The sequence below is a fragment of the Melozone crissalis genome, unplaced genomic scaffold (assembly GCF_028551555.1).
Source record: "Melozone crissalis strain CALT ecotype California unplaced genomic scaffold, PUWL_Pcris_2 ptg000042l_1, whole genome shotgun sequence".
Classification (NCBI taxonomy): Eukaryota; Metazoa; Chordata; class Aves; order Passeriformes; family Passerellidae; genus Melozone; species Melozone crissalis.
The window spans coordinates 60,802,207-60,946,385 of record NW_026535820.1 but is presented as its reverse complement, the minus strand read 5'-3'; the positions used below and the strand labels follow the sequence as shown (position 1 = coordinate 60,946,385).

The window sequence follows — 144,179 nt, the reverse complement described above, 5'->3', positions numbered from 1 at the left end:
GCCACATCCTCTTCCACTCAGGTGTGAAGGTTTACACCATAGCAGCTTGCATGCTTGCACCAGCTGCTTACACAAGTGCTGAGCAAAGGCCATGCTGAGCCCCAGCATGGCAGCTTCTTTCTGTGGGCTGTAGCCAGGTGGAGGGTGGTCTCATCTCCCAAGTGCCAGCAATAGGACAAGAGGAAATTACCTGGAAGTTCTTCCAGGAGAGGCTTAGGTTGAATCTTAGGGGCAAAAAGTTCTCAGAAAGAGCTGTCAGGCACTGGGACAGGCTGCCCAGGTAAATAATTGTGTCACCATCCCTTGAAGTCTTTAAAAGCCATGTATTTGGGGCCTTGAGGGACATGGTTTAGTGAGGGACTTGGCAGTGTTAGATTAATGGTTGGACTCTACGGTCTTAGAAATCTTTTTCAACCTAAGCAATTCTATGAAAATTTTTCTTATATGAACTCCACAGTGCAGCAGAAAAAGTTTGCCTCAAATTTCCCTGTGAAACAGAGCACAAAGTTACCTTGGTGGTCACCGAGGCAGAATAATAATCAGTGCAAAAATTAGGATAAAATCCATGAGTAAAAACCGAGAAATAGCCCAGCCAGTGATTAGCATTAGCATGTATCCCACATGGAGCCGTTATTTTGCCACCATATCTTTTCATGCGCTGTTGTTTCAGATTCACTGGACCAATCTGACTGAGCAACTGCTCCCCACACCCAAAACTAAACTGACCTGAGAGAACATCTTTGATTTTTGCCTGGCCTTAAATGCCTCCTCCAAATTCAGTGCTTTTTTACATATAGCTTTAATATGCAGTTTTCCAAAGTGCTTTCAACAGTAAATATAGTAGGCCAGGGATAAATTTGGCCCAATGTGTTTAACCACATGCAATAGAGCTAAGGCACAGGAGACATCCTTGAGTTTCAACTCATCTGCCCCCCAAAATCCATAGTAATAATATTTTTATTTTAGCACTCATACCTGAAGGCCTCCAGGTACTTTTAAAAATGTATAGAGTAGTAAAAGCAATTTAGTCCCCAATACTTGTGTATTTTAATTCATGGGATATGATTATTCCTCTGCACACATATTGCTTTAGTCATCTACATTTTTATGCCCTTTCTTTTTACAGTACAACTGAATTCTTAAGTATATTTATGGACTGCTGTATTTTCCCTGTATACCTATGCACCTTATTATTTATTCATAATCTCCCATTTCCTTTTAAGCTATTGATTGCAGTATATTTTTTTTTAAATCAATAGTAAAGCTTAAGCTCTAGTTTTGACTTTTTAAATTAGAAACCACACTGGGCTAAGTAATGCTTTGTTTACACAAAAGAGTGAAGACAGGATTTGGCCCAAGAATACATCACTCCAGGTATGAGGGAAACCATTAAGATTCACACTGCATCCTGCATCTCTGGCACACAAACAATGGGCAGACAGGTATCAGCCAACTCCACACTCACTGTGAGCAGTATTCCCTTTGCTAGCACAGACATCTCATTTATGATCAAAATTCCTTGTAGCAGCAGGTTACCCAAGGCCTTGCCAGCGTGCTTCAGCATCTCTCAAAGCACTTTCCTGGAAGCAAGGATGCTCTTAACAAGTCCTTCCTAAGACCACTGTCCCTTCTGACAGCACCAACACAGGTAGGTCTGCATGAGCCATTCAATAAAGGAGTGCTGTAGCACCAATCATCTGCTTTGTAATCAACAGCATAGGATGTTTAAAAACATTACACTGCTCAGATTGGTGTTTTTCCACATCATGTTCCCTTGAAGGGCTTTGCCAGAGAGGAAAAATGAGTACAGTTAATCTGAATTAACTGCTAAAATGGATTAGTTGAAAATGCATTAAATCTCTGTGTACGTATTCTCCTTCAGAATTAACTTGGCCTTTATGAGACTTATCTTACTTTACCTTAATTCTGAACAAGGACATCTACACAGGGATTTAATGGAATTTAATCAGTTCACTTTAAATTCAGATCATTCAGCTAGCTTGGGTTTCTTTTCTTCCACATCCCTCTGTAGACTAACCCATGACTCAACAAATCTGAGGAATGGCTGACAGAGGGTAAGGATTTATGCAGCATTGCAGGCATTTTCCTGAGACATGGTGTCTGCTTCCTATTTCCACATACATGTATGCACTCAGAAAGTCTGACAACACATCTGTACACTCTTGCAGTTTTCAAAGAAACTTGCTTCTGAAAACAGCCAGGATCCTCTCCATCATAACCACACACAGACACTCAGCAATGGCACTCAAGAAGTCAAGGTGGCTCTACCAGGGCTGACACAAGACCCTTCTCCATGAAAAATTGAGACGTCAGGATGCGAGGGGGCACCTCTACCATTTTTTGTTAATTGCGTCTTAAGGACCAAGTCATGAGGAGACACAAACACTATTTCTTAGAGCAGCTCCTATTCACCAAGCTGTTATTTCCAAGTGGACATGGCACAGAGGTTTGTTTTTTTTTTTATCTAGCAGCTATTCCAGCAAACAAAAAACAAAAAACAAATGTCCCCCTGGACTTACAGGAGATCAGTTCATCCCACTTGATTGTTTTTGGCAGTGCTGAGATGCAGATCATTTAAGCTGTTCAAGAGGAACTACCATGTTCCTCTGGCTTTTCTGTTCCAAAAGGGAGGAGAAATGAGCTGTGAATGCAAAACCCTGCTGTCTGCCTCACAACTTTCTCTCTTTCCCTATATATCTAAGCCACCTTCTTCCTCATTCAGTGTATTTCTCTTCAGAAGTCACATATTCCACTGTTCATCTCCTAAGGGCAGCCAGACTATCACATGAAAGGGAGTTGTCATTTCTCTGCTATTCCTTTGGGTTTCACATAATAATTCAGAAAGGCCCAGACAAGCCCGTAACCTGCAGGATTTTTCAAGATCTTCTTGCATGCTCTTTTTTCCAAAGATATTTGAAAACAAATTCAAAATACCAGCATCCTTGGTACATATGAGAAAAATTATTTTTTGTTGTTGGGTTTGAGATGGAGGAAGAGATACCAGTGAGAATCAGGAAGATGCTGCATTGGCTTCGAAACAAGTGAGGTGTAGGCTGTGTCACTGCCCTCTCACAACTTAGCCACTTAGACTGCATGAGGAAAGGTGGAATTTTTATATTGTACATGTCCAGCCACTGCTATCTAAAAAAAAATTGATTTGTCATGAACACCTGGACACATCTCACCAGAGCTCTCTGTCAAAGGCAGATAAGATTCATAAGCAGATAGGTTTGTTCTGGGTTTCATGCTTGTTCTTTCCCTCATCTGCCCTCCATATAGAGTCAGGCAAGAATTCCTCTATGTATTTACAGCACTGTTCTGTCCCTCTGCCTGCATCCATCCTTGTCTCTTTGGCTCTATGATCATCTTGTCATCAAGCTCTGTACACTGGAGGGGAGCTGCCATGGATTATCCTTTCTCTGACTTATGTACAGAGCAATCAAAAAACCCCATTGCTCTATTTTCAGGTCCTCCTTTTTCCTGTTCAAATAATCAAAGCATTTGTTATTTCCCCTCTTGAGGCCTACAGACTCACCTCTGAAAGGGATATTGATTCTTTGCAGTGGCATCACCTCCTCTTCCTTCTAAGCACGTTGTGATGTTGATCTCCAGCTTCATGTACTTCACAACTTTCATATGCACTCCAGCCTCTTGCTTCATCTCCTACTTGCTGCCACTAACACCAGCTTTGCTGCTTGCTTTTCAGCTTCTTGTGATGTTTTAAGGTGCTGAATAACGCAGGTCTTTACACAAGCACCCTCTCTACACCTGTCCACCAGGTTTATCCACCAGTCATCCTCATTCTGCTCCTCTCTGCAGAGAAGTCCCACAAAACCAGCCCCTCAGCAATGGCTGGGGCAGCTGTCAGCCAGATAAGGCAATCAGCAGCATTTTTATCATAATTTCTATCAAAGCTTAGAATTCCTTTGTTCTTCTTTTCCCTTTCTCCCTTCTCTTAGGCTACACAAACTTGCAGCCCAAGAGGAGGGAAGGATATACACACTTGTATAGCATCAAGCAAGCACTGCTACTCCTGAGTCCCACTTACTCCTACTGGATTGCAGACATTAAAATAGAGCATCTTCAGGCTCTGGAAACACCCTGAATGTGAAGATAGGCATTGCCTGGTCTAACACACACACATGCACACACATCAGGCGCTCAGGTAGCAAATAAGTGAGAGGCACTGTTGAAGATACAGTTAGCAAATTGCCCTTTTTTCTTATATCTTGTTGCAGTAGGAATATCTGTCACTCTCTTAGTGGTTTGCTGCTTGGAGGGTGATTTTAATTAAAATGTAAAATGTCAAACATTAGTAAGAAGGAGGATAACCCTGTGGGGAGTGAGGATGAATCAAATTTATTAGTCACTGAGCAGCAGGCTGGTAGCCCTTCACTTGGAGAAATCTTAAAGGCAGTTAATGTGAAATAAAGAATCATTCTAATCTCCCCCTATTCAAACTAACCTTCTGAAAAACACTATCACAAGTTTCCACTAATTCCAGAAATTAAAGACAAATCTGCTGTAGAGATCAAAAAGGCCTCATTTTGTGTGTGTAGAAAACACAAAAAGTTAAGTCCCATTTATGAACTGTAAAGGAAAACGTCTCTCTTAGGGGCATTTCTCCTTGTCATAAAGAAATGGCTGTGCTAGCACTGTACACATTGTGCAATAGGACTGTTAGAGCCACTGGCATTTGGTAGCAAACATGAAAACCAGCCCTTGGGACTATTTTTTTAGGGAACTGTTTCCAAGAGCAGAATTTGCCAGTCCACAGTGCTCAGGAGCAAGGATGGTTATAAAACCCTCAGGAGCAGAGAAGGTCAGGACTGCAGCACATCCAGGCTCCACGTGTCTTCATACTGGCCTGATAGTCTCTGCAGTTCTGCCTTACACTCTTGCTGAATCCACTGGATTGTTCTATCATCCTTATCCACAGAAAAACAGTATCTCTGTCATTTTGCAATGTTCCCTTTAAAAAAACATTTCCACTGTACCTTCTACTTTGCTAATATAAAGTTAACAAACATTCTTATTTTATTTTTTCAAGTTTCAAATTTAATAGAGTCAAAGGAAGAGTAGTACCATATCCTATCTATCCCATAAATGGATAGCCTTGTGGCTTATTCCCCATAAAGGTAGCTGAGAAGCTTATGGGGACTTTCAGAGCCCTTTGCGTAACAGAAAATGCACAAGGTGACAAAGTTAATTTTGTCTTGCAAAAGAGGGGCTGTGAATGGGGGTCTCCAGGTAGATTTTAATCTCTACAAATGGATGGTGGCATTTTCTGTAAGCATTTTCTCTATGCATTGCAGAAGTCACAGATTTTGGTTGGCAATCATGTCCTTGTGCTTATTTGCAGTCCCTGCACACTGTTTAGTCAGGGGCAGGCTACAAGCAGTACTCTGGTCATTCATGGTCCACACTTGGGCTGTGCCCTCCTTCATGCTAGGGCAAAGCTTCCTTTTGCAAAGGGGAAATTCTCTTCCCTGAGAAGGCATCAGCTGCTAGAGAAGGAATCAAGGCAGCTGTCTCAACAGAGACATTAAATACAGGATAATTTTCATACCATCATTTCATAATGCAATGCTTTTATTTTTTTATATATTTTTTTAAACTTATGATGGGGTGTAAACTCTTGTGAACATTTTGAACAGCTTTTAGCTAAGAGTCCTTCAAATTAAACTGTTTGATTCAGCTTGAAATCTAATTCTATATGGCAGAAAAGACAGGCAGCATTTGGAAGGTGGGGGGAGGAAAAAAAAGAATAGAGCAACAATATAGAGCTTACAAATTACAACCAAGTGGAGCTGTCAATAAGATCTTGCTCACCATATTGTCACAGAATTTTCCTTCTGTGTCACGTTGGTCATTACTGTAACACTACATGAGAAATCACTCCATCTGTTAAAAAAGAAAAGAAAAGCAGCTGCTATCCTCCTGCAAAGATAGAATTAACAAACACACAGTTACTGTAGTCCTTTAAACTTTTGCAGCCACAATTTCAGTCCCATTTTACTTGTTCCACACGAGCCACCAAGCAATTCCACTGCCACAGTAATAAGACCCTCAAAAAGTTCAGCAACCAACATGAAAGGTGCCACCTATGGAAATTGTGTGAATGTGACAGCTTTGGTTCTTGCTCTGAATGTTTGGAGGGCTTTGGATTTTCTCTGGTGGCAGGGAAGGGGAGTTGAACATTTTGGGGAGGAGAGCAGGAATCCAGTGACTACAGGAGACTAGGAGAAATCTTCACAGAGATTCAAGGTTATTTTGCTGACTTAGCTTGGCAGTCCAAACAGGTGAGTCCCATTACACCCAACCACATAAAATAAAAGCATTTGAATGCGTGAGGCGGAGGAGCCTGGATCAAGAGCAGCAGGCTACCAGCAGAGGCACTCAGGCTCAGGAGAAAGCCTGGGTTAGGATTTTATGGCTTGCCATTAACACTAAACAGCACATGGAGCCCCCGGGAACAGGCTCCTCCAAGACCACAGCTAGGCTGTGTATGCCAGTAAAAGGGCTGGGTGTGACTGCGCCTGTGTGCCATGGCTTTCTACTCCTACATCATGCTAGAGGGCAACCTGTAACCTCTGCAGTTCAGGGAACATTGATCCAAGATCAGGGAAACCCCAAATCAAACACCTAACAGAGAACAAATCCTAACAGTCACGTTCCTCCCATGAAGGAGGAGATCACTAAATATGACTTAACAGCAGCAAAACCAGACACAACAGCCAGTGCATTTGAATAGCTACTGAAGGACAAAGGCTGGCTTGGGGTGTGATCAGGCAGGACTGTACTGGAGACTGCACGTTCCAGGCAGATGGAGCCACTTGTATTGTCTCAGGCAAGCTGCAGCCTGCCTGGGGGACACCCCTTCTTCTTCATGTTTATGTGTGCCTCCTTGCCCTCCCCTCCCCTCAGGCTTGGCTCTGGATTTACACATCCCACCAATGCCTGCCTTCACATGGGCAGGTCGCTGCACCAGGGGAGGCATGGCCAGCCATGGTCAAGAGCCATGGAGCAAGCAGAGGGTGTTGGGACATGTCCCCATGCTCGTGTCACCCTTCTTACACTCTTCAAGCTGTTGGTCAAGAACAGGGATAGGAGCCTTCTTAGAGGCACAAAGCTACAGTGAGTACAGCTGCCACCATGCAAGGGTGACTCGTTTTTTGTCCTGGCAGGTTGTTTCAGAAGCCTGTGAGCACATCTAAGCTGAAAGAGAAAACACAAGAGGCAAATGCAGCTCCAGCTGTTTGAACAGAAACCCCCTGTACTCAAAGAGAGTTCACTCCAGGGGCATTCCTGATCCATTTGCTATCCTGTAGGACTCTTCAGTTCACTAGGGAGTGATTTGCAACTATTTTGTGGCAGAAGGAATATGGCATTAGGCAGCATCATTCCAACAATCTGCAAGATGGTACTCTAATTTTCTGGAAAGAGTGAATTTCGTTTTAAGTGCATAAGTTGTATCTGTGCATCTGGTCTGTTAATTCATCCAAAGGCTTCACCATTCTAATAGGCTCAATGGTCACTGTAGCTGGTAAGGTACCTCAAAATAATTATTAAAGACACTCCATTAAATAGAGTATTATTTACTTTGTATCAATACAAAGATCCAAGTGAGATCAGCATTCCATTTCCTAGCACAAGCGATAAAAATCTAGTTCCAAAGAATTATTATGGAGAAGGCAATAATAGAAGAAGAGAAATTAAGACACAGAAATTTGAAGTACTACTTCAGCAGGGTAGTAAAGCAAGAAATGTAATTACCTGTTTTAACCCCACACACATTCATAAACAAGACCTTCACATTAGTAGCAATGTAAGGAATTCAAATAAACTGTACTGCTAGTAAAAGTTATCTAAAAAATTTAAAACAGTGCCACACTAAAGATGATCAGGAATTTTTCAGAGCTTGGATCAAATGTCATCAGAGAAGGAAGTATGATTTTTTTCATGAAAAGCCATTTGTTTCCAGAAGGGGGTGAATAAAAAGCAAAACAAAGCAAAGGAGGAAAGAAATTCTGTCCTGCAAAAGTTTCCTCAAACTCTGGGTGAAATTTCTGGCCATGCATACCGAAAGCCCGAAGTGACTAGAGCCCACTCTAAGATGATTCAAACCACTGACTGGCCCAAGGTTTCCTTCACACTGGAGCACCTTGTAATGGCAGTAGGAGTCCTCCTCATTTTCCCTGCATAATTTTCCAAGTAAACACATCTGGGCTGATGCAGAAGATCAGGTTTTCTGTCTCTGTTCTGAACAGGACTAGAAGAAATTTTATACAGGGACTTCCAGCCACCTGAAAGGCTCTGGAGCCTCAAAATCAGCAGAGTAGTCAGATCTCCTGCTGCCTACCTCTGCTACATACATGCATGTGACAGAGCCACTGTCATAGCATACATTGTGGATTTTAAACACAGCAAAATATTCTGTAAGGGCTGCCTGACATTCCAGCCCTATTGTTTTTACCAGGGATAGGCCAAAGGGTTTGGATGCATGCAGGGATTTTAAATACCACAAAGTTTATTAGTACCATTTATGTGGCTTTGGTTCAAGCCAAGCCATTCTGACAAAAAAGGAAACTCTGTTTTTTTGAGGCAATACAACATGAAGGCGTTCAATGCGTCTGCCAGCCTGCCATCATGCAGTTTTTCACTGTAAAGGGTCAGCAAAAGCACTGCACCACACATGAACTCTTACATAGCAATATTTATTGTGCAAATGAAAAACTGTTTTACACAGCATGCCCGACCAAGAGCTTGGCACCACAGCAAGAGCTAGTCTCTATAGCAAACGGGATTTTATCGCAGGCTGAAAGACTCTTAAAGTCCTTGAATACAAAGAGCTCCATTTAGAAAGAAATTGCAGTGTGTAAATATAATCCACAATCAAGGCTCTCAGAGTCACAAAATAGCATGACTATATCTCTGATTACTAATTTAATCAGGCACCACAAGCACTTAAGTGAAGAACCCCAACCAGACAAAGGGAGCTCCTTACAGCTGTTTTTAGCAGGCTGTATTTTGCAATAGGCATGTGAGCACAGATCCCTGTTTGTAAGAGATCCCAGGTCTGAGGGGTGACATTTACCAAAACAAAGTGAGATTGCAGTGACATGAACCACAAGAATCTGCACAGACCCAATCCTGCACTGCTAAACTGCATATTCACCATGGCGTGAGCGAATATGACTCTTGGCATCATCCACACTCACTCCCTGTTAGTCAAGATGTATAAAAAACAAGAGCTAGCTCAAAAGGCTGGAAAAAGGCACTTACATTGGAAAGATCCATCATTATTTTTGCTACCGAAATCAGTAAATGAATAAAGTCAAACCGAAACCAAATAGGTGTCTGCTACTGATGTGAGTGTCATTCCAGACTAAGCAAAGGTCTTAAGTAACCTACACTCAGTAAAACATCTGAAGAGAGCAAGACCTAGTAGGACTTTTCTGAGCTGAGACTTCCCTACAAGTTCCAGAGGCATGAGGGTTACCACAGTCCAGCCCAGGGCAGCAGCACTTTCCACACAGCAGCTGCAAAGTCCTTCTGACCTCCTTCCCTCCAGAACCTCAAGCAGTGTCTGGGGGAAAAGTAGGATCTTATGTCCCTTTATTCTTTTTTAATTACCAGAGAGCACAGAGGTCTCTCCAGCCACATATTAGGTGTCTTAAATATATCTGTGGATCTCTGTACCAAAGAATAAAACAGTGTGAATACTCAGGGAGCCTTTGGATTTTAGCCCGTTTCCCTTTCTCCCCCATCCACCTTGTTCTGTTAGCTGACACTGAAACCCTTTGGAGTGACTCATCTGCCACAAAGACACCTTCTTTGTGGTGTTCTGCCAACCTCATAGGGATACCTCCAACATAAGAGGGCAGCCAAAAAGGATACAACCTTTACATACCTATTAGTAAGTCCCATGACCAGCTCACTGCTGCCTACAGACATGAATTATGTCCCTGAGCCTAATTTTCTGATAATATCTCAAAGTGATATTAAAATATCTATACAACACATACCTTCTCCTCTCCCACCTTCCTCCCCACTCAGCCCTAAGTAATCAATGGGTGGAAAAAAAAAATTCACAATGCCACACAACAGGAAATCTCTGCTTAGTTGGATGTATTAATAGCTCAACTCATTTTCTGATGTAATTGCTTTAATTGTTCCTGTCCCAACTGGTTTGCCAGGAGAAAAAGGAAGGTTCATTTAAATATTAAACACAGAAAATGTTGGGGTTTTTGTTACGGCTTTGCGCGCAGATGTGAAGCAGAGTGCTAAATATCAGCACTCTGCCTCGTTGAAGACTGTTGTGTTAGCAGGAATCCTCACCTATTCCTACAAACTAGCATGTACCAGATGGCTCCATGGGAGTCAGGAGGCTTGAAATGGAGCAATCATTCAGTCTGCAGATGGAATATACAGTACGTTCCCAGTTAAGTAAGGGGCTCATTTATTCAGATAGATTCTGCATATACAGAGCGTGTCTCAGAGGATAAGCCAGTTTCTATCTTCAGATTTGTAGCAAATTTCTAAGCTAGGTCCATCCTCCATACACTTCTGCTACTAGAGTCCAAAAAAACCAAAGCCCCCTTGCTTAAAATGTGAAATTTTGCTCAGGCTGTGCTGAAGTATAACACTGAACACAAAATCTACAATTTTTTTAAAATCTTCTCAATTTGGAAAACAAAAGGTGCTCCAATATTTTTTTTCTGCACTCATTACACAAACATTTGGACAGAACCTCCACATTCAGTGTAGAAGAACTACATATTTATAAGCTTGTTATGAGTATTATTTTATCACCAAAAAATAAACCAATGGCTTAATGGCACATAAGACCTGCAGCAGCAACACCCACTGCTGCCATGCAGAGTCTCAGCACACAGTCAGCCGTGCCTGCCTTAGACTTCTGCAGAAGCACAGAGGCAAGATATGTGCCTAAGGGAAAGGGGCAAGAAGGACTCTGCCTCTTGAACAGATACCCTTAGAAGTCCAAGCTAGATGTTTCTGACATGTTACTGCTGTTCTTTGTACAATAATACAAAACAGAAGATGTCCTGAACAGGATTAGGGTGGGGCTTGAACTATTCAAAGACATTGCAAAGCAACCTTGGTCTCAAAGACAAAGATGAAACAAGAATTCTAACCTCAGATTTTCAGTGGCCTACTGAAACTTTTCTAGGCAAATAACTGAAGAAAATTATGAAAAAGTTTTTTCACTTGGCGGGTGGTAAATATTCTTTGTTTCATAGTGTAAGGCTTGTAGAACCTAATGCACAGGGAAAGGAGTATGAAAAGATATCTGGGTTTTGGTTTGTCTTAGTCAAAATCTATGAAAACACAAGTGCTCATGTTCCACAGAGAAGGGAAACACCTCCTCCTGTATTTTGGCTTCCCAAGCCAAGTCATTAAAAATAAGTAAATCTTTTCTTTCCATACAAAGTCTAAAAGTAGATCCTGATGGCCTGGTCAGGCTATGACCTAGATCCACACCCAGCAATGCTGCTTTCCACGGTGGTCCTTCTGGGACACCAACTCACTTCAACACACACAGGTGATGGTTTAACACCAGCAGGAAATTGAACTCCAAAGAAGTCACTCCCCTTCCCTCCTCCCACCTCTTCTGGTAAAGGAGGGAAAAAAGCAGAGACCATAGGTTGAGATAACATTTTACTGAAAGCAAAAAGCAATGGGATAAGACATGCTGATAGTAACAATATTAATACCAAAAGTATTCAAAGGGAGAGGGTGTTTTACCCACAGAAAGGTATTCACCATGGGGAACAAAAACACACAAGGGCTGACCCAAACACCTTCCCACTGGAGAAGGGAAGGCAAACGTGGCACACTTCCCATGGGATATCCAGATTTTCCCCCCAGAACCGAGGCCCCCAGTGATGATGTGGCTAGTGTAGAACAAGCTTGCTGCACCCACACCTTAGCTCTGCCCCATCTCTGCAACCAGAACAAACATCCCCTTTTCTGCTTCCTGGAAGCACCAGCACCTCCTGGCATGGGCATTTCCAGCAAATTTTGGCAGCCTTCACAGAGGCAAAGGGATGTCTTCCAGGCTTTGCTGGTTCTGCCCTCTCTATATAGCACGCTGCAGCTGCCTACAGGGGGACCTCTCACTTGATCCTTTATTTGGCTCCCTGTGCCTGACACAGGCAGTGTAGCATGTGATAATGGCATAGTTTACAAATGTGAACATCACAGGGTAAGTATTGATTTATAATGACAAGCTGGAGGAGCAGGAAGAGGGAATTGTTAAGGGACTGTCTCCTATCACTTTCCAAGGATGGGAGGAACTCAATTATACCCAGCAGCCTCACCTAACGTAATTGTATTCACTGACTGTTTGCCTTTGAAGTGCCTCTCCTGCAGTATGTCTTGGCAGAGTATTCTGCCACATCAAAAAGGAAAAAGTTTTACTACCTGAGCTTTTGGAGGGCTCATTAAAACACACCAAGTAGAGAGATGGAGCAGAAAATTGTTATCAAATCCTCCGTGGTTTTTTGTTTTGTGTTGTTTTTCTTCTCAGATCACACAGAAGCCCATGCACTTCGTGGACTCTGTTACAGAAACGTTGATAGCACAGAATGTTGTTAATTCATCACAGCTTTGCTAGGCTACTTGTCTTCATTTGCCATGAACACAAACAAATTCTACAGACACACCATATCAAATCTGTTCTCTTGAAAAGGCACATTCACTGGTGAAACAAAGAGAAACGTAATGGCAATTAATAAACTAACATTTACTGCACTAATTAGCATCTCCTAGAGGGCTTGATTATGTGTTTACACCAGTTAGATACAGCTCAGTATGAGAAAATACCCACATTTCATACATCAAAAGACATTTCTTTCATATTTCCTCTTCCATTCTTATAGTAGTGAAGTGTGAAGACAAGAGCATGAAGAAAGGTAGAATAATTCATTACCTTGTCTGCTACTGATTTGTACATTCAACATTTTTTTGGAATAAACACAAAGTCATAAATTAGCTTGTAGCAAAACAGAATTAATTGAATGTCTTAGTAGGATCATCAAACCAAGGTTTAAAGTCAATTTATCTGCCTGGGATATTGCTAATGTAGCTTCAGCTCATTAGGGTGTGAGCTGATGCTGTGGATGGGACACACAGGCTCATGAAAACACACACCAACCCGTGTCTTCCCTATGTAGGGACACAAATACCTCATCTATTTCATGCACAAACATATGCATATGCATGTACATGTACTGACACTCACAGAGAAAAATGTGAGCCATAAAATAAGTACTCTCAAGAAAGGGATTTTATATCAAGGATTTCAAATGGTTCCTGAAGACATCTATTCATATTTATAAACCTAGATTGTCACAGCTTCCACTGGATCCTTGTAGCACCTTGTTAATTCCTTAGCTCGTGAGCAACCTAGATGCCACAATGGATGCCAAGAGGCAGTGTGGTTACATCAGCCCTTCCACCTAAGAGGTAATATTCCAAGGCTGAAAGCAGGCGCAGGACAGTTTTGGCACAGAAGTCAGTACTGTGGGTTTGGGAGACATTTTGGGAACAAATACCACAATAATCTCTCTGGATGCTTCACTGCAGCCAGAATGTGTGCTATCAGGAGGGCTTTGGACACTAAATGCTCCAGCTAAGCAAGGCAGATGGATGTCAGGCTGCAGGAGCAGCCTGACACGGAGTGTGCTATCAGCTCCATCAGGCTGCTCCTATAGGCAGCGAGTTGGAAGGGTTTCCTGAGCTGGTGTCACAGAGAAGCAGGATTTAACAGGCACCTCAAATGCAGATCAGGGCTTGAAGTTATCCTAACACTCTCTGCTCCCAGGTGTGTTCTCCAGCAAGAGCAAAAGATTTTCATGGGACTGGTGAAAAAAACCCCAAAACCATCACGGCTCGAAAGCAGCACCCAGTTGCACCAGGCTAAAGGAGAAGCCCAAGCTGACAAGAGACAAAGTACAACCATGGTGTGTCATTAAGTGGAAGGATCACACACATTGCAATTCAAACAGATTCTGGGGAAGGAAAAGGCAATGTAGCACAGTGCTTCAGCACAGCTTCAGGTGAAGTTCGTGATGGTTGCACAGGCTGATGCCAAAGGCCAAACACAACACCTGGCACATGAACAAAGTCAGTGCACTGAGACAAGCAGTCAGGATATAAATGGCATTTCAAATCTACAAACCAGTGACACACAACTTGCCAGCTGTGAGCATCTCACTTCTGTCACTACATACCCACCTCATGCTCTTATTCCTCTTTACTGTTTGCATCTTGGGAGGACTTACAGTCTCAGCCAGCTGTGCTGAGAGCCACATAAGTGTGTGATGGCAGAGTCTGTACCTCACAGTCTAGTAAAAGGATGAAAGCAGCTGCTGCAATGATAAGAAATTAAATGATGAGACCTCTCATAAAGGGTCTTAAGTGATAGGCTGCTCAAGTCACATCTTTAACACTCTCTTAAGAACAGTAACACGTTACTGCATACACACCTAAAGATTCAGACAGCGGAATGATACAGGCAGCAATCTCCAAAAGCACCCATGTTCAGATCCTCCTGAGTTGGGCACTCAGAAGTTTTTGATAAGGCCAGTAGGTGCGTATGAATGGTTTGCTGAGGAAACTTACTTTAGGAACTTCAGGGTGTGGGAGACACTTCAATCAAACCTTTAGTGCTTTAGTTTAAGCAGACCCTTAGCAGCAGTTTTAGTCACAACCTGTGGATAGAACACTTCTTCATTTACCAGCAGCCCCTGAGAGGTGTCAGCAGTACCCTTACCCTTCTTCAGGGGCAAAGCAGTCACCACAGAAATCTTTCATCTCACCACTACTTTCAATCAACAAGCTGGCCCTGGCACAGACTGTAAGTCTGGTGAGCCTGCCACATCATAAATAGGGGGGCAACCTCCTCACCTGCACCCCCAAGCCATGAGATCGAATTCCACGGGTGGGTATGAGCAAGCTGTCCTAGGCTCAGTCTCCGTTAGGCAAAAGCAATGCCTGTAGGTGGTTTTAAACACATAACAAAGGCTTCTAGTGCTCAGGTAACTCCACTGGACATTCAGGCCTGACTTTTTCCAGGCTGCCAGTTTTCAAAAAAAACAGGTCAGTTGCTGCTTTTGGATTCCAGGGGACAGTCATGGTAGGAATACCCTTTTTGCATCTCAGGCTGTCCAGAAACTGTGATGTCTGCTGCTACAGTTGAGAATTTTGCCACTTTGAAATAATTGAAATTCCTAAGTTTAAAAGATCTCCAAGTACAGCAAGCTAGCTCTATGAGCATATGGATGCATAAAATGGATGCAGAAACATTTTTGCTCTTTCTTCTTTTTGACCACCTCCCTATTGTCCTGCTGTCCTTCCTTCCCCATTTACTGATCTGTTTGCTAGAAGCAATGCTGCAGCATCTTAAATGGGATATATCCAGTTGGGACAGGGAATATAGCTGGCAGCACCACTGCCTTCTTCTAATGGCCCCAGCTCTCAGTTGTCTTCTGCCTCGCCAGACGTCTGTCCTTCTGTAAGCATGGCTGGCTGCAGTCCATCTGATATGAAGACGATGTCTGGCAGCTCATGCTCAAAATAGACTCTTTGATGTAGCCCCTCATCCTTGCCAAACACCCCAGCACTAGGCTAAGGAAAAGGCAGGGCTAAATTGTGTATACAACTGTATCATACAGGACTAATACACATATTTGTCCAAATATTCAACCAGCATCAAACTGAGCACCACTGGTTGTAATGGAGCAGTGCCATTTCACATCAGTCCTCCTAAACAGGAGCAAGCTTTTCACAGCACGGTTAGCTGTAGATACACCAGAACTTCTAAAAAAATTCTTTATGAAAGACCTGTTTCCCTATTACCTTAACAATCCTTCTTTTGGGCAAAATTCCACTTTCATTTTATGGAGGTGATTTAGGACTAAGAAGTCTTAGAAAGAGTCAGCAATAAAGTAAAAACAGGACTGCTCTGAAATCCAGCCCATAAACTGTGTTGTTCAGACTCCAAACTCTCCCATGTTATATAGATTTCTGATGTGCATCTGTGTGCATTCAGAATAGTATTTGCATTTGTAGTTTCCCATTCTGTGCACACAAGTTACTGCCTTCCTCTCCTAGAGAGCAGGTATTTGCCTTTCTGCTATGTCTTCCTCCTCTACAGATGAGAAGGTCCTTCTGGCCCACGGGGTATGGCAGTGCATAGGTCCTGCACACTTTTTCAGCAGCTAATTTTTCAGCTACTTGAAAAAGCAAGAATTTCAAAATGTGCCTGCTTGAAGAAAAGCAACCTGTTTGTTTTCTTGCAGTAGAAATGACCCTGCCTTAGTTAATAAAAAGATTGTTTATTTTTGGTGAATTTACATTTGTTGGCAGCTTGAATGTCACTCCAGCTTCACTGCTTCCCTGTCCCTCCCTTTCATGTGATCTGAAAGCAACTTTGGTTTGTTTCTCACTCACAGAAAAGCAGAGCTGCAATAACAGCAAATGGTCCTTGGAAATCACAGTCACATTAGGCTTCTGTTCAAATAGCTTTTAGGGCTGTGATAATAGGAGGCATTCCTAATAACTGGTGACTCAGTGAGACCCTGCACAGAAGGCCTCCAAATGACAGTACACAATTTAGAATTTAATCTAGAAACAGTGGTGGTGATGAGATTCCAGCTGGGGACCTTCTGGTCTGGAGGCCAGCGCTGTACCAAACAGTTTCAGCAACTACTTTATCTGACCAGAAAGGGGATGAGTCTCCTCTCCCCTGAACTTCACTACAACTTTCAGGGGGGTGTCTGACAGAGCCTTCACTGCTGCCTTGGCTCTGGAGACTCACAACCTTGAACCGTGGCACATTAAACTGCTAATATGTGGACAGCATCCAGTCATGCAGCATTAATACTAAAGTTAGTTCCTGGACACTGAATTTCAGCACACTTTGGTTCACAGGCCACCTGTATTGTGCATTTGGACTGCCATTGCTCTGCTATAAATCTAGACTGGATGCTTGCCCAGGGAGAGCAAAGACAGAATTTTCCCCATGCTCTCATTTCCACCCAGCACACATCTTATATCAAAATCACACAATGCTGCTAAGCATGACCTGTGCTTAGTAGCCCAGCAAACATAAAGAAAAGGTTTCTTTTTATTTTTTGAAAGGAGAAAGCCATGACCCTGGTGGCAGAAGAATTACATTTTGTTTCTTAAAATAGAGCCTTTGAACACTTAGTTTTTGCCTTTGTGATGTGCAGAGAGGGGAATGTGGCACAGATTTGTCTTTCCAAGAAGAGCCTTGAGTGGGCACTGAAAAACAGACAAAGACAGTGCTTGGGAAGAGAGAGGCTAGATGGGGGTCTCTTGGGTACACACACACACCTCCTGCCCTCCTACTTAAAGTTCTTCTGATGTGCCCTGGTACCATACAGTAGGAACAACAGGAAATCTCTCACACATAGCAGAGAAAGGAAAACTCCACTTCAGGAAAGCCGGTTGAAAGGAGACATAATTGCACTCAGAGAGTTGGGTCCCAGTTAGTGAAAACAAGCAGTGTGGACAATAAACTTCAAATAGCCAGGACAGCATTTACTGACTAATGGGCAGGCAAAACAAATACCAGTACTTTGGAATTTATTTTTTTTTTTTAGTATCAGGGGTCTTCCAATGGGGTGCAATATTTGCTAACATTGAGTAATTTGAATTATCCACAGATAGTTCAAAAAGACAAAGAGTTCATTGCCCAGATATCTCTATTTAAAATAGCTTTGCTTTTGTTCATCAGTGTAAGGCACATGGCTGAGAAATGGCAAGGTGCCAAAATGAAACTGCTCCTAATTTTCAGAGGAGGCCACCGGCTAATTACACAGACTGCAGGTGTGAAGAGAGAAGCTCAAAGTAATCAATAGTAGTAATTAATCTGCTAGACTGGAGCTAAAGAGCTAACAGCTGGACATCAGAAATGGACACATGCAACAAGATCAGCAATAATTACCTCTTTAAATATTGAATTTCCATAGCAACAATTAAGCATATAAATAAAGGCTTGAAATCAAGGCTCCGAGGCATGATGCTGAATTGCAAACACAACATTCTCGGAATCAACCCTTTTAATAAAACAGTAACAATATGCTTGGGCTGGGTCGACTGGTCTCTGGTGCTAGCAGAAACTCAGCTTCTGCTGCCTCCAGATTTTTTGGCTCTTCTTCTTTGGCTGCTTCCAAACCCTCAGGTTCTGCTGTAACTTCTCCTCATCCAACTACCATCTAAAGAGACCTAGTGCAACACATGCCTGCTACTCACCCCTTCCCTTCTAAGGCTTTCCATGTAACAGCTTTGTTTTTTCCTCTCTCTGGAGATGGGTTCCCTCCAGAATTCTCTGCTGAGGCACTATTTACTTTAGGCTGGCAGTGCCATTTTGCCTGGGCAGCATCAAAGCACTAGCTGGTAGGTGACCTTACTGCAGCTTTTTCTAGGCTGTCACAGATGGATCAAGGGCCAGAGGGACAGATCTGCTGTTCATTACGTTCTCAGCTGTCTGAGATGGCTTCCACGGATCCTGTTCTCTGCAGACCATCCCTAACCAGGCACCATCACAGACCATGTCACTGCAGTTCAAATGAATTTTAGCATTTAAAGCAGAGGAGGCCGATCTGCCTCCAGATCCATCCTGCTTTACTGCAGGGATGAGTTGCCTTCTCCTTCACAAGAGTTAAATGGTTAAATTTCCAATATATTTGACAGGCCACATAATAATTCACACCCCAGTAATAAGAAAGAAAAAAAAATTAAAATCCACTTGGCAACTATGAACAGAGGCTATATTGAAACACTGTCAGGGGCATTATCCTCCCTACAACTGCTTCAGCACAAGAAAAACTAAATCACACCTATAGAAATACAATAGAAAAAAAGGAAATCCTAAATTACGTACTTCAGTTTGATCCCTACGTTCCCAGAATCAAACTTGGAGCTACATGAAAATTTGAGGATCTGTTTTTGCAATTTTTAAATTTTCTGCATTTTAAATATTCCTTTCTCCTCTCATTTATCACTTCATTAATGCTGCTTTCCAGGATTATTATTTTTCCTTAAAAGAGCTAGAAGAAAGGGACACAATTCTATAGGCTAATACTGGCTCCAGTCAGATAGCTCAGCTGAGGAACAGAAATGCCTTGAACTTTTCATTGCTTTCAGCAAAATGTTATAAAGGTCCACAATAAGTATTCTTAGGGTAGGATAGGGACCTATATTTTTTGCCTCAGAAGGTAGTGGCATTTCTTAATTACCCTCATGTATTGATTCACCCAACCATGTCAGCAATATTTCCAAGTCTCCATGGTCTGTAAATATTTCTACACACTGTGTTTCAAACTCTTCTGTAGTATAGATTTGTGGTGTGCCTGTCATGCTATGATGTTTTACCAGGGCAGTGCTTCTGCAGTTTTGGTATTGACTGTGTTTTTTGTCTCTCTAACAAGTGTGCAGCAGTGCAATTCTCTGTGAACAACCATTCATGTTGCCAGGCGTTACCAACTCATCTAAGTCGAGTTTGTTCTAAAAATTATGTGCTTGGCTGGGTGACACATTTGAATTTCTATCAGGTGTATACAAACTATTAGCTCAACCCAGCCACTAGCCCAAAACCAAGTTGATGAGGATAACCTGCTTTTCCCCCAGGTTTTCATCCTTGGAAGAAGCAACTCAGTTCTCCATAGGTGACACATCTCTGCCATTGAGAAGTATTTGGGAGAGGCAGAAACATGAAGAAAACTTCTTCCCAAGCTCCACTCTGAGCAGTAATCCCATCTGCTCTGGCATCTCAGTGGTTGATGGATAAAGATCAACATTCAGGAGCCACAGAGGTGCCTGGCCCTGGTGAAATGCCAGGAAAAGCCAGAGGAGACAGGTAGCAAACTCAGCTCCTCAACAAAAACAGCTAGGAAAAAACCCAGCAGATCCAGTCCTTCAGTGCCTCATATCTTCCATCTTATGAAAAATTATGCATTTACATGGTATGAAATGCTGCCATTCTGGTTCAGGGATTGAAAACAGAGAGCCCACAGGAAGGTCAGCTCCATGGGGCTGAAGATCAGTGCTTGTTCTTAACTCCACTACAGCCCTCCTGTGACACGTCCACTAAATTGCTCTCACCTACCTTGTTGTACCCATTCATAAATATGGTGGACAGACACATGAAGAAATGTGATTTTCTTTCCTGAATCACCTATTTGGTTTTGACAATTGAGGATCTCTTTCTCAGGAAAGTTTGTTTAGATTAGGCAGAGAATTCAAAATTAGCCTACCTGCCCCTGAAATGGGCAGACTACACACAGCAGGCACCAAGGTCTGTATTAAGGTCCCTCCCTATCACGGTACAACATCAGAGCTCACTGAATCAGGCATTCATGTTTTCCTGCTTTTAGGGGATTCTGAAAACAGTGCTTGACCTCAGTCAATCCTCAGTCTTTTTGCCAGTGACTGTTCTTGTACCACATCAGCAGCCCCTTCACATACGAAAACAAAATTGGAAAAAACCTGTGAAACACTTTTTCTCCCTCCATCATTCAGGATATATCAGGAACCCCTGTCTGTGACCTGAGGAAGTAGGGAAGCAGACAAAGAGGGATTCTGTCATTTCAAGACACAAACCTAATAACCAGCAGCTATTCACTCTGCCCAACTCCAGGCAGTAAATTTAGGTGCCAGCACTGAGGGAGATAAGTCATCCTAAGCTGCCCATATATTGAGAGAGGAAGTTACTCCTCTGAATTTGGGCCCAGAGGATATTAAATTCTTGTTTGCCCTCTTCTGCCTGGTGCACGAAGCCTCCTAACATACATGTTACACATGATTCAGAGAATCATACACATGATATGTTCTAAGTCAATGTTGGCATATGCTTAAAGGTGGAGTACAACTGTGTTTTGATAGAGCGGCAATTATTAAAACACAGTGTAGAAAAATGATAGTTTTTAATATAAGTATAGCTGGAAAACAAACTAGGGATGTGAAAGGGGATTCTTCAGTTTCCTTTCCATTTAACTGTCTTTGGGGGAAGAAACCACAATAAGCTGTCAGGTCAGTGTCAGTTCATAGAAAAAATGCCAAGGCTGCCTTCCCAGGATATTTTGAGAGCATTTGCACTGGAAATACACAAGAATAAGAAGTCTCATGACATTTCTGCCAATTCATGTCTGGATTGCATTATCATTTGAGAAGGGACTGAGTCCCTCCCAGAACAGGGAGTCATTTCCATGAAGAGCTGTGAAATGGAGCCAAGGCTTAGAGCATATCAAGGGGGAAGCAGTGCAGCCTCAGGCCCCCAGATTGCCCTGCAGCAAGAGGGGCAGTCCCTCCAGGTCCTGCTGCTGGCAGCTGGGGGCAAAGCCAGGAGCCCTCCTTTCTGACTAAAAGGCACGAGTCTGTTTTCTACACTGAAGTAGGAGCTTAGCTTTAAAGACATTTCTCTCAAAACCAGAAAAAACTGACGTCTTCTAGTTCACATCTGTCTCTGATGGGCATTTATTCAGTCCTACCAAAAAGACTATCTCTGTCAAGTCTTCTCCCACAGGAAAATTATCAGGAAAAAAAATTCTATCTTTGCTGCTTTAACACATAGGAGGAGTTTCTGCCTTCCCCTTGACCAAAGCAGGAGCCTGGAAACATTAACCTTACTGGGTAAATGATAACCACTGCAAATACCTCTTTAGCACTTTAAAAGAGTTTACAAATTTCCCATCCAGGACAAGCTTGCTCACTACTTTGCAGAATCAAATTGACTTGAGTCAGGTATTTATAGATCATGTGCAGATGTATGTACAAAAATACATATGTGTGTTTATGTGTGTGTGCACATGTGTGCATATACACACTCGTGTGTGTGCAATAAACAACTTCATCATTATTGTTTCAGTATACAATAGACTTTCAGAGAAGCATTTCTTTGTTAAAAGGTTAATCTTAAATAGCCCTGCTCTCCCTGTTTCCACCTGGTCAGATTAGGGTATCCCACTGCATAGCTGGCTCATTAATTCATCCTGTGCTCTCCATATACCTCTCAGCATTTTCCCCCCACAGCACACAGGGCAGTCAAAGAAATGAGCTTTGTGTGTATGGTTGCTGGTTGGGGCTGGTGGATCCTGACAAGTGCATCCGCTAGCAGGGTCTCTGTGTTCCCTGGGCTGGCAGCCAGCACTAAATTCCAGCTTGCCCACCTGCATGTAGCATTCTGAGACATAAAGAAGATGAGGAAGCACAGCATTGTGTGCCAACAAGCAAGGACCATGCTGGATGGCAGAAGAGACAGAAGTCATCTGCTTAAAAAGTCACAACTCTTTGTCTAGAAAATGCCCCCCATGCAGAGTAGTATCAACCAGACAAGGTTCACCAGATGCTTTTGAAGTCATCTCCAACCCAAAGAAGCCACCAAAACAACCCTACAAATTGCTAAGTATGCTTTTGATCTACTTCATTGACAATATGAGTCAAACTCCAGAAGAAATGTCTGCAGCAAGGACAGGGGTGGAATAAGCACTGAAGTTCCCATTCCTGCATGCTATCATAAGCCACATGCTCAATGACTTTGTGTGAGGATATCCATTTTATCAGACCAGCTGGGCAAAGAGACATAACATTGCACAGGCCTCCATCTCCTTGGATATCTATGAATCAAAAAAACACTGTCACATCAGGGAGCTGCTGTTGAGTGAGTGTTAAGGTAGAAATGTGTATCAGTGTGACACATCGCAGCCTGTAGATACTGAAGGAGACATTTCACTAAGGTCACATATCTGGTGCCAGCAGACAGGCAGCTCCTTGCAACCCTTGGAAATGACCCAGAGCTCAATACAGAGCACCATTTCAGGGAGACTGACACGATGTGATTATTCTCTGTATCACAGCACAGCTCCACAGCAAAACACTACTCAGCTCACAAGGACTGAGAATTGAACTAAGGTCTGTTTCCACATGGCCTCAGCTGGAGTCATTGCATGGGAGGTGGAGTGGGAGAGGGGGGCGAGGGGGGAGTTGTCACAGGAAAAAAAACTTGGTAACTTGTAAAACACTTGGACTACCATACTTGGAGATTAAAAACATGCACAAGAAGCATAGGAGCATCTACTGTGACTGTGCAAATATCTGGCCTATATAAACCCAAGTCCTCATTACTGGTTTTGTTGTCTTCCTTCCAAGTATTATTACATCTTCTCAGATTTGAACTGTAAAGTACTTTGAGAGTGGAACATTTCCTACTTTGGTCTTACACAGGATCTAGTGCAATGAGGCTCAAGCCACCATGCTACCAAAACACAACATCTTGAACCCTGCTGTTGGGTACACAGTTTATTGCTGCTGTTCTCATACATGCTGACACAGAGGACACCCAGCTTAAAACAAGATGATAGCTCTATAAAGACCTCAGGGTCTTGATTCTCCTATCTGTGTGCTGACCCCTCCTGCTTTACAGGTCCCCATTCCAACTTGGTGGGATGCAGAGTAGGGTTGAACCTCTCCATCCCGCCAGATGCCACTCAAGCACCTGTTCATGAACACTTTCTCTTCCCACAGTTTAACATCTTCAGTGTTTAGTAAAACTACATGTGTACAATGCTTGCCATGCTGCTCACACAGAAAATCAAAACTGTTTATTTTTGCAACAGGCAAATTGTGGGCTAATTTATACAGATGTATTTATTCAGTGACTCATTAACAGTAAGTATCACGAACCTAATTTACTGCAACATCAGCCCACAGATTGTGGCAAATTATGTTACAGAAAGAAACAGGACCCAGGTCTGTCAGAACTGACTTTTAGAATTGAGGTTTATTTTTAGCATCCATTTCACAGCCAGCTTTACATCAGCAGGATGGATTTTGTCAGTATTCTCTACCTATGCTTACTCACCTATCTTCAAGTCTTTTTCATTAATTTCTGTTCTAGTGACAAATTTTTTTTTGCATGGCAAAACCTAAGTGTTCCTGAGAATTAAATCCAAAAGTAGGGTAGGGTTTGAGTGCTTTAAAAAGCACTTATGTAAAATGACATGCATAATTGACTCCCTATACCTTAATCAAACTAAAGAAATATATCTGCAGCAGTATAAGGAAGGGAAATATCTAATTGTTTCAGATCAGCTTTTAAAATTAAGAGTTATTTTGTCTAGGAAACAAGTGCAAGCCAAATATTTGCTTCAGATCCAGTTTGAGAAAAGTTTATATTTAAGGCACTTGCAGTGATAGAAGATCGGAACCAAGGATGAACACACACACAGGCTGCAAAAGGGGACCAGAATCTTGCCTGCAATAGTCCAGTGGTCAGAGTATTCACCCTAGAGGCTAAAAAACATTTTTCTTCCCTCCACCTGTTTTGAAGAAATTAAGCCATGCTCTCTAACCATCAGGAGAAAGTTATAACCATCAGGTAGGCTGCAGGGTATTCGGTTTTTCCTTGATTCTCTCCTATTGGAGCTGTTCCGCTTCTCAATGAATATGCATGAATTCATTAAGAGACAGAGAAAGAGAGACTAATTAGTACACTTAGCTGGGAAGGCTGGTTGCCCTGTCCCAGTCCCTGCTCTAGTGAATCTCTCATTAACCATACAAAGAGCAACCAGGGGCAAAAAACAAGTTATAAACATCCCCCTTTCCAAGCCAGAGCATCCTATAGCTTAGCAGGCTGAGGTCACATGTGCACATGATTGAGTGCCCTGAGAAGCAGACTTGACGTGAAAAGATGATCCACAGTGACCAATCTAACCTCAAAAACCCTTCCCCTCCCCATCTCCAAGCACTTAAGAGGCAGAAAAGAAGGGGAAAGGCAAATGTCCCATTCTGATTTCCAGACACACATTCAGAAATTAAAGTCCCTAAAACCATCAGAGCTTCCCAAAAGCTTCAGACATGTCCCCTTCCTTACTTCTCCAGATCAACACCTGTCATCTTGGTTAGATGCTCCCAGAGTTTTTTTTTAATATAAACAATGCATATCTTTTGACTGCTGGGTTTTTCTCTCACCTTGCTTTTCCCAGATTGAACCATGCAAGCTTCAGTATAAGCATTCATTTATTGCTTGCATTTAAATTTATACACAGCCCATAAAAGATTAATACATATCCATGAAGAAGACTTTTATATCAGTCAGATCAAAATTAATGAAACCAGTCGAGTTAGTAGGTGGTTGGTTTACATGTTTTTATTCTAACATTATCCTATCATGTTATACTACCCTGAAAGTGGTTTAATGTATTTTGTACGTGTTGTGAAATGCTTTTGTGGTCTCTTGCCACTGCACCCTAGTGAAAAACGCCCCCTGGTTAGAACTGTTTGAATAAATTACTAAATCAAGCACAAAGGAAGAAAGCCAGTACAGAAATTGGGGAGGAGGATAAATCAGTGTGAGGAGAGAATATATTCTTAGACACCAAATCCCTTGCATAATACTTTGCTCAATAGATCATATTTTTCTTTAGCACTGAGGGAAGAGGCTTTTTGCAGATTAGAACATTTTGAGCATTTGACTGAAGGCAGAGAAAGTTTTATTTATAAACAGAACTGCAAAGAAACAATGGGCACTAACATCTGTAGTCATTTGTGAGTTATGTTTCTGAGTGTCAGCCTGAGAATATGAATTATTTTTTTGCAGACCACCCATTTCATCACCCAGTCCAGGTCAATGAAAAGAAGAACCCCTACACTACCTTTATTTGTCTTGAAGACTAAACATGTGATGTGCAAGACAAGGGCTTTTGTTTTGGTTTTTTTTTTCTTTTTCTTTTTTTTTTTTTTTTTTGAGAGCAGACATATTTTGTTACTGAAGAGCTTTTAAATCATGGAGGAAGAAATAATTTCCTCTAACCCTTCTTTTTCTCTCCATTGAAGGTATAAAAACTGTGCTCCACCTGTTAACACTCACAGACCAATAACTTAAATTTTTGGCACTTATTTATAGACTCAATAGATCCATCCACACCTGCTTTTCCCTTAATTAGTTGACTATCCAAAGGCTGCAGACTGGCTGCTGCCAGCTTCCTGTGCTAATAGGAAGATCATTTAGGGCTGATGTAAAAGCAAAAAATAAATGAATAAATTGGTCTCATGCAGAAACACTAACAAAGGAAATATTAACACAAGAGAGGGAAAAAATAACAAAAAGTGAAAGGGACGTGTATTGCTGGGGAAGGTTGGTTGCTTGGATTTGCTGGATTTTTTTATAGCCAAATCTGAGAAACATTTAAACCTCTAAAACATCTTTAGGGTGATACATAGGCAGTGCAGGGCCCAAGTTCAGTACTCTTGCACTACTTCCAAGGAGTTTGGGGTCACCAAAGAGGAGATGAAATCTTTAGCCACCTCCCTTTGCCCATTTTATAGAAGAGAGCTATTGTGATGGTAGGAGTCAAACTATTATTAGCTATTACTCAGAGGGAGGAAAATGCTTGAGAGAGATTTACTTTTCACTGTGCTATCAGCTGAGATGTTAGAATAGTAGGCGTTTGAAGACTAAAATGACAGGAACATTGTAAGCACCTAAGTGGGCAGGGATTTTGGGTTGGTTTTTTTTTTAAGAAAACACTCGAGTCCTATTTTTCCAGTCTAGTAACACAGGGGCATCATTTACCACATTTAGCCAGTGAACATCCTAGCAAAGAAGTTGGTCTCTCATCCCCAGATAGGGACACTGTTGAGGCAGCATCCTGTTTGAACTTGCACCTAACCCATTTTAAAGGATGGAATTAACTCCCCACAAGGGCTGCAAGTTGCACAGAATATAGTGGTTTTCTTGAGAGCTCTACTGCTTTTAAGTTCCTGCCTTAACAAAAGGTACAGCACCCAGCACAAGGACACCCTCATCCATCTTATGGCCTCCAGACAGTGCCATAATTACAAAATCTGGTCATACTACTGCTCAGACTGTTCAAAGTTTTATTTTTAGGAGAGCAGCTCCAGTAAAGCACTCCAGTCGTACTGTTTCCAAGGCTCAAAGGAAAAAAATTGCCTGGTGGTGCGTGTTAGGACAGGAGAAAAGGAAAACTGTGTAATTAAATACCTAAGGATGAAATAGAACAAGTAGGATAGTAAGAAATAATTACTCATCTGAAGGTTTGCTTTGACCCGCTATTCTGCAGTCACACCTATTTTACTATTATGTTACAATAACCCATTTTGTTCAGCTTCTAGGCTCAGACCTATGATAGTACATCAGATGAATTTCTCATGTTGTCCTTTTCTGTTTGGGAAGTAGTATAATTATAGCAACTGATTTGGGAGAGCAACAGTTTGAAAATGTTGCCTGAGGCATACCAAAGTCCCATGACTTGTTAATAAACCCCTTCTCCCCCAGGGCTTTTTTTAGCTCCTTCTTGAAATAATGTTAGCACTTCATTGCAATGTTTTCCTCAGTTTGTGGGTTTGCCAAAAAACAGGGATAAGAGAAGAGGTTCAGGTGCATCTGGCATATCAGAGGGCCAGCTTGGCTCACACACAGGCCAGGAAATCTTTCCTGTTAGAAGGCTGAGTCTTCAAAGAGGTCTGAAATCTCTGCTGACCCAGACTACACCTTACCTGAAATGCAGGGAGGCAGGATGGAGATGTATCAGCCTGCTGTTGCAGTCCCCACAGGAGAAAATACTGAAGACTTGGAGAGACAGACCACAATTTTGAATTCCTTTCCTCTTCTGCTAGCCCACAGACATTTCAAAACGTTACTATAATTTCCATTACACAGTAACAAAATTGATTTTGTTACATAAAAAAGAACACAACCACTTGATCATAAGACACCCTATTTCCTTTTTAGTGATATATATACCAAGCAAACCTATATGTTAACTTCAACTGCTTAAGTCACCACTATTTTCAACACCCCCCAAAAAAAAAAGATTAAAAAAACCCATTTCTATTATTATTGAATAAACCTGGGAAATTCACAAATTCCTGACAAATATCTTTGCTATCAGAAAGCCTGGGCTGCCCAGTAATATGTATCAGTCTGGATAAGCAATCCTTTGAAAATAAGAAAATTCAGTTGCTCAACTGTTTTTTGACCTCAGCTCCCCAGCAGCACATTTTGTAGAGACGCAAGGAGAGGAGGACCACCACCAATGACCACAGTGGGACAGCATCCAACCCCTTCCCTGTGCCAGTGCTAACTGCACTGCAGGTGTGCTGTGCCAGAGGGAAGCTACCCACATCTGACCTACACCCAGACACACAGCCTACTGCAGCACCTCACTCCAGCACTAAACCTCTAAGTCCGTGTTATCTTTTGCCTTTCTACCACAAAAACCCCATTTCTAGGTACATCTCCTGACTGCATCTCAGTGCTGAAGTGAAATTCTGAAGTTCCCCCACATGCATGCACACACACAGGTATGTGCATTCAGCTTCTCTTCTCACCCACCCTGAATTTTTTCCTTTTATCCTCCAAGCTCTGCCAAACTCCAGCTAATCCTTCCACCGTTCAATACTGCTCCAGCTAATACAGTGGCTGCAGCCAGAGTGGTTGCAGATAATTCCCAGTGAGCAGCACCAGCTCCAGGGGGCCAGAGTTAATGTTTTATTGGCATGTACGTTGATTCTGTACTTCCTGGATTTGAATTTTCCATTTGGAAAGGTCCCTGCTACAACTGGGTCATCTTAACTCTGCATTAATAGGGATTTGTTTGGGTTTTTTCCTTATAACCCTCAGAGCTTCTTTGTGGCAAGGTAGCTGTAATTATCTTCAAAGACTTTCTTTCAGAGTTTTTAGCATCTCACATTGCATATCACCTCTAGAATCAAACTGAGATTTGTAAAGCAAATTACATCCCAAATACTGAATGCAGAAAGCTGAAAATGTAATTTGACCAATGAAAACATCTACTTACAAAAAGAGCACATCTCTGCAGCCTTACAGAGTGAGAAATCCCAGTGCTAGGTGTGGGGGGAGAGGCTCTGCATGTGCTAGGACACCAGGATAGAGCCAGAAGCTCACTGTAGCTTTCAGGCAAGCATTCAATTCCTTGGAAGCATACTCCAATCACTTACAGCGAGGATGATGACTGCAGCAGCTTGGAAAGCTGTGGTTGGCTTTCAACCATCACCACTCCTAGGGATGTGGGATAAGTATCTCCTTTTCTGTCCTCATGAACAGCCCCACTGGCACACCCAGTGGGAGGAATTGGTGATTCCCCCACCCCACCACCATCAGCTAAGCAGCTCCTTTCCCCAGACCCTCTGGACCACGTGGGCATTCCCAAAGGCATGCTCCTCCCTGGTCCTAACAAGTGGCCAGCCAGCAGGAGCTGCCACAAAGGAACCCAGATGGGCCCACCAGGAGAAGGTCAGCATTGTGCAAGCCCTACCAGGACAGCAGTGCTGGCATTTCACCATCTAAATCTGGGGACAAGCCAGGCAGGGGTGTGTCACCATCTAGAATAAAAGCCTACAAGGCCTGGTTGACCACCTGCTTCAATCCCACTTGCTGCTTCCACACAGTGTGCCCTGGGGGAGTCTTCTTCAGCACCATGCCAAGCTGTAGTATTATGACTTTATTCTGGTGGTTTGGCACAGTTTCAATATTCTCCAAGCCTTGTATAAGTGTAAACTTCCTGCTGAGACTGAGAAGAGTGTGAACAAGGTTCTGCAGCTTCTCCTTCTCATCATTGCTCATCTGCAAACCATTGTAGAGCAGACAAAGAAGAGAGCACACAGCCCCACGGTGGCCACAGAGGTGAGGGGGCAGTGCCAGCTGACCCTGTGGGAGGTACCTGCTCTCATAAAGGGGAGGCCCCTGCTAACCCCAGGCCTGCAGCATGCCATCAGCATCACTGTGTTCCAACAGAATGTGGCAACTTCCCCTCCTCCTCCTGCTCCAGCCTCCATGACCACCCTTTTCCCTTGCCTCTCTCCAAACTGACCACCTCTCCAGCCACAAAGCAAAGGTTTCTTCCCACATACCCTGTGAATGTGTTCTCCCACCCAATCCCTAGGAAAAAAAACAGCAGCTTGACCCAGCCCAAAGCATTTCATCTCCACATGTGACAGTGTCACCATTGCTACTACACATGAAGCACACCTGCCCACACAAAATAGTCACTCAAGGTGGTGCCTCTGTGATGGCTTAAAAGCAATCTTAGATTCAAGCCAGCTATATTATATATTAAAGCCTGGAGTTGGAGTTTTCCTTGATCATCACTAAAGAACATGACAGCCTTCACTAGACCACGCTAAAGGATGTGGGCAGAGTAGTTTGTACTCACCTTGATCAGAGGTTGCTCATTCAGCAGCACAGGAGATGTCAAAATTTGGCTGAGCAATTCTCCAGAATGACCCAGTTGTTTCAACACTGACAACCATGGGGTAATATGCTGCTTTTTCCTCTTCTCCCTCCTCCCCTAACTGCAATGTCATTGGGGAAAAAAAGTTCCCTTATCTAGTAAATAAAACAACCTTTAGTTTTGACTCACTCTTAGGAATAAACAGGATTGAGCAAAGCTTATTTCTTGAGAAAATTCTTCCACGTCCTCCATGTCCTCCCCTATCCTGCGGCAACACAACTTGGATTTTAATTCCTCAACTAAAATGTTTGGCTTCTGCATTCCATGCAGAAGTTTTTTAAGTAGAGACCACTTTTTTATCTATTCCTACAGCTGCTTTCTTACAATTACATTAGCTATCTATTTATTTTCCTGCTTTAAAAAAAATTGTCAAACCAAACAACTCACCATTATGTCTCTTAAAGTATATATGCACTTTTCTATAAAGCTCTGGAAATTCTACAGCACTTCATGCCCTTCTTCTCCTAATAAGACTCATTTTAAAGGGCACCAATATTCCCAAAGAAATGGTGCAGCCTTCTCTTACTGCACCAGAAAACACATTTCAAACATAAACAAGCTAGCAGCAACCATATCTTTGCTTGGCAAATGGAGTAGTCTCATCACTTAGTCCTGTTCATAGCAACACACAAAGGAGTACTCTGTAGCCAGGGGTAATAGCTGATCCCATAATCTGGCAGTAACACTTAGAAAGATTAATTACCCTATTAAGATCTTAGACACTACTAAGAAAATCTTTGTATAAACCTTTTAACTCACAACAAATGCAGCATATTTGGTGCCATCAGTTTGTTGCACAATAAAGGTTCTCACCCTCCCACACTTGCTCAGTTTAGTCTCTGTCTCCCATACTATATAAACACACACACACACGTGCTCACACACACAGCGCTTCTTTCCTTTTTTTTTTTCTTTTTTTGCTTCTTTTTTTTTTCCTGTTTTCCCAATACAAAAGAATAAAGTACAAGTGTGTTTGGAGCAGATAAAGTAAAGACTCCTTCTGTCCCCAAATTGGCTGCCTCAGAGATTAAGCAGCAAGAGCAGACGCTCGCTGATTCAAAGGCTGCTGCTGTGTCAGAAACCAGAGGCACCTAAGCAGATTCAGGTTGTAAACCCTACACAAATTATATATCCAAAAATATAAGGAGGGTTAAATTATAAAAGCACATTATCAAAAGACACCTTCTAAAGTACATGGTTCCTGATTAGCACCATCAGATGCCAATGCAAAATAGCTCGTCACCTTGGCACAGCCTCCCACTTCCACACTATCTCACTCTCTCACTCTGTCCTTCTCCGCCACATCGTCACCAGCAAGAAAAGCTGCAACAGTGTGAACAGACTTAGATAAAGCGACTGTGAGGCATCCAGCAATGTTTAAGATCACCATTACTGCCCCGGCTATCCATAAGGCGATTGCATGTGATTAAAGTCTGGCGCGAGGGAAGAACGCGCGCCTCGGGCACAGCCTGTGGGGGAGCAGGTGGGAGTCTCTCTGCTGGGAAGCAAGTGGGAGGATGCAGGGAATAGCACTTTACCTGCACACTGCTAACCTTATTTCCATCTAGGGACTAAGCACCAGATTTTCCACTCAGGGCACACTTGGCCTGAAAGTCAAAGATGCGGTTTAACATTTCACAGTCCTTTTTTGAGGAAGTGCTTCCAAAAAGAGCATTGTAAAATCTTTGATACTTCTGTCTTGTAAATGAAGTGATGGGAGCAATTCCTACCCTAGATCCTAAATGCAACAGGCATGAGCAGTAACTTCCAGTTGCCAGCACACTGCCCATACTACAAAAATCACATCTGCTTTGATGCATTCCCCCTGAATGCTTGTTGTCGGAGCTTATTATTTTGATTTCAAAATATATCTGAAGAAGCCGACCTTGGAAACATACCAGGAAAAAGAAGTACTAACATTCACATCCTAAAGCATAGCTTTCTTATTGTTCATCACTGCTTTTCTTGATAATTGCCAGGCCCCAGTTTTGTCAAGGATGATTTCATTTGTCAGTGGATGGTGTGGGTGGGTGAGGACCAGCATTCCTGGTACAGAGGGAACATCCAACACAGCTACCAACAGTCCTTCACCAGGGGTTATCTGAGCATCTTTTCTTATTCCCATCTGACACCAGCCACACAAGTAGCTGCTGCTTTGCAAATCAGACCCAAGTGCCCAAGCAGACTCGTTGCATTTCCAGAGCTTTCCCCGCGAATACTCTCAGTTCAGCATAACCCACTGCGCAATCACATTGTTCATATATCAGCAGTCAATGACATTATGTGCAAAAGCCTATGCTGAGGATGACCCATTTCTTCCTCCCTGACATCTGGTGGGTTTTATGCAACTCAATGGCCAGGACAGAGTGCAGTAACTCTAATAATCTTCCTCCGCCACATCCAGGTCCCTCTCAGTGCCTTATGGCCCGCGCTGCTCCTGCCGCAGCGATTATGGAGACAGCAGTTGTGCTGTAATTAGGATCCTCCTGGGCAAGCCAATCTGAGTTAGCAGCAGAGGCCAGCTGCTCCACTGCCAGCCACATCTTTTTGGCACATCCTCCTCTCGGGCACTCATTCCCTCCTCTCTTCCCAAGCACCGGCAATGCTCGCACGGGCTTTGGACGAAGAAATTTGCCTCCTTTTCACCACTGCCAGCCCCATCCAACACTGAAGCCAGACAAAGCTTTCCCCAAGGAAGGCTGAGCCCGGAGCACAGCCCAGTACCCCCCTGTTCTGTCCTACAGGGGCCTGCTGCTGTTTCAGACCTTTCATACTGTTTTCACTGCCAGAAGCCGCATTTTGCACAATACGGATGTGCACGTTCCTTTTTGCATCAAAATATAAAGGCGGGGAAAGGAGGGGGTGCATGTTCAGTATAGTTCTACCCTGTCCTTTTCCCCTCCTGATAATGACCCAGACAGTTACAAGTTTGACCACCTCTGAGTCACACATTAAGAATCTCATTAGAGTTCCATCTTTTAATTTTTTCCAGAGTTAGAGTCCTGCACCATTCCTGCTTCCTTTCATTACAAAAGAAAAAAAGTGTTGACTTTTTTGTTTGATTTCTACTGCTACCAAAACATATAATAGCTTGTATTTAAGCATATCAATAAATTAAAAATAAAAGAACAAAAATCCACACATGTGCCTTTTCTCTTGACTTCTTAGTATCTCTGGTTTTTTTCTGTTCAGGCTTGAGAAACAGACAGGCTGTGGTCACATTCATTCTTAGTCAGTTTTGCTTTCTATTTTTATTATTATTTTACTTACTATTTTATTACTATTACTTCCATGCTGCAATGAACTGCCTAACCTTTTTTCTTTCATTTTTAACATTATTAGAAAAAAAAAAAAAAAGAAAGATCTACTGCGATCCCTCAAGAGCACCCCTTCAAAAGCATATCTTCCAAGTGGTGGGAACACCTTTGCCTCCAGCATTTTACAGCATGGTGCTATGACCATGGCCATCATAAAAAAGTCTAGAGCAGAGATGCACGTTTAGTTTTCTTGTTACAGGGACAGTAGCTCATTTTGACACGTCTAATATAACCATACCACACCTTGTGGGGAAAATTGATGGTCCCCTTAATCACTGATGAAGGTAAAAACAGCGTAGCTACTCAGTGTCTCTCTGGTGACAAAGCTGACCTTGGGTAATTCTCATAATCACAAGTGTAGGGCAGATTGGTAAAGAGCTATCAGGTTTCATGAAATAGGTTCTGAAAGTAAAGGGAAGTAGTTCTCCAGTACTTCCCATGAGATCCGGTTGTCTTTACAACTGTGTTCACAGTGCTAGGTTGAAAGTGTCATCATCTTGCTCTGAAACTAATTTCAATTTGCTATGTTTTCCATAAAAAAAGAAGGGGTGTCTGTGGTGCACTGCTTTGAGAATACAAAAAAGTTCCTATCTGCTTTTGTTAAAGATTGGGTTTGGTTTTTTCCAATAAATTCTGTTGAAGGAAAACAGCCCACCTACTACAATTCTACATGTTCCTCACTAATTAAGTCCTAAGAGCATCCGCTCTCCTGCCTGGAGTGGACGGACGGAGCAGACCGGAGAGGGCGATAATTCCGTGTAGTTTTCCTCCCTCTAGCGATGGAAACCGAGATTGCGGGTCACCCCTGCTCCGAAAGAGGACAAGAAGCTCTAAGGAAATAACCCCTACAAGTTCGGCACCTCGCAGTAAGCTGGAGGAGCCCAGCGACCCTTCAGACCATCTCCCACACCCCGGCACGAGAATTCTGTGCCAGGGGAGCCACCTGCCAGCCCAGAGGCTCAGGAGCCCTGCTGTCCATTCTCTCTTGCAAATAAACCCTCTCTGCCAAGAATTAGGGACAGAATTTTCAGCCTTGACCCAAGAGGCATCCAAGTGCATTTCCTTCCAGAGACAAGGACAAAATGGGATGATAAGCGTGAACTCTTCCGCTGCATTTTGCCTGGGTTTAACGATTGTGGGGCTCATAAAAGAGCATGTGTCTTCACAGGGCTTCTCAAATATTTACAGAATGTATTTGGTATCCCCTGCTAATAATAGCCCATTAGGTCCCCAGATAGAGTGTGAGAGACTGAGGCACTCTTGTTCTGGTTGCTGTTTCGCAGCCCTGCCTCACAATGCTGAAAGGCTCCTCAGTTCTTGTAAAAGGGTAAGAGACAGGGAAACAGATTGCAGAGGTTCCCGAAGCTGTTATTTTAGGAAACACTGCTTCATCGGTGCAATTGCATGCTTTCTCCAACCAGAGTTGGGTGAGGTTCACACTTACTTTGCTTCAACTTACTTGTTGAAATTAAGAATAAAATCCCACAGAAGTGGACAAGTTTGCTAGACAGATTTCTTGGACTTACTCCTCTGAAGTGAAAATTGCTTGTTTTGACCACAATACATTTCTGATACCAGATGCCAAAACCAGAAAACACCATTTCAAAGCTTCCTGTCCTTGGCAATGAGCCACCCCAGCTAAAGCCCACCTATGCAATGGGCAAAGCCAGAGTCTCACACTTTGCCCATAGGGTATCAATCCTAAGCTACCTGGAGCTACTCAGGTTGGAGGAAAGGAGTTTATCTTTCATGGTCTGGGATGATAAGAGCCAAACAGGCCTTGTGGGAGTGCTTCCCAGGCAGGAACATATAGGAGAAACCATATTTCCCACACCCTTCCTTTGATCTCTGGCACACACACACACAGGGGCCCCAGGGGCCTGCAGTTTCCGCTGCAGTAGGAAAAGGAAGTCAACAGCATCGACCCTCTATGAAATCTCTGTGGGAGCAAGGACAAGGAAGAGGGGTTACTTTGTATTTCCCATTCCCACAGCAATCCAAACACAGTTCCTCCCATCCCATTCTGCATCCTCTACCCTCAAAAGCCATAGCTCTGGTCTCTCTCTGGCAACCCTCCAGCATCATATCTGTGGGTCCAGAGACAGCACCTGAGCTGAGATGGGGTCCAGGGACAGACCTGTGCAGCTGGATGGAGATAATCACTCCTGCCTGCATCACTGATGCACTCAGGGGCAGGATCAACCAAATCCAAACTCCTGCCCTAACAGGGGTAAGTCAGTCCCTCTTTCACTCCCTGCATCCAGCTGCAGGCATTAGAGAGGGACCAGGGCTGCCTCAAGCTGCAGGTCTTGCTTGGTGCAACTGGGCAGTCACAGCCTGCACATGAGATCCAGATTTTTCTTTAAGCTCCACTCAAGTCTCACTCAATCTCAGTTTGACTCCAGCATGCAATTAAATTCTGTCCTAAGTGAGAACACTCTTGTGAACTGGGCTCACAAGCACAGTTTGCCCAAAGTGTGTTTTAGGAGCAGCAAACTGAAGAGAATGGCTGCTGTCAGGCATGGTGCCAATAACATCACCACAGAAAACATTTCCCCAGGCAGCAGGGTGGGAAGCAGGTTGATCCCAAACAGAGCTGAGAAATTTTCTCCTTCCACACATGTGCTTTTTGGGTTTTTATCCCTTTTTTGTCCTTTTTACGTCCCTACTTCCTTCCCCCGTCATGATCAAGGGGGAAGGAAGAAGCAGAAGTCACTGCTGTATTTTGGTGCCAAAAGCATTAACAGCACTGCTCAGTGGTGGCACGGGTGCTCTGTGGGGCACATCTGGGGCTCCAGGAAATCTGGAGCAGGGCCAGCCCTAAAGGAGGCACATCTCTCTCCTGCTTTCAAGAGCACAAAGGCAGGCACACCAAGGGCAGAACCACATTTTGTATGAAAGTCTTGCATGGGATGGCAAGGCAGCCCAAGCAAGGAGATTTGATGCATGTGAACACACATAAATGCCCTTCTCTCCTGGCTTTATGCACAGTCTTCATACCAGGCTATAAACAAGCACCCTAAAGCCAAAATGATGCTTCATTACTCAGCGTGCCCTATACAGCACAGACACTGCAGAGAAACCATTTGTATTGCATTTGTTGCTCCCTGCACCACAGTGCTGCTCTGGGCTGAGCTCAGGTTCTCACTGGGACAGAAACATATTGACTCAAAAGCCTACAAAGTGAAATACCCAACAGCCATGGGCCTGCACCCTTCCCCAGAGCACAGCAAGTGGCACACAGGGAAAAGGGAGGAGCTTCTTCTAAACAAGTCTAAAAACTACCCTGAACAGCCAAAAGACGTGCTAACATTGGCACCAAAAAGAAGCAAGGACGAGTCCGCCAGTGAAGGAAAAAAGACATGTAACTGCAGTGGAATTTCTAGGAATAGCTTCATTTCTCGTCTCCCTCAGGAATTCATGTGAAGAGCTGGAAATACAGAGGATGAAGCTAGGCACGCACAGATGTCCCAAGGATGTACTGAGGGATGTGCCAGGGCAGCTTCTCCAGGCGCAGTTCGCTGCAGATGGTTGTTGAGTACATCCACATTAGCCCAAGGGTGTTTCTGCACACCATCTGAAGGCGATGAGATGGAGCAGGGCTGCACGAGCAGAGGCTGTACAGAGAGCCCCCAAGGCTTCCCCCTTCCCAGTCACACCCCTTCTTCCCACCTCAACCAGCACTGGCAGTCCCACACGAACGCAAAGGGACAAGCTCTGACCATCAGCACTGTAGAGTTTGCATTGACTGGGCTTTGCTGCATTTGGTTCACGAGAAATTATCTGCCTTAAGCACTCTTCCACCACATCCTAGAATGAGAACTACTCACTTCAGGCTGCTGCTGCCTCATCCTCTTGGGCAGGTCACTTTGCTTAACCATTTTCACCCTGCTAGTCACCATTAGCTTCCTCTTAAATCCCAAAAGCCATCAGTCTCCACCATCTGGGAGCACTCATCTACTGGCATCCCATAGGACACCCTAGGACCTGCAATACTGGGAAGAACAGATCCAAAAACATGTGCAAAAGGTGCACATCTGAATCCAAATTGCACCCACTTCCAAACTAGCCTAGCTGAGTCTCCAAGGACATCACCACAAAGCAGCCTGTGTCATCACAGACTGGAAGACTTCCAGACTGTGGATATTTAGGTACTGGACCCACTATGCTTTGGTCCCTCCTATCCAAGCCAGTACAGCCTGTAGCAGCATGGGGACACATGCTTTTGGGTGACTCAATCTCCTTCATTCCCAAATCTAAAAGGAAACCTTGGAACAGCCCAATGCTCCATTTCAGCTCAGTTCTTCTGGAGGCAACAAACATATGCATGAGTGTGAAAGGGAACACATGAAGAAGATAGGAGTTGCAGAACATACAAGAATACACTTGTGGTTCGTGTGCATTTGATTCACGATGGTTAAAGCATCACCAAACACATCCCAGCAGCCTTTAACAAACCAAGAGCCATTCCTGGTTACCAGATACAGTAATTTTCTACACAGATACTGTGATTTGTCCTTCAGAAAACTTCACAGCCTTGTCATGAATCTCTGTGATTTACAGTACCTGCTGCTAGCTGGAGCTCACAGATGGAGCGCCAGTACTCCAAACTGACAATACGCAGCCAGTAACGCTGAGCAGGGATGTGTCACCTCTATAAAGGTTGAAAATAGGATAAAAATATCAGAGAACAGAATAAACTTCTGATAGAGGCTATTTTAGTCCTCTAATCTGAATATTCAGGCTTAATTTAGTATTTTACATGGGGCCAATTAGACGTCCACAAAATGGCACGAGACTGGTTTGCACTGATGAGTGAGTATTCTGGGTTTGTATTTCTTCTGTCAGCAACTTTAGTCACTTGTTATTTCATGGTCAACTTCCAGGTATCTTTCCAGGGATCAAGGAAGGGAACATATTACCTTAAAAAGATATTAATTTAAATTCCATCGGGAGACCATTCTTTCTCACTTACATATTCAAGTTTGCTTAACTAGGTTGCCTGCCATTTTCAAACACCAGAATTTCAATTTATCCACCAAATTAAACAGTTACCTTTGTACCCCAGGGAAAAGCTGCACGGAGGGAGGAGAAGGGGGAAAACACATACACATGGGCACATATTCACAGTTTTCTGGCTTTTAGAAACAAGGAATAACTTTTTTTGTTACAGCACCATCAGATCATCTAGAAGGAAAAAAAACCCACCAAACTAATTGTGGGACTTACCAGTTAAATTTAGCTGTTCCAGCAAGGGTATATGGTGCTCAGAAGGGAGCATGCAACTGGCTATCAGTGGAAGTCTCTGCCACATCAGTACTGTGAGCCAGCGCTTCTCCGTTTGTGGCACAGCCTGAAAGGGACTGCACGCCTGTCTGTCATGAGCAAATCACTTAAGAAGTGATGAGAAACATTTCTAAAGGAATGATGAGAACTGTCAAAACATTTTAAGTGTTAAAAGCAACAAAAGATTTGATTTAGAATTTTATTCCTCTATCCAGCCAGAACTATTGTCATCAAGGATGCCTGAATCTTCTCAAAATTTTTTTCTCTTTTTTTCTTTTTCTTCTTTCTCCCTCTACTAAATTTAAAAAATATTCCTGTAATTTCCAAACCAATGGCAGGAAATGACGAGCAAGGAAACGGAATTCTCCTAGCAGCCAATGCAAATTCTAGCAGACTTGCTGACACACATTAGAAGACAGAGAAACTACTGGCATTAAGAAGTGATGGAAAGTTCTCAGCAGCCTCTCACAGGTGCCATAGACTCAAGGAGAAGGACACAGAAGATGGTCCATGCATGCCATGCACCTGCTCACTTTGCACATTGAAAAATCACAGAAGCAGCCAGGACAACTTCCAGTCCCACCTCAGCAGCATGACCCCAGCAACAGCTCAGTTTTAGCATTGATAACCAGAACTCTGCAGGGTGGCATCCTCACCTGAGGAGGTTTAGGCCATGCAGGGGACACCACACACGTTCAGCACAGCTCTGTGCCTGAGGGGCCACGCTCTGTGGAAGGGGAACTGCAGGGCTGAGTGTCCATCCCTGCATGCACGTGAGAGTGCCAGGGCACAGCCATGGCAACCACTCAGCAATTTCAGGTTAACAGGGAGAATTGAAAAGCATAGCCAATGATCAGGATAAACAGACCTTTATTTTATCTTTTTCAGAACATATCTAATAAGAAAAGCTACAGTGACCACACCAATACCAGCCTTCACAGCAGCTGGCCTCCAGCATTCTTTCAAATGCTACAAAAGTCAGAGCTCTTCCCAGCTGAGAAAGTAAACAAGCCATGTTTGCCCTATGACAAACCTGTAGCTCACTTGGGAACACATTGCTGAGCTCTCACTGAGGGAGAAAGTAGTGCTTGTGCACCAGGTTTGGCTCCTGGGGCACTCTGGTCCCACAGGAGTTTGCAGAGGCAGCAAACATCAGTCACAATCTTATGGGTTGAGGATAAGATTCAGGTCATGAAAGGGGTCTCAGCTAGAGACAGGTCTTAGAAGAGCTCTGCATCCTCCAAAAACCTTTAAGGAACTGGTTTTTCCTAGGAAGAAGGCAGATTTTAAGTGACCTATTTCCAAAAAAAATAAGAACAAAAAGGAAGTTGTAAGGAGAACAGAAAACTGTAATACATCTTTTAACTTTTCATTTCCTCTCACAGACTGGGAACTCCCTTCTAATCAACTTTAAAAAAAAACAAAAACCACACACAGAAATGAAGAAAAGGGCAGTCTTGGGCCTGGTATCACATGTTTCCAAGACAGGCAGAAGCTTTTTTCAGGAGACTAACAGATCAGTCAGACACAGGACTACTCATTTTTATAACTCCCATCAGGAGCCTTCTTGCCCTGACAAGCCTGCATTGTGCTCTCTGCGGGCAGCAGCCAGTGCAGATCTCCAGCATCTGATGAACCCAAAAGGATCAGTGGCTGGAGGGGAAAGGGGACAAGAAGGGTGACCCTCCTAAATAACTTTTGCAAAGTGACTCATCCTTTCACTGACAACATTAACATCTCTGCTCCTGCCAGCTGGGCAGCTGCTCCAGCCCTCGGAACAGTGAGGGAATGTTTTGTTCCAGAGATGGGAAAAGGGGGGCGCAGGGGGAACAACCCTTCTGTGTGCATGTGAGCGTGCATGTGTAATTGCCGTATGATTCCAGCTATTTTGACCTAATAGGAGTTATTGCATTAGTCACCAGCCCTGGTACAAACAGATGGGTTTGCAAGAATTTAAAACAGAAGGGGAAGGGGAAAAAAAGATACGAGAGATGCCACAGTCTCCAGGGCAAAAGGGCGACCTGGCCATGGGAGCTGGGGAGGTCCCATACAGCACAGCCCCACTGAGAGCAGCTGGCCCACAGCACCTGGTGGCTTCCCACCTCTCTGCAGTGAAGAGCCAGGAGACCCCCTCCTTCATCCAAACCACTGGACTCAACACTCCACTTGTGCTGAAAAAGTTTCTCATGAAAAAGGAAAAGCACAGCCGACGTTATACAATGGTTTCTTTAAAACCCTCCATATTTTTGTCACATTGTAGGATCAGCTTTCAGGTCTTCATCATAAATTTGCAGTACAAGTCTGTAAGGCCTGCTTAGGACACAGACTGTCTGGTTTTGCTAAGGGAGCATACTTGGTGCCTGGCTAAAGGAAAAGGCATGGCAAGGCAAAATTCAGCCTTCCTACCCTCTGAAGCATCTAGATTAACCAAACATAAGCCACAGGTCCACAGGGTTGAGCCCACCAACATTAGGAAAGCAGATTCAGTGCATCTGGAGCACTGTTCCCATAGCCAATATTTACTTTTCCAAACTAGAGCAAGAAGGCTTTGCCATCATTCATGGAAACATGGGCAGTTCTCTACTAAAAATACTTTCTAACCTTCCCCCTTTCCTCCTCCCTACAGCATTTCCTATTTTCTTTCCAAAAGCTTTGCATAGGCCTCTGCAGACTCTACTGCCAAGAGGGACTGGACACACACACATCTTTCCTGCCTGGCTCCAACAACATTCCTGCCATCCATGCAAAAAGCCTTTTTCACCCAAGAGCTCCGTCCAAGCCCACAGGAAACTCCTACTGGCTTTTACCTTGGAGAATCAATTCTAAAAAACTCTCCTCTGAAGCCTCCAACTTCCCCACCCTATCCCTCTATATTTACTCTTTGCCTCAGCACCTTTCATTAAACCAGTGCCATCAATGCCAATTCCAGGTACCTGCACCAGAGCATTCACCAAAACACAGGTACAGCCATTCCTGCACAGGGGTGAGGGTGGGACATGACAACACGGAAGGGGGTTCAGCTCTAAGCACAAGAAGCCCATGGACCAGAACATCTAGTTTTGCTGGGGCACCTCTGCCCAAAAAGGTGGGAGCTGGGAACACTCAATGCCAAAATACCAACTCTCAGTGTGCAGGGAAAGGGAGGGGGAAGCTTCTTGCACTAAATTACAGGTCTGAACATCAGCGACAGAAACCCCAGTCAATGAAAGCTTGTAAGAACCTGCCCAAGCACATACATTTTAATTCTGAAATAAAAGAGAACAAATTTGGGAGCATAAAGGTTTTAAATTGTTGATTGGAAGATTTGCATGTAGACAGAGTATTGTTTTCTTCTCCTGGCTCACTGGGTAGCAAAACAGAAAAATTATGTGTAATTAAATGGAAACAGTATCAATTAGCTGTGATTCTCCAAGCTGTGGAAGGAGTAAACCAATGAGGAAAGACTGTTCTTGTCCTCTGGCAGCCTCTTCATGTCAAGATTATTCTGAAGATATCTTAAATCCACTTAAGCATGAGCTATGCAAACAAATTTTAAAAGAATAAGTGCAGGTGGAGGGTTATTTACTAGCCAGCGTATTACTCAATCAAGCATATCCTGAGGAATTAACTTGATTGCCAGTACTTGAGCTCATTTCATTAACATTACTTCTTTGTCTTCCTTGAGTTATGCCCCTGAAGTTTAAATACGAATCTAGATAGGGACAGGCTTATCTTTTACTGCTATAGAAAGTGGCCTTTGGGTCAACACTTTTAGATACTCCTAGAAAAAGGACACATGCAAGGACAGCAAAAGTCAACAAGTTACTGTATCCAGTACACACAAAATCCTGAGCTTTAAAACAGTCAGGCAGACTCCACAAAGACATTGCCCATAAGTCAAATTGCACAATGACAAATTCTGAATGGAGTAGTGTTTTATTATAGACTTATTTTCCCCCCCGTGATATTGTTAAGTCAGAAATTGTATCACTTAAATCTATTAAGAAACAATAAGAACAGATTGTTTCTTATAATTTAAAAGTAGTATACTGAGTGCACAGATCAGCAAAGATTAATATTCCTGGTTTATATTAGTGTTTCACACAAGAATGGAGTTGGACCTGAATTTGATGTAGACAGGTTCTTCCAATAGTTCTCATTCATGAGAATAATTGCTGACACATGAAGGAGATAATGCTTTTTGGTGCCAATCCAACATCTCGACTCAGACTTCTAGAAGACAGACATCCACCTAAACACCATCAGCATATTGTTCTTCCATCTTTTTTCATGCACATTTTTAGGCTCAGCACCAAAGGGGCAGAAGTACATGGAGAACACATTTGCCAAAAATAAAAGGAAAAAAAGAAGTCACAACTTGGCTGAGTCACCATTTGAAGCCATTTCATAATACTGACATCTCTGAAATAACACTAATTTCTTCCTGTCCCAGGAATTATTTGTTTTGGTTTGGTGGTCTTGAGAGCTTGATATTAACATACCCCAACTAAAGATTTTTCTTCTGAGCAAACAAATGGCAGCTTGTATTCTCTAAAACCTTGGGACTAGTCTGCTGCCGCCTACCTGGGGATTTTTGGGGTATCAGGAGTGCACCTTGGAGCTGAAAGGAGCAGAAACTGTGTGTGGGCAAGAGGAACCTCTTCTACACACCAAGGTTAGCCCAATACCATGTGTCCTGCCCATTCTCCACCCCGGTGTGACCCTGTTGGCCTTCCTCCAGGCAGGGAGCATGCCACCTCCATAGCACCTGCCACCACCCTTTCAAACTATTTGTCAAGTAGTTATTTGTGAATAAATTCTTTTAGTGCTGACACATTTTATAAGTTGGCTGAAGATAATTAACAAATAGGGAAAAAATACAATTGTGAAGTAGAATAATTTATTGCTAATTATTCTCTCAGGTCTAAGAGAGCTGCTGACCTTCTCGATACATTTCTTTTAGTTAAATGAGTACAAACAGATGCTGACCTTCATCAAAACAGCAGTGATAGATTTCCTGAGGAAACACAAATGAGAGTGTAAAGACGTGACCAAACATATCACAGACATTAGTCATGAAGAGCATTTTCCAAAGTGCTTACTTGGCTCTAATGCTCTGTGTTTTAGAGGGGAGTAAAGGGCATGTCACACCTCTGACAACTCAAGTGCAATGGTCTTGGAGTTGAGCAATTGAAAACCCAAGGACATAAAACAAGTGGGTATTTCACATCATTTTATACATTGTTTTGCACCTTTTTTTTTTTGTCACGACAGCTTCTGGACCATTGCTACTCATCATTTACATCAAGTTTTAAGCTAGGGACAGCAAGAACCGTGAGTTTGAAATGTGACACCACACATCACAATTTAATGAGGCCTCTAGGGCTACGTGCAACACAGCCCCATTCCCCCTGCACGTACAAACACACTCAGATGGTGAATCAGAACGGAGAGCATCTTGCAAAGAACCCCAGGGCTTTATTTAAAGGAAAAAAACCCTGCGATTTGTCAAAGACACTACAGCTCCCTGGAAAGAATGAGATCGTCTTTCTGAGTGTTTGTGCTCGTGGAGACTTAGAGATCCTTGTCAGGAGTGGAAAATGGAATCGTTCTGGTTTTTAATCCTGAGCAGCAAGTCATTTTAACAGCAAGATTTCTACAAAATCATTTTTCTTGACCTGAAAGGCTACACACATACAGCCTCCAACAGATGTGAAAAGCAGTTAAGTCAGCATAGATGCTCCATTCAAGGCCTTCCCGAACAGAGATGCCAGTGCTACATAAAGACAGGTATTCATAGCATCCTCTTAGAGCAATTCCAGCCATCCAGCTTGGACATTATGCACAGGAGCTAAACTCAGAAGCACAAGTTTCCTCTGGAGTGAGGAGACTGACCAAGCACAGCTGTGACTACCCACACTGTACTAGAGTGGGCCACTGCTCCCTGTAAGAACTTTTTGAGATACAAGTCAGTGTCCTGTGTGCAGCAGACCTCACACAAGAAAGCCAGCTGAAACCAGCTAACAGGCTGCAATCAGGCACTTTAGGCAGCTTTGAAATAAAATGACCAAAATATCAAATATCCTTTTCCCTGGCTGCTGGAGTGAAGACAGAATCAAAATTACAATAGTAAACTTTTGCTTTTAGTGTTGAAGGATGAACTGACAAAAAACACTCAGTGCAAATCCAGATCCCAGTTTCCTCCTAAGGCTCCCCAAACATGTATTTCACCTACTGCTCATGCACACTCAAACTTACAAAGCTGAAAACACTAACTTTGATATAGCATAGAAATCATTAATTACAGAAGGAAGACTAAGCTTCATATTTCAATTTCCACAACCCCATCTCTCTGTAGGCCCTGCAGCTATGATACACACATAACCTGCAGGAGATCTGTTTTTCCAAGTACAAACTGCCAACAGTACGTGCTGCCCCTCATGATGAAAGTTAGTACCAAACCCTGTTACTTACACACAGAATCAGAACATTAAGGGTTGGAAGAGGACCTTACGGATCATCTAGTCCCAACCTTCCTGCCATGGACAGGGACACCTCCCACTAGGCCAGGTTGCTCAAGGCTTTATACAACCTGGCATTGGACAATGCCAGGGATGGGGCATTCATAACCTTCCTGGGCAACCTGTTCCAGTAACTAACCACCCTCATAGTAAAGAATTTCTTCCTAATATCTCTCCTTAATTTCCCCTCTTTGTGTTTGTGAATAGTCTGACACTTGGAAATTAAGGCCTTTAACACAGGATTCATATTTCCCACAAGACACTGTTTTAAGCATCAGCAGTGCTCTGATAGATCACTTCTTCCTACCTACCAGGGGTTTGCACATTGTCCACAAAGCCCAGGTTTCAAACTTCTGGAAGGTTTATTCAAGGGCCTACACCACTGCCTGTGTACCAGAAAGAGTTGGAAGGGCTGGTGACACTATTAGATCCCACAGCTCTCTGATGGCTGGAAATTCAATTGCTGAGACATCTGGAAAAGGCAATTTGTGTCCTATATTGCAAAGAAAAGCAAAAAAAGCCTTAGGATTTTCATCACTTGACCCCACACATCATTCTGACTTTAGGCATTATGTAACCGGCCCCATCCATAGGGCTTTAGATCCCCTATCCAGAGCTCTGCCGACCATGATATTGCAGAGAAAGATAAGAGCTAAAAAACAGGAGAACAAATTCCCCAAGCTTGGAAAACTCCTTACTAGCAAGTAAGAATAAAGTTTGACATCCATCTTATAGGGTGTGGCCCAACAGGACATAACACTCTACCCCATGAAAAAAACCCTTCTTTCCTGAATATCCTCAAAGACACGGGTGAATGAAGGGATCCTTGTACCAAGAAGTAGTTGCTGACTTCACATATAATCTTATTGTTAAAAAAAATACACCAAACAAATAAAATTTCTCATTTTTATTTTTTTCCTTTTAAAACTGCAAGTGAAGCTCTCCTCTGCTGAGCTGCTCCTCTATTTGCACTACTCAAATACCTGTAACACCATCTCTCTTACCAAGATTAAACTCAGGGAACTGGCAGGGACTAGAGAGCAGCTCTTTCGCAGAAATATAGTTCTGGAAAAGGTGTCTACATCTTCCAAATATAGGTACATATATGGAACGTTCAAGTTATCCCTCAATCTGTTTCTAATTCACTGAAATGCACAAACCTCTTTAGATTCACTTCATAAACAGACAGTTTCTAACACTCTCATCATTTTGCTGACTTTCCCTCAGATTTTCTCTGCACATCAGCACTGATTCTACTAAGAGTTCAGAGATGGACTATGGTCCTTTCAACACAAACTTGACAGCTACAGGTAGGAAAAAAAAGAAAATAAAAAAGGAATATCAAGAAGATAGGAAGTTAATTTCTCTGAAGGCATAATATTTATATGACTATTTGCCAGTTTTGACAACAAAGTCCCTTTCACAGTGTGGGTACAAGTTATCACCCACCATTCTCAGAATATTAGCAAGCAAATGTCTGGATTAGCACGTCTAGCTGGAACAGAAGGAACTGCATTATGAATTTCAAAGGTGAAGAAGAGCCCAGAACACCTGAGCACCGCAAATGCACACTGTACTTTGAGCACCAGCCACTGAGACTACATTGAGCTGAAGCACAGGAGGAACCACAGTCTTACTTTAAAGTACCAAAACAAAATCCAGCATGATTTGTAACTCAGCAAGTAAAACACTAACTCCTAAGTTGAAGATAGGACAGAAAAACATGCAGAAAACAGTGTCTCCTACTGAGAAAAAAACCCTCTAGAAATAGTTCTTCAGAAATATGCATCTTCCTTTACTCACCATTTCAGCAAAAGTATGAAGGAGGAGAGCACTCTTTCAACATTTCACAAACTTAAGAAAAAATCAGTGAATCCTTTAAAAACAAGCACTTACCTAGGACTTTTCTCAGAGCTTCCTTCAGGCACCACACAGAAAGCCACCTCACGTTCTGCACCTTGTAGCAATGAACCTCCTTTACAAATACCTGTCTTGCTCTCTGTAGATTTTTGTGATCCTAAAATAGTGTTCCAATGGAAACAGCTGCAGAACTGAGGGAATGTTGGAACTAACATGCCTTCACCCTCTTTTCCCCTTGGTTTCACCTTTGCACTAGAAGATGCAAATATTTGCAATGCTTGGTCTTTTGAGACTATTCACTTTTATTTTACCTTAAAATTATACTCCCCTTTGTTACCTTAAATGCTCTGTTTGCATGTTTCTTACTGTTTGTAGAGCCATCTTAAGAGGCCTTGGAAGACGAGGCTAAATCCCATTTTTGCCTCCATGTAAATTGTGTCATCCATGGGGAAACCAAATTCAACTTTTCTAGCAACAGCCGAGAGAACATATGAGGAAGGGATTTGGAGAAAGCTGGGTCTGACTAAACCTTGGTAATTAGTGAGGCTTGGGACTGAAGATAAGAAATAAGGCCCGTGTTGGGAGTTGCAGGTGGGAAGCTGAAAGTAACTGAAGCTGGAAAGAAATCCAGGGGCTACAAGGCTCAAGGCTGACCATGGCCTTTCCAGAAAGGTCTTCTGCTGTCCCCTCAGCTTACCATTTCTCTAGTCTCTGTGACTACTTTCCTCGCTTCCATTCCTTTTCCTCCTATTTCCCCTCCTTGAGAAAAAAAACAGGAGTTCAAGGGGTATTATTTTGAAGTACTGGATATCGGCATTTGTACATCTTGCTGTCAACTCCTTCACATGCTTCCACCTCCTCATGGCAATGGTCAGTGCAAGGCAGGGATGGGGTTCCCATCTGGCTGGGGCAAGGCTGGCAGGTCCTTCTTGTGGACCACAAAACTACACACACAGCTTGGGCACTGCACCTGTGATGGTGAAAGCCATGCTGAGCCAGAGAGAAAGGAGGGCAGAGAGAGCCAAATATGTCAGGGCTGCTGGGGAATCAGCCATGCCTCAGTGATGTTGGATTCTGCTCTCTATTAATAGGCCACCAGCTTCCTGCTCCTCCAAGAGTCAGAGATGCTTTGAAGTAAAATCAGCTTTTCCGGGGACTGATCAAAATAGAAACCCAAGCTGCCTAAATCTGCAATGGAAATTTCAATCAACATTAAGTTTTTAAATAAAATTTGGGCTCTATTCTGGTTCAAAATGAATTGAATAAAGAAATCAGATACACAAATAAGGCTTTTGGTCAGCTTTTGCTTTACATTCGCTCTAATAAAACTTCCTGTAAAATGAGCATTAACTCTAGGAGATCCCAAGTCCTCACTTGTGTTGAGACACTGCCAAAGATGCCAGCCCAAAGAAAACAAAGAATAACTAGAAATTTTGTACAGGTGGAGACCCCATCCTCCCGTTCTGACAACTCCCAGTCGGCCTCCCAAAGAGTTAACACTCATGGGCCAATAAAGTGTGATTGATTCATCGATAGCACACTGCTGCTGCCTCGGGGAGAGGGAAGAAGCCATCTCCAGAGACAAGCGAGGCAATTGTTTGCTGTCCCTGGTGCCCGCGGCGTGCCCCGCGGTAACCCCTGCGCTCTGGAATACTCACGTTGGTTATTGCCGAGCGGGGTGCAGAGCTGTGCTTTCCCATGGCTGCCACTAATGACTTGCAGCTGTTGCTAATCCGTGCCTCTGATTTCCTTTGATTGCTGTGTGTATGGATGCCTGTGGTAAACAGGCATCTGCCAGGTGCCAGCACAATCAGGGGGGAAAATATAAAAAGTTCCCTGTTTCAAATTCAATGTGACATTGTGCTTGTCGAGAGGCAGCCGTTTAACTATTTAAGGGGAACAGTTTCCTGGGCTCTTCACTGGCCTCCTGGCTATGTAGGAGATTCTCATGCATTTTGGTGACAGCAATCTCCCAGTCCCAGCTGTAGGAAATAGCCATGGGGAGAAGCTGGTGTCTACAGGAACTGTCCCAGCCATATAGCACAGCCCATGACATGTGAGTTTGGCTCTGCTATCCCAGAAAGCAGGGGCTCTCTGGCTCCACTCATTCCTCCGTCCTCAGGCACAGCATCCCAGAGCCTTAGAAGGACATTTGTTCCCATGTGAACCCTCAGGCTGACCTCAGTCTGCTGCCCCTTTCTCCTCGAAATTCTCTGCTCTTGCTTTATATTACACAGAAAGGCAGTGAAACATCTCAGCTCACAGTTCCAGGCTAAAAAGAGTGGAACAGAGGCTTCCCACAGCCCATTAGGAAAATGTATGCCTTGATGGAAGCCAAGGCTAATATTAAATTTTACAGGAGGAAGCACAGGGGTCTCGCAATAAGAAATGTCCCTGAAAGTGTTTCCCCAGCAGGGTGCTCTAGCCTGTTTCTAGCACTAATGTTTTGCCTCAGCCCCACAGCCCCTCCAAGCAATTTCTCTGGGCGTTTCTGATTCCCCTCCTGTCACAGCAGCCAGCTGAAGATGCCACACAGCTGCTCCATGCCTCCATCCATCATCCTTCCTCCTGGTAGCAGGTAATTATTCCCAGCTGTTCATTACCCAAGACCATCACACCTGACCCATATTGTTTGCCTTTCATTTGCACCTCAGGTACAGAAAAGAAATACGGAAAGGAAAGCCTCAGAGAGGATCGGATTATGTGCCAGTGCTAGTGAAAGGGGTATCCTGCTCTCTCCAAAGCTGCTTTTGTGGTTCCTTTCCTTGGGTTCCTGCTCACTTGTGCACCAGTGAACATTTAAGGGGCAACAATAAGTCAAAGGGGCAAGTCTACTGGAGTCCTCAGCACTGGCTCATTCTGGTATCCCTGGCTGCTCATCCTGCTCCCCTGCATGCTGTAAGGAGTCCTCAGGGTCAGGAGAGCGGAGCACAGCAAAGGATGCAATCCCTGTCCTCACAACAGTGCTGGAGAAAAGTCATGAATATTGAAATTTAGCGCAGTTTCTTTAAGTCTTGTTCCACTCTCTACTAGAAAGAAGGGGGAGCTCAGCTTAGGAGAGGCCAGTGATGTTGCACCTGAAAAGCCAGAGGGTACATGACTACAGGAGTTATGTTCTCTGAGAGTCATAGCTGTGTGCTGGCATTTTAGACCTCCTTTCCACTCAAAAAAAGAAGGCTGAAAATGAACCATGTATCCAAATGTGCACACACAATTTCTACAGCCAGAGCTGTTCACCTTGGCTACCAACTAATAGCTCAGATAACAACTAAGAGTTATTTAACTCATACCACTATCATAGCTGATACTGATAGATGACTGAAATGGAAAGCTGGGCATCCTGCTCTCCTAAAACAAAGCAAATAAGGTGCCTTAGAAATCTAAGGTCTCTCAGTTAAAAATTATAGGGCTCAGAGAACCAGGATAACAGAGGGATTTGGTGAGAAGCTGATCCAGATGGAGAAGGAGAAAAGCCCTTCATCAGTGTGCCACAGTGCACAGTCCATAGGAGAGGTGGAGAATGGGGTTTTTGAGAAGGGGGAAGTGAAGGGAAATGAGGGTTTTGAAAAAAGAGGCAGCCTTGTAGTTGTTTGACTGCTAGTGAGTTTAGGGTAACACAGCCTTGTACCTGGGAGTTTCCATCTGACTTCAGAGACAGCCGAGTTCTCTATCAGCCTTTTCTCCTCCATGGAATAACTTCAACTTTTAGCTTTGGTCATTATGTCACATTTAGCTGATGTAGAAAAAGCACACCAATTTCAGTCACCGAACAAGACAAAGTAAAAAAGCCCTCTAGCAAATATAATGCACATCCAAAAAGTTTTCTTTAGCTTAAAGACTGGGTGATTTTGGGCTTGGAGCTACACTGGCCCTCAAGACTTCTGCCAAGGAAGACTGCTCTGCCCCTTTTAATCAGCACTGACACTCCAGACTTCCTCTGGGCTGTAAAGCAAGGCTCTCCACACTCCCAGCTCGCGATGGGAAAAAGATGGACATTGGCAAAGAGCAGAGGGGTGAAGGTCGCAGCACCTCCCAATTAGCCTGTCAGCTCCCTTCAGAAAGTCACATATCCTTGTTCAGATGTGGCTGGGGACTTAAAGGGACAGGAAGGTTTTACATTTCACCACTGAGACTCCCAGAGGTTTTGCCAAGTACTTACCAAGTTATTTAGAAGGAAAACAAGAACTCGTCTGGGCTTCTCCTTTGTTTCAGTCCTGCTCTGGGATCAGGCACCTGAGCTGGCAGCTGCATCTCATTCTAATGACACGAGAGAGAAGGGGACATTCATGCTGTCATCCCTGCTGGCATATCCTGTTTCTGTAAGTTCACATCTTGTAACTAGCCTAAGCCAGTCAGCGCTGTGTTTGTCAAGGAAAAGAAAAACATCTGAACTTTGGCATCAAACCCCTCTGGAAACTGGCCATTGCCTAGGACGTAACCAAGCCCTTCAGCTCAGCTTTCATTACAGCAAGAGTTCCCAGGAGAAAATGTACAGAGGTCCAACAGCAAGGGTTTCTGCAGCAGTAAAACACACAGACACACCACCAATCCCACTCAAAAGCCATTCACAGACCCTCATATCTGTTGTCAGCCTCCCCCCAGGCAAGGCAGGAGGGTGCCTGAGGACCAGCTGTGTGGCAGTGAGCTGGCTCCCCCAGGTATCCCTTTCAGTGTGGCAGCAGGCAGCACAAAGAACAGAGGGGGCCCAGGGTTCCAGCCCAAGCATGGTTCCAATGATGCCAAAGAGAGACACCCTGCCCCAAGGAAGGCCTGTAGGGTCCCTCCCCACGAGGGAAAGTTGAGGATCAGACCAGACCCAGAGTCTAACCCTGCTTCCCTACATGGATTTGCAAGGTTACACGCTCTGCCCCCTGAGCATTATTTAATCTCCAAAGTGCACTGGCCAGCACTAGGTCCCAACAATGGCAGCAGCCACTTTTACAGCTCCAGCCTCCACAAAATAATAGAGTGGGGCAAGTGCCTCACAGTGGACGGATGCACTGCTCAGTTTGCCACTCTAATCTCTTCCCACCATACCTAGGAATGGTTATGAAGATAAAAGAGAGGCTGGAAACTGTTATTGTATCAAAGCAGATCTGCAGTATCCAGATTTTGTGCGGCTCTGTCGTTTTCTCCTCTGCTGGCTCTCTATTTTTAAAATCTGAGCAACAAAAAATAAATTACTGTCGACCTGAGTGTGAAAAAGAATTTTCTTTTATACTGGAATCTTAACTTTATCTGATAATGAGACCCAAGTAATTTCCTTGAGTTTCAGCTGCAGCAAGTAATGAAACAGTGAAATCTTTCTTCGCTGATTAACAGTATTAGGCTTCCAGGGAACTGAAGCAATTCTCCAGTCTCAGGGAACACGAGAAATTTGCAGGTAATCCTAACCTCATCCGTGTCCCCTCTGACTCCCCAGCTTCTGTCTCACTCAATATGTTAGATTGGCAGCAATGCAGCAGAACATAACTTCCCAAATCATTAAACTGATTTAAACCTCTTGGGGAGAAAAAGTTTATGGGATTTGTGTTGTTGTTTTCCAGGGTTTCAAATCCTTAAGGGACGCGTTTTGAGATTTTTTCGTAACTAGAAAAGGAGGCCTGCTTGCTCTCCCTTGGTATTTCTAGCTGTGTCATCTCAGCTAAAGTACACAGAAACTCAAGGAGAGACTTTCCATTAACTTTGGTGGGCTCTCAAGCAGTGGGTTTGTGTCAAACACCAAACTTTCTTCTAATCCAGAAAGAAGTATATCTCCCTATAAACGTATATCTGCGCTCAGGCTGTGATATGGATGCACATCTTAACCATATAAATTGCAATTTGATTATGTAATTATAAATTATTCACATTTTAATTATATAAATTCCACATCTTCTCTTACAGGTTTTCTGATACATCAGCACATTCGCCAAGCCTCAGCACTTGTACTTCACAGTGATCAATCATCAGCCAATCTCCAGTTTTCTTTCTGCAGCCAGGAGACCATAGGCAGTCACAGGCAAAAGCAGCCACATTTTGGTAAGAAGTAAAAGTGCTGTAACAGAGACCAATTATGACAATAACCCATAGCTGTGTAACAGAAAGAGTAATCTAGAGTCTTTTTAGAGAAGCTGTTTGGAAAATAGTTAGCCATTTTGGTGCCAAATGGGATATAAGCATCTGGCTTCCAAAGGACACTGAATATCTGTGCTCTGGCAGTAAGACACCTCTGCAAGTTTCACAGGCTAGCCATTAAAAAAAAAAAAGGACACCCCAAAATTCCAAAATTTATCAACCACTAGGCTGCAACTAGTTCTTTTTCAGAGTTGAGAAAATGATGTGAGATGATGAAGCAGCAGATAAAACTTCCAGAAGGTTTTCCTTTATTTCCACATGCTGTATCCTCCATGCTGGTGCTTGCAGCTCCTGGCGCCTGCACAGCGTATGGTAACTGAGGGTGACATTAATGCTCAACTCTGTGGCAACCACATGCCTGCCCACAACTGAAGTCAGTTGCGCACACTCATGTATAAGCCTACTATTTGGGTATTAACTGAATAAGCTTTCAGAAATAGTTTAAGCAAATTAGTTCCTGATACATTGCACATCTTGAGCTTTCCATTTGTGGCCTTTCATTCATAAGCGATCATCCACAGAGTGAAAAGAAGCACACTTCACTCTAATTAGGGAGGAGCTAATTATCCTCCATCAATTAGATCCTACAACACTTATCTGTAAACAGTTGCTGGAAAGGTACATAACAGATTAGTGACTGAAGACCTAATTAATAAGGAATAATGAGCTCCTTCCTGCAGGAAATGTGCTCTCACTCCTTGAAAATGCCTAGTGATAAGAGCCATAAAACAGACCATAAACGTGGCAGGAGTCATTTTGTACATAAGAGTTTTCTCATTTTTACATCCAACATGCAGCCTGTGCTTTCCCAGCCTCACTGCACAGCCATGCCACACCACTCTGCCTGCCACAACAGGGTCATGCAAATAAAGTGAAGGAAATGCTGGATTTCCCAGCTCTTATGTCTCATCTGCTATTTGTACTTCTTTTCATTAAATTAAATATGTGTATTTTCCTCTGCCTATTTATAGAAAAGCAGCAGTTTTGATTTTTTTTCCCTAACTGGTTTCACATGTGATTTTTTTCTGCTTACACCCAAACAGTTTTATGCTGCTCTGCTGCAGTCACTGCCAGTTATGAGTCCCCATTTCCACCTGTCACATAAATCCCTTTGATTTCTAGGTCTTGGCTCCTGGTGCAGTTGGATGCTGCTCTCCTGCTTGGTTTCCTCTTTCTTTTGCATCAGGATAGCTTACCATTCTGCTTTTGTTAACAGCAGTTTCAGTAACTGACAGTTCATTGCTCTCCAGGATTACCTTCCCAGAAGACACACATTTACCTGTTTCCCAGGCTTGTTGACATCTGCTTTTTGAAGTTTACTACACTTTTTCTTCTCCTTTCACTCCCTTCTTTCCCCAGAACAGTGATTCTGTTGTTTCATGGGTGCTTTCACTCTAATTTCTTTCTAACTCTGGTTTATCTCCATCCATTTGTCCCTTGCAGAGTCAAATTTTGAAATAAATACTGCTCTGATGTTTTAAATATTATAAAGTCTGAGCTTGGATCAACAGGGAAGTTATAAGTGATGCTCTGGTTTTTATGCACCAAAGTGTCTCACTGGGATGTTTCTCTTACACTCTGTCCAGTGGAAGAAACTCATCAGGTTACAATAAAACCAAATAAACCTAGATTCCTTGAAAAGTTCTTAACTCTACCAGTATTCTGTTTAAAAATATCAGGTAATACATATTCTGCAGATAAATAAATTTTATCAGTCAATGAAAAGTTCTATGAGTATCCTACGAAAATTGTTCTAAGCCACATCAAACAAATGTCTAACTTTGAAGCCCTTGAAAAGATAAGGAAATAAATTATTCCTGAGGAATCACTGACTGAGGTTGTATAGAAATAAAATTGGGGGGGAGGGGGGGGGAGTTAGAAAAGTTAAAAAGCAAACAACTCAAAAGGTCTCAAAAACCCCAGAAAATGCCCTCTTAGTAGCTGCCCTCTCCTGTTAAAGAATCTCCACTAGTGATTATAACAGTGCAGATGGACAAACTTTTCCAAGACGGCCCTGGTCCCAGGCTGCTCCAGACTTCAGATCAAGAAGATTTTGTAAGGGATGAGGTGACAGAAAGCCTGGGTATGATCTGGCTGGGAGGGAAGCAGCAGCAACTTCAGCCTGTTCCTCCAGCACATACAGGCTTTACACACTTGAGCATTTTCCTGGAGTGTGTGTGTCCTGCACAGCCAGGAACAGGCAGAACTGAGCCATGGACAGTGATTTAATGCACACCAAAGCCAGATATACTGAAGCTGCAGGGTTTTGAGGAATGAACACATGACAGAGTGCTAAGAGTTTTCTGGAAAACAGAAACTGGTCAGAAAAGACCAATATTAGAAAGATGCAGAGGAAATGGAAAGAAAATTTGCTGCTCCTATCCATAGCAATTTGTTTCTTCTGCTCAGGATGATGAGTAAGGCCTCAGCTGGAGCATGGTCTACAGGTTTGGGAATCACACTGAGGAAGATAAAGACTAATAGTAAATTATTTAGAGAGTCACAGAAACAAGCAGGTCTCAATGGGATTACTTGATAAGAAAAAATAGTTTGAACAATGCCAATTTATTCAGAGAAGAGAGAACTGAGAGAAGTGGGATGTGTTTAAGAATTAAATGTTTTATCCAAGGAAATCTGTTTCACATACTGAAGACAAGAAACAGATGTCCAGCAGAACCACATTAGGGAGGGGAAAAAACAGGTAAAACAATAGGTGTGGGATTAGTCTGACTAAACACAGGCATCTCTGCTGTAGGCACCTTGAGCTGAAGAAACCAACATCAGTGAAGGCTGTGAAGGTGAGATTCTTTTGTCCTCAGCAGATGACTGCGGTCAAATTCAGATACACTGAGCAGAGAGACCAAATGGCAATTGAGCATCACAGCAGCCAAGAGTGCTGGGTCAGAATACAGAGAGCAAGGGAAGTCTGGCTTCATGGAGGAGTTTTCATTCCAGTCACAAACCAGAACTGTGACAAAGTCCGCTGAAACAAATACAGAGCAGCTGGAACTTCTTGGGACTGTCCCATAACTCATTCATCATTTAAAAGTAAAACTTATATTCAAAATACTTTTAAACTATGAAAGTGCCCATGTATGCCAAGATGTACTAAAAGGCAGCATTTAGTAAGCATCTTATAATAAATTAATATAAGTAAACTTAATTCACTGTAAATATTTATATATTTAATAGTACACAAAATACCTAGGTGTAATATGAAAAAGTAAAATAGGGTTTCAAAGGGAATATGTGAGAGGGCTGTTACTAACTCAGCAAAACAGGGAGTCTTGGAATACAGACATTTTATCAACCAACTGCCTGCTTGGGTAGATCCTGCAGACATCAAATCAAACTCTAAGAAAGCCATCCTGAGTAGGGCACAGATAAACCTAAATAAACCAATACAACAAGCCCCTGGTGAATTTGGGGCAAATCCCTCTGTGTCTTCCAGGTCCCCCAAGGCACAGCTGAAGGGCACCAATGGCTGAAAGAAGAATTTTTGCTCTGGACCCAGACGTGGCAGTTCCCCTCACCCAGGTGCTGTACCAAGCTGCCCCCACAGAGCCCCTCTGCCACCAGGGCTGCTAAAGAGCCAGGACGGGGTGATTGGCACTCTGGCCCCTTACAGCCCTGTCCCAGCTGCTTCTGCAAGCGTACGTGGCTTGAAGGAGGTTCAAGAAGTGAGTGATCCCTGACTCTATGTGTTACCTAAACAAACGCTAAATTCCTAAACATTGTTAATCCACATGAGGTTAAAATCTAGGCTTGTCAAACAATTTCCCTGGGCAAGGCCAGCTCCGTTTTCAACTACCCAGCTCAGCTACTGTCTGACAGAGCCCACAAGTGCAGCTCCCTTGGGACAGACAGGGATGACCTGAGATAAAGCTGATGAGATGAGCAGGACTGATTAGGATTACTGTGTTGGAAATTTGTCCATCCTTACCTACCACAAGAACTGCTGGACAAACCTGATGGCAAACCACCATTACTTTCCACCTCAAGGGCACTGGAATGGCCAGAATCATTCTCATTTGTATGAAAGCAAGCACACCTTCAGATACAGAAAACCTCAGTGAAGAGGTTTTCATTAAACATTATTGTCCAGATAGAAGCACTGATTTTTTTAAAACATCTGCAAGGCATCATGACCCAGTGAGGAGATGAAAGACAGTCTCTTGCCACCAAATCAAACAGAAAAGGGAATCTATGTGGATGCAGTTATCCTCTAGCTGCTCTTCTCATCCCAGGAATGCTCCAGCTGGGAATGAATAGATTGCAGTGTTAAAAACCAAGGTGATCACATCTGTTTTATTTCTGCACGTATTCACCACTAGAAGCCCCTGCACATCTCCTCCTCTGGGGAAGGCTGCCCTCAGTTAAACCCCTGTGGCTGAGCACAACAAAAAATTACATATTTTTAAATCAAACTCTCTGCTTGAGGAGTTCCAGCTCAAATGACTGATAAGAGATGATGGCTGAAACTTTAAGCCTGTGATTTTTCCTGCCTTAGCATCCAACACTCAGCCTGGGGGCTTTAGGTTTGATACATAAACTTCAGCAATCTCACTTAGGCTTCTTGTCCAACTTATATCTTCTGGCATCCTTTCAAGACAAAGCCAGACCAATTTTTTTTAATCCATCTATTTAATTCAAACAATATCAGAGGATTATACTTCACTGTGTGCTTACATGTGTTCATCCAAACTCCAAAAGACATGCACATTTTTCTGCCTGCCATGCAAGTAACGAAATGCACTTTCTCAGATGTTTTTCATCAGTTTTACAAGGAGTTCTGAGGTCGCAGTTTTGGTCCTCTGATGCAGCTGGCTGTGAAGTTGATCTGAATGTCTGCCATGTGCATGGTTCCTAGCATGAGGAAAGGCTTGAATGGAACTTTGTACATAATATAACAATTCTATTTTTCCTCTGCCTCAAATGTTACTTCACTGGAGTAATCTTCTGATTTGGTTCATTGAAGCCAGCTGGTCATTCCTGCATCCTCATATATATTGAGGGAAAGAGAGGATAGAGGGCAAGAACTTGAGTGTGACCCCTGCTAGATCCTGCTTCCCTATACTTATTCTAGCAGAAGGTAAAAAGTAACATAGAACAGCTCTGGAAATGTAAGGCACCAGAAGGAATCCTTTGCAAGGAAGATACTGCAAACATTAGGATTTTACATCACCAACATAAAAGTCTTATGAACTATCACCTAATAAGTTTGGGGTATATAGTGCTGCTCTTGCTATGCCCCGAGCCCAATTACTCATGGCTTTGTTACACCATGACTTTGGGAAAGATATTGCATCTTGATTTGGCAACTTAAAAGGATGGAGGTTGCACCAGCTGTTCCAAGAGTAACACTCCTAGTTACAAACTGGGTCTGGTTTCCAGTCTGGACTTGCACGGTATGTGCTGGATAATGCTCCATGAGAGTCTTTTCCACTCATAGCTTGCCATTATTGAACCTGTTGGGTACTACATGCCCAGGGTTTGGTATTTGTGGCTAAATTCCTCCAGATGGTCCCAGTGGGACAAGACAAAGAGCAAAATCCTTCCTGAATAGTGACTCCTGGTCATCAAGCATGACCAGTGACACCTTCACTGCTGCAGAGGGCACATCTATCCTGTACACCCAAAGCTCTACCCTGCCCCAAAATTAATGCCCAGATGTGGTATGGCCAGATGTTTCACAAAGCTGGCCTCCTGATGGGAGCAGCGAAGGAAGGATGCAGTGGCCATCAGGAGCTGGCTGTGCCCAGCAGCAACTCTGCTGCCCCCACGCTGCAGCCTCCTCAGCCACAAGCCCAAAATCTCACAGGTGCATCCCTCCTGCTGCTTACTGGGGAGCAGCTGGGGCAAAACAGGGGCTCATCAAACCCAGAGGGACCTTATTAGTTATGCAGTGCCATGGTACAGGCCCAGGAAGGGAAAGTTTGGCCTGTCTGCATGTGGCAGATGTGGAAAGGGCATGTGCCTCACCTTGTGAAAGTCACTGCTCTGCTTTTTGTGCACCTTTCAGCACCTTAGTCTCATCCGCACTCCTCCAGGAGCTTTTTGACTTTACCTCTGTCCAAATTTTTACCTCCCCAGTGATCAAAAAGTATAGCAAACCTATCACAGCAAAGATAGATTCACCTTCAGAGCAGGGAAGTACTTCACCACCATCCCCTCACGAGGCTGTCTGACCCACCAGCAGCCCCAGTCCACCTCTCACATCCCACCTGAGTGCACTGTCAGCTCCTCTGGGGTCACACACACATCACCTTCCTGTGTCCAAACAAACCTCCCGACTCCAATGAAGGGGACTGTCATCTCTAATTCCCTTGTAACAGTCTTTAAAACATTACAGATGCATAAACACATTTTTTAGGCCATCACACATTTGTTCCCTTTTTAACAAGGGATCATTAACCTTGTTTTAAAAATACACAGGTTGGAGAGCAGTAGTTTGAGTGTTATATTCCTGTTTGGCTGCTTGCACTGCCCTTGGTGCCAGCAGTTTGCATCTTATCAAGGATTTAAGCTCTTCTGGGATGATGGCAAGGTTTTTTCTGATGGCTGAAAGCAAGGGTCACTCCAAGTAATTACTACAGCTGCCCCCAAAGACACCAGCAGCACCAGTGATTTATCACTGCTGGCACCCTGGCTCCCTGAGATGCCAGGGAACAAAAAGGACTGAAGGAATGGGAATGAGACACCTGCAGTATTTCTAGGCATCCTGCTTTCAGCAGCAGAAGACCTCTTGGTGGGTCTCCCTGCAAAGCTTCAGGCTGGGAGGAAGGCACAGGAAAAGGGGATAAAGGGGATATAAGGAAAAGTCATTGTGCAATGTCCTGCTTCCATCACAGACCTTGCAAGAGGCTGTTTGGAGGGAGAGGGAAGAAGCCTGCTAGGTGATAACAGGATGCAAAGATGGTTCTTGTCAAGGGAATTTAGAGACACGGGAGCAAGGTTAGAGCACCCATAACATATTATACTGGGATGAACGGGCCACAGCAGCAGCAAACACAAAGGAGCTCCAGGAAGCTTTCTAAAAATGTTTCCAAGGTAAAAATATCATCTTCATCATGTTCGTATTTTGAAGCAGTAAAAGGACTCACAAGTTTTATAGTGAAATCTTGGCCTAATCAGAATTTATAGAAGCTTCATTAATTTCTGTAGAAAATGCACAGATTTTCACCTTTAAGCTCAAGAACGTCCAGTTAGAATTTAAGATTAATTGCAGTCCTATTAATTTTCTAGAGCTGGAAGGGTCAAGATTTATGTGATCCCTATAAACCATTTAAACAATCCATTAATGCCCTATTTCTCTGCTTTTCTAGGTCTGCCTTACACTTCTCCATGGGAAAAAATATTATGGGTCGTGGTCCATCATTATTAGAGGAGTCTGAAGCATTTGAAAGTACAAAAATAAATAAATTTCCCCTTTTTTTATTGAGATAAACTTTGCTGATGAGTCTGGATCAGTCTCCTTGCCCTGTCAGGGGCATCACCAGGGCACTGTTACAAGGAATGAGCACAGCCAAGCAAAGCCAGCCTGCTCCAATGCAGAGCCACAACGCTATGGAGGAAAAAGCCCGGCTTTAATTTTGCCTCAAACCTGGGAAGAAACCTTATACCCTTATTCAATAACAAATATATTTCATGACTAATAACCCACCACAGCCTATCTCGGCGTGCCGGAGCTTCCCGCTGTTGTTTTGTAGGAGATGCAGGAGCCAGACACCAACCACGGTGTTTCGGGATTGTTTCCCCTCCGTTTGTCCCTGCCAGCGCAGCCGCTCCGCTCCCAGCCCGGCGCCAGAACCGAGCATTTTTGACATTTTTAGGTACCCATGAACGTCACTAGATGGCAGCAAGAAACTGCACTTGGCCACCCGATGGGCATCTGCCCGCCTGAGTGCCCCCAGCTTCCCCTCACTTTGCCCGGTGGCGTAGACATATTTTATGAAAAATCCTTTTGCCAGAATCTTTTCTCCTGAGAAGCTTCAGCTTCTCCATGTTTTGCTGCTTTGGAATGTGATTTGGAGAATTGCTTACCCAGCATGTGAAATTGTTTTTACTTGATGACCAATGACAGCCACCTGTGTCAAGGCTGTGAGCAGCCACAAGATTTTATTATCATTCTTTTTCGTTCCTTGCTAGCCTTCTGATGAAATCCTTTCTCTATTCTTTTAGTATCGTTATAATATATCATTTTCTTTTAATATAATATATATCATAAAATAATAATCAGCCTTCTGAAATATGGAGTCAAGATTGTCATCTCTTTCCTCATCCAGGGACCCCTGTGAACACCACCACAGCCTGGGAGTACTGATCCCTTTTACCCAGGACACCAGGGGTACAGCTTGCTGCCCACCTCAGTCCAGCAACTTTACCAACCCAACAGCCTCCTTAACACACAATAAGATCACAGGGATAGAGCCTAAAACCTCACAAGTTTCACAATGCAGTTTCACCTTCCCAAGAAGCTGGAGGCATGTTCCCATTCCCAAATTCTTTTCATGTCCTTTTTATGACACCTGCCTCACATCACCTCTTGCTTTCCCAAGAGTGAGTGCTGTACATTCAGGAGGCAGAGAGGGATCTGCTGGAAAAGGCCTCAGCCAGCTGCATCCCCAGTCCATCCCAAATCAGGACCTCCAGCAGGAAATGCCTCCTCAGGAGGATCTTTCCTCCCTGGCCCCAGGTTTCTCTAGTGGATGATTTCTCAAGCTGTGCTTACAGCAGCAGGGGTCACACACACTTGGTGTCAGCAGAGTGCTCTGTGCTGTGCTTTCTGAAAACCTTCCTCAGTTACCAGATACCTGTCCTTGGCCTCCCATATCCCCCCACTATCTCTGTCTCTGCCCCTCTGACGGAGCAGTTTTCTCCCAAGGATAATTTGGAGCAGATTTTCAGAGTGTTCCCACACACACTCACTTCTCCTTCAGCTCTAAGGCTTGGGTTTCTTTTACCAACATCTCTTTTGCCTTATTTTCTATTAGAAGATTTATTTATTTTCTATTAGAAGATAAAGAAATGTTGGTGAAAGAAACCCAACTTTCTATATAACTGTACTGATCTGCATGACAGAACTGTCTCTGCAACCCCAGCTCATCCCTCTGTCCTGACATACCTACAGAGATGCCCTCCTCACCTGCCTGATGGCATGGAAGGCCAGGGAAGAGGAAATAACTGGAATAACCCATTGGATTTGCTTCATTCTCTTTTCAATACTCACTTAGAGGCCATGGACAGCTTCAGTCACCCACCTGACCATGCATTTTGCATTTCCCCACACCATATTCCCTGACAGCTCCTCTCACAGGGCAGAAGAGTCACTCCGATATCCTGCTGTTGTCACTACACTGAGCGCCTCCTATCCGGGGTAGAAAGAGCAACATGGAATAGGATCTTTAAAATGCATGACAACGGGCTCAAACTCTTCTGTGGCACAAGAACTACGAGCAAAGAGGCTGCTCACAGCTTTGCTCTCCCCTGCTTTATTTCCCACACAGAGGCACCCAACTGTGCATCTTCCCAAACTGTGCACCCCTCATAAGAATGACAACCAGTGGCCACCTGGAGAGATTATTTTAAGGGCCTTGTAGTGCTGTTCAAGGGAAGCTGAGGAGAATGTACTGGGGCACATCATCTATCACACTCCATTTTTAACCTCATTCTTTAGGTGAAGATGACGGGACAGGACTGAGGTGACTCCTTTGTCTACAGTAGCACAGTGCTTATGTTCACACCACACAATATAAAACACATATCCCCTGTATTTACCTCTGCAAGCTGCCTGACTCTTCCTGGGAGGGCCCAGACCTGCCAGCCCCAGCCTTGAATCCCTCCTGAATCAGCCACAGAAGGTAAAGAGGAGCACACAAATTCCCCACTCTCATATCCATAATAAGCACCTTTCAACCCCCTACTGGCAGAAGGGCAGACCACGAGCACCTCTTACCAGAGGAAGGCTGAGACCTGACTGAAGCCAATGCTCCAGTTACAGTTCCTCTTTGACATCAGACACATTTAGCATCATGTGCACATAATCCCCCTTTTTCATCCTCTCCCCAACACCCAACCCCTGACACTTATTCCAGACTCAAGGCAGCCCATATCTCATCCCTCCTCTGCAGCCTGCTCTGCCACAGGTGCAGGAGCCAGGACCTGCCCTGGCTGCCCTCTGCAGCCAGGACACACCTGGGCAGGGCTGGGTGTGAGCTGGGGTTCCATACTGTTGTCTCCTTATGAGAAAAGTTTCAGACCTTCTTTGTGTTTCTCGTGGGCAACTCCTCAGGATATTGACTAGTTCTTCTTCACAAAGGAGCCAACTGACCCCAGTTCCCTTCTCAACCAGCCACCCCACTCTTTTATAGCACTCTTCTTCTCATGGGTTACAGCTGTGGCCTGTGAAAGTCAGGCCTGTTCCTAATCTTTGATAACTGGCCAGCTGCAATTCCTTAGGCATAAGATTACTTTCTACACTATCTTTATTTTCTTATATTCTGTGCCCCTACAGGGAGGGGCAGCATGCCCCAGCTATCCCCAGTCCCATGGCAGGGGGTGAGTGTGTGAGAGCTGACAGCAACCTCAAAGAGTCAGAGGTCCTCTTTGCAGACCTGTGCTTTGTGCCTTAAAGCAGCACAAACTTGGCCAGCTAAAGTGAGTCCCTTCTCCCTTCTTTGCTAACAATGCCCACGTTCCTTCCTTCACTGCACTGGGTTTCTAAAGACCAGGGGAAAACATAGCAAAGTGAAAATAGGGAGTTCTTTCATACAGTCTATGTGTGTTTCTCCTCCCCTGTTAAGGCTGCTCTCCTCCTCTCTGCTAAAGCTGCTCCTTCAAAATACATTCTGACCTTTGATGTCTCACCCAGATCCAGTTAGTCTGATGCTGCACCCATCACTCTGGCAGTGACTCTGTTCAGAGAGCCCCATTTCACTCAGAGGCTTCAATTTCACCCTCTCTCTCTTTTTTCCCAGCATTTATAATCCAACCTGCGGCAGCACTACCCCACTGATATTTGCTATCTGCAGCCAACCTTCAGCCTCACCAGCTTTCTATCCAACCCAACAGCAGTTCCAGGGAAAACTTCACAGGCAGCAGAAGGGAACCCTTGGAATTCCAGACCCTTCAGAGCCCACACCAAGAAGAAGATAAAGGCTTTAGCAAGAAAAGTATAACTCTGTTTTCTGGTGCCCACTCCAAGATAAAAGATACTAATCTTGTAAAAGGCAAAGCGCTGGCTGTCATCATCAGCTGTATTTGCCGCCTGCTGGGAAGGTCACACCCTGGCCCTGCCACAGTGGCTGCTTCTGCAGTTCCAGAGCACTCGTGCAGCTTTGGCTCTGAAGCGACACCCAGCTGAAACCTCTGCATTAGTGCTCTGCTTTGTCCCATGAGGAGGGAGGGCAGCTGCCTGGCAGAGGGGCAAGAACATCACTGATTTCCCTTAACCCTACCCCTTGCCATTGCCTTGGGTCACACCTGACGAAAGGGGAAGAAGCAACAAAGAACAGTCCCTAGAAAGTCCTTCAGTACACAGAAGAAACCCAGGTTGTTCCCAGACTGGTAAAGGCTCTGTTCCTGCAAGTAATAGTGAAATTTTCCATACAGAGAAGTGTCTGAAGCATTTCAGAGACATCCTTTAACTTCCATGAAAAGCAACACGGTTTTGCTCCCACAAAGCCTCACACATCACAGCTGAAGCACACAGCAATCCATGGTAAAACCCTTATCCCAGTTAATGGGAAGCTGCATCATCCCAGCCACACAAACCATGTTTGGATGTGTCAGATGTTGTGGCATTTGGAGAACATAACCTACTTCCTCTGGCTGAATTTTCTCTTATTTCCAGAGAATTAACCTCTGCAGCACAGCCAGGCAGGGGAGCAGAGTTTGCACTCAGCTGTGCTGCGAGTCACTGTTTAACCTTCCCACTGCTGCAAAGGCGAAATTGCTGTCTGTGGATCCTTGTAGGGCCAAACCTCACCAGTTTATTCCATTTCTATTCCCACCCTTGCTAGAGGCCAGATAAGAGAAATGGACGCCATCTGGCAGCTTCCATGGCCCCATCCCTTCCGGCCCCTCTCTTCCCAGATTTTGGGAGCTGACACTTGCTCAGTCAGGAGCCATGAGTGCCCCATTATCTAGTCAGCAAGCACACACAGGCATGATTCAATTTCCTCTGCACCCCTTCTAAGACCCTTGTTGTCACTGTAGAGCCCCCAGACTTGGGCCAGCTGTGGCAGAGTGTGTGACCATGGTGAATCCACACCTCTGAGAAAAAGGGTATCCTGCTTTGTGGAGCAGGAATGTGGCTCTGCAGTGTCTTGGCTTCACCCATCCTTGAGGCAACACAAGGAAGACCTGTGGGGGAAGTGGGGGAGGAGAACAGGGAGGGACAAGGACATAAACACAGCTTCCCACTATTGCTCAAGGATGCTCAAGTCAGGTGCCTCCAAGAGTTATGCAGCAGAGGCCGATCTGCAAGGTCAAATCAAAGATGTGCCCACCTGAAGCCCTAATACAGGCAAAAATTCCCACGCTGGAGAACACGCTGGAGAAGATTAGGCACTGGTGTCTAAGATGCCAGCTCAGGGCTCTGTCCCACCCCAGTGCTGGATCCATTAGGCAAAGGGCATGATCTCACAGGACATCCCATGACAGCAGGGCAGAAGGGTCCCCACATGCCCCCCTCTGTGTGTAGCTGTACCTCTCTTGTGCCCTGTGGAGCCAACACCAGCTCAGCAACACATGCAGATCTCCACGGGGTCATTCATGCTGTGGCGTCCATCCATGTGCCAGTCCCTGAGCTACCACTTCAAGAAACCCAAATTCCAGACTCTCAACATCCACCTCCAACATCACTGCTGACTCCTCCAGGAGCATAAAGTCTGACAGTGTGCCCACATCAACTATTTCCCAGCAGAGACTGGGCAACATTAAAGGAAAAAACAGTTAAATCAGTCCATGAAATCAGCTGGCAAGAATCCCACACTGGTTTTTTGCCTTTGAGTCAGGCAATTATTGTAACCTGCTTTTTGTTTCCTGGCCCATGTTTTGCCTGTTCACCCACGTAATCCCTCACTCACAAGTTGTTTCCCTGCCATGGCACAAGCAGGAGATCCAGAGCAAGGAGCACAGCCAGCAGCTGATGCCTCTGCACAGCTTTTCTGGCAGCTCCCTTGCTTCCTGGGAACAGAGATGATGTAGCATAACGTGCAGTTACATTCTAATGGCGGCTATGATGGACAAGGAAAATTCAGAAGCGCAAGACAAATCTCTCTGGCACCCATTACTGTTTCCCTCTCGCTCTCCTTCTCCCTTCCCACCCTCACTTTCTCCTCTGCACAAAGTCACTGGTGAGCAGTCGCTGTTCCTGCTCCTCTCTCACACATCACCTGCCCTGTGCTCCTCAGGGATGCCAGCAAGGTGGTGAGCTGGGCTTTACCTCAGGGCATTTGACTCTCAGTGTTCCTGCTTAGCCCAGAGATGCACTGAATGGATTTACAGAGGGTACCACAGCAGTAAATGGCAGAATCCTACCTCCAAGGCAGTATTTGGCTTTTCTTCCTCCTCTCTCTTTCCCACTTTGGACTTGCACATCTTTGCCCCACTGTTTTCCCAAAGATGTAAGTGAAACACAAATGATACAGCATGAAACAGTGCAAATGGTTTCTAGTTAAACCCTGTTTAAAAATAAATGGCATCTTTGCTTTTAGTACATTAGCATCCATTTTTTAAAACAAATCTTGGGGAGGAAGCTATTATACTTTGCTTGATGCAGTCCACAGAGTATAAAGGAGTCTCTTCTTCCTCTGTCCTGCCAGACCATGGGAATGCTGGAGCCCAGCAGCAATCCCAGCAGGTCCACATCAATGCCAGCTTTACAGGAAGCTTTGGATGTGCAAAATCCCATAACAAAGGCAGAGGGCACATCGTCAGCCAAAATCACTGTCTTTTCAAAGAATGAGCCAGGGCTAAGGGGGACAAGGATGATGGTGACACATGATTTGCAAAGAATAAAATAACTTCATCTTCCCCCAGAAAATGCCTCCATCCTCCCCCAGCAAAGCAATATCCTGCATAGCTTGAGTGCCTCATCATCCCTGGACTTCTGCAGGCCTCAGCCAGCCAGGTATTTTAGTTTCACATGCACTGGAGCCCAACCATGTTTGGGAAGAAACTGGTCACTTCAGGTGTCCATATATTTGTATGTCACTGTGTGCATATAAATATATAGCTAGATAATGGCAATTATGTCAAATTATATGATAGTATAATGATAACTTATGGGTAATGAGGCTCATAATAACACCTCCACAAGCAATCCTGGTTGTCACTGGTGCTTATCCTTTCGGTGTGACCTCAGTTTAATGACAGCTGCAGACATGGACTGACACCAAACCCTGGCTCTGAGAGGGACTCGCCTTCCCAGAGGAGTGGGAGCAGGATTACTGAGCACCTTGCTGCTCCTGTACAGATCAACCTGGAGGAGAAGAGGTGAGCAGCAGACACCACCCTGCCAGGGTGTGGTGTGGGGCACACGCTTCCCTGCAGGCCACCATCACAGCCTGTGCCAGAGAAGCCCCTCTCTGTAGATACTTACAGCTGTAACAGCCCCTATCCCAGCCTGCACCAGCCTGCCCGGGCTCCAGGGGCTGCTGGAGTCACTCAGGAGCAAAGGTGTTCACTTGGAAAAGCCACCAGTCTAGTTAAAATCAAATCTCTCCTTGATTTTAACTAGAAGGCTGGGTCTCCCCATGCCTCAGTAACACCCAAAATACATGGATCAGGAGACACAAGGTGCTTGGGAAAAGAAGAGGGCACCACCCTCCATTCCCTTGGGTGGTGTCAGCAACAGATGAGGCTGCTGGAGGGAGGCAGGCATGCAATCCCACCAGTCTCCATGCCCACTGCCATCCAGGGTTTGTCTTCTGCAGAGCTGTCAGCCCACAAAAGTTCATACACAGGCACAAACTTGGCACAGAACACATTGACAGCAATGGGACACACATGCACACATAACACTAAGCACAACCACAAGCCCAGGCCTGGCACCATCAAAACCCAAGCCACAGCTGGGAAGAGAGACCAAAATCCTTAGAGGGATAATGAATGACCAGAAGCTTAAAATTAGGGGCTTGCTTTTAATTAACAAAGAAGAACATGCTTGATTTTTGCTGAGTTACCCCCTGTTGTTCTCATACATGCTCTTTTCTTTGAATTCTTTTATTGGTCCCATATGCCTCAACACTGGCAGCTGAACCAAGTCATCTTACAAAAATTAACAAAAATAATGTAGTCTTGTATATTACTCCCATGATTTGTTCTCCAACACAGGCATTTGCCTTTCCCTACTTTGAAAGGGTTTTTCTGTCTCTGCAGTCAGTTTTTTTCCCTGCAATATTCACCTCCAGAGGGATTTGGAGGGGCTCATAGGAAGGGTCTTGCCACACCAGGAGCTAGCTGCCAGGAAGCAAATGTGAGCAGAGCCCTGGAAGGCAGGAGAGACACTGGGGCAGCAGCACTCAGGTATCCCCTGGATCTCCAAACCTGCCTCCTCTTCCAGGCTCTTCCTGTTCAGGTCCCAAGTTGGGATTCAGGACATTGGACAAAAATCTTCCACAACCATTCCCATTCCCCTTGTGTTTCCTCTATAAAAAGGTCTCACCTTAACCTTTATTGGCTCATCTAAGATGGGATTAGGGCATTGTTTTAAGAAGGTAACTCTTACATGGAGAAGAGAGGTGAAAGGACCAAATTCATAACAAAACTCTCCCTTCATCTCGCTGTGGTAGGACCCTGTGCAAGCTCCCTACAAGTGATGAAGAGGTCCCAGCCAAGCTCTGTGCAGCAGCACAGCCCTGTAAGGAGACACATTTGCCACCTCTCACAGCACTCAGGCAGAGAGATCCTCTGGAGTGGCTGTACCGGGCACCAATTCAAATAAACACATAACAGCATGAACAGCTGTGCTACTTGTCTGCAGGGAACAGGCAGAAAGAAAACCCACGAGCACCACAGTCTATATGAGGGATGGAACATTATGGGAAATCACTCATCTTCATAAATAGGATTAATAAGAGGGTCATAGTAACAGGCTAACTTTAACCAGGACACCTTTGGCTAACTAGGGAAGTGTCTTTTCCTCCAAAAGCTATCTGCAATACAGACTGAAGCCTTTAATTAAACACTATCACCATACCAAATGTTAAACATTTGGCGGAAGAGAGAAGAGGAAAGTTTTCTTACAGCCACCCCAACCTCCACTCTGTCTACCAGACTTCTCCTGCAGCCAAGAGCCCTAGACCATACATCAGGGTGATGTGAAGGCAACATAGCTCAGAGGTGGTAGGAATGAGTGTAAAACCCAGCCAGCCCACCACTACCACAAGCACTCTTCTGGTTTCTGAGCCACCACAGATTTATCAGGCCCTGCTGCCCTTTCTCACCCAGCCAAGAGGGACTCAGGTCTGGCTGCAGCCCAGAACATCCCTGTTACCACTGTGAAACCACTGCCCCTGCGGAGCCACAAACTGCTCCCTGCTGAACCTCGTAATGACACAGGCTGGAGGCCCCAGGGCATGTCACATTTTAGTTGTTTGTAGTCATAGCCTGAGCAAAGCCAGAAGTCTCCTATCCATTCTGATTGTGTTTTTTAAATGACACTACCTCATTTGGTGCCACTGGCACTACAACATTGCTCCCTCCAGCTGACTTTGGTAGCAGACATGCCACAAGGCTTCTCCAGCTGAAAGATCATCAGGAACACCATCCCTTCCAGGCAACATATAGGTCAGAAAAACTGAACACAGAGTAGCAGAAACAGATTAATTCCCCTCTCCTGGCAAGGCTGAGGGCAGAAGAACAGAACTTCATCAAGTTTCAGCATCCCAAGGAGTCAGATATCAATCCCTTGATCAATCCTCATGGCATATCTGACTATACACTCTGACTGGGATCCCAGGGAGAAAAACCTCCAAATGGGAGCAGGTACAGTTAGAAAAAACTCAAATCTTTCTGAAGAGACATTCAGCTGAGCAGTGCTCAAGGTCCTGAACTACCCCCTCTGCTATCCAGAGTGCTGCTTGTGGGCACTTCCACAGGGCACTGCCTGGAATCCTCTTCCTACGGCGTGACCCACAGGCCCCCATCCCACAGAATGGTTAGGGTTGTAAGGGTCCTTGAGGTCATCTAGTTCCAACTCCTTACCACAGGCAGGGACAACTGCCAGGGGACCAAGTTGCTCAAAGTCTTACCCAGCCCAGTTGAACACTTCCAGGGATAGAGCACCCACAACTTCTCCGGGCAACCCAACCAAGCAATAAGATGTTCAGACACACCCACATGGGTTGATCCAACAGCTGCCAGAGCAGCTTCCCCACTAGCTATGGTGCCCAGGATGAGCAGGAGCTACTAGAAGTAGAAGAAGTAGAAGCAGTAGAAGCAGTAGAAGCAGCAGTAGTCTCTTACCTCTCATAGCTGGGAACCACACACACTACAACAGGCACCTGCGCCCACCTGGGCTTAAATATAAGTTTTTTAGCCAAGACCCAGGAAAACACAATTACCTAAGTTTCTCAAAGTCTGAGCTCTTGACACTGGCATGGATCTCAAGAAGGTGAGACTGTGAAATTACTGACTGTGCTTGATAATGGATTGTGCTAAGAAAGGATCGGCATAAGGAAGGATTTTTCATTTCTTTGCTACATGGTAGTATCATGGAAAAAGACCTGGGGTGCTCTTGCTCAGAGGCTTCATCCCTCTGCAGACACTTTTTGCAACCCCATTTTGAGAAATCTGAGATCCTGCAATTTTCCCCTTTTCGATAAAACACGAGCACATCTTCAGGCAGGTGTGGGCACAAGACTTGCTTAAGAGCTCTGACACAGTTATTCCAGCATCCTGCTGAATTTTAAAGTTCACCTATTGCTAGGTGCACTGCTCTCTAGCTCAGATTAGGGAAAGGAATGACAAGAAAGAATTTAGGTTTTTTTTTATATTGAGCATCACAGTGTTGTCATCTTATTGCCAAAGTTCCATATCTTCTTGGTGATTTCTCATGGGCGGCTCTTCACAGCACAGCCAACAAACTCCAGGTCTCTCCTCACCCACCTAACCCACTCTTTTATAGCACTCATCCTTATTAGACACAGCTGTGGCCTGTTAAGGGTAGGCCTGTTCCTAATCTTTGATAATTAGTGCAGCTGCAGCTCCTCAGGGGTGAGATTACCTTCTGCACTACCTTTATTTTCTTACATTCTATCCCCCCACATCACAGTACAGATTTGAAGCCTTGAGTTTGCCCACTGTACAGCTGTGAGGCTCAGCATGGCAGTGGCTGCAGACATGGCTCACTGCAGGGCTGTTAACAAGGTGCTCTCTGGGCTGAGAAGCTCAGCATGAGACGTCCCATGCAAGAAGTAACACAGGGCTCTAAGTGGAAAGTGTTTCCTCTGAGACATATAATTTTGTGAGTCGTATGGGACGTTGGTTTAGTTTTATTTTTGTTATGGATTGCTTTGGAGTTTTGGATCTTTTGGTGGTTTTTATCCATGGAAAGCTGTGTAGAAAGACAAGCCTTTTTTGTTCTAATTTTCCTTGATTTATGGTTTCCAAAAACTAAGTTTTCAGACCAGAAAAGTTGTAGAACTTGAAAGAGAAAGGAGCTGCCAAGCAGGCACCAGGATCAAAGGACATTGGGAAAGGTATTTGCAAGGGCAATCCTTCTGAGAGGCAAACCATTGCTGCCTACAGAGGAGGAAGGATTCCCAGGAGGAGTCACGGGCCCCACAAGAAATGTGACAGAATGATGATGGCGTGGGTGGCACCACCCACAGGATCATCCCAGAAAAAAATGGGAGACCGGGAAAGGTGTTTTAAGAGGGTGATGTGAGTTGTGTTTGTCAAACTGGAAGGATGGATCAGACTGTGGGGAGTGTAGAAGTGGGTGTGGGTGAGTGGATGGATGTGCACGCACAGAGGTTAAGAAGGTAAATGACATCTTATGTAATCTCAAACATGGAGAGTTTAAAATTGAGGGATTTGGTCACAAATAATTCTGAAATAAAAAGCTTTTGAAGAAAACTAGTCTTCATGACAAGGGCAGGAGCCAGGAGGGAAAATTGCACCTTGAAGCTGGAATCAAATCAAAATTGAATCCATTGAGTTTGTTTTTATTTTCCTGGCCAGAAGATGTTTTGTTTGGGTTGCTTAGACTAGTCTGATTTGGAATTTTAAATATTGGAAATTCAGAAATGTGTATCTTTCTTCTTGGAAAAGATTTGTTGGTGTTTTCTTCAAAGTTGCCAGGTGAGGAGCTGGCAGTTCACCCGCCTACCAGGTGGGAAGCCGGGCACTTTGCCCACCACTGGCAGCTGGTAGGCTGGCAGGGTACCAGGCACACTGGCTGCCAGCAGCTGGTGTCCATCACAAGTCTGACAGAATGGACACATTCCCATCAGAAAGCTGGTTCCTCAGCAATCAGCAAGATCCTCTGAAGGAAAAGTGCTGTGCTGGAAACCTTCAGTCTGCTGCAAGTCATCACCTTTGTTAATGTGTGGACTGGTAAGTTGCTCCTGCTTTGTTGCACAAGACCAGAGCCTTGAACACACACACATATTTGAAAAAAAACCAAAAAATTTGCTGTGTTTAAGTGGAATAATATCAGTGCTGAATTTATTCTAAGCAAACTAGTGGGGGAAAAAATGTACATTCATCACCAAAATTTGAGCTGTAAGTGACAATGGTGGTATTCTCCTCAGCCTTCATCCTGAAAACATGTTCTCTGAGGCAAAACTATCAAGACCTTTCAAATAATGTATTGAGGTGAAAAGCCCCACAGATGACACATGGGGTTTTCAAGGATGTGTCAGCCAGCTGGAAAATTCTGCCTTCAGATGCTGAGTAATTGTAGCTAAGCTAGAAATATTTAACAGTAAACATCGCCTTCGTGGGTGATGCTCAGAAGCACAGCTGTGATTGTCTCTCGTAAGCACTGCAGGATGCAGTGGGAGTGTGAGGAAACGCATAAAGGAGCATGGATGTCTGAAAGTGCACAGCAGGATGTAGCCTTCCATCAGGTCCTTTGGGAACTCGGAGCAGGAGGCCCCGTTCTGCTGCAAGGACAGGCAGGGCTGAGGGAGCAAGTGAAGAGAAAGGGGGCTCTGAAGCAGTAGGCTTTGCTCTGTGCAGCCTGCCATACATCCCACATCCACTTCCCGGGGTAGCCCCAGCTCCTGGCAGCTCCCAAGTCAGAGTCTCCACCAGACTTTGCAGGAGAGCAGATCTTTAGTAATCCTGCAGCCCACCTATGGAGAGCAAGCACCACCGCTGGCTGCACGCCCTGCAGCAGCTCCCAGGGCTAATCCAGAGCCTGCCCCACACTCTTTAAAAGGATTTTAATGTCAATTATTCTGAGAAAGTAAATAACAGTCCAGACTCTTGATTCAAGCTTTTTTACCTTCTTTTATCCTCAAAATTTCCATTAAGCACATCTGATGTATTCAAATTCTTTCCATAAATTTTCTGTTATCTTTTTAAAGGCAGTTGAAGATTACAACAAAATGAGACAATGTCTTTACACTGATTTTTTAATGTTGCACATACTGCATTTTATAACATCAGAAGAAAAAAAAAAACCCAAAGTAAACCTTAAAGACAGAAAATAAATATAATTTTTATGAATATATGCAGAGAGAGTGCAAAAAACTGCATCTGTAAAACATTTAAATGCTGAATCATACCACAAAAAAAATTTACAAAAGCACTTATTTCTTTATACATGTCAGCTTTCTTCTTATAAACACAAAAATATTTTAACAAATCTTACAAAGATCAAACCCTTTTGCCCTTCACCAGAAGAAAAGTGGTGAAGAAAGTGTATTACCTGGAGGAAAAGAAAAAAACCCAAAAAATAACAGATAAACAGAAGGTAAAATCTGCGAGGGGCAAGACAGGGGTCTGTGGCTGCTGCTGGTTCACACCACACACACAAACACACCCAGTGTCAGACTTGGACACTTCCATGTACACACATTTTAAACACAGGCTTTTTTCAGAAATGAGCAATGCTGGGGCAGTCAAAAGAGGTCTCACACAGTGACCCTTGGTGCCTGTGATGCCAATACCAGTGTATGGAACAGTTCTGCTTCTCTTCATTCCCAAGCCTTGCTCATTAGGGAAAAGTCAATGATCAGACCAGCTGAGCTCCAAATAGCTCATGTGAACTGGAGCTTCTGTGAAACTGGACCAGGCCAGCAGCGAGAGACTTGGAGAATGAATGGATTTGCTCTGGGTTCTGGGGTGTTTTGGAGGTGGGCAGGTAGCTATGGCAAGGGCAAGCTTGAGACAGGGCCCCTGGTGAAGGTCTGGGACACACTCGAACATAGTGAGACAGCCCAGCACAACAGGTGCCATGGAGCTGGTGACACCCAAAGCCTCACCTGGCCGAGTCCCTTGTGCACCACATCCACCCACATCCACCCTGGGTCCCAGGAAGCCGTAAAACTCAGGCACCTTCTGGAAATTTAAGCAACTCACTGCACACGTGCTGCAGCTTCGTACATTCAACCTGTCTGGGATCTCCTGGCACGTGGCCACCAGAAGCTGCAGCTTCTGTCTGGACATCCAGAAGGCATCAGCAAATTACTGACATCCTTAATTTTCATCCAAGAAAAGATAAAGTTTTTTGGGAAAAAGGGAGAAGAATGAGGTTGTGTCCTTAAAAGAGCTGGTGGACGTTGTCAATCAGTATCATCTTTTACAGCTCAGATTGTGATGGTCAATAAAACTCATTGCTAGGAAATCACCTTCCCTAACAATAGAAATTTGCTCGACTCAAAGAACTAACTTGAAGGATCATAAAAGAACCCTCTGATATAACTACAAAACAGTAGGAAACATTTACTGTGGACTGCACCATATCACAGAAATTTACTTTGCAGGTGCACCATGACCTTCTCTACCGGAAGCAGAAGAGAAAAGCCTTCCAGTATGAATGCAATTAAAATAAATATCATATGAAAAAGGCAATGATACTTCATCCTTAGTATTTTCTAATTACTAATTATAAATTATATTAGCATTGCATAAATTATAATAATAAATTATAAAACCACATTGGTTATGAGAAACTTGAATGTCGTGACACAAGACAGACCTTTGGGCTTTGTGTTCAGCAACATCATTCAGCTCTCACTTCATTACTTTGCTAACTAGAGTACAAATTAAAATGAGACTCAAGTTCTCCAGAGTCTTAGCAGTAAAGTCAACCTTCCAGAAGACTGCAAGAACCAACTCTTGCTGTTCCAGGAAAGGTAAATTTTCACATCTTTATTTCGAGCCATGTAAATTATGATCTCATCCTACACACTCATGTGTGAGAGATGTCTGACAACTGTTTTATAACTAGCACACTCTGTTCAACTGTCTCAGCATATTTATAAGATTATCTTCCTGGCTTTCCCTAGAAAGCCTCCAGAGAGCTTGAATTCTTAAATTACGAATCTATACATGATAAGTATTTTTTATTTATATAATAAAAATATGTATACAGGAGATAGGGTTTTTGGGCTTTTTTTCCCCCCAGCACATTTCCAAAGAAGTCTGCTTAACAACAGAAGCATCTCCTCTGTGAAGCTCAAAAGCTGCATGGCTCCCTTATCTATTAGCTCTAACAAAGCAGCCCTTATTTAGGTGTCAAAAGAGAACTTCTTAAATCTCAGTAAGTTTTTCTAAACAAGCCAAGTCTGGAATTTCTAACTTTGGTCAGGTAACTCAGCATCAAATTTCTTTTTAAAGCCTGGGAGAATATGGCTGGAAGATTTTTATCCTCATACAAAGAAATCTACTAGCTTTGCTCTAAGACTCTTTGGCCTGAAATACAGGATGAAAAATAAGATCATAAAAGGAATTAGTTTGAGAAAGAATGACTGGGAGAAGGAGATTACAGTGCAAAACAGATTTTAAATTTTAAAGCAGCAGGCACTACAGCACAACCATCCATTGTGGTACCAAAAAATGGAGTTGCCAAAATTTGATTTTATTGTCCCATTGTGGAAATGCAGTTGTACCTGCCCACTTGTATTTATTTCTTCATGCAAATATGGAGGCAATATCCAGTTTCTCTTAGCTTATTCAAGTAAACTTTGTGTACATTTTAAACATGTCTTTGGACTTCATGCTGTGTAACTGGACAGACAACAAGACGTAGCATTTAGCATCATTAAAGCACTGAGAAACATTCATTATTGTTACCCCTTGTGCCCTTCTTTGGGGGAAGCAACCCTATGCACCAAAAATAAACCATCACTTACTGAAGGGCACCCACTATAGCTCTGCAATAAATATTGCAGAGATGCACTTATGCTGTAGCATGACAAGTGTCTTCTTTTTATTAAGAGATGGATTTGGGAGCAGGTATCATCATGCTCATTTTAACACAAGGACATGAAATGCTGAATGGGATCTTCAGCTGTATTTGACACAGATCCAGTGACTGATGGGAAATGGTGTGATATGTGTCCATGGAGATTTGTGGCCAGATACAGTACAAATCCAGGTTTCTAGCACTGGTCTCTTAAATTTTAGGAGCTGACCTTTAAACACCTAGAGCCCAATTTTCATAAGGTCTGAATGCCCCTGGTTCAGAAGGAATAGAGTACTTTCCACTTCTGTTCTCCAAGAGAGACATCTGTGAATGCTCTCAGTGTAACATTAAAGGCCCAAAACCCTCAAGGTGTCTCTCAGTGGTCAAAGGCCCAAGGACAAACTGGTGATGAGTCCAGGGTGGGCAATTGCTCCTGTGTGGTACCTGCACTGCCACAGCCCTGGGCTCTCCCCTGGCTGCCATCCCCACACCAGCCACCTGCCACAAGGGCAAGAAGAGAGATGGGAAGAGCAGTGAAGACTGGTAGTTGGTGGTGTGCACCAACTACATCACACAGAGGGAGCTCAGGAGAGTGGATTTACAGATACCTTGATTAAAAAGAGTTAGATGTAGTCAGTCCTCTCTTTTTTAGTTCTCCCTAATTATTACTAGTATTATTTGTCATGCTTTCAATAAATCTTTTATAAAGTGACTTTGTTTCTCTGGAAACTCTGTGAGCATAGCCAGTTGGTGCAAAATAGCTGCCTTCTGGAAAACAAAGCACCAGGGTTTTCCTGCTCCCAGCACTTCAGCATAGGTAATGCTTGACTCAGCCAGGCCAGGGTCTACTTAATGCACATGCTCAAGTATTCCCATGCAATGAAAAGCCAGGATACATGGGGCACTGGACACAGCCTTTTTAAAAAAATCAATGTTGTAAAACTTTAATTTTAAGCTCTTAAGATATCCAGAGCTTTTCTTGGTCCATTTGTTGCACCTACACAGCCAAAGGAAGGGGTGCCTGTAGCTCGTGTTCTCCTTATCCAGTGTTTGTGTAAAAACCTCCAGCAAAAGCTTGGGCTACCAATCCACATCTAGATTTCCTAGATGCCTGGACTGGCACTGAGACTGCCAGGCTGTGTTAACTCTTGCATGGTTAATTTATATGAGTTTTGGTGTGCCCACCAGGCACTTAAACTGCCTTCAGCAGCCTTTCTTTAGCAGAGGGAGAACCTGACAGCTTCGTTAACACAACAGTGCTAATGAAAAAAAGATCTGCCACCCTCATTCCAATAGGTATTTTAGCAAAACCGGGCCAACAGAAGGAGGGAGAGGAAACGGAAAGAAACCAGACTAGCAAAGGATGCATCGGTCATGGGTAAGATCACAAAACATGAAAAACGCTCAAATTTCAACATGCAAAGGATATTGGTACATTGCAATGCTGGTTATGGTTAAAGAGAATGTACAGCTCCTACGTCTTTGTCCTTGAGGCTCTGTTAAAGTAAGACTTGCAACTTCAAGTTCATAAATAAAATGGAAATGACAGTAGTGCCATAAAAACGTAGGTAGAAAAATAGTGCAAAGCCAAGGGCTGGACACTTTAATCTGTCACAAGTACCCTTAAAGCACTACCATTAGTGCTCTTCAAGAAAACACATACAGAAAACATTCTTTATTTATTATAAATGGCAGTTGCCTGCATTGCACTCTGTATTTAGAATGTACTGTCTACCGTTCTGCTTCCCTTCAAAGCTGAGCATGAAGAATAAATACAGCCTTTCACACTGGCGAGCACTGCCTGCCCTCCAGCCACGACTGGTAGCAAAGTCAGACAGTATTTATAAAAGAAATCAATTAAAAAGTAAAACAGACAGTATCATTTAAGGCCTCTGTCCTTGCTAGTCTGCTCAACAGACTACACTTTCACAAAAGAAGAAAACCTGCCACTTTTGTTACAGTAACCAGAGAGCAAAGTTAAACAGAAAAAAGGTCACATTTACAGCTGCCAAGAAGGCAAAGTTCCTGAGGCTCGGCCAAGCAGCACACACACACAGGCAGCACTCGCAGCACCCTCGCAGCACTCCCGGCTGAGCTCCGACGGGGGCAGCCAGGCCCAGCGCCAGCCCGACACCGCGCTCGGGCCCAGCATCTCCTTCAAACCCTGCAGCCCCTGCGGAAAGGGGTTTGGAATTACAGCCAATTGTACAGTGCAAACTTGAATCTGCTCCCACAGATATAGAATAAAACACAGAACAAAAGCGCCACCGGCCCCGGTTGTGAGGAGCACCATCCACTAAGGAAATAAACCCCAGAGAGCAGAGTCTGATCTCAGCTACTCCTGACTGAAGAGCTGCAGTAATTCCAGCTCTTCAGTGAGCTTTCAGTGAACTTACACAGGTGTAACTGATACCAGGGCTTGAACTGGTTTGGCAGTGATGCACCAAAATTAAAGTGAAGCACTTATTAACTGACAGCCTTCCATATTTAGAGTAACTAAAAAATATCACTAACAGAGTTTGTTAACCTTGAGCAGGACAAGAGAAACACCCACCAATGGACGGAGGTCACATTTACACAGCATTTCTCAAGTATTCACTTCAGCAGATCAACAAGGTTTTGAAGGAGGGCTTGGCTTAGCCTGGTTTCAATAACTTTTTATCAGGGTTCTTGCTGCCACCCCATGTAAACTGTTGAAAAAAATACACTGACTCCCATATGTACTTAGTATATCTGTGCCCATGCTGCCACTCTGCACAGACCCAACCAGGATCCCAATGCTCTGCACAAAGTGGGAACTGTATCACAGTCTTTCTTACGATATTACCTTCACTGTGAGTTTTCTACACCCATGGTACTGACAAAAAGCATGCCCAATGGTAGGGAAATATGCATATTCCTAATATTTCATGGTAGATATGTCATGTTAATGTGAGAAAAATAGCAGCTTTCTCAAGGTCCAGTCTCTCAAAAGAGAGCCCTATCTTAGAAACAGTTTTGTTGGTTTTTTACTTCTGTAGTTGAGATCAATGGCAAAAATCAAATTGATTTCAATGCTGAAAGAATGCCATGGCAGCCAATTGACAGGAAACTACCAAACGTATTCTCTTAATGGTTTGTTACATTTAACTGTACACAAGCTATCAGACAGAAGAACCTAATCAGGCTTTTCCCTCTTTCTCTTTCACAAAAGACCCAAAACTTTCTGAGAAATCTGAGTGTCACCAAGAACCAACAGCAAGCACGACAGTAATGACTGAATCTGCAAAGACAGAGTAATGCAGCAGGATCAAGTCATGTGCAGCTGATGGAAAATGGGAATGTTCTATCAGTCTTGAATAGGGTATGAAGGACTGAATGGTGTCCTGTTTTCCTCTTCAGGAAGCAAAAACCTACACTGCATGTACTGCACAATAATCTGGACTTGTTAGTGATAGAGTAGCCTGTAAAGAATAGGCACTTATCCCAAGAACTGGCAAAAAAAAGGAGCATTATTTGGTAGGTATGGCACCAAAACACAACCATTGTGCTTCCTCACATACGTATGCTGTACAGATGGAGACTCAAAAAGACACAGAGTTTTAGGTCGTTGGCAGGCTGGGTTTTTTCTTTTTGCTCCGGCAAGATTTGCAAATGCAACAGATGATGCATGGAGATGCCACAAGCAGCAAGGGGGAGGTCACCAATGCTATGATACCTAGTCCAACGAGGATCCCCACAACCTGAAAGACAGGGTGATGAAAAATACATATTTAGATAGCATGGAAAATAAAATATGCATGTGCATGCATAAACATAGCATAGGTCACCAAAAAAAAATGAAAATATGAAAATAATAATCTTGGGTCTTCTCCGAAGGCTAAAATCTCTTTGCTTCATGCATGCATGAGAGCTCTGCCCAGCTGGTTAGGAACACACCTGTGTTCTGTTCCACATCACTGAAGCCCGTGAGTGGCCCAGCTTGTTTCTGCAAGGGCCTCTGTCGTAATGCCGTAAGAAAATATCATTCTGAAAAACAAAAGGAGAAGCTGTAAGAGCAGGTTAGAGAACTGCAGTGAGAAGTTCAAGACCAGAGTGGAAACACAACCTTCCTGGCACTGCTTGGAAATTGCCAGCTGCCAGCAGACAAGTTCACCTGTCTTCCAAATCATTACCTAGAGTAACTTGCAATTTCAGAAATTGACGTATGTTTGGCACCTGAGCTATCATACAGAATCTTTCCTCCTCCACTTTTAAAAAGCATAAGCACATGAGTTCCACCTAATTGCACAAGTACCTAGGCTATAATTTGGTGATGATAAAGGGAACTGAAAACAACAGGCATTTCTGAAACCTAGCAATGTGAGGGATCGTCCTCCTGAAGTATTTTACCTTCTGTACTCCTGCTGTACCTACTTCACAGTAATTCTCTTCTTAGACTTAACAGGAAAATATAAAAAGTACAAAAATCCTGTTGAATTTCTCTTTTACCATTAATACTCATTAAACTACTCATTCTTTTCTTCAGAAGGTGACTCATGCCCTGCATTACCCTCCCTAAACCACTGTGCTGTAACCTGATGCTGCTTCCCCTTTCATTTTTCAGCTCTGCTCTCTGGCTTTGCAGGTACTACCTTCATCTACGCCTGGAGCTCCTGTAACCCCCACTACATTTGAATCACACAACTACAGTTTCTTTCTCTCTGTCTCCCTTTGAACTGACAAAAACTCGATAAGGGCATGTCTGTGGAGTCTGCAAGAATGTGACACTCCTCAGGTTCAGCACAGTGTTAAGCAATCACCATGTACTGCATGTACTCTGAGGCAAGCCCTAAGACTCATGTTGAAAAAGCACGTTCGCCCACACAGAAAGGGGACATAACACTAAGAGAAACCTGTTTAGTGTGCTAAGTAAAGGATGAAGACTGAGGAAGTCTCATTGTTTGCTGGCTGTGGTGTACAAAAAAGACAAGAAAAGCTACGCAGCACATAACATTTTAGTTCAAGTGCTGGTAAAGTCCTTTTCATGCTCCCACAGCTGTTACTGATGACTGTGCCAAAAGGGCAAGCTGCCATATATACAAGTGCATTACTTCCAAGACTCTTCATGCTGCTAGGATACTTGAAGTCCACACAAGTTGAGACTGGTTTGCAACCTTTGAGAAGTAACTAGCAACATGCACTTCACAATCTGTGTTCATGATCCAACATATTTATCCTCAAGCCTAACAGCCAATCGTTCTCTTCAGCAAACATGGCACTAAAGATGGACTAGTAAAGGAGACCTGGTGCTCCCTAGCCACCATACCATGGAACAACCCCCTTCACCCAGCACCATACCATTTTTAGACAGACTGTGTCCTTTGCTGTTGAAACAGGTGGAAGACATCTATTTCCCTCACTCTAAACCAAACTGTTTTTAGGAAGAGGGAATCCAAGCAAGGCATGGCTGGAACAAACCTCCAGAAAGCAATGTGTTAGTCCCATCTCCCTCAAAGAACTAACACAGGACCCACAGACATGGCCATAACCCTTTATGGAAGAAATAAAAAACTATATTGATATAATTAAAAGGACTGGGTGAAAGAAAAGAAAACAACTGAGTCAGAAGCTGAATTGAGCCAAGAAATTTGCTAGGACAGCAATGAACTACCAAAAAGCTTGTGCAGGGCCACGGACTAACCCTTAACTCCATTATTCTTTATCCTGGTGTTTTTTCTGCAGCACTTACATCCAAGTTCTGTAGACAATACCAGCAAAATGTGTGCTTGCAGTTCTTGCACATCATCTGAGCACAGCCCTCGTTTCGCTCAATATAAATTCGACAAACTGGGCACTGCTTAATTGGTGCCTCTGTCTCTGCTCCAATAAGGAATCTAGAAAAGTAAGGAAACATTAAAGTCAGATGTGAACATATTGGTCGGTATTCAGGTCCACTGCCTGATGTGTATTGTGCTTATCTTTAAGAGCATCTAATGTTGTCTTAAGTGTCCTCAGTGTGTGAAGCTTCTTATATTCAGTACAATACATTGAAACACACTCGCTACTAGGTGTAAGACTATTAATGTCACATAAAAGTGAAAATTCCTTGCCTTGTTCCTTTATGCTGTATAAAAGCAATACTCACTACACCCACAATTAATCACCTATAGCATTAAAACTTAGCATTTTGTTACAGAGACCTTACACAATTCATTTAACAGGACTGGATTATGCAACTCATAATCCTTGTCTGAATCCTCCTTGTCTGAATAAAATAGGCTTAAACTCTACCACAGTCAGAGATCACACCTAGAGAAGAAAAATCACAGCAAGAGCTTTTTGGCAACACCTATTCCATGGAGTTTCTAGCAAGCAGAATGCTATAGGTTTTAAGTTTTTCATTTATTGAAAAAAAAATTATAGAAAACTTTGAAAACATGACTCAATATAACCTGATTCTGAAAACAAAGATGGATAGCCAAAGACATGACATAGTTTAAACACAAAAGCCTCTCTTCTATAGATCAATGGCTTTTACAACCTGATCTGCAGGTTGTTTGCAGTTAAGGAAAATGAGCATAAATAAGGCTTTCACTCCAAGTGAAATTTACACTGTGTAAGAGTTAAGGTTTTTCTGTGCAAAGATTCTGTAAATATTAAGCAGGGGTGATTTCTTAACCACAGCATAAGCAAAATTTGGATCCTGCAATATTGGTATATTGGATTTTTGGTATGGGCACAGGTCATAATTCTAGCATGTGAACAAAGCCTTTAGGCAGATTTAAAGTCCTGGAGGGCTTCACCTTTTAGAAGTGTCAGTTGCAACCCAAGCTTGACAAGTACACAGATAGTATTAAGTATGTGAAAATAAAATTTAGCATTTAAAGTAATATTTAGACTGGAATTGTATTTAGGAAACACCAGGAGAGTTGGACAGTCTCCAAGCTGAAGCTGTGGACCTAGAAGGAAGCTGCTCCATGAATGCAACGTGAGGCCCTGTGATGAAAAGAACCAAAAGACGGCACGGCCATCGTGGATTCCCATCTTACCCCTGCTCAGTGGGTACCGGGGTCATTTGGTTTTCCTGGCACAGGTGCTGCCCATGCCATGGCTCCTTGCAGGAGGAGCAGAAGGTCAGGTGGCAGGCGGGGCACTCCACTGGCACTGGCGCTCCCGACTCACTCGGTGCCATGTGGCACACGGTTTGGCAGTCAGCTGTGGGGCACCATGTTCTCTGGGGGTCCAAATGGACTTCTGAAATGCAACAGAGAGAGAAATAAAACTCTTTATGCAGTCCCCTTCTTGTCCCAGTGACATGTGTCTAGGTATACAGCATCCAATTCTGCACAAGGGTGTGGAAGCCAAAGTGCCCCACACCCACACCCACGGGCATTTGGGCCTGCTCTTCTTCAGGCATGTCTGCATTTGTCCTCTGCTAAGCAGTTGCACTGAAAGCATTGCAACAATAGAAATACACTACACAGAATGTGTTCCTTGCCTTTTTATAGCAAGGTTCAAAATATGAACCTAGCTGCTGCTGGCTGAGAAGCAAGTGTCTTTTGTAGCACTAGGCCACTCCATGTCTTGGACATGTGCAAGCCATGCAGTAACTTCCATGTAAACAGCAGAATGACTGTAATTAAATTAATGTCAAGTCACTTTCTATGTCTTATGTACTATCCTTTATCTATAAATTGCAGTTAATATTCACTGTATCATATCATTACTATTTGTCCGGTATCAGATTATCACAGGAGTCAAGATTCAGGGTGTAGACACTGAGTTACAGTCATCACCACATGGCAGAGAATGATAAATGTTCATCCTCTCTCTCACTTCCCAATCTTTATTCAAGGACTTTACAACAAAAACCCAGCTGGGACACATTCACTGTTGGTCATTTGCTACTCAATTCCATGAGGTGCATGAACACTCACACCCTCAGAGCCTCCCCAGAAAAGGGCTGTCAGGAGCAACCTTGCCCCTCCTCCTTCCCTGGTTGCTCTCTGCGACCACCACTGAAAATAAATAGATGGAGGGGATGTCTCCAAAGTCAATGGAAATCCTGACTGTGAGATGGCAAAAGGCATTACAAGGTACCTCCAGCAGATAAAATTAGTTGTCCCACTTGAAACAAAAAGCTGCACAAGGACCTCATATACGAGTTCACTGGCAAATTTTGCTGAAAGCACATATGGACACACAGGTACACACTACTCTGACTTCGGGTAATTTCTGAGTCTGTGTCAGAGAGCTCCAACATATGTAGAGAATTTCTATTTCCATGCAAAGGTTGTCACCTATAATTTAGGCAGTGACAGCAAAACACCTGTGCCATCTACCTTCAGCCATTTCATGGATCTAGTTGCATTCTTTTCTCTTACTGTCTTGCACACACTTTTTTGCCTCCCAAAACAAACATTATGCTTTCTATTGAATGAAAGCAAAAACAAATTACATCTCGGCTTCATTAGTAGGGAGAAGAGAGCCACAGCAAATCAAGTAACTTTTCATATTTACATACTTTTAAAAGGTAATGTCCTGACTGAGAAATTTTTATTTCTCTAGGTTCCTTTGGTGTATCTTAAAAGAAACCCTGAACTGGTTAAGACTATGGCCTAGTACTTGCTATTGCATTTAATCCTTCACACAATAGATTCTGCATGTTTTCTGTTGAAAATTCAGCTTTGTAAACCTAAATTTCCCTATCCTGTGTTTGGGTGAAAGACAGAATGTCTGGTTTTGACATCACTGGGAGGAGGAGAATTGGGTTGTAAACCTGTTTTTTACTAATTTGTTGCAGCAAGATGTAATGCAAGAGATGAAAGTCCCTCCTCTCCCACTTCCTCCATCTTACAAAGAACCTACAGATAGTGTTTTGCAATCCACGCTGTCTCATACTGTTTGGTTTGCCATGGAGCACAAGCGAAACCAGTAGCAGCTAAAAAGGCACAGCCAAAAAAGGGAAAGAGGCTATCAGCCTGCTCTGGCAAGTTGCTCCATCTCTTGGTTAGGGCCATTTCTCTGCAGAGCTTTTCCTCTGCTACCCTGCAGCCAGTTCAGCCACAGCTCCCTCAACTCTCAGGAGGAAAGCCTTCCCAAACAGTGCCAGTTTTGGGCAGGGATCTGGCCAGTTTTCATAAAACATCCAAGCAAGCAGGTGAGATGTAGGTGGCAGACAGGAGGAATGCAGCACCCTGAAGAAAATAATTTCTGGCTCAGAAGGATAGGACTGAAAGGATAAGACTGTGTTTCACAGAAATCTCCATTTAAAACAGACTACTTTTGAGTCAGGCATAAAATGGAGATTCTCCTCATCTACCACTCAGCCTACTGGCAAATACTATGCATGTGCCCTAACCACTTACCATTCCTCTATTTCTTTACTTCTGTTGACTACATCAACACCATCCTTATAGACATAGAACAATTCCTGTTTTTCTAATAAATATGCTTCACAGAAACTCTGTGGCTTAGCCCTGACTGGATGCAGAGAAGTTACAGATATGCAAAAAAATCTTGTTTTTAAAAACACACTTGCATTCTAAGAACACAAACCCCACAAGAGAATAGCTTATTATCAGTGCATCTATTATTAAATTTAACAATTGTCTGTAGATACACCATTCTATACCAATTACTTCTCACTATGTTTCCACACAATATTATTGGCCCATTAATAAAAGAAAGCAATGAAAATGAGAAGATATATATTCTATTAACATAGCTAGCACAGATTGGGGATGAGGGAAACAGCTGTTGGATGTGTAAATCCTTCCTGGGGTGTTCCAAATTTTCCTCAAAATTAATCTCACAGTGGAAAATGTCTGGACAATAAGTTGAAGATCAGGAAGAAGTCTCTGGACAGATTCTGGGTGCGAATTCATCCCCAGCAGACGCCATCAGTGAAGTCTATTGCTGGTTTCAGAAAAAGAGTGTCAGACCAGGGCAGGCAGGCTTTGCCAGGTAAGGCTCAGGTCTGAGACTGGTGCTCCAGGCCAGCAGAAGCTAATAAGCCAAGTCCCAAATTCCACTGACGAGTGCAGAAAGGTCAGCCTTGGGGACAGCATTAAATCCAGGATAGGCAAAAGGTCTTGGCTAAGGCTGGGATTAGTGCTGGGTGTCCAGGTCAGAGCTTTAGCTAGCAGGAATCATTGTTCCCAGACATCAGTAAGCTGGATTTATTGCTGGGGCCAAAAGGCAAGGCAAAAGGGCTATGCCTAAGTCTGCTGCTTGGACACCAGTTTTATCATAAAAGAGTAAGGGCAGATCTTAAAATCATGATGAAGAGAGATAGCAGAGGTGGAAGAGGATTTGTCAGACTTAGGCAAGAAAGAAAAGGAAAGGAGGATTTAAAAACTAGACAAGTTTCAGCCTTCTCTGCGTGGGAGGCAGTAAAAAAAAAAAGTAACAAAAGATCATGAGTTCAGCTTTGGCTAGTTATAGAGGAAGAGATACCAGGAAACCAATAGTTTCAGAGTCATCAGTAAAAAAAGGTTTTACATAAAACAGATTAATGTATTGCAAGAAAGTCCCTTTTTTTTAACCCTTTAATATGGTGAATTAACAAGCTGTGACTTCCATTGTCTAGGACTGTAGACAAGCCACTGATTAGATTATGAACTGGAGAGACTTTGTAAGAAATTAAGAATAAACAAGAAGGTGGTAAAACAGGAGAAAGAAACAAAAAATAAAACCAAGGTTTGGGATTTTTTTTTCTTTTTGTTTGACCCGAGTGCCTGAATATCATATCTACAATGTGCATTTGCCCATAAACTCTGGAGTATATTTGAGTATTATGAGCAGTTTTTCTACTTTGTGGTCATTCACAAGGATTCATGTCAGATGAGATTCTGTAAAAACCTATATATTCTTCTACCTCACCAACTTTTCAAGTGCATTATTTTGCCTAATTTTATAGACCTCTGCACTGTCTTACACAATCCACTGCATCTAAGCAGGCATGCAGAGTAAGAATATAAATCCAGTCTTTCAAGGAAAGTTTGAGAACAGGCAGAGTGGGGCAGTGTCTCAGAACACCACTCTGCATGCTACCATGCACTGAGTTCTTTAATAACACGGCACCTTCCAGCTGAAACTTTGAAGCTGGTGGCAGTCTTTAAAACCAGGAAGGGGATGTCATCTTTCTGACTAGCAAGTTTCTTCTTCAGCCTTGTCAAGGACCATCTCTTGATGCAGAAGAGTAACCTCTGGGCATAGGAAATGTTGACCTCAGTGAGACCTTCAGTTTTAAACTTCTCTACAAAGTAGGCCTTCCTCAGGAATGAGGGGACTACTATTCCTTGGGAAGAAAAACTCTGTTATACGAACACACATGAGGCTTTTATGTAAGCAAAGATATTTTGCAGGGATGCTTGCAAAAATTCACATTGCATTTCAGAGTACATGTCCCCCAGAAGCTCTGAAGATCCCTAGGGATGCGTAAAAGGACTGTGTGCCCTGGCCAGCACCAGCCTCTAGCACCTTGACAAGTTCTACCAGTACAACCACCTCAAGGACCCAAGATGAACATGCCATCAGAAGAACAGTGGGGCCCCAGGCACACAGTCTGACAGTGTTGCCCACAAGCTTGAGTTGAAGTCTGGTAATTAATTCATTAAGACGCTGCTTCTTTGATTCTGCAAAACAGAATTTCAGCTTTGAGTGTGGAGCACAGCCAGACCTAGTGACTGCTCCTGAACTATTTAAAAGCAAAGACATCTTCTCTGTCTCTTCCTTAACTCACTCCACAGGCTCTGTCTCTGCCATATATAACAGTGCTGCCTCCACTGACAAAAGAGAAAGTAATAGAGACAAAAAGCTTCACACCTCGTTCAAACTTCAACCTCTTGTATAACTCAAACTGGTCAACAGGAACCAAACAGGCAATCTGAAATGAGAAACACACAAAAGAAGCATTAGAAATAGAAACTTTTTTAAAAGTTAAAAAGTGTTGTAATAGGACACAAAATGAACGATTCGCACAAGCTGAAACGTCCAAGGTAAAAAGAGTGTAGTTTCTTTTCGAACTCCAATATTTATAGACTTTCAAAAGTGACTATGGATTGGAGGATGAAATTGCTACTTCTCCAGCCACACTGGTCAAACTAACAATTCATCAAATTTTTCTTTTTCCAGAAAGGAATGCAAAACAATCATTATTTACATGAAAAGTGTGTGAGAAACTCTATTACAAAAATATAAACATCAGAAGGCTTAGAAGAACTTAGAAGAACAGGGTGACAAATAAGCACTATGGTCTACACACCTGCTTTCCTGAGCTGGCTTTCAAATTCACCTTTTTGTTCCTGCTTGCTTTCAGCACCACATTCTTCCACACCCTGACTTCTTCTCCAAAACTTAAAAAAGTAGTTCTGAACCTCCCCTATTTCAGTCACACAACTCAGTAGTGTAGCCCATGTCTTTCTTTCCATGCACATGCAAACCTTCTCTGTGGATTCCATATTTACTTCAGGCTTCCCAGTTTTATTTCATGTTGGTTTAGTGTAACAAAGGGTGACATGCTGCCAGCCCTGGAGACTGCAGCATGCTGTTCATGCACAAGAATGCAGTTCAAATGAATGGTTCTTCATTCACATCTCCCAGTGTTAATGGCAGGGGCCACTTAGCTCTCAGGAGCTGAAAGGCAGTCTGGTTTCCATTTTTTATTCATTTCATGGGGTTTGGGCCAAGACAGATAATGCCATTGCTGTTGGAATTTGCCTTAGACATGGAGCAACCTACTGGTTGCTGACTGAAGTTAACAAATGTAGTTGGCATAGACAAACAGGCTTTGCTGATACATTTTACACATTACCCTAATTAAATTAGCAGCCTAAAAGGCTAAATGCTCTAATCTCCAATTAACACTCTACGTAAGAAGACCAAGTGTCCTATTTAAAACTAATAAGCAAATCTGCATACAGGCTATGGAGGGGTTTAAAAGAAACTTCACAGGCACTTCAGGAGTCACATGTTTGTCAGATTCAGAATGTGGGACCATTCTCTTTATCTGATCCGTTTGTAATGTTGTACCAGCACTGGAAATATGTTTCTCTTTTACTGAAAATAAACCTAGAATAACATAAGACCTGGGACCTGATCATTTGAAGCACAGTGAGACAGTGTAGAACTGACAGCTTCAAAATGGCCTCAGTGAGTGGCTTTCAAATCTCACATCCAGTATCCAACCACAGTCCTTCAGATTATTGTAAGGGGCAAAATTTGCCCTCAGTGAAGTGGACACTGGCCCTTGCTGTCCTCCTCAGTTGTAGGGCATAGCACCCATGAGAAGAAATAAAATGACAAAAATCCAATATATATTTAATATCATGCTATGAATCATGCTATGAATACATTTTCTTTCACAGATGGAAAAAATTGTATTATAAAATACAAAATTGCTTTATTAATATCTCAACTAATTTGGACTTGATTGTACACAACTGTATTTTGTAGCAGATACTTGGCTCATTTATTTAACTGAAGCCAGAGGAATACAAAAATTAATCCAAATTATGTCAAGATTTAATAATTTAAAGATTCATATGGCTTTAATTAATTAATATTTAAGATTAATATGACTGTAAGACACAGAGATTTTTCTGGGAAACTCTTCACCTGTTCATAAGAAGTCAGCTGAAATACTCTTGGAAAATATTAAAAAAAAATCAAATGGGTAAAAAGAGTGAAGTTTAGCAATTTCAGCAATGACACATCATTTCAGTTTTGCCCACTCCTCCCCAGGGCAGCTTCACATATAAATAGTTTGGAAAATGAAAAGAGTCATCTGCATTTCTTTAGCTGGGTGAGCACTGGCAACTACTTTAAATTTTCCTTCATTACAACTAAATTAAAACAGTGAGTCTCAATGCTGTAAGAGCCACTTGAGTGAATTGTTTAGTTGGCTGGGGTCCTTCTGTACTTGCTTTTACTTCTAACTAACAGTTTTTTCAAGAGCAGTTCTCTTGAGCCCAGAATTTCCCATGTATTAAAAACCAGCCTTTTTCATTACAGTGGGAGCGGAGTTATGCATCTAAACTCAGATTTCAATAGGAAGCAGAGGCACTGCTGAAAGCTTCCCATTCTCCTGAGGAAAACTTGAGCTCACCATGCCAGCTTTCCCCACTGGCTTCACTCAGCTCCACTCTTTTTCCTACATATCCTCTTCAGAGCTCAGCTTGCCCCTCCCTGCGGGCAGCTCTGGGTGTTGAACACATGCAGCCCATCACCACTGACTCCTACAGGCTTGGAAAGGCCAGGTCCTGATGGCACCCACACACACAGGTCAGCCTGAGAGGGGCTGAGCCAAAGCCTCTGACAGATTTAGCATCTTCAGGCATGAGGAAAACAATGCACAAATTCCTGCTGCTGCCTGAATTCAGTGCCACGTGAAAGCTGTATGTGCAAACTTAATTGAAAAAAAAAAACCCAAACAAACATGAATATCAGGTCCCTATAAAAAAACAGCCAATCCTTTCCTCAGGGAATTTTAATCTTATTTATACCTAATCAAGAAGGACAGTATTAAGTACAATAAGGGGATTAGGTGTTTATCTCCTCCTACTTGGCATCAGTCTAAATGTCCATTTCCAGACAACTTCTCAAGCCCCACCTGGGTGTCTGTCCATCACCTCTCCTGCACAATCACTCATGTCTCTGGGCTGGTCAGGGCATGGAAATCTGGGGAGGCAGCAAACCAGCAACCCAGCAGATGGCAAAGAGCCAAAAGAGGAAGACCATGAGCATATCAGAAAACAGGCTTTTCTTATTCTATGCTATGAAATTATTCAGTGTAGGAAGAAATGCTAGAGGACAGTCTGGTGAACTTGTCTTTTTTTTTTTTTTTATACTGGGGGTTTCAATTAAAAAAAATACAGGCAAGAACACTCCTCTCCTGAAAATATCATGATTTGAGACTTATTAGGCTGTTAGGAGTTGAAATAAGTTTTCTGATTTCCCACACCCTGTAAGCAATATCTGCAGTTAAAATCCTTTTGCTATACAGCACAAGGACACACAAGAGCTATTGCTAAGAACAGCAGCATTCACCTGAAGTAAAAACATTGATGGACAAAAGCAAAATTCTGAAGGCTTACTACCACAAAGGGCTCCAGCTGGATCCTTGTCAAGCATTCAAAAAGATCATGTCATGAAATGTGTCACAATAACCAGGGTCCCTGCTACTACATGACACAAAAGAGCAAAGAAAGGAAATTGAAATGGTTCAAAATAATTTGGTTCAGTGTACACAGCAACAAACTTTTCCAGGCAGTGCAGTAACCAGGACCCAAGGAAGAACAACTCCCCTGTTTTTAAATACTGGCTCCACAATGGAAAGGGAAAATCACTACTCCACCTATTCTCAGACTTTCAAGGGACATGCAAGGAGGCAATCAAGCAAATTGAATAGATCTTACTTCCTTTCACACCCATATGAATCAAACTTTGATAATGCCAAGGGAGGGAAATTCAGCGGGCCAAAAGCTTCTCCCTCTCTCACTTTAGCAGACAGCCAGCAAGGGCAGATCCTACACTGGCAGAAGAATTTGCTAAGGGTGGCATTGCCCACCTCTGCCAAAGCCCCACTCACAGAGGCACTGTCTTCTTTTGCAAGCAGTGTAAAATGGCTCCAGCAGGGGCTCTGGTTTGCTTTTGAAAGGAGTATGGGAGCTCAGTCTCTATGCTGCTAGAAATTACATCCACAACTTTCTTTCTCAAGCTACTATGCTCACTAGACTCATAATGAAATACTAAATTATTCATGTTCTCCATTAAAGAGCTCTTCTCTTATTTAGCAACAAATAAAAACAAAATTAAGGCTCTCTCACTTGCTCCCCTAGGTTTTACTTAAAAACAAGTAAATAAAAGAACAAAAATTTTTATTTTGACCCTGAAAAAGATAGGTCAGCCTGCAACATTTTCTCACATTGCTTCTCATTTTACCATTTCAATCTCTTCTGCAGCAAAGCATAAACCAATTTTGAAATTAAAAATAAAACTGATATTTTAGACTGAGTCCCAGTGGGACTTTGTGTTTGGCTAGGTATGGAATATAAGGCAATTAAGAATTCTAAGATCTGGGTTACTGTCCTATTTCAGCATTGCATTACAGAATGCTGACAGCCCTCTGTCAGGTTAGCACTGGTGCGGATCACAGATTTACACAGACAGAGGGACAACGAGCAGAACCCACACTGCATGCAAAGGGGGAATTCTGGACAAAGAACCCAAATCAGTGCCTCCTTTACTGACAGCTCCACAGTTTTAATCCAAATCAGATTGTGCATACATGGATCACTGCATTGATGTTATAAACCCCAGAACAATACAGGAATCAGAAACAGCAAAGCACAATGCCCTAGATATTATCCAAGTGAGTATTACAGTAGAAATCCCTGTATGCAGTGGAGATTTACCCTGATTCATAGCTTACACTGGTGACTGGATTCACACCAAGCAAAATAATTTCAAACCATGATAAATTACCCCTTATTTAGATTAGCGATATTAACTGGTCCAATTAAATCAATGGAGCAAGTTCCCAAGAGAGGCAGGAATATTCTGGACAGAAGAATTCTGCATGTTTAAAGAGAACTGTATTAACATAAGATGTTCCTTCTACCTTCTGCTTCCAGGAAGGAATCCAAGTAATCTTTGTTTATTGTGCCACTGAAGCTTGAAAGGGCAAACATTTTGTTTAACAAGACTGTTTTGGACTTCCCCTGTTTCGTGTAACCAGCTATTTGAAACAGAGTCTGTAGTCAAAGCCATTGCCTTACCACCACCACCCCTCATTTATTTCTGCTACAAGACAGCTATACTACAAGCTGCTATCTAGATAGCAGCTATCTGTAACAGGTCAAGATGTGACCTAGGATTGCACTTGATTTCAAGCACTTCAGTGGAACAGTTCCTTTTGTTCAAATGCACTATTTGTCAAAACAAAAAAACTACTGGGAAATAAACCAGTTTCAACTAGATTTTGTTGAAGGAAAAAGAAACCCAAGCCAGAGGGGTTTCAGAAAACATATTTTCAAAGTACTGAAAAGTATAATTTTCTGGTTCAAATTACTTTTCACTTTATGCATTTTAAGATCAAAAAACCTGGAACATTTTTTTTCTGAGGTCCAGAGGGACCTCAGAAAGTAAAGTCTTAATTCCCAACATCTCCTATACTCTATGAATAAGCAGTTTATTCCTCAAGCACTGATTAAATATTCAATTGTTTTAGAGAAACACATTCCTACTATTCACACTTGCTCATTTCTTCATGAGACATACAAGAAGAAATTCTATTCTGTGTTTAAATTGTTAACCAGAGTTTTTCCCTCCCTCCATCCCCCAAAAGCAACTGAAGAAGAACACAAATCAGAAGCAAAGCAAGAGCTTTGAAAAGGCTCTAGTAATTTAGCACCAAACAAGACAAACTCTTCAGAATTTTACTGAGAAAATAAACAGGACTTAATTCTGATTTGTCTAAATGAAGACAAACAGGTCACTGGAAAGCACTGAAGGAATGTTACACAGCTTGAATAAGGACCTTGAGAGGGAGAGGAAGAGAAACTTTCAAAGCTATACTGTGTTCATAGCTATAATGTGTTATATATGCTTATAAACTTTGTTATTAATTGTTCAGTTTCCTTATTGAAGAAAGCTCAATCCAAAATCCACTGAAGCCAATGAAGAGGCTTTCCTTCACTTCAAATTATGCCCAAATTCACCTTTATCTCCCTTTTGCAGGCTATGGCAAAAACAAAAAACAAACAAAACAACTGCTTTAGCTAACATAGTGAGATGCATTTAGCTCAAAAATATAGGACCCAATTTAGCAACACATCCATGACAAAGACAGTTGGAACTGTTATTTTTTCTTCAAATTGTAACAGTACCTGATGAGCAGCAGTCACAGCATAGTCTGAAATGAACATGACATGAAAAATATACCTTTACAAAACACTGATGCTATCTCAGAGGAGGAAAAAAAAAGGATCTTTTATTTTTGTTTTTCCCCACAGTACAGGCAATGTGTTGTTCCTCACACCATGGTCCTGGTGAGGAACCTTGTCCTGCCAGAAGCCAGAGAAAAAATCTCCTCAGAGGTGAGAAGCCGCCCACTTTTACATCAGGAGTTTGAGAGTGTAAGGAATGAACTGTAATTCTAAATAGTACTTCCATGACAAACAATAGCCCTAGTTAAGCACATTCTGTATCATCTGATAAGGTTCTGCTTTTTTAAGAAATAGCTTTAAAAGGCCACATTTTCACAAAGAACAGCCTTTATTTATAGAGAGGAAAAAAAGTAGTAGAGAGTGCTCATACATAAATCTGTAGTTTACATACTGTTCTTTTATATTGTGAATGGAGTCAGTTTATTCTTTATTTCATTACTGTTTTTCTGGTTTGTTTTTTTTTCATTAAAGAAATAGGTATTTGGTAAAACACATAAGCAGTAATTTTAACCAGGTTGGGGATTTGTTTGCTATTCAAGCAGAAGGCTTGTGTTTCAAGCACCTTGCCAAAAGGGAGTGTCAGAACATTCAGTCATCCACGGGACACTAATGCACATTCGGGCTGTTCAGTCATTCTGCTGTCAGCTCAAAAAAGACCCAAGGATTAGGCCAGTGGTCCATTTTTAAATACCCCTGGAGTCTCATTTACTAAGGGGAAATATATATTTCTTAATTCCTATAGCATTATAACCCTGGCTGAACAGAGCAGAACTCTTCCTGTCATTTGGTAATTTTTCTTCAAAAATACATTTTCAATAAAGGCTAGATGCCTCCAGTCTGGTGCAATGGGTGGAAGGACATTGCTACACCCTCTCTGTATCTTTGCAGAAAGAGGAGAAAGGGAAACAGCTGGCTGCTTTTCACAATAGCTGGATTCAGCCAAAGAAAAAGGCTCCACCTTAACTAACATAGCTGAAAGTCCCATGACCTGATTCAACTAAGCACAACATTTCAAATGTATGCTGGGCAATAGATCCAGAATTTTTTCTGGAGAAAAAGTAATTTTTGGTATTGGGAATCACACTGTCACTGATGGCATTTGAATAGGATTATATACTTCTGCCATAGTTATGGCATCTGTGTGCACAGAGCTCAAGATAATCCAGAAGACAAACTTCTCTTCTTCAGTTCAAGGATGGAGATATGGAGATCTAATTCTCCTTGATTTTATTTCTCAAATACTGAGAGAATGTACAAACTTATCAAAATCCCTTAGACATGTTATTTTTCCTGGTTTTTTGGTTTGCCTTTTTTTTTTTTTTTTTTGTCCTATTTGTATTCTCAGGCTCAGCAGGGACATTCCTGCCTCACAAAGCAGGCAAGCAAGCATCCTTGGGTGTATCCCAAGAGACAACTTCCATATCTCCTAAGACCTACTTCTACCTGGTGTTGTGCAGGTAGCTTTCTCTCAATATAATTATACAGCCCTGCATTATTAGACTGGACTGCAAATTGGTTGTTGCAGCCCAAGATCAACATACACAAGGAAATTCTGGCCTTGCATACCATCAATCTGAGTTCTTGCTCTTAAGAAAGATGCAAGAATTGCAGTGTTTGCAGTCAAATCAAATCTGACTGAAATGACAGTCTAATGGAGGTTCAGCAATTCTGGGAGACAGGGTATTCTGGTTAAGTCACCTGCATGGGTAATTCAGAGGCTGTCCAGATGCCAAAGGAATTTCTCTCCTAAGGCATAAAGGAAGGGAAAAAGGAGCAAAACCCTTGGAAAACATCTGTTTGTTTCTATCACCTCTTGTCAGTCAGGCCTCTTGCCAAAAGCTCATTAAAAGTAATTAAAGGGAGGAAAAATTGTATGATTACATTTATTATTATGCAGATAAAGAAATTTGGGGGATATATGTTAAAAAAAAAAAAAGAGAGAGAGAGAGAGAAAGAAGTATGAGAAGTATAGATACCTCTGCTTCTTGTAGGGTCCCACGGTTCAAGCATACCATGTCTGGACATGTGATAGGGGAACCACAACCTTCTTGAATTGCCAGCTCCACATACTGTTTTAGACACTAGAAACAAGCAAAGAAAAGAAAAAAAAAAACGTTATAGCTCACATGTTGGTAACAACCAGATGTCAGAGATGCTGTGCAGTTCCCACCTTCACCACCTTAATTGGCTGTCCTGAAGATTCAGCACACAGCAAACATCAATTATTGTAAGTGTGAATGCTACAAGTCATTACATTGGAAAGAATGCAACAAAGAACAATTAATTATGCATGACTTCATCTGCCAAGCATTGCATTTACCTAAGTCAGCAAGTCAGACCTTTCAGCCCTAACAACTCCTATGCTCTGCTAAACTGGGATTGGAGAATTTGGCAGGGGTGAGTATCTTTTATCCTAATTAAACAGGCTTTGTGCCTTCGTTTTTCCTCCTGTGTTCTTAATTCAGACTCTCATCCAGCAGTCACCATTGGAGAACTCCTTTACAACACTGTTCTCAGCTGCACAAAAGAGGAAAGGGGCTTAGCACCTGCTTGGGAGGTTATAATGTGCGCTAGATGATGTGCAGTTATCAGTTTTTCCTCCCCCTCAACCCTGCCCCCACATAGTTCAAATAATATCCATAATTTATTACAATTTATCATCAGCCTCTACTCCATAGACTCCAAAGTCTATTTCCAGTATGGAGACCACTTTATGAATGTATCCCAATTGTTCCATTACAAAAACAGTAGGCTTCCCCTCCAAGCTCAAAGAGCCCTCTACTCTCCTCACACTTTATTTGGTATGCCAGTTTCAAATATATTCAACTTGTCTTTATAACACATATTCTTCAGTAAAATCATGGCACAAAACTCATGCAAGGGACCAAAGAACAGTGCTTGAACTGTTCCTCTAAATTGCCTAGGTAAGTAGGTAAGGTCACTTCTACAGAAAACAAAACAACAAAGTCTCCTCAAAATAATGGCAAAGCATACAATAAATTGCAAGTCACCATTAACAGAAAAACAAAGCATGGACTTCTGACAGATTTTGGTATCAGCTTGCAATGTTTACTGTAAATGAAAATAAACATGTTATGAAAAGTAGAACTAATGTAGTTTTTTCCCCTACAGTTTTATATTTCATGCCCACATTACAAACCTCCTCCCCAGTACTGCTGATTTCTTCATTATTGCCCCATCAATTTTCAAGAAATATGTCAAAGTGAAATAGGGTTTTGAGACCTCTATCTCTCTGCCAACTTTTGGAAGAGGCACTGAGTTCAAAAGCTAATAGGTGAGTGATGGGGAAATCACAGCACTTCCAAGTATGGCAGCCTTAGACTCTTCAAAAAAACCATTGTTTTATTATTTATAGGCATGTAACACTCAAGTCTGCATTAGTCTGGACTATTTCGAGAAGGCCTTGCATATTGCGCTCTGATTAAAGAAATTTCCTCATTTGTATTTTTTATTGGAAAACTGATTCCCTCTAAGCCATCAGGATAATTAGGACCCTTACAAATGGAAATGAGATTTCCTTATTATTCTGTCTGTCTCTCTACTGAAATCTCCAAATCCACATTTTGTTGAATTCTGATGAGCTACAGAGATACTAGCTTAAGCAAGTAGAATAATCTTAACTTACAGGCATTTTAAATTAACTTACTTTTGATTTGTAAATATTTGAAGTGTATTCTCTTAGAAGAACATTGGGATATAACCTAACTGGAAAGCTTTAAATTAAGAACTAATGTATTCAGATCCAGCATGCACCCCTATAAGAAAGCAGCAGAGCAGGTTGTAAGGAATTGATGGTGCAAGTAGTGTGTGGGAGGCAAGGGAGATACTCACAGGTGAAAAGCAAAAAAGAAATCATGTCAGTTACTGAAGGCAGTATTAGCTCCCTAGGGATTATCAGCCCAGATTTAACCAGGAGTTACTCTTTTATTATTCCAACAGCAGTCTCCATGCCCTGTCCCATCTTCTCGCCCACTGCTCCCAAAGGCACCCAGGCACAGTGCTTTTACAAAGTCAGTTTACCCACGGGATCAAAGCACCCCCTGGCACAGCAGCTCCAGCACAGAGCAGTGAGCAGCAAACAGAAGCAGGTATGGAACCACAGTGGTGCCTGGAGTGGGCTCCTGGTGACACTGGAGCTGCCATGGCTGTGCCCACATCCGCCACCATGGGCTGGGCAGTGGCAGCAGGTGACATAGGGGAAGCCCAAAAAAAGCATGCCCAGAGCCCAGGGTGGCTCCCAGTGGTGTCACTGATGCAGATGGAGGCTGTGGGTGACCCTGTCTGGCAGCTCCATATTCATTAAGCACTGAGCATTGCCCACATGCTTCAGCACGTATCACAGGAGAAATGGGGCAGCAAGTACTCACTCCCTACACAGATTTTCTCCCTGGTTTGTACCTGTTCACAGCCTCCTCCACAAATAAAGTAAACAGAAAATTCTGCCCTCAGAGCTCCTTCCCCAAGGCCTGCACAGGCTGCAGTGTGTTAAGTGCACTTCTTAAATCTGTGGGCAGAACCTCCTTACATCTCACTTCATCTCCTCATGGGAGACCTGATTATTTTCTGGATCAAGTCTCAGGGCAGCATTTGGTGAAGGGCAAATGTTTCCTTCCCACCAAAGCATTTAGGTTGCCTTAATTCCTCAGCAAGCATGAGAGAGCAACCTTTTACTTTTGCTAAGATCCTGGCTTCTGTCTCCTCTGCGGTGCCGCCTGATATTTAGTAATTTGTTTTGACAGCATGGAACAGTAGATTTGTATTCTGGGGGCAGCTCAGGTCAGGTGGTTACAGAGGGAGGACAAAGCCTGAGAAGTTACTGCAAGCCCAGCAGCAGCCCAGAGGCTTGTTCTTAATTTAGACTCTCAGGACAGGAGCTCGGAGCACTGACAATTACGCTTTCGTACAAGGATGGGCATGAAGCTCTTAAGGAGCTTCGATCCACAGTATGGATTTTGCAATCATTTTCCATATGCAGTATCTAAGTCATTATGGGTACCAAGCCAGGAGAACAGAGGTTTCTGAGGATTGCTAATGATCTGGATTCTTCTTCTCTTCTAACCCACTGCTTGGTTGTAGGTGAACATAAGTGGCCAACCAACCTTCTGTGGTTCTTTTAGAGGTTGCTGTGTTTCAGCTTGGGGAGATTATGTAATTGGGCTATGCAGTGCCATAGATCTTCAAGCATTTCCCAGAAAATCTCTCTGTTAAATCATTTTTATAGATATGAAATCTTTGGTCTTGACTTTCTGTGCTTGGAGAAGGTGCTTTGGGTGCAATACAAGAAGGGCTAAAGTTGCCAGGAAACTTGAAGGAAACATTTAATATTTATTGCTGAAGGATGAGGCTTTTTACCAAAGGATGTACATAAATGAAGATGTGAATTTCTTGTTCCCTCTTTGCACCAAAGAAGAAACATTGGAAAATCACTAAAACTTTAAAATATGCCTTCATCTTGCAGAGAAACTCTTCTCAGAGGGGTTTCACCATTATTTACAGCTCAGCTACTAATTCAGCTGCTTACTTGAGAAGTGGCAACTAAGAGTATCTGAAAAGATGCAAGCCAAAAACGTGATGAAAAGATGTTTTCATGTCTGTATAATGAATCACAACTGACCTTCTCAGCAGTGTGTCCTCCCACACTTTAGAGAATACATTATTACAGACATAAAATGGCAAGATTTTTTGGGCATTTTGTCTACAAAAATCAGCAGTGTCTCAGGAAAACTGCATACACTACATATGCTACTTAATTGCTCTTCAAAGTGAAGGGAAAATCAAGATGCTCAGCCTTCTGTGATACAAAGAATTTCCTGAAAGGGTCTTAATCTTGACATCTTAGAAATCATGAGATCTCAACACCCTGGGCTACAATCTCCCAGCAATTTCCTGCAGTACAGTGACTTTTGAGTACAGAGAGCAGTCAGTGGCTGGGGTGGCCTCAACACAGGATCTGTGCCTTATGGTGACATTAATGCCATCCTCTTACTTTCCATGGCCAGAGCCAGCAAAGTTTCCATGAATTTCACATAGCCAAGGCAGGATGGTTGAGACAACAAACTAAAAATTGGCCAAGGTCCCGCTGAACAGGTTAGAATCCCGCTGACCACTGAACACACACTGGAGGTTTGATTCCATTATGTTCACTTCTCAAATAAAAAGCAGACACCAACACAAGTAGTTTTAATTCCCATACCTGCAAGTGTGCTCGAATCAGTTAACTCAGATTTTGCCCCACTGAGCAACTATATCATGTACATATCTGTGCTCTGGGAAACATAATAAAATCCTGAGGCATTCAAGCAAGAGAGATCAATTCAAATGTGATAATATCATTCCACTAGTAAAACTCAGTACACCTAACAGAATGTTTTGTTGCTGATCTAGCTATGTGAAGCATGTTTTGCTCACAAGGATTACTGACAACTTCAGTCAAAAGAGGACTACAACTATTTTTTTTCTCTGCCTGAGATTCATAACATGTAATGACCTTTTTTTTCAATAATTTGCTGTCTAAGCATTTTGGGGCAAGATTTTTTCCTCTTATGCTGGTTTTGTCTTTCAGGCCATCGCCTTCCTCAGTTTAATAAAATTACATCAATATCCAGTTACCTATGTCACAAAATGCTACTCATGAGGTTTTTTTGGTGGAGTTTTTTTTTTTTTTTTTTTTTTGGTTTTTTGTTTTGGGGTTTTTTGTACCTTGCAAAACTTGTAGGAAATATTATTATTTAGGCAAATTCTTACAATTTCCCCAAGTAAATATTCCTCTCCTGGAGCTAAGGGGCTGTTGAAAGAGTACATTGAAATGCAATGGAGTCATCTTTAATAATACACTGAAAAGCCTAATCAAGGAATGCACGAACTAGTAATGTAAAAGATTCCTTCTTCAATAATAAACAGAAGTGCTTTCTGTGGTCAGCTTTGAGCCTAAGAATGAAAATTCTATTCAGGCTATTAATGGATTTTTTATTTCAACACTTCTGCATGCTGCTCTAACTTCAACTTTTTTTTCCCCCAAAAGTATATTGCACAGAGGCTATTTTTAAACTACTTACCAAGAAAAAGACGTCTGTTTGGTTATGTATTTACTCTGCAAAGGGATCATAATAGTTCTGCATTTTAACATAAAAATGAGTTCAAAGTGTAATTTTAGCGTTAGATTGCTAGGTAATGATGTGACAAAGGCACTATATCCCTTTCACTGTGAAATCTGAAGTTTCTATTCAAATCCACTTTCAGATAATTTATGTATCAAAGACAAAAGATCATTCCTACATACTGCTTTTCAAGTACCTGGACATGTTTCATCACCTTGCCCCTCTCCGACCTGCCTCAGATCCCAAAATACAGCCTCATCAGTTTGGATACAAAAGCATAAAAGAAACCCCTTGTGTAATATGACAAAACTGAACAGGTATCTTCATTAAGAAACATGGAGGGAGGGCTAGAAACAAAAAAGAAACAGAAAACACTGGCTTATTTTCCTGTCAAATGCCACCAATACTGCTGCCAGCCCCTGTGCAGCAGCTGGTACAGGACAAGTAAGGGTATTTGTCTTTAATTCAATTATGCAAAGGTAAAGAACAGATCTACAGTATTTCCCAGACAGTACGAGGCCATGATCTACATTAAATGTGAAAATTCAAAAAATGATTGAAGGCATATTGCCAAAACAAGGTCTTTCCTCCTAACATTTAACTTGAAGACAATTTCCATTCCAAAAAAGAAGAAGAAAAACTCAGGTCTCCCTCTTAAAATCCACAGGAATTATTTACAATGTTAAATCTGTCTTCCAAAGATCTTCTCAAAACTCTGTTTGGGGTTCAGGTTTTGTTTAGCCTAGGCTTTTTTACAAACTCCAAGTTTGAGGGCAGAGGGCAGAAACACTGTACATGGAGAGAATACTTCACTTCTCAGTTGACATTCCAGAGTGCCTCATGATTCAGAACAGATGAACAGATAGGCATTCAGTTTTTATTTTAGTTCTGGGCCATGGTTATGTACTTTTTATTCAGTGTGACATAACATTCATTTTTTTCTTATACTTTAGAAATGTTACCTGTTCTTTAGCGCGTACACAATCTACTGTTACGAATTTTGGTGAGACAGTTCACGTCAGAACTCTAAATTTAGCCACCTTGATCTACCCAGCATCTAATCAAACATGTACTAAGATAAATGTACTCCCCTAGACAGTACTCATAGTGTTTATGGCAGACCTATATAATGTTTAATAATATGTTCATCATTGCTGTGACATCTGCACTTCCACATGTTCCATCACCAAAATGGATCAGTCACTTTCAATGTGTGGTACTCAAACTCCTCAAGTATCTCTAAGAAGGTCTTAAAACTAGATGAAACAAGTCTATTGGCAATTAGCTTGGAGGCATTTGCACTTCACTTGGAAAAAAAAAGTGAGGCTCTTCCAATTAAAGTTTTTAGACAAAAATAGAAATCTCTTCATTTGCTACAGATAAACTTATGATAGGCACAGTTTAAAGCAAGGAACAAAATTCCAATGAAATATTGTCCAATCTCTATTTTAACTGCTAAGGACCAGATACAGTGATAAATGAACAGACAGAAGATCAAATGTAAAGAAGATCAGGCCACATAAGAGCCTTATCAATAAAGATGCTTGAAAGCAAGTGAAAAAATGCCCCTGTAGCTTCAAAGAACATATAGTCAGTTCATGGCTCAGAAGGAGGAAGGAATAACATCACTAACAAGAATTTAATTTTGCCATGACCAAATGAAAACACCAAGCAAACAAGACAGTGGACCAGAACATAATTGCCTCCTCTTGGTCCACAAGCCTATTTTTTATGGGATCCTTCAAATGTACCTGAGAAATACACTGTCATTAGCTTTGTCTCAAAATATCTACCAGTGATGCTGAATTCTGCTCAGAAACACAGTATGAAACCATGAGGCCCAAGACATCCTAGCAGCCTTTCATAAAAAGCAGGAAAGGTTCCTGGTAATTGCTGCCATGAAGAGGTACCACCAAACAGAGAAGGACCAGAGGAACTCATACTTCACAAAATTGAACCAGCTGCAAATATAATTTCTCTTGCCAAAAATCCGTGTCAGGCCAAACCTGGCCTTACAACAGCTACAAAACAGACACAAGCATGAGGCTTATGTCACAGTCTGGCTCAGTTACTGTGGCACTGCAAGGCACTGACCACCTACTTCATATAGATGTCTTCATTGGTTAAATGGAGATAACACCAACTGCATCGATGCAATGCTGTCATTAAAACATTAGTTCCCTCTTCCTCCCATCCTCCCTTGGCCACCATCCAGAGGATGCCACCTCTACTGACTTCAGAAACATGCAGTCCCTCTTCCTGAATTGTAGTATCCCTCAAAAGTCAATGGGTACATCTACACTCTTTTGATAACCCAACTCTGCCTTTGGTGTTACTCTACACAGAAATACATGCAAGAAGTTCTTAAACAATCAAAATTACTACAGAAGTGCTCTGTGTTCAGTGCCAAATTACCAGGTGTAGGAATTCTCTTTTTTAAAACTTGAAAAAAAATTATTCTGAAACATTTCAAATGTCGAGCAGGGAAAAAAAGAATCTCAAATGTCAACACTTCCAAATGGAAAACAACCTGAGATGAGCTTTATATAAAGTAAGTGGGGCATTGCAGCACAAGGTATATTTAGGAAGAGGAGAAGGTCATGAGTGTTCTGGTGCAGTTGTGAGAAGGTGTCTCATAGGATGGGGAGAAAAAAGAGAACAAACCCATTCTTGAAAATGAGGACAAACAAACAGAAGTGACACTAAAACCCAGTGTTGGCTAGATGATGGCAAATCCAAATATTCCCTGACTCATAAGTTTTACTAAGTATTATATCAGTGGGTTATTGATACACAGTTGTTTCACTGAGCAGGTATCCCATCCTTTTTTGCGTCCTCCTTGTCCTTGATCTGCTTGATCTCCTCTGCTCTCTGACTCTTCTGCTCATGTTTTTTGTAAAGACCCCTCATATTAGTTTTTCCATTTTCCCAGTGCCCCCCTCCACAAACAATCTGAAACTTCACGGCACTAAGGGCCAAATGTCACTGTTCAGCCACCCAAAGGAGGCAGGACAATGCACAGCTGCTCCTGAAAACATTAAGGAAAGCAGAGGAGCCTTAGAGTCTGCTGTTGATGAAGTACCAACAGAGAGACTCCTATTTCTCTAACAGTTTCTTCTCCTCCTCTAGTAGAAGCAGCCATCAGCAGCCTCTTTCTGAGGCTGAAGCCCCGCCAGGGCCCAGGCAGTTGACTGTCCATGGCACCACACCACCCATGGCAGCAAAGGAGCCTTCTGAGCCCATGCCTAGCCCTAGCCTTGCTGTCATACACCACTGCAGCAGAAAATCTTGCTCTCCAACTGCCTTTGGAACACTGCCTACTTGTAGAAGCACAAGAAAGCACAGAAGCTACCTGGGCTTGCATGCTGACTCCTGCTTCTTCTAAGGTTGCATTGAAGTTTAATCTCATTTGGACTGCATTGTGTGCCCCAAACTAACAAACAGGTAGATCATCATGGTATTTGTTTTGCGCATTTTGTAACCCAGTTGCCTCACACACTTCTCAGAAGTACAAGACTCAACAAAGAATTTGCTTGGGAAAAAGAAAGGGTGAATCATGCTAGTTCTGCATAAACCTGTGCCAACAACACAGAATAACATACATGAAAGCATTTTCTGTTTTCAGTTTGTTACACATTGTCTTCGACATCTCACACCCTGTGCCAGTAAATAACGCAAGACAGATGGACATAAGCTGCTGCTTGACATAAATAGCAGCAAGCCCATTTATTGCTCACCTGGCTCTCACTGAGGCCCTGAAATGCTTAAGAGGTAGCAAAGAAAAGAGGAAAGACAAAACCAGAAAGAATTGGTGTGCAGGGTAAAGCCAACTCTGGTAATTTTTACTGACCCCTAAGACCATGTTTCTGCAACAGCAGTGCACTGGTTCCTCCTGTCACCACTGTCACCAGGGCAATCTTACCCCACCTGCTAAAACCTCACCTCCACAACTGCTTACAGGCTACAGACTCACGTGGAGTCTTTCATAGGGCCCTTGGTATTTCCAGTGTTACTGCCAGTCCTGCACTCCTCTCTAGCACGTCCAAAGGTTAGAGTGTGCTGTGCCAGACACCAGGGCAGTTCTAGCCCAGGGAATGCAAGGTGCACATGATCACACCACTCTCTGTCTCTCCCTGCTGCCTTCCCAGTTTCAGCCATGTTTTGAAAAGGCAGGAGTCTCCTAGATGCACACTTTCCAGACTGTCGAATGAGCACCAAAGCCCAGGCAACACCCAGTGCACTGTGCAAAGGCAGGGTGGGGAGGGTGGCCCATCCATTCCTGGCACTGCCTCACCAGAGCACTCCGGAGCCTTACCTGAGTGAGGCACTGTGAGAGCTCTCTGGGCAAGGAAGGAAGGAAAAGGGCAAACATTCAGGGACTTTTATCAGAAGTAAGTATAATATTCAAAGGATTATTCTGTAAGTGGATCAATCAAGAAGTAATTAGTTAGTTTACTTTGGAACCAGATGCACTAAAGTGCAATAAAATACTGTATTTTTTAACACTGTAATGGTGTGGACAGACACAGTGTATAATTATTTCACATACATATGTGAGCACCATGACCACCATGGGGGCAAAAACCTGAGCAGCTGCACATCCAAGGAAGAGAAAATTGCAACATAAGGTAAATGTAAGGGCCTGCTGATAAGAAGGACATCCCCACCAAATATACAAGGATGAGTGGGAAGACAAGGAACAAGATGAGCACTATCAGGAACAGATGAGACCCCCCCTTCCCTTTTGGGAAAGGGATAAGTAAAGGTGACAAAGGGACCATAAAATAGTGGCACTTGATCAGTACAGATGTTGCTGAATATCCATATGTAAAAGTGCGCACTACAGCATGGCACTCTGCAAAGATTTTATAGACACAGGAAATGAACTGAATAATGTAAAGTTCAGTCCTCTAAAACTTTCACAGAGAAAATATATCTCACATCTCTTCCCAACCCTCTTCAGAGATCAGTCTTTCATTAAAAACAAATGTAAATCCGAACACAATGAAACCAAGTCATTACAGCCACTTCCAAATTCTTGGGATGTGTGTGTGCTTTATCTCACACTGCAGTGGAATCTTATGCCAAGTGCAACACATGTTGAAAAACACAAGGCTCGTGCCTCTTCAGACCTGACTGAGCTACCAAGTAAGATGGCAAGTATGTTCTGCAAGCCATCTGCTTTTTCTGCTGAGAAGAGAGAGAGTAAAAATGTTTACAGTTATTTGAAAAACTCCTGCCCTACTAGCAACATTCCACCAAAATGCAAACATACACATGCTAAAGCACAGTTTACTTACTTTGGCTAGAACACAGCTTTTATGGGGTATTTTGTTTACTGCAAGAGTTTCTAAGATGAAAAAAAAATAGCCGTACACAATTCTAAGTTGTCTGAATGCCCTGGTTTTACAGTCTACAAATGGAAAGGAAATATAACCTCACCCCCACAGATTTCTAAACAGTAACAATTTCCAATTATTTCCACAGCCACAAATACTATGAAAAATAATCATCATTGCAGCATCACCATTACAGTTAGGAAGGAAAAAAAACCAAAAAACAGAAGACTTCACATGTAACAGAACAAAAAGTTAACAAAAACAATGGTTTCAACTTATTGGAGCAGAACCTATTATTTCCATGTCAAGCCCTTTTCTATTTTAAGTTTAATACTACTCCTGGATATATAAAATTACCCTTAGTGACAGAAGAATAAGCTATACAAGCTGAGAGCATTGCTAGCTGAAAAACTGCAAAACTGATTGGTGCTCAATCCCAGAGCTCACAGTGGATATTCTTACCCCAAAATCTTTCTTAAGTGTAATGTGAAGATGTCTAGATGTCCTGGCATGGGTGAGGGGAAATTTAGGGCATGGCACAACAGTAGAGCTGCTGCAGGCTGTGCCCCAAGCAATCCCCCATGTAAGTCCCGGCACTCCATGTCAAGCTGCTCCTGACACTGTTTTTTGGAGGCTGCCCAAAAATGCAACTCATATGGCCTCCCAGAAACTGCTCTGGCTTCAAGACAGAGAGCCATATAGCCAGGTTAAAAGTTTCCAGAGCCCTCATTGTTACAGGATGCAAGATCTACATGTCTGGGCATGCATCAGCCCAGACACATCCATCGGGAGGACACTGGGACACAGGCAACAGTCAGACAAACGCTGGACTTGGGAGCACGAACACAATTGAGACATATTATGCCCATTGAAACAAATAGAGCGTGTCTAAAGGCTTCTCCCAGCTGCATTCAGGCTCACCCATGGCTGGCTCTTGGTTCAAAGTCAGCAAAGTTTGCACAGATGCCAAGTAACTGTGACTGCATCTTCCTTGACACTGCCACAGCACTGGAGCACCAAGCTCACAGGAGACTCTTCCTGGTGCTGGGCAGGGAAGGAGTGTATGGATGTGATGGCAGCTGTGGCACTGACAGGGGGCATGCAGGCACAACAACACTCCCAGCCATCCCTGACCTCTCCCTTTGGCCAGTGCCCTGCTGGAGTGCAGAGTCCAGCTCTGCCTGGCACAGTCCTCAGCAGCCCATGCTTCCCTGAGGGTTACTCCACCCAGCTAGCACTGAGGTTCATGTACCATTAATACTAAATCAGACACTCTGAGTTCTTGGCATAGGAGTGGGACCACTGTAAAAGCATCAACTTCTCCCATTTTCTGGGGTTTTTTTATTTAAAGCAGTATTTTCATATCTACCTTTTAGGTTACATGAACTTCAAAGTTTTGTTACAAACTAAAATACAGAAATCTTTGGTGAAAGTCAGTATGGAAAACAAACTTCATTAAGTTCAGGTTGAAATGCATATTAACCAATCTTATCTTTGTTTCTTGAAATACACAGCTAGATTCTCACCCTGTTTAAGCTACCCTGAATTCAGCGTAAGTCAAGATATTCTCACCCTAGCTGGGCTTCACAAATATCCAATTTCTTCATGAATTCGAACAAGCAAGGGTAAAACTTAAACATACTTGCTTGATGTTTATCCACAATTTTTTAAAAATAAAATCAAGTACATTTTTTCTAGAGTTTAAAATAAAACCAAACCAACACCCACCCCAACCCCCCCCCCAAAAATAAAAAAAAACAAGCAAACAAACAAAAAACAAACAACAAAAAGCAGCACACCAACATCCTCTAGTGACTTCTGACCTGTTTTCAGGTGAGGTACTTTAGTTAGCATTAGTGAGGTAATTCAAAGTCACTACCACCAGAGAAACAAGGTCCATTTTTCCTATGCTGACAAAGAGACCAGAAGAGTACTACTGTCTGTAGGGCTTTTATCAGCTCATTCAACTTCTCCCTCTATCACTTCCACCAGCTTTATTTGATCTGAATTTGCAGGCCAAAAAGTCTTTACTGACTACTATAGGCAATGCGTGACCTGAGCAACATCTCTGCAGCACAGAGGCAAAGGTTCAAAAGGCCACTTTTGTTTAAGTTTTCTGATTGTCCTTAAAAGTTACATAGAAGACTTTAAAGGTCCGTGAGAACTCAGAAAAGGATAGCAGGGAAACAAAAGCTCACAGCTATCCTATGATATTTCAAGGTTTTGCTTCAGAAACAAGTAAATACTGAGATTACATGCAAACTGTGTATGTTCTCCAACACTCAAACTGCATCTTATTTCCTTTTATTTATACTTTTTACTAGTGCTTGCGATGGGAACATATACTAGTTACAAATCATCAAAAGTAAAATGACAAGAGAAATCTTGTAAATAAGGCAAGACAGGCTAACACCAAATGCTCTTTAGAAAAGCACCCTGTGTCAGCACAGGTGTAACACATGCTTGTACAAGACAAGCAATCCCATCTCACAGCTCTGTCCATCTTCCATTACCCTGCTTCTGTAATGTAAAGGCACTGACAGATCTTACCGCTGTACAAAAGACGCAGTTGCATTCCTGAAGAGTGGTCATCTTATCCCGGGAATATTCACAGAGACATAGCTTGCACGTGAGGAGAGGCTCCAGAGCTAACTCTCCAGCTTCTGACTCATCAGCTGTCATGGTGTCAGGACAAGCCTTCTCAGCAGAGTCCATTCAGTCATTAATGGTGCAACTCAGCCTGAAAAGAGAAATTGGCAGCTGAAACTTTGTACAAGCCATGCAGTCACTTCCATTGCTTTGAAAATTTACATCTCAGATCCATAAAAGTACCTGCACACCCAAATGTACTACTCAACATCTTGGAGCCAGTCTCAACTTCAGGCCATTCAAAATTTACAAAGAGACCTGAACTGGCTGAGTTCTCTGAGAACATTCACCTTGCTGGCAAAAAGCACCTCAGTCAGGCTGCTTAACATCAAAATAAAAAAAAAGCCAAACAAAAACAAAACACACACAGATGAGGCATTACATATATATATATATATATATATATATATATATGTATATGTATATATCACTCTGCCTTTTCAAATGAGTTTCAGGCTCATACTCCCACCCAAATGGGATCCTTCAGTCTTCACTGCACCCACACAGTTTCAGTGAGTGTCTCCACTCCCACTTTCTATTCCAGTTGGTGACTTGGAAACTCCCCTAGGCAGTGCAAGACAAGAACAGACTCCCACTTTCCAGGCAAGCACTTCAAACATTTAGTCTGTAATGCTGGTGGTGGCTACCATGAACTCCACCTTCTCGTCACTGAGACAATGAACTGCCAAGAGGGATGGTGAAGGAAAGGACTTCAGCTTGCATGTGCTACTTCACACAGGGCTGGAGCTTAAAATCAAATGAGTAAGAGCATTTTATGCACAGCACTCTTCTTTGCATTGCCTTAATGATGCCAAAAAGTAGCTTTTGTGCATCCCATTTCCTGGCATCCAGCTCTTCTATTTATTTCATAGACCTCTGAGGCATTTAACTGATGTTTGTGAACTAAGTGCACTAGCACTTTGACAGAGAGATGCTCACCAAAGCCATGTTTTCACTACACATCACAGCAGTGCTTGGGAATGAAATTTCTCTTCTTTGATGAGCAGCAGATGGAAATGCTATGTCTGCATGTAATGCTTTCTGGCCTAAGCATTTGAAAACACTGCACCATAATCATAAAAAAATCTCAAGACCCTCATTCTTACACAGAAACACTGAAAAAGCAATTAAAGAGAATATCCTTGTGCTTAAGCTGAAACAATACAAAGCCTATTTGCAGATTTTACTCACCTCAGCACAGACAGTGGGGTTCACTACTGTATTTAAGGCACAGAAAAATCTATCCACATCTCTAAGAAACTTGGCCCAGCTTCCACAGACCTCCTTCTGAATACACTTTGCTGATGGCAAGACAACGTTCACACATATTTTACAAGCAGAGACCTGATGGCCAGCTGTGCACAGCTGCTTGCAGCAGCACCAAGAGTGCAGCTCTACTAAATCTGAAGAGCTGCATCACAAATGAAAGCTGCATGAACATGAAACCAATCAAAACCTATTGATGTGCCTGTCAGATCTGACATCTCATGAGGGAAACCAGAGATTTCAGCCCTTTGGTCCTCTTCTGCTGGCCTCCCCTGCAGCCCTGAGCACACTCTGGGCAGGGCTGTCAGGTCACATTTGGCAGCACGTCCCCGCTGCCATTCAGTGGCTGCCAGAGCGGCCAACGCAGCTGCAGACCGTCAATGCATATGTGATATACTGACTTGCAGTGCCTGCTGAATTCCCCCCTAGGGGGAGAATGATGGGGCTCATGGAGTTTGTGGAACCCTTCCCTGCAGCTCTCATAACCTTACTCACAGCTGAGCCCATCCCCAGGCCTGCCCCCAAAGCCTCATGCCCTGTGCTCCCACAATCTGCAGGAAGACACTTTATCCACAATAAATCTGGGTCATAGGATACTGAGCCCTTTTTAATTTTTACACTTGGTAGTTTCCTAGACTATCCTGTCAGAGAAGCCATCAGATTTGTACCTTGGAATGTCTTTCTTGTAAGCACACAGTTTCAAGAGATATGAGCATCATGGCCAAGATTCTGGCAACCAAACTCCTGACCACAAATCCAAAGCAAACTCTCTTTTTATGGCTTGCTATCACTAGCTCATAACATACACTACTCCCACACAATTCTTGTTGCAGTCCTGGGGCCTGCTACCCTGATGCCCCTCACAATTTGCTCCGTACAAGTCCAGAGCTGGAGGTCCAGCATGGCCAGAAGGCTTAGAAGGAAGTCTCCTCTGAGTCAGGAACTGCAACAATCTTCTGTAATTGCTGCAGAAAGGTGGGAGGGAACACTGAGTCACTGGAAATGCTATGGCAGATCAAGAACTACCTGTTATTTAAACCCACGTGCTTATCTCAGTATTTAGGAGAACTGTAACACATTTACTCAGGTTGCTTTTCAACAGCAGCTGCATCTGTACAGGTGAGCTACTCACCCTCACTCTGCAGTGATCTGAGATTTCTACACAGTAAAAGGCAGCAAAGCTAAAAGGACAGATGCACAAAAGAACAGGTAGGGGTATTTCAAGATGTGGGAATGGATATAAAATGGATATAACCATTTCAAAAGTCACTGTTCTTCGTATAACTAAAAGGGTTATGACCCTGCATGCAGGCAGCATTAAGGCAGCTGTAGGAAGATTCAGGTGTGTGATTGAGTTTTAGGGCTAGAGGCTAATTTTAGATGGCCTAAATCCAGCACTCAGTGTGACAGTGAGGAACAGGCTCCTGACACACTGCTCTGTCCTAGTAGCAGCCTAATGCCACAGTGTGATGGCTGTAGGGACTCATTATGATATCCTATTGTCATTGATGATAACCCGTGTCCCTGAAGACTGTAGGTTAAATTCAGTTTTACTCCTTGTCCCTCCACATATTCACCCTTCCCTCACACCAAGATGCCAGAGCACAGCTGAGATTCTCTGTAAAACAGGCAGAGCACCCTGTGGAAAACTCCAGCAGACAACACCAAGCAAGCCTGGCACAACAGAGGATCAACCCCCAGCCAGCCCAGGCTGGCTCAGCTCACTGCAGCCTCATTAACTCCATCAGAGTTCATCAAACAAAGACAACAGGATCAGAGAACGTGGAGACAGCTCTGTGTCCTGCCTGCTCAGCTCTTGAAGGAAACACCATGGCTACCAGGAAGAGCACTCCTCCCTGAGAGGTCCCTGGTCCCTGAGAGGCCAGCTTGTCCACAAGCAGCTCTCTGGGTCAGGCTAGCACAGGAAAAGTCATCCTGTTAGTACTGGACACCTGCCTGTCAAAGGGACAGCAGACCCGTGGCCTGCTGGCCCTGCTCCTTTTCCCAGAGCAACCCAGCCCACACTGGTCCTTCTATCTGCCCATGAGAATTGGGACTTCTGCTACTGCTGCCAAGGGACACTTGTTCAGGGAAGAGCTCAGGGTTACAGAGAAGGATAGCCCCATTCACCAGCAGCTGGGCTCTGAGATCAGGTCTGCAGGGGAGGTTCATTCTCATCATCATCAGATCAGATGGTGATAACAGTATCTTCCCCCAGTTCACAGCCTCTACTCCTCCTGTTCTTCCCCAACACTTCAAAATGCATTGTCCTCTCTCAAGATCTCCAACTATCTCCTCAACTTTATGAGCCCAGCAGAACTGACTCGTCCAGGTTCGGCAGGGAAGCCATGAAGTTCCACCTCAGCTGTTCCGAATTTTTATGGCTTTCACTTTGCTACAATTGTCCCACAGACTGTCATTACTTAATTACACATCCATCAGTCCTCTTTACAGAGGATTAAAATTCCTATTGTAATTACAACTGAGTTGCCAATAGGTTAGATTGAAAATTAAGCTTCTTGGGTGTATGTGTTGTGCACGAGAAGAGGGAGTCACTGAAAAATGAGTCAAGAACAAAAAGTAAAACATCATTCCGTATTTAGTTATATGAACAAAAGTGATCAGAAATTAAAGTAAATTGAAAGTTTCTGAAAAACAATGGACACTCATATAAATACAACATATAGTTAAGCACTAAAATCTTCTCTTTCATGCTTACAAACACAAATGACCTGTTTAGGAAAGCATCCCAAACAAAGCAAGAAATGTGTCACTGAAACTGTAGTGCAGCACCTCAACTCTGCAAAAAAACCTCCACTGAACAGCAGCACAAGCTCCACGAGATGTCGTGGAATACGGACAAAGACTTTTTGAGGGCATTCTAATCCAGAGAAATATACTGGTGTGAATCCTGCACCAGCGTGAATCATGGCAAGGAAGGGTCAAACTGGCCCTGGCATGCGTCAACACTCAGGAACTCGGAAGATCCACTTTTTTGGTCTACTTCTATCAGCCACATACACACACGCAGATCATACCCCTTTCACGTTGCACAGGATTTCCAGGAAATTGGACATCTTTCCTCAAATTGTATGCTGCTCAGCTCATAAGAACACTCATACTTTCCTGGCTGTGACCCTGACGGTGCTGATGGCACAGGACAAGGCAGGACCAGAAAGTCTGAACAAATGTGAGCGAGCTAGGGAGGGTCAGCCCTGTGGGGCGCAAACTGCACAGTCACCAGGACCACAGCTCACCAAGCGCTCAGACCTGCCAATGTTTCCATTTCACTCATCTGCCTGCAGACACTTTCCCTTTGTCTCTGGGAGGTGACAAAGCTTTGTGCTTTCTTGTAGCACTGGAACATCTCAACACTGCCCATAAGCAAGAAAACATTAGAGTGTGCTCAAAGCAGAATGGGCTGAGAAGGGTAAGTACAAGCAGAAACACTAACACGAAAGCATGGAGCTTTTGAGTGAAGTACGAAAACCAGCCGAAAAGCACTGGAGGAAGGAATGCAGAACTTGTCTGCCTTCAGGGCCTCCTGACATTAGAGTGTCTGGTGTCTAACCTTGAAAATTACTTCCTAACAGCAAATATCTGTAATACCTGTTTCTAGACAGGTACCCATTGCAAATCCTGGCATTAGCATCCCAAAGTGGAAACTACTAATTCCTTGTGATGGGAGTGACAGAGCAGCTGGGTGAGTGAGTGTCTGGGAGACATCCAAAGGCAAGCCACCCCAGCTCCACAGAAGTATCAAAAATTGATGTAACCTACTGCTGAAACATTTCCTATAAGCAGGAATTTTAAGGTAACATCCTTGTTACAGTCACACAAAGGCTCACTTGAGCCTGCTCAGCTGGTTCAAATCATGACTACTACCCGAGAACAGAAGTTACTCTGTATATGCAATAGAGAAAACAAGCCGGGCAGTCTCCTGAGCTGGACATTGTCGATATGCCTGCAACCAAGTCACTGTATTTAGCTAAAAAAAAAGGTGTCTGAATGTGACTTTCACCACTTAGAAACATCACACAGAATTCATTAAAGCCTCCTGCACTGAAGCTGGAAGAGAATGAATGGAGTATGTTTAGCACTTCAAGTTATGCTTTCATTTTTCACGTGCTGCATCCAATTGCAAAAAAACAGAGCTCTTGGAGAAGCTACTTTAAGTCCTCTGCTTACAAAAAATTCTGCTGAAGTTAGTCAAGCTGCAATCAGAAGGAAGCCAAGAAATGCACAGGTATGAGACACATTGCTCCAGGAAACATTAATGGAACAAAAAGGGTCCTTAATGTGTTTTCCCCTGTGGGCTGGCATGTCCATCCTGTTGGCAGGGGGAGACCTGAGAGGCCCCTCTGCCCCAGTACACCCATAAACCAGCACCCAGGCATGTGGACTTGCATAAACATGGTGAGATTGAAAAAAGGTATAACGATGCATGTGGGTCTAACACCTAGCACAGCAACCCTCCCTTTTACCAAAAAAAAAAACAAAAAAAAAAAACAAAAAAAAGAAAGAATTTACCATCAAACAAACTCACAGCATGTGTGCTACACTCCTATTTAGTGTACCAGGTATTTACTAAACTCTCTTGGAGACACATTTGCAAGCACTGCAAGTAATTCTTTCTCATGCCCTAGAGATTTTTCAAGTAATCCACCCATATGAAATTAATTCAGTGCTATACAAAAACCTGGTTTGACATTGTTCACTCAGGATTCTGTTGTTTCCTGTAATCAAGGCTCCCTCCTTAAACAAAATTGAAAAAGAAAACTACCTGAAAAACACGAGTGTTCAAAACCAATGCTAAAAATCAGGTCCTTGGGGAAAAAGAGTAATTACAGAAAGATTTAAAACATGTAACAGAGTGGTAGTAAGATAATGGGGTCAAATTACAAGATATAAACTGAGCTATGAAATTAGGACTTGTGAAGACAGCTGTCAGAAACCCACATTTCTATCCATTTCAGTGAAATGCCATCATTACCACTTTTGGTTACAAGTCCTTAGCTGTCCCAACTCTCTCAAGACAATGTCATTCAAAATTCATTACTAAGGCAGATGTTTTAAACTCAGCATCTCTGCTCAGAGGATTAGTCTGAGCCAAGTGCACTACAGCTTCTGTGGTCTTACACACAGACCACTAACCCTTGGTGCAATAATTTCTGCACTGCCTATACCGAGCCACCTATCCAGTCCATACAGCATTACTTATCAGGCAGCGATCCAGTTAGGCTGTCAAACATATGATTAAAGCCACAATTTAAAAAAGCCTTCATCTTCAAGAATGGCATTTAATCATATGTTTAAGTGCTCCTGTGTATCAAAGCCTGAATGTTCTGCTTTATTTAAATGAGGTTATTAAGAAGTTAAACAAGTACTTAAATTTTCTGAAATCACGGTCTCAAAAAAAGCAACCAAATCCACAAATAGAAGGTCTCATTTTAAATACATTTTTAATATATTCAAAATTACCGTATTACATCTGAGCCTTAAAACAGCAAGCAGTTGATTACATGCATGTACAAGGAGAACCCATTTCTGGATTACCATAATATGCTACCAAGCCGAGGCATTAGAGAGCATAAAAGCATTTCAATATCTGTTCTCTTTAAGCGAGGCTTAAGAAAAGTCAGACGTATAATATTTCATGACAGCTTTCTACACTGTAAAATTTTTATTGTCAGAAAACTTGTTTAAAGGACAAACAACCTAAGTAAATGTGCTTGTACATGAGAACACACCAAAGGCAATTTCTCTCACTTGTTTTCATTGGAATGCCTGGAAAAAAACCACAAAACCTTGAGCTGCTGAGCTGCTGTTCAAGAAGCAGTAGCTATATGGAGTATTTTCATATCAAGCTAGCAACCAAAAAATAAATATATCAAATACTTCTAAAGAAATGCAGTGAGTGGAAAGCCTCTTGCACAAAAAAAAAAAAAAAAAAAAAAAAAAAAAAAAAAAAAAACCAAAAAAAAAACCCCTAACAAAATTAAGGGAGTTAAGGGACTGACTACAGTAACTCAGAATATGATCTGGATTTCTGCCAAGAATTTTTTTATACCAGCACTTTAGAATATTTAAAATACACATTGAACAGCTTCCCAAATATCATGTACATCCAATCATTCCAAAACATTCTAATTAACCAGAACACCACTAGAACACACGCAGATCAGTCTCCACAAGGCTTTGAGAATACACTTGTTGGATAACTTCTCTACTGTACTGCAATACTGTGAGGCATGAATAACTTTGAACATTTGGAACACCAACTCTTCACAGCAACTTCCTGTGAGCCTATGTCAATATGTCCTCAGGGAGGTGGGGTTTTTGCAAGAAGACCATGGATATTAACTGAAAATAGCAGAATATATACCTTTTTTCTGAAACAGATGTGACTGCAGTTGTGGGAATCCTCTATAGATTTGCTTGCAATACTGCTTGAGAACAGGTAAGAGGGGAAAAAAATGGGAATTTCCCCCTTCCACTCTTAAAAAGCAGGAGAGTTCAAGAACAGGGAATCTACAAGATAATGGTGAAATAAATGCTGCCACTCACAGCTGAAGGGAGCTAGGAAAAGCACTTTTGGATCACTTAAATATAAAAACATGTCAGTTAAAAGAGAAATAATTCAGCCTGTTATTAAACTGAAAGGCATAATCAAAACATGGTATTTGACTTGTTGCAATACTGACAGGAGCCACACAATGGCAATACTCATGGAGTCCATGAGGATGGGAGCAAGCCATTCTGCAGGGGATGAGGTCAGACCACATTGCAGAAGACACCACTTTCACTCAGTTCTGTGCTTGAAACCAGCACATATCCAAGTTCAGGACACAGCTCTATCAACACTGGCAGGCTGGAAAGCCACAGCTTCCTGCACCAGATCTCCTGGATGTGAGTGCTGGGCAGGCCTGTGGGTTTCCATCTCGGGGTGACCCAGATGTATCAGGCTTACTGTGCCTTACGGAGCAGTGGGATGGTGCTGGCCCCAGACACAGACTTATGGTGACCCCCTGGTCCTGCAGGAGGTCAACAGCAGGATTCTCCTAAGGTTTTACGTTCATCCTGGTCACAGTGCTCAGCAAAGCCGATCAGCACAAAATGCAGTGAAACAAAATGCAGTCAGAGAAGAGAACTAGAGTGGTTTTGGCATCAAACATTTCCAAATATTTCCAAAACACATTCAAACAACAAAATTATACCAAGTGGAATCCCAAGTACTGGTTACCAAGTCTGAGATTAAAATCTAAAGCTTTTCTAAATAACATCCTCTGTTCTTAATGACACAATGCAACATATGCTAATGCTAAGCTACAAGGAATTTCCACCCAAACTAGTCTGGTGTACTTTACTTTTAACATCCTGTTGACAAGAGGTAATATACCACTATTAAATAAAAACACATTCTTCAAAATGACAAATGACAGATCTTTCTTTCAGACCACATGAAGGCTTTTGGTAACTGTGGAATTTACTAAGCAAAAGGAACTGACCTTTTGGGAGGTCAAATGGGCTGATAACTTGGCTAGCTGTCTTTGCTAAGACAGGAATAGAAAGTCAGATGTAACAATTTGCCTTTGACACAGAAAAAAATGTTTATTTTTGTTAATCAGATAACAAAACCTTGGAATATGCTAAATCCCTGAGCTGGAATGTTTACAGTTTAGATAGGGTGCGTTCAGAAGACATTTGCAACACTAGCCTGTTCTAACATAAAAGATTTCTAGGAGAGACTTGTAAACACACATTGTTAAAGTGAAAGCAATGGAAAAGCAGTGGAAAACAGAGGGACCAGCTCTGTGTGACCGTAGTTTGCACTCTTCTTCTAACAAGAAACTAACCGGACTCTTGGGGTCCCTTGGCTGGAGACTACCGAAGCTGTGTCCCAACTGCAAGGCAAGCAGGTCAAGGCAAACAGAGATGTGACACAAAGCCAGGCCTCCAAAGGGCCAGCAAGAACCTTACTAGTGTCAGGAGGAGAATGCAGAGTTTGCCAGAAGGCAAGGAACAACTCAACTGACAGGAACAATGAACCTGATCCTTCACTGAATTCTGCAAAATGTACTGAAAGCCATCTCTTGGGGAAAAAAAAATACCGTGTGCTTGTTTTCAGAAGGGATGACTTGAGAATTTTTCTTTCAGTGCTTGCAATAAGATGATACCTTTAACATATCTGTCCATATAGTTTTGTTAAGCCACAGAAAGTGCAAACTTGCAAGAATATGGCCCTACAGACTTTTTTCACTGCAAGCATTGAAAAGCACTTTTAACAACTTTAGATTTACATCAACAAAAATGACAGAATAAGTTGATTTTCCTCCTATAATGATTTTTGTGTGACTGCTCAGTGAATAAAACTAATACATATAATATTTTAATCTGCCCCTATCTAATCTTACAGCCAAATACACTGCTGATTATTATACAATAAATATGCTATTTGAGGTCACCAAAATAAAAGAATTGAAACAATGAAAACTGCCCTTGACCCAAATGTATCTCAGTGACTTAGAAAGCTTACCCAGTGGTAACTTTCAAGTCTTAGCTACAAGGACAGTCAGTGAATCAAAGACTGGAAGTCAAATCTGAGGATTAGACCTTGGGGAAGTCACTATCTCTAACATAAGCCTTTGCCATTAAGAAAACAACATGAACAGCTACTGACTATGCTGAAATTTGGCAAGAAACAATAGTAGAGGTTTGGACCTGGACATGAGGCTGTTTTGAAACTAAACACATTTATTACTACTGCTTTTCATGACTGGCAGTTAAACTAGTCAGAGTCTATCCCTAAATCACTCCTCTGCCAGCTCCTCAACAAGTCCTTCCAAAGGCAACTGGAGATGAGGAAAGGACAAGTTCCAGCTCTAACCTGATCTGCAGAGGCAAAAAAGGAGAAGTAAACACCAGTAGCAGTCCCCTGACTTTGCACCTCTTTGCTTGTCCTCTCGTTATTCACATTGCATCTCCCTCTTTCCCAGCCCACACATGGGAAAAGGTAAGAGCCCAGCACGCTAGGAGACAGATCCTGGGAGGAATTCTGCTGCAGGCAATTCCTTCCACATTGCCTACTGCTCCAGTGTGGAGGAGCCCCACGTGCCCAGGCTTTGAATTCAGGGCACCTCTAACCTCTGACAGACCTCACGTACATGCCACTGAACAGATGTGGACTATGCTGGAATACCTTCAACTACTATTAGTCTTACACTCTTGACGAACTTTAACAGACATGTATTTTTAAAACAACTGTATATTAACATTTTTATTAATAAACATTTTAACACACTATTTTGCTCTGCATTTTATTAACAGTGTAAGACAAATACAATATTTGCTTAAACCTGGGTAAAAACGCTGTTTGGCTGATGACACTGTCTATCACACAACACAACGTTGTCTCATTGCTGCCCTGCCCTCTCCCACCCTATTTCTACATCCACCTTCTGTCTCTGTGCTTCAGGCTCCAAGCATTCACAAGAAGATTTCTGCCTGTACTGTGCCAAGCACAGGGAACATAGTTAGTTTCTCAGGGGCTCGATGCAATACTCAGAAATCCAGATGTTAGTATAAGACATGTAATAAACCAGAAGTGTCCATCAAACGCAGTGAGAGGTTTGCATTCATCACTCCCTCACTCCAGCTCCAAATTTCAACATTCATTGCAGAAATAATTACAAGGGAGAACAGCAACCTGTAAACATATGAGATTTCAGCCTCAAGTGCCTCAGCCTCTGCTAACAATTGGCTAGTCTCTACATGATCTTAGCCATGCAGTCCAAATCCTGCCAAGAGGAGTGTTTCCAAAGGAGTGCTTTTCAATGGACCTGTGCATTATGTGTGCAAAGATAAGCAACTGGGAGCTTATCTTTGTAAGAAGCTGCCCCACCTCCCAAACTCTCAGAAAAATGAGTGAGTAGAGCTGAAAAGAGCTCATAGACTTGTTACATTATAGGATTACAGTCTTACACAAAACTTTCTAGAAACTTTCTTCTAGCTGGTCTTTTAATTATGACCATGACAACTAATGCCCATAGGCAAAATAGGCATTTTGTCCTCGTTGTTGTGGAATTTGGAGAAAAGACAAGAATTCCTGACTTTTTTCTACTCTTCACAAGTGTATGTTTCCTTAATTTGTTGGTCCTTCCTCCCAAAATGCGATAACCAAAGTTAATAAGGGGGTTGAAATTGCTCAAGCCACGCACATTGCTTGGGTATTTGCAACAAAAACATTGACCAACACTAAAAATACACATCCTCATAGTATTATTGTCTAAATTATGTACATGTATGTGGCTTCTACTTCACCCCTGGCAAAGGGCATGATTGCCTTTCCCACAGATTTTCTGTGGAAACTGCGATGAAGAATCTCCACCACCGAAACCATCAGGGCAACTGTGGAGAGGTCAAGAGGGTGCAAGATTGCATCTTCTCCATTGTGCAAAATTTCAGCAAGCAAGTTATTGCTGGCCCTGTGGATGTTATCTTAGCCCTAAAATGGGCAAACCCCATGGGGAAGAGTTCCAGTATCAGTGGTTGGCAGAGCGCCCGCTGCTGTGAAAAATGTTCCAGTGACTGCAGTGGTAAACAGCCCACAGGATCAGCTCCATTTCCCCAATGACTACAGCACTGTAACCTTCTTTTTTTTTTTAAGGGCGGGGGGGAGGGGGGGGGGGGGGGGGGAGACTGGCTTGTTTTCCTTCATCATCTCCCCACCTCCATCAGAATGTTTCAAAAATTAATCACAGGCAGAACATATGGACTCTCCCATCTACTGCTCAGACATAACCATTGCCAGCCTGTTTGTCACTGCTTCTACTTAATTCTGGAATTTTCTTTGCATGCAAAAGATTAGCCTGGATGCGAGTTGTCATGAAATGTGTTTTTCCTTCTATGTACATAGGGATTTAGAGCGTGCAATTTTGAACTCTTTGCAGCTATATATGCACACATGTGCAAAGAAATCTCCCCTATGCCACAGCAACATACAGCACTAAGAGTGTAAGCAGAGGTAGCCTCCAATTAATCGTTTCAGTCCCCAAAAACAGATACAGCTCTTCTGTGCCCATGATTTTTCCTTTTGCAAATATATAGAACACATCAATGTTTTCAGATCTGCAGGTTTTGTTCCCATCTATCTGAAAATTCAGCATGAATTCAATATCATCAAAGCCTCTGTCAGATACCCAGACAACGTCCACTCCTTGAGTAATGACTCACGTCTTATGCTTTCCATCCTCTCCTCATTTTTACAACAAAGCAAAAGGCAGAAAAGCTTGCAACAGACACAAATACTGACAGTCTCAATTAAAGGGCAGAAGCATGAGCATGACAGTAAAATGGTAATTTTTCCTTCTAATAAAAAGTGATTCTGTATTCTGTCTCCTAACCAGCATCTGGACAAACTAGAGAAATGGGTGCATAAGAACTAAATGGTTCAGCAAGTCCAAGTGCAAAGTGCTGCACCTGGGTCAGGGTAATCCCAGACATGGGTACAGAATGTGAGAACTCATTGAGAGCTGCTCTGCCAAAAAGGACTTGGTGGTTCTCATGGATGAAAACTTGGACATGAGTCAACAGCATCAGTGCTTGCAGTCCAAAATGCCAACCACACCCTCGGCTGCACCAAAAGCAAAGCAGGCAGGAGATCAAGGGAGGGGATTCTGCCCCTCTACTCTGCTGACACCCCACGAGGAATTCTGAATCCAGCCCTGTGGTCCTCAGCACAGGAAGCACAATGGCCCTGTTTAGAGCACATCTAGAAAAGGGCAACAAAGATGATCAGAGAGCTGGAACAACTCTCCTCCAAAGACAGGCTGAGAGCTGTGATTGTCCCACCTGGAGAGGGGAAGGCTCCAGGAGCACATCAGTGTAGCATTCCAGTAGCTAAAGTGGGTCTATAAAAAAGGAAAAGCAATTTTTACACAGGCAGATAGTGATCAAACAAGTGGAACGGTTTTAAACTAGAAGAGGGGAGATTTACATTAGGTGTTAGGAGTAAATTATTTCCTCAGAAGGATAGTGAGACACCAGAACAGACTGCCTAGAGAAGCTGTGTATGTCTCATCCTCGGAAGGCCAGGTTGGACAGAACTATTAACAACCTGGTCTAGTCGAAGGTGTCCCTGACCATGGCAGGTAGGCTGGAACTAGATGATCATCAAAGTCCCTTTCAACCCAAGCCATTCCATGATTCTATGCTCTCTTGTCTCTCCTTGCAACAAAAAGCATGTATATATAACGCGTACCCCTGATGGCTGTGCCTACAACAGGCTTGGGAAATACACAGGAAGAAACTCCATGCAGGGAATTTGTTCTAATGTGCATAGACCCAAAAGTGTGACCCAGATTCATGTGTCCCAAATCATTGGGCCTGCTGCTGGCTGGCTTTGGGACTCCAAAGAGATATTGACTCCAGAGAGATACTGACTCACTCAGAAGGAGCAAGGATGCTAAGTTAGCCCAAACTCAACCAAAGCTGGAACTGTGCTTGCAGGAATCAAGGACACTCAAAGCAGAAGGTACACTGGTGACCTTTCTAACTACATATTATAGGTTTTCCCTTGCAGGCTGAGCAGATTCCCCTAAAAATATAGAAAAAAAACCCACCCAGATCTCAGGAAACTAATGACATTTTTTTGTTATTACAATAGAATAAAAGAAACTAAAAATGAGCAACACATATGTCATTGTGCACAAGTACAAATACATACAAAGAGATCTAGGAAACTTCAAAAAAAAAGTGTTTTTTTACATAGCTGCATTTTTATTTGAAAGTATGTTTGCAATGCAATTAACCTAGTTATGCTCTGGAGCCTAAAAATTTCTACTTGGCACCTCTGTTCCTCCTGGAAGACTAGGAGTTGGAAAAGTTCTACTTCAGCAGGAAGAGAAGGATAAGGACCTTTGTAATCTGAGATTTTTTTTTTTTTTTTTAGTGTTTTAGTATCTCCTAGCAGTGACCTACTTTATGAATGTAAAGCCCACTCAGTTCCCACTGAGCCGAAACTATTTAGAAGAGACACAGAACAATTACTGAACACTATTTTCTTACTGATCAGCACAAAGTTATTTGGCACAAGCATCTCTGTAAATGTTTGTCCAAGACTAGGTAAATTTGCAGTGTACGATGGCCCTCAGACCTGTGCTTCTGTCAAGTGAGAAGGCTCATAGTCTAGCACTGCAGCTCAGCTATGCTTCAGCAGAAATACAGAATGCTAGAGGCTGAGCTTAATATCACTGCTGTTTTTCCCTTTGGATCTGTTCTTTCTTGTTTTCTTCAATGTTTCCTTTTGCAAACCAAAAGAAGATCAGATTTCAAATGGAATGAATGTAAGGGCAAAGAAGACGATTTGTGAAGTGCATTATACTGGGCTCCGCTTTGGCATGGAGAAACCAGAGGAAGAGAAGGGAAATATACCCAGCTCTGGGCAAGTACCAGAGGAAAAGCACAGCTCCAGAATCACTTTCAGCCTCACAAAGCTGAAGGCAAAGTCTGCTTTAGGATATGCAAGGAGGTCTGATGGACTCAGCTCACAGCAACACTGGCAGCCTGCCACAGTATTTTGTTCACGTGTGCCTGAGATATCCATGGGCCCAGAGCTGTAATTATGGTCTCAGATGTCACAGTACTACTAGCCCAGGAGATATTTATGGATCTGATACGTACAACCTATAGGCACTGTGAAGTTACAGGCACATTCAAGAAAACTCCCCACTCCAGAAGAGGGACAGCAAGTCTGTAGAAGTTCTTTCAAGCTACATCAAAGCAACACACTCCACTGGGTCTCAGTCACTGAAAGGTCTGAACAGGGTGAACTGCAGGCACAGGGCTCAGGCTCACACCACAGATGATATCAGAGGCATACTAATGAGCTGGGAACCAGGTTAAGCATTAGCACTGCTTGTTTCCCTACAGAGGGGTTTGCTGATTCTCACAGTTGCATTTTAAACTCACAATAATAATATGGACAAGTATGTGCACAATAATATGGACACTTTCCTCCACCAAAAGGGAAAGGGCAGACAATCACGTCCACACTGTTTATTTCTACAAAGGTTATGAAGCATTTAGAGAATAGAGTGCAATCAAAAAACCTAGCTAGAAAGAAAAAACTCCATATTGTTTGCTATTTATACTGCTAACTTTTGCTCCAAGGCATACTACCACACAAACAGAATCACCAAAATGTCACATCTGCAGGAAAGAAGCCCACAACTACCACTGAGGTGCATGCAGAATGTACCTCAGCATGGGGAGCAGAAACTATTCCAGGTTGCCAAATGCTAGTTCCACATGAAGCCAAGGGAGGTTTCTGTGTCCTGACGTGAGCAGACAGGACTTTGTGTGAAATACCCCCATCAGCCAGTAAGATGCATGGGAGAAAAGAAGTTTGATTGTCATCACACTTGCTTGGCTCTGGAGTAGCTGTGGTTTATTTTGAAAGAATACCTCCACTTTACTACAGCTTTAGACACTCTGCAAACATACACTTGTCAATCCATAATCTAAAGCATTACTTTCAGCAGCATAACTGCAGCCATGCAGCCTTATCAATGTGCAGTTCTTTATCCAAAATAGCTTATGTTCATTGATGGAAGCGTTTCAGCCACTTTCATGTTAAAGCAACAACCCAGACACCCACTCACATTCAGGCACAGACAAGTCCTATACAGGACAAGCATCAGGACAATCTGCTTGTTTTGAAAAATATTTAAAACAAGATTTTGAAACTTCTGTTTCCGTAAATATTGGAATCTCAAACGCAGTGCCTGCCCTTAACCGAGACCGCTTGCCCTTCAGGCTGAGGGCAGCCAAACATATCAGATTGCTCTGCCTGCTCACAGGCACATGGAAAGTTGCATGGGGGTATTTTCAGTCACAGCTTGTTTATCTCTGCTAAAATTTACTTCTTTAAAGCATTCGGTGTCTATTGGCCAAGAGGATTCGAAGGCACCCTGCAATGCTTTTTTTACTATAGTAATTCTAAATATTTTACAACTTACAGTGCTCTCTGAAGGAAGACATTCGATATTGCTGCATGCAGTTAGGAAGCAAAGTGCTTTTGTATTACAGAAAATACGGAGCTTTAAAATAAACTAGACTGAAATATCTTTATTACTAAAGCTGCTTTGCACTGAGAAAGCCTTACGATGAGAAAGCAGGGCAAACATTCCAGTAAATGCAGTTGTCTATTCTCAGCATCAAAATAAATTTAAATGCAAACTAGGAAACTGAAGTATGGCAGATTTTGTATGTGCTTACATAAACAACATAACCCTAAACCCTGATCAGATTAGAAGTGTACATTAACACAGATTAGAAGTTAACACATGCACAATACAGATGAAGGTCTTTTTTCCTTCCTGATACCAGCTGCATGAAACTCTGCCAGAAGAAATGCCTTTAAACCAGGAGGAAGTATCAGCATTTTAAACTCAGGCTTCCTCCAGCTTAATCAGGTATTTTTTCAGTATGAAAGTTCCTCTGTTTAAACTAAAACATAAGCCATTTTAGCAACTGCCTTTCACACAGACATATCCTAATTCTGCAGCATTTTCAAACACTTCACATATATATTTCTCCAAAAGTTACACTGACAAAAGTCATTTCACCCTTTTGGGAAGTACTTGACGTCTATTTATTTTCAGCCTTTTAACAGTCAGGACACCAAGGTTTCCTTCTGCCTCAGCTCTAAGCACCACGTAGTTTGATTCTAGCCAAACCACAAATAACATTTATTTTAGCTATTTAATCATTCTAGTCCTTACCTTGGGGGGGGGGGGGGGGGGGGGGGGTAGGAAAAAAAAAAAGATAAAAAAGCCTTTTCCATTTTCTTCCATTAGAAGCAAATGCTGGCTTTCTGTTCTTTGCAGGTATCCTAAAACAGACAGAAAGCTGCATTCCAACATACCTTGAAAGGAGAGCAGCGCTCAGTGCCAGCTGTGTGACTTTTCAGCAGCTGCACTCAGACTCGGGCATTCCCAAGGAACCACGATGCCACCGAGCCGCGCAGCTCGCAGCGAGGAGCGCAGCCGATCGCTCTCACACGCCCTTCCTCGTCCCTGGCGCTCTGACAGCTCAACACTTCTAAGGGCTGCAGCAGGGCTCGTCTGCCAGCCCCTGTGCCACTGCGAGAAACCATCCCCTCCCTGCTATTAAGCGCGTGTTGCCATTATATCTCACCCGCGCCTCACAGCCCGCATGCAGCGGCTGTGGGAAAGCCGCATTTATTTGTACAGGAAGCGTGAGCACAGCACTTCCTACTTCCCATGCCAGACTCACTTCAGCCGCAGGTGATCGCCGGCGCCCGGGCAGCTCCCAGCCGGGGCACACCTCACCTCCTGCTTGGGGTCTCTGGGCAGCTCCCGGCCGGGGAACACCTCACCCTCTGCTTGGGGTCTCGGGCAGCTCCCGGCCGGGGAACACCCTCACCTTCTGCTTGGGGTCTCGGGCAGCTCCCGGCCGGGGAACACCTCACCCTCTGCTTGGGGTCTCGGGCAGCTCCCGGCCGGGGAACACCCTCACCTTCTGCTTGGGGTCTCGGGCAGCTCCCGGCCGGGGAACACCCTCACCTTCTGCTTGGGGTCTCGGGCAGCTCCCGGCCGGGGCACACCTCACCTTCTGCTTGGGGTCTCGGGCAGCTCCCGGCCGGGGCACACCTCACCTTCTGCTTGGGGTCTCGGGCAGCTCCCAGCCAGGGAACACCCTCACCTTCTGCTTGGGGTCTCTGGGGCAGCTCCCAGCCAGGGAACACCCTCACCTTCTGCTTGGGGTCTCTGGGGCAGCTCCCAGCCAGGGAACACCCTCACCTCCTGCTTGGGGTCTCTGGGCAGCTCCCGGCCGGGGCACACCTCACCTTCTGCTTGGGGTCTCTGGGCAGCTCCCAGCCAGGGAACACCCTCACCTCCTGCTTGGGGTCCCTGGGCAGCTCCCAGCCAGGGAACACCCTCACCTCCTGCTTGGGGTCCCTGGGCAGCTCCCGGCCGGGGCTCCCACCCCAGCCCCGCAAGGTAAAACTGAAAGCAGCGAGGCTTCTTTCAGATGTGACACTCATCAGAGCCCTCCCAAATTAACCTGTTTGGGGAGAGCACTTTGCATAGCTGCTGATGTCTGAAACCTCGCTGGCTTCTGCTTGTGAAAAATGTCATCTTAAAAAAAAAAAGTGATTTCTTCACGTTGGAGGGGAAGTGAGCAAAAATTCTAGACTCAAAAGTAGAGTAACCGTGTAATCTCACATCTGAGTGTTTAATGATGATGGTGCTCATCTAACTCTGTCAATACTAAAATTACACTCTTTAAGCTGTCCCTGTGTGCAAGAGGGGTTGGGAATCCTGCAGTTCCGTATTCCAGACCTACGGGTGTGATTCACAGCAGCCAAGTAGCAGGAGAATATTTAATTGTGCCACATGACACCAAACCCTCAAGAACTTTTCCTGCTGTAGGAAATGCACCACACCCACAGATAAAAAATATAGATACATCAGAGTGCAGAGAGTGCAGAAAAACAGAAGGAAGTATAAATGTTAATCTACAATTTTCTTATGATGAAATAAATTTACTTTGTACTTCATGCAATCATTGCTGGCATTTTGCCTTCAGTACTTTCCTGTGAAAAATTATATATAGGCATTTCTTCCGGGGTGTATAAAAGCTCACAGCTGAGCTTTTAGTTATTTTCAGACAATTATACTGCATCAGATTAATTTAAGGAAAAAAAAAAAAAGTTTGTATAACTTCAATTCAGCCTCCTTGCTGAATTATTCCTTTATATTACAGCATATATAAAGCACCGTCATATACTCTTTTCATCTCAGAATATATATACAAAAAATATATATACAAAATACCGTCATATACTCTTTTCATCTCAGAATAAGTACAAACTTAGAATTTATCTATTTAACACTGGGTGTTATAAATAATTTTAGATATAGTTATATAATATATATAATATATATAATTTTATCAATACAATTTTTATATATTTATATATATATTTAAGGAGGGAGGGAATAATAACCAGAAAAAAATATAGCTGCTCTAACATGTGGGATCTTGTTGATTCTTATGGTGTTCATCAACAGGGTTACAACAGGATTAGGCAAACTAGATCCATGTCACATTTACTGCCACTTGAACTAGGAGAGCATTTCCCAGCAGATGCAGACATATGTATTCTCAGCAGTGGCCAGTCCTAGACAAGACTCAAGAAACACTGAAGGCTCAGAGCTATTTTTTAGGCTCTAGAGCAGTACTGAAAATGTGGAATTCTTTGGAAAACTTTACGAGTAGAAAATTATTCTCTCTCTGTGGTTAGATTTTCATCCGCCATGTTCTGTTCTAGTATGAAATAACTTGAGCCTCTATCACTACTCTCTTCACTACCTTCCCTCTGCTTCCAGCTCCTGTATTTTCCTCCTGCAGCTGTCCCCTTTGCTACTCTGCCTCCATCACACAAGTACTTGGTAGGCCACAGATGAAAATCAGCTGGAAAACTCTTCCTGTTCTCAGCCCCTGTGCTCACCACCACAGCACATAAACAAGCAAAAGGCAATTATCTCAAGGAGGAGAGTGGTGAGAGAGAGAGGATGAAGGAAATCAAGTCATTCATGCAGGTGTAGGAAAAATAGCAGAGCAGGGCAGCTGCCAATAGCAGAGTAGCAAAAGTGGCATCTGGTTTGGTACTTACTCCCTGCTGGCACAACAAAACAAAAACAAGCTTCACTGAAGTATCCTCCACCAGTGAAGAGACAGAACTACAACAAAGGTTAGCCATCTTCCTTTCAGATAAATGATGAGACCAGCTTGTATCTGGGGGGGATGTTTTTCTAAACTATGAAAACTAGATTTAGTACATTAAAATGCACAGACATTCTGGAAACTTCATCTACAAACATCCCATAGTATTTTTATCCCATTTCCTACTGTCTCCATGCAAGTTATAATGTGATTCCATAAATGTGCAAAACTGCTTACAACAAAATTATTTTCCTTTAGACATCACAAAATTAGTGAGAAAAATAATGTTTCTCGAGACATTTAATTAACTGGAAATGTTATGAAATGCTTGTTTCAAGCACTCCACTTCTTGGGTATCAAATCCTTAACTGTGGGGCCGGGATTTCCACGGCGGACAATCACTTACTGATGCTCTGTGGACAGCTGGCTATGCCTCTGCTTCCATCTTCTCTTCAGTATTTGCCCCTACTTCTGTGCTTCTCCAGCATCTCCACAGCAAAGGGGAGCTGAAGGTGACGTGGCACTGTACAGGAGCTCAGGCCATAAGGACTTGAAATGATCAATACTGATGATTCTTTCAATTGCCGTCACTCAAAGATGTGAGCTGGACTTTTATGAGCTCTTCTGTCAAAATGATTTCTCTTCCAGCTGTACCTCGAGCCCAGGTACTTCACAGTTTCACAGAAGCACATCTTCTTGGCAAGCTAATTTTATGAAGTGTTATGAGTCATGCTAAAATTGCTACCCAGCTCAAATCCCTGAATCTCTTAACCCAGACTGATTGGCTTCCTTTCTGAGCCAGCAAATAGAAAAGTTCACATTGTCACACAATTCCAGACAAGGCACAAGCTAAGTTTTCCCCGCTTGCTTTCTTCTTGGACAGCTGTGATATAAAGCACAAAACTGAAAGGGTCCAATTAATTTTTTGGACACGCTTAACTGATGCTTTGATACCTCCAGAATGGGGGAATAGCTGAGCCTTTGAGATGTCAAAATGCACTATCTCTGGAAACTTTTAGTTGAGTTACTAGCCAAAATAAGAATGAAGGCTGGCCTAGTTAATTACTAACATGGCTGTGTCATCCTTGCAGTGACTTGAAATACTTCAGAAATTACTAAGCTGCTCTTCATTAACTGAAATTGCTAATTAATTTTTGACATAGATGGGTAAAAAAGTAATAGCGTGACCAGTGAAAAGATCGCTGACATCCCACAAACAAAATACCATTAACAGCGAGTGAAAACACTGAGTTAGTGTATAACTAACAGTTTCATTGTAATTCTACATAAAGAAAATAGGATTAGCTTATGAGGGGAAAAAAAAAATTTCACTACCCTGTTTCACAGTTTTCAACTAAAAGAAAACAAATCACCTGAAAAGCAATTGGCATCCATAGGTGTAATATAAAAACAGGTTTTATAACAAGCTTTTTAAAATCAGAGCCTGACTAAAAAAAATGAGTCCTAATCAATTTTATTTAGTGTACATGCAAATAATCCATTTTGCTATGGAAAAAGAAAGTATTTGTAGATGTGAGAGAGACAGTTTCACAGCAAAAATAGATACTAATGAGTAACATAACCAATACTGAAAACAAAACAGGAAGGGGTTTTGCACAGGGAGTATACATATATTATCTGAAGTTGAAAGTGTGACGCCCCTGAAGTCATGGACTATTAATAGTTGTCTTCAATGGGAACTATTTTAAAGGGGAATTACACCATAAAAAGTCATTTGTGGTACCTTCATAAACCAAATGTTTTTAAAAGGGATCTCTATTCCATATATGTATTTATACAATCACACGGTGCTAGAAATCAGATGACAGTGCAGAAAAATACAGAGCTATGTAATATTTTGCATGCAGACAAGCTTTAATGAGTATAGCTACAAGAAAATCAGGACCACATCTTTTTCTGTTTAAATAACCCTATTGTTCTACAATTCTGACTTGGTATGCAAGTCACTCACTGACAAACCAGGCTTAAAATCTTCATTAATCCCTTTAGCTAAAACATAAAACTTTATTATAAGGAGTTTTCTATTAGAGTGAAATAAATCAAGTTAAATTATTTTGAAATAATTGTAGGTGCTATGTAAAGAGCTTTTAATTTTACAGTAAAAAAGGGAGTGGGATGGCCCACTGTCTCTACTGAACATTTATGATTATGATCTCAAAAATGAGTGAATTTGTCTCAGACACAAAGAAGAGTGGTAGGTGACTTACACTCATCCTGTTCCTACGAACAAAGCAAAATGCAATATTCATTAGACTTTGTTGGCATAGTGGATCATCTCCAAACAAAATCATATGGCTTTCATAAGTTCAATATTTCTTCTCCAGCCATATTTTTTCCTGTGTTTATACTTTAAAGTATCTTTTGGAATTTGATCCATACAGAACTGTGCTAGAGGGGAAAAAATAAAATCGAGCCTCAGCAGAAAACCATGAGAAGTCAGCCTGCTACCCCAGTGGGTGGGTTTCAGGTGCTTAGAAATTTCAGCTTAAAGATCCAGGCCGATGGCTTTGACAGTGTATTACTGGACTTCCAGTGCAACGTCTCTCCTTGAGATCTGGAAACATCAAAAGAGACAAAGTGGATTTGCCCCCATAGCAAAACCTCCTGGTGGCAGAGCTCTACTGGCAGTACCACCAGGAATGGGCATTTTGCCACTGGCACCAAACAGCTCTGGAACAGCTCTACAGAAATTTTTGCTTAGGCTAACTCCTTCCTGCTCACTAGGTGCATGAAGAACCAGCCTGCTAGAAGAAAACAAGCTAAGTTTCTTTGAGCCTGCCATAAGTAAGACACTGATGAGCTGCCAGTGAGCAGCAGTCATCCAGCCCAGGGGCAGCCAGAGCAACACCCTCAGCCCAGGGCACGTCCTCAGCCACCTCCTTGCACCTGGGACGCAGGGAAGGGGCAGGCTGCTGTCTCACTCCCCCTTGACCTTCTCCTATGACACGAGGCATGCCAGCCACCACCTCACAAGGCAGTTCTGTCCCTCCCCAGCCACACAGTGGCCATCAATGAGGAGACAGCACTGCTTCTGGAGACACCGCAGCCAGGGTCATGGGACACCTCTCGGGCCCATGTAGCCCCCCCAAAGCCAGCACCATCTCGTGAACTGATGATAAAAAATAAAATGGAACCAAACAGCTTGCTTTGCTCTCATATTCATGTGTTACACGTACAGAAGTGGAGTTGCTCAGTTCTTATGGGCATCAGGTAACAGGTGAGATTCTCTAGATGTGAAAAGAGTAATTTATAAAGCAGCATGGAAGGAACCACACTAATTACACATGAAAGAGAAGTTGTCCTCTTCTCCTGCCTTCTCTTAAAGTTAGCACACATTTTTAACAAGAGAATATAATGATTGAATGGAGATAACCTAAGACTCAGATAAATTAATTTCTTTTCTATTAACAGTGCTTATAGCTAACTTCAGAGCATGGCACAGACGTTCAATCATGCATAGATTTTTTTTCTCCTTTTGATTGTGTGCCCAAAATGACACATTCTGTTGACTTTTAACAAAGTGTTTTGGTAATGTACCTGGAATTGCAATTATTTCAGACATCAGAATCACCATCAGTTTAAAAACTGAGAGGGGAAAAACCATCCTGGCAGCCAATACAGGAAGCTTCCTCTGTAACAGAGGAGGTCATCAACCTGTCCTTGTCATGAGATAAAAATGTGCACTGTTTTCATGTCTCTGATTCTACTGTGTTTTCTGTCCTGCCTCAAGCTCTTGACTGCTTTTTTTGGAAATAGTAAGAGACAGCTTTATTCCTTCCAACCCAAGCCAGTCTCCTAGGTGATGGTTTTGCCTTAGCCTGATGAGACTCTATGTACAGATTTATAAGACAGGTAGAATTTGGAGGAGAGGGTGGCAGGGGGCGCCTAATAAAACATTTCAGCCCAGACTTGGTTGATTTAACTAATCTCTGAAGCCAAGGATGGGCAAGTCAGAGATGAGACAGAGCTGAGGCACTTAATTTTATGGCTATAAAAGCCAACAAGAGGACTTTCACTGACATCTGGCAGGAAGGGCCAAGGTGAGGAGCTAATATATACCTTTGAGTCATAAATTTTCTTTAGTATTTAAGTATGACACACACAGCCTTTGATTTATTTAGGGTGAGAAGTATTTTCCAAGAGGGGATGGAGAGGGGTTACTCCAAAGGACTGGCTATGCAGGGAAATAATGGAGCTGAAGCATACCTATAGGGGAAAACCAAGAACTTGATCCTCTCTCCCAGCATCCCTCTCCTTAGTCAACTTCTAGGAAGGGTCTCCATGCCATTCCACTCCCCTTTTACAGTCTCCTTTCTCCACCAGAATTCACATCTCGCCCTTTTGTGATGAGACCAGGTATGAAAAGATTTGTTCAGATCCACTTTTCTCTCTATGGAATTCAATTACCTGGTCAGGTAACACAACTAATAGTTTCTAAGGATTTCAGCCTCTCAGTGCACCACAGCAGGGCAATGTTTGAGTGATCCTGTTTTCTGCCTGCTGCTTTAGGCTTTGTAATGGCAGCATCCAACAAGGACACAGTACCACTTCCCAGATGAGAAGCAGCAAAGTGTTAAAACATGTGCAACTGTTTGCTGGCAGCATTCTTATCACATCACAACTGTAGTAACAAAATCCAAGATTGCTTCACATTCTCGTTAGGATAGTGATAAAACTTTTTTCTTTGCTCAGAGCAGAGCAGACAGCAATTACAACAATCTCCTTGAAAGGACACCTTCCACACACCAGCTAGCAAGCAGTTGTTAAAGTCAACAATTCCAAAATTAGGATAGTGGGAACTCAAAACCAAGCACGTGGCTTGCTTGCTGCAAGTGACATAAAAATTTATTCAGTTGTACTGAAATAATTTGGGAAGTGTTTACTTAATGTTTATTTTTGTGTCTGTTAAAAATTAATTTAAATTTGTGTATGTTACAATTTTTGTTAATGTTTATTTTTATGTTAACTGCCAGGTAACTTCATTAAAAATATGTGCTTTTAACCTAGCAATTTGTTTAAGACTCTTATAAAATTAGGGATACCCAGTTGGGCAGAGAGAATCTCTAGGAAAAGAAATCTGAGTTTTACAAGACCGATCAGGGGCAGGAGGGCAAGTGAAATACCAAAACCTTTGGTTTTCCAAACACTGCTAAAATCCAAGCAAATAGTGTTTTTTGTTTCAGTACTATCTGCGGTCATTGAAGAAATTATAAGTGAGCTCATCTTTTTGTTCAGCTTGACTTCATCTTTGAAAAGCCCCTGGCTCCACTTAACTGCCTTATACTCATCAGGAAGAAATTTAAACAGATCAAGTATTTCCTCCAAGTTTTGATTTTATACATGTATATATACTTCCTGGGATATGACAAAACATAGTCAAGGCAAAATGCATCAATAAATCTGTTTCCACTGAGAATTACTTTGCATTATACAATATAAACAAATATATATAATATATAAATAAAGCTTTTAAGTGTGAACTCTGAATTTTTACTTTCCATGAGTTCTGTCTTACAAGGTGAAGAAATCTGTTTAGTGACCTCTGACTGTGAGTAAATTTTTCTAAACTAAATTTCTTCTTATTGTATCCTTAGGATAACTCTCTACATGCTTGCAATTTACATAGCTTGGGAAAAACAATATCCTAAATCACAGAGAATGGAAATGCTGCACTGTGGAAGAAGAGAAAGAGACTTTAAACAAAAGGAGAAACAACTGGCCTACTTGCAAGGTAGAACCTGACACCTCTCTCACTTACCAAACAAGCAAAGCTAGGTCAGATCCCACCTGCAGAAGGCAGATGGGAAGAAACTTCCAGGATCCTGAAATCTGCCGAGGAGGTGTGAGAGAACATGAAGTTTAAAGAGGAACCCGGCATTAAGTTCAAGGAAGGTTTGGTGGATGAGAGGCTGGACGTGACCCAGCAATGTGCACTTGCAGCCCAGAAAGCCAATTGTACGCAGGGCTGCGTAACAGGAACCATGGCCAGCGGAGTGAGGGAGGGGATTCTCCCCCTCTCTGCTCTCATGAGACCCCACCTGCAGTGATGCCTGCCCCTCCTGGGTCCCACACACAAGAAGGCCATGGGCCTGCTGGGGTGAGTTCAGAGGAGGACCACAAAGATGATCAGAGGGCTGGAGCACACCTCCTATGAAGACAGGCTGAGAGAATTGAGGTTGTTCAGCCTGGAGAAGAGAAGGGTTCAGGGAGACCTTATAGCACTTTCCAGGGACCTACATGAGAGCTAGGGAGAAACCTTTTACAAAGGCGAGTAGTGATAGGTCAAAGGGGAATGCCTTTAAACTGAGAGTCAGTTTAAATTAGATATTAGGAACTGAGGGTGGTAAAACCCTGGAACAATTTCCTAGGAAGCTGGTGATGCCCCATTCCTGTTCTAGGTCAGGTTGGATGTGGCTCTGAGAGACCTCAGCCCGTTGAAGATGTCCCTGCTCATTGCAGGAGAGTTGTAGTAGACACGTCCCTTCAAGCCAAGATGCTCCATAATTCTAACAGAAGCCAAAGGCAGGGAAACCATTTGACTCTCCTGAATATGAAATTAGCAGCATGAAGAGACTGAGCATAACACTCTCCAGTCTTTCTGGTTTTGGTTCATGAATAGAGTACATTTGATACACTGAAAAAAAAGCAAGTGAAAGAGAAGAAGAATCATACACATTTACAGAATATTTCTAACATTGTATGAAAGAACATTAAGACCTTTTAGCTTTGTATATCTTCATGGCTTTTTGAACAACATAAACAAAAAGATGACAAACAGCACTTCCCAATAGCCTTGCAGAGAACAAGCTCAGTGTCAAAATCTAGACATGTAGCATCCCCAGCACCCCTCCTGGTGATCACAAACATCCCACCAGTCTCTGGGTGTCCCAGGGAGCAAGCTGCCAGAGACTTCAGCACAAAGCATCTCTCTGGGCTGACAAAAATGGAACAAACAGGCTGCTTCCTACTGAGCAAACCTAAGAGTAATTATACAGCACAACTTGGTAAGAACCAAGAAACTCCACCTGAGATCTTCTTGAAATAGGGTGATCATCACCCTATGCCACAGGAACAGGGTCTACAACAATGGCTTCTCACCTTTGGGTTAAAAACAGTATCAGATCATGATGTGAGATGTAGCACTCAAACTTGTATGTGGAAACCAAATTTGGACAGCAGGAGAACATAGCTTATTTCAACTATGGATTTATTCCTGATAGTACTGGTTTAAGGATTTGAAGAATTTCTGGCAGTTCTGTTAAATTGTTTATTTAAGGATAATTGTTTCTCTTTCCCCAAGGAAAATGACAGGAAACATGAATCAAGACTGTTCAAAAATTAAAATAACAACTTCCTTTGTCCTTATTGATAACATTTTTGTTTTTGTGGCCCGAGTGGGTATTTGTGAGTGTGTTTACTGTGTGAAATCTTTTTCTAATGAATCATTATTTTGATGCAATATTTTACATAAAGCCAACAGCTGATCTTTTGTGTGATTTCTTTTGTTGTCAATAGGACTAGGAAGGAGAGGAAATAACTGAAAAACACATAGGAAGAATAAATAAAATTAATGTTTTACAGGAAATCAGATGTTCTCTGGATGTTCTGCTGCAGTTAATTTCCCCTAAACACAGCAGAGTATGACGGGAATGGAGATAGTGACTGTGAAGGAAAAATTCCAATAATGTGCTTCCATTCTTTGATTGTCTTTCCAGGAAACAGAGAAGTTGCTTCAGCCTCCTTCAAATGGCAACAAGTGCGCAATAAATTTTTTATCTCTTAGTGATAACCCAAATGTGCAACACTTCACATACCAAGATGTTTTGAGTTTCAGTACTATTATGGGCCACAAGGCCCATCCATCACTCTGTCTAGACCACACAAACTCTGTTATTGGCACTGCATGAAGGTTTAAGATTCTCTCACATTAAAGCGTCCTTAAACTGCTGATCAAGATCTCTGCTCTCTATACCATCCATTGCCAAACAACTTTATTTTTTCTATTGTGAAAAGATTCCCAAAAGCTTATGAATTTAAAATAATGAACAGTTGTACAAGTGTTTGCAGCATGTGGCTGAAAAACAGTCAGTGAGTAAATTATTTTCCTCACTCAGAAGGCATTGCAAACCATGGTTTTCCTCAGGAATGGAGGTTTATTAATTCAGCAAATTTTATGCTCCAAACTTGTATGTGAAAAAGTGGTTGAGCAGCAAAACTGACAAAGCCTGGCTTCTAAGGATTTATGTGCCTTACGACTACTAAAACAATAACCCTAGTTCCCTGGTATTGCTTCCAAAGTGCCCCTGGAGCAGTCATAAACTGCACTGCCCCACACGCACACTGATTAGTGAGCCTTATATGTGATGCTGGTTTTTTGACTGGATGTACCAGAAAATGTACAAAAGGGGAGTCCTGCCTGCCTTTTTACATCTATGGCTCAGAAAGTTGTCAAGCATATCAGTAGACAAATAGTGTAATCCACATGAGCTCTATTTCCCTAAGAAATTCAGTTAAGCATGAGACTTAAATCAGCTCAAACCTTTAAGGATTAGACTGATTATTTCACAAAATCATAGCAGAAGTCAGGGCTCTTTACTGGGTAGTCTCCAAAGGTGTGGAGAGTACCCAGCCTTTCAGTTTCATTATACACAGTAGGAAGAAAAGAGGAAACACTTTCATTTGACATGCTGGTTTTGACCATTGGAAGTCAGCTTCAGGAGTTTTGCAATAGGCTTTCCAGCTCTTTAACAAAAAACACCTGGAGCACAAATAAAAGGTTTAGAATTTTTTCTTCTTCTTTTCTATGCTTTGCCACAAACACCCTCTGACCTTGGAAAAGCACAGTAATTTTATCATCTGTAACACCACTTACTTACTTGTATACAAAGTATACAACACATGCCTCAGCTGTCCCGTGTGCTTTGCTACAGACTGAAAAGTGTCTTGCATTCAAGGGCAAAGCAGTGAAACACAAATTTTCAAAGGGAAATATGGAGTGAATTCAAAAATGAAAAGTTAGTCCCTATAAAAATAAGTTTTCTAGTGAACATCACTGATCTGATGAAGTATATTTGTTTGGAAGATAATACAAATGATCATTCAAATAACACAAAGTGTCTACATTCCTGCCAAACTGAGGTAGAAGAGATAAATGCCATATACATTCTACCTGCCTAAATATTAGATGCTAATACAAAATAAATACAAATGCTTGCAGAGGAACCAAGGGGCCACTGATACCTCTTGTTTCTGAATCTCTTCCTGTATTCTTCCTCCCACCTTCCCACCATCTTCCCTTTGACTCATGCCCTTTCTATCTTGTTATCTCAGCCACACAAAATGTTTGGCAGACAGTTCCTAAAACTTCCTGCACTACCTGTCTGAAACCTGTCTGAATCTATTCTAAAAGTCTAAAATCTTTTCACCTTTTCTTCAGAATAGTTACTTCCATCAGTAAACAAAATCCCAAATATCCCACTGTGAATATGGCACTAGTTCATGACTATTTTTATCTGTAAAAATATATAACATGCTCCAGTGTGCTTGATCTTGTTTTTGCCTTAAAGCCCTTCTTGTGAAATGTGTTGAACAAACAATTTTTTCTTCAGTATTTACATCTGGGTTCCTGTGCTACTGCCAATGTAATGTGCATGACCATGACATTTTAATGTTTGTCATTAATGTGTGCATAGGATTATCAGAAGGCAACTCCTTCAGGTAACACCTATTTGACAATTCCTAACAGCTAACATTTCTACTTTTAAAAGTAATGATAAGAGGCTGTACTTTGTGAGACTATGAAGTAGCCTAGTATCAATACTTTTCATGTTACAGATTTTCTGTACCCTACTTCAGACTGCAGTCCCCTGCAAGGCATCACCCAAACACACTGTCAGAAAGAGTTCACAGTCTGAGTTGCAGTCAGAGGAAACCAGAGGAAGAGTTGTGAAATAACACAAAAAGCAAGGCAGGAAGAATGTGACAGGAAGAAGATACAAGATACCTTTGTTCACAATTAAACCAGTCTGAATATTTGACATTTCTTCTTCAGCCTCCTTTCCTCCTCATTAAGAAAATAAATAGCTACAATTCTTGACCAGCATTAACTAGTCATCACTGTTGGCTAGCCACTGGTACAAGTCATAGAGGAAGCAAAGAAGCTGAAAGAAGAGATTTTCCTTTATGAATAATAAGGCAAAGTGCTTTTTTTTATAGATGGGCCCACATAGAACATAACAACACAAGCAAGGATGACATCGGTGGCAGAAGACAAGGGAGTAGCAGTGAGTTGTGGAGGATCAGAAAGGTAGAGAGGAGAAGCAGCAATCCTCCCTGCTGAAAGGTTCTGGGTGGGAGAGAGGGTTCTCAGCACGAGCTACAGGCCAGTGTAGGGACTGTACAAACAGCTGAACAGCCACAGCCAGCACCACAGGATGTTTGATGGTAACACCTAATGCCTGAAAAACACCCACAACAAAACCACACATTTCCTTTCACTTGTTTCCAGAATCAGTCATTTTGTCACTTCAAAAAAACCCAAAAAATCCCCAAAACAACAACAAACTTTTTCAAGTAGATTTTATCCATTGCCCAGAACACTTTTCCAGACTCAATAGCCCCATCCCATGAAGCACTCCTGCATCAGTTGATGTCAAACATTTTATCACAAAGCTGACAGTCCCTGCATGGCCTTAAATGAACAATTCCTGGGAGACTTTCTCCCTTTTCAGCTTTTCCTAGTTCATCCACCAACCCTCCCTCACCACCACCTCAAAAATCCTCACTGTTTCAGACAGGTCTGGGGAGAACCTGTTTTAGCAATCAGTAGGGTGCTCCAATTACTTCATCATGACACAAATATTGCCAACACCTCAGATGCGGAGGTGTTTCTGGCAGAGTCTCTGTTTTGCCATGCAGCCTTCCTCCACAATGGGAGTCACCTTAATAAAGGAATTTTGCTGACGTGCACAACTGAGAGGAACTTTCCCTGGCATTTGCAATCGGAGCCTCAGTAACTGATTGTCCTGAAAAATGATACAAGGAAACTATTCTAGGAGGGATTAGCTCTTAGTTAGGAGATAGAAACAAAGCAGAGTGTTTAAATGCCATGAAATCAAGGAGCGCTCCACAGACCACTCTGTAGGAACAGTTCTGTGTGGATTAGCTTCCTGAAAAACAGACATAAAAGAATGCAGAGACCAGGCTCTAGAAAGCATCTGTTTGTGTGTCTGTCTGTCACTGGGGTTGGCAGTAGCCAGACTGACAGATTAGTGATCTCCTGACTCAGTCCCCTTGCAGTGTCACACAAAGCTTTGCCTTTTCTTGGATACAAAGTCCCAAGCCCTGCTGACAAAGTCAGCAAGGGATCAACTGTCCTAGTCCTTAGCCAGACACGTTTCTCTTTTCCAAGTCCGTTTGAGCCATTTAATTATCATGAATGCTGTCTTTATCAAGCCTGCCTCCACTCAAGTGGCAGATTCAATACTACTCAATACTGTCTGCCAGAGTAATTGAAACTCTTGATGTGTGTGCAGAACAGTATTCTGCTACCCTGAAGCTCAGATAACTCTTGAGCATTGCCTTGCCATGATTTTAGACACTGGGAAAGATTTCAGCCTTTGAGAATCATCATGGCCTCCAGAGCTCTCCCTCCATTTCCAAGTGAGAACAATTAATCTTTTTTGCCAGCCTGACTCAATTGAACAAGCTATTCTCTTTTATATTTATATATATATTTCAGTCCCTTCCCCCCATATTGACACCCACTGCAAGGAAACAGTATTGGCCTATTTGTGCTCCCTGCAGCTATTCAGCCTCTTCTGGGCAATGCTACATTTGTAGACTTCCTCTTGGGACAACTGCTCCATGTTGGGTAAAACTACAGTAAAACAAAAAAACCACAGACAGAGGGGTCTGGCCTGAAAGTCAAAAAGTTCACACAGCATGTTACCAACATCTGGAGTGTTGGACAACCTTTAGTCAAGTATTTTGATCATACAATTGCATTATTTGTCTTAGTATCATGCACAAAACAAACCTGATGGTATCTAATGAACTTTTCAACTTCTGCAAAAGGCAAAATCACTAATGCATCCTAGCACTGTGTGTGAATTTCCAATAAGATTTCCAAGAAGTGAAAAAAAAAAAGGTGATAAAAGCCCTTTGCTTCTGTACCCCATCTCCTTCAAAGAGCTGCTGAGCAAAATGCTAAATGAGCATGCTACAAAGTCACCTGAAAACCAGCTCTGACCAGTTATTCAGTGGATCTTCAAGAACAAAATAAATACTGAACGCTTCAAAACGCAGGTCACAGTTATTATTTACCCTAGCTTAAAAGGGGAATAGTCAATAAAATAGAAGACTACTCAGTCAAAGCTACCACAGTAAAAAAAACCACAGAAAACATTAAAGAGAGAATGCAAATTAAGAGCTGTGATAACTGGATGGTGTCTGGCATTAGTAGGCTGAAGAAAAACACACTACTGCGTAAAAGATGAATAATGTCTGAAGAGGTGTGCAATTAGGACCAGCTATCACAGGATTTAACACATTATCTCATCAGACCACACCAAACAGGTTCATGAGGATCTTTGTTCACTGAAATCAGATAGATGCTGCTGGAGGAGGAAGTTATTGGTGTTCCCAGTGGCTCACTTGCAGGATAAATGCCTTTGAGATCCAGAGCACCAAACAGTGCACCAAACTACACTTTACCTTTTTTTTTGTTTGCTTGTTTTTCCACACTGACCATAGCTGCTTTATTCACTCCTCTGTCTTTTTATTTTGCTCTGAATTACAATGTGTGGGATAACATTGTTAAACAATCACATTTGTGAATGTTAGAAAAAAGTATCCTTTTGAAATAATTCAGTGGGCAAATCAGCAGAGAAGTTGCATACAAGGACCAAATATGATTCCATCCCCTCCAAAACTGTGGCTTGTGAGAAGAGCTTGAATTTCCCTTTTGATGCAACTACATGCCAGTCTCAATTTTAAAGATACATTTCAGTAGAGCAACTGCCTCTGCATTCTTTTAAACTATTGTGAAGAAATATGAACAGAAAAAGATCTATTTTTATATCAATATTCTAAAGGCACATAAAAGGGAATCTAGCTTTGTCCTCATGATTTATACTGTCAATAGAAAAGCTTTAACTAAGTTACAGTAATATTATTCAGTTGGATTTGGGTTTTTTTGTATAACAAACATATGTGAGCTATAAATCTCAAGAAACAAAAAAATCTATTTAGCTTTAGGCGCTTTTGTGTCACCAGCAGGCTTAGGTATGCTTTCAACATTTTGTCTGTTCAATGCTAATGGCAATGGATTAGGCAGATTAGATATGCCTACCAGTGCAGTTCCCCGATAAATTACAGGCTTTCTATCCTCAGCAGGCCCTCAATAATTCCATTTTCTGTAGAAATGAAAATGTGTCTTTGGAACAAAAGAAAGCACTCAGTCTTCCAGTCATTCACACAAAGTTTTGCTGGTACACAGCCATATGTCAAAGCATGCCTACTGTTCTGTAAGTCACCCAGGGAATAGCAGGACTAATGAAGCCTGGTTTCCTTCAGAATCATGTCCTACATTTAGCACCCACAGTGTAATGCAGTGCCTGAGCCCTCCAGCGCAACACAGCTGTATTGCCCATGTTCCCTCATAGCAATCTTGCACAATACCTGAACTGCTCCAACACACAGAGCTCTGCCCCAGTGTCCTCCCACAGTATTTCTCCACTGCCTCCTCTCTGTGCCCTTCCCCTTCCCAGAGTCACCTCACTCATCCTTCCTCCCTCCCAACTCCTGCCAGCCTGGTGCTACACCTGCACTGAGGGGTGACCAGCAGCAGCTGAACATGATGAACTGGACCTGAGCTCTGTCTCCTCCAACCTGGCAGAACCACTACAAGCTGGGCAGTGAGTCCAACACCATGAGAGGGAAGATGGACCAACAAAGGGATACATAGGGTGGTTGCACACACTGTGTTTTCTTTGAAAGCAGAAAATCTAGTCTCTTGAGAAGGCTGCTGAGATGCTTCTTTTTGCTTCTTTTCAGGAAACACGTCAGCATGACAGACTTACCAGAAAATTTACCCTTCAAAATGTCCTGAGATAATTATTTTCATTGCACAACTTCTGCTTCTGGGACTTTACTTGCACAGCTAACTCAAAAGAGAAAAAATAGCCACTAAGTGTGATATTAAGTTTTATGCACTTTATTGAAGCCAATAAGAAGCTGTCTAAGAGGATCAGTGCTGCTGCCTCAGACTGAGGTTCTCAGCCCTACCTTCCACCTACAGAAAGGCCTTGGCATGACAGAAGAGGATGCA

At 42.8% G+C, this 144,179-nt stretch overlaps 1 protein-coding gene across 1 annotated transcript; it reads right to left on the bottom strand.

The window, feature by feature from the left end:
• Positions 1 to 79,050: 79,050 nt before the first annotated feature.
• RNF144B (ring finger protein 144B) lies at positions 79,051 to 127,293 on the bottom strand. Its single transcript, XM_054285134.1, has 8 exons — positions 127,002 to 127,293; positions 109,712 to 109,901; positions 96,681 to 96,785; positions 88,583 to 88,643; positions 83,803 to 84,007; positions 82,503 to 82,647; positions 80,711 to 80,800; positions 79,051 to 80,514 (listed from the first exon to the last, which is right to left on the bottom strand). The coding sequence occupies exons 2-8, from the start codon at positions 109,874 to 109,876 to the stop codon at positions 80,374 to 80,376; spliced, it is 912 nt and encodes a 303-aa protein (XP_054141109.1). The 5' UTR covers positions 109,877 to 109,901; positions 127,002 to 127,293; the 3' UTR covers positions 79,051 to 80,373.
• Between the last annotated feature and the right edge of the window lie 16,886 nt (positions 127,294 to 144,179).

Bases quoted from the DNA above. Each gene is read 5' to 3' on its own strand.
- RNF144B (XM_054285134.1), bottom strand. From the start codon at position 109,876: ATGGACTCTGCTGAGAAGGCTTGTCCTGACACCATGACAGCTGATGAG. The intron at 96,786-109,711 runs GTAAGATCTGTC...GCTTGTTTCTAG, and splicing joins ACTGCGTCTTTTGTACAGCG to TGTCTAAAACAGTATGTGGA. The intron at 80,515-80,710 runs GTGTGTTCCTAA...CCTGTCTTTCAG, and splicing joins TGATGTGGAACAGAACACAG to GTTGTGGGGATCCTCGTTGG.